This window comes from Dipodomys merriami, unplaced genomic scaffold (assembly GCF_024711535.1).
Source record: "Dipodomys merriami isolate MVZ:Mamm:240054 unplaced genomic scaffold, mDipMer1.0.p SCAF_38, whole genome shotgun sequence".
Classification (NCBI taxonomy): domain Eukaryota; kingdom Metazoa; phylum Chordata; class Mammalia; order Rodentia; family Heteromyidae; genus Dipodomys; species Dipodomys merriami.
The window spans coordinates 5,392,695-5,536,873 of NW_027205381.1; the positions used below are offsets into that span (position 1 = coordinate 5,392,695).

The 144,179-nt window shown below is 42.7% G+C and overlaps 5 protein-coding genes across 5 annotated transcripts; 4 read left to right on the forward strand and 1 right to left on the reverse strand.

The window, feature by feature from the left end:
- The first annotated feature begins 5,729 nt into the window (after positions 1-5,729).
- On the forward strand, positions 5,730-13,120 carry LOC138804970 (cryptic protein-like). The gene is made up of 6 exons (XM_069989557.1): positions 5,730-5,900; positions 6,380-6,429; positions 6,518-6,764; positions 7,254-7,469; positions 7,979-8,088; positions 12,850-13,120. Exons 1-6 carry the CDS (start codon positions 5,878-5,880, stop codon positions 12,957-12,959), a joined length of 756 nt encoding a protein of 251 aa, XP_069845658.1. The 5' UTR covers positions 5,730-5,877; the 3' UTR covers positions 12,960-13,120.
- Positions 13,121-31,283: 18,163 nt separating this feature from the next.
- Positions 31,284-70,986, reverse strand: LOC138804971 (serine protease 40-like). Its single transcript, XM_069989558.1, has 6 exons — positions 70,692-70,986; positions 64,312-64,452; positions 38,491-38,653; positions 37,013-37,287; positions 34,479-34,648; positions 31,284-31,755 (listed from the first exon to the last, which is right to left on the reverse strand). The coding sequence occupies exons 1-6, from the start codon at positions 70,984-70,986 to the stop codon at positions 31,411-31,413; spliced, it is 1,389 nt and encodes a 462-aa protein (XP_069845659.1). The 3' UTR covers positions 31,284-31,410.
- Positions 52,216-53,274, forward strand: Gpr148 (G protein-coupled receptor 148). Its single transcript, XM_069989553.1, has one exon. It carries the CDS (start codon positions 52,216-52,218, stop codon positions 53,272-53,274), a length of 1,059 nt encoding a protein of 352 aa, XP_069845654.1.
- A 324-nt stretch (positions 70,987-71,310) lies between the features above and the next one.
- Positions 71,311-80,974, forward strand: Amer3 (APC membrane recruitment protein 3). The gene is given in 3 exon segments (XM_069989464.1): positions 71,311-71,401; positions 76,879-79,138; positions 79,140-80,974. Coding segments are annotated over 2 exon segments (2,409 nt in total). The 5' UTR covers positions 71,311-71,401; positions 76,879-76,897; the 3' UTR covers positions 79,308-80,974.
- A 51,504-nt stretch (positions 80,975-132,478) lies between these two features.
- On the forward strand, positions 132,479-134,899 carry LOC138804964 (golgin subfamily A member 2-like). The gene has a single exon (XM_069989554.1). The coding sequence runs from the start codon at positions 132,479-132,481 to the stop codon at positions 134,897-134,899; it is 2,421 nt and encodes an 806-aa protein (XP_069845655.1).
- Positions 134,900-144,179: the final 9,280 nt, after the last annotated feature.

The following is a 144,179-nucleotide window of genomic DNA, read 5'->3' on the forward strand; positions in this document are numbered from 1 at the left end:
CTGGGGCCTGAACTCTGGGCCTGGGCGCTGTCCCTCAGCTCTTCAGCTCAAGGCTAGCGCTCTACCACTTGAGCCACAGCTCCACTTCCGGCTTTTTTTCTTTTTGCTTTTGTGGTGCTGAGGAATCGAACCCAGGGCCTCAGGCATGCAAGGCAAGCGCTCTACCACTGAGCCACCTTCCCAGCCCCCATATCCAGCTCTTAAGGGAGGATTTCAGTGTTCATCATAGCTTACAGCTCCTCGGATCTTGTGGGGTTTTTTTTGTTGTTGTTATTGTTGTTGTTGTTGGTCATGGGGTTTAAACTTTGGGCCTGGATGCTGTCCCTGAGCATTTCTGCTCAAGGCAAGCACTCTACCACTTGAGCCAAAGCACCACTTCCAGTTTTTTGATGGGTTAATTGGAGATAAGAGTCTCACAGATTTTCCTGTCCAGGCTGGCTTTGAACCATGAGCCTCAGATCTCAACCTCCTGAGTACCTAGGATTATAGGTGTCGTGAGTCACCAGCACTGGGCCACTCCTTGGATCTTTTTTTAGTATTTTTATTTTTATTGTAAAGATGCTTTACAGAGGGGTTACAGTTAGTAAGGCAATGAGTACATTTCTTGTTGTCCTACTAGCCCTTCCATCCCCCACCACTCCCCACCACTCAGATCTTAATGGCCTGAGGCGACACATTCACTGGAATTTCTTTTGTAGCACCTTCTGGTTTATAAAGCACCTCCTTTGTTGTTTTTTTTCCCAAGCTCACAACTGAAAATTGAGCCACAGGACCCAGCAAGAGCCACATATGCAACCACGAAGGGGTCCAGAAGACTTGAGATCAACCTAGGCCAGTAAGGAAGCTGTCAGCCTCCACGCTGGCACCTTGGGTCCTATTTGCCCCCTTTTCTCCTGACAAAATGAGGACAATGAGAGCATTGTTTGGGGGAGAGGGATACATTTCTACACAGAAAGGATCCCTTCCACAGACACAGAAAATTAGAGATGTGCCTTTGTCAATTGACCACATCCAGGTAATACAGCGCAGATTGGCTGTAAGGATTGCTCACACAAACAGAAACCCACTCACATAGTCAGTGGCTGCAACCCTTTAGACCAGCTCACTCCATTTTCAACCAAATCACACACAACTTCTGAAGACTAGTAGTCCCTTGTCTTCTCCTAAGAGGACTGGCTATGTGCCATTGACTTCATGCTGTTTCATATAGTTCATCGTAAACTCAGCATTCAGATTGTTTTTTTGTTTTAGTAACTGCCTTCATCTAAAGAATAACAAAAATTTATCTTCCCTCCTAACCAATGATTCTACTTCCACCCAGAATTTTAAATTCTGATTCTAGAATTTCAAATAAAGCAAATTATGACCTATAAAACTCAACTCGTGATAATTTTGTCTTTTAAAAGTGTTTAGACATTTATTTCATATTCTAACCTTTGGCCATTAAAATATTACAAGCTTAAAAAATGATTACTTTGGCATTGTATATAGGGCCTTTGATTTGGTGTGTGTGTGTGTGTGTGTGTGTGTGTGTGTGTGTGTGTGTGTGTGTGTGTGTGTATGCTTATTGCATGGTTTTTATTCTCTTTGAGTAGGGTCTCACTATGCAGCTCAGGATGGTCTGAAACTGGAGATTCTCCTATCTCAGTCCTCCAAGTTCTGGGTTACAGGTGTGTGCTGCCATGCCTGGCTTATTTATATGTTTTTATAATATTGCTTTTCAAGTCTTTATTACTTCTTTGAATTTTGAATAATTTTAAATGCTATCAAAAATGGAAATACAGGGCTAGGAAGGTGGCTCAGTGGTAGAGCGCTTGCCTTGCATGCATGAGGCCCTGGGTTCGATTCATCAGTACCACATAAGCAGGAAAAAAAAAAGCTGGAAGTGGCCCTGTGGCTCAAGTGGTAGAGCACTAGCCTTGAGGTGAAGAGCTAAGGGACAGTGCCCAGGCCCAGGGTTCCTATGACAGAGTAAAAAAATAAAATAGAAAAAAAAAAGATGTTACTCAACTTACAAGTATTTTTACTTATGAATTTTCAACTTTATAGTGGTCTGAATGCAATACATATTCAACATAAACTATACTTTGAATTTTGGATTTTGATCATTTCTATCTCTCATTCACACATAAATATAATAATCTCATTCAGATAAAATACTTAGAAAAGGAAAATTCTAGTTGTTGTTTGATGCTATAACTGGAAAATTTCTTAGAGACAGAAAGTAAGCATGCTAAATAAAGCATGTAGGAGGTTGAAGGGAAGCAGTTGTCCCCTATGCCATAGACCCCAGTGAGAAGCCTGTATAGAGAACCTTGCTTTACAGTCATTCTCAGCGTCCTTCACACCTCCTTTGTTCTACGGTGTTTGTTGGATGTGCTGAAAACGACAGGGTGTCCCTGTGCATCCAAGTCCTACATGTTTTGTGAGTTAGAGCATTCCTCTGGGCTGGACGAGTGGCTCCAGGCTTATCTGTTTACCACTGATAACAAAAGGAAGACTGCCATCTTTCCCTACCCCCTATTCCAGCAGTTACCAGGCAACCTCTGGCCTCTGGCTGGCCATGCCTCTTTGGTGCCAAATAGGGCAGTAACCCTGCACTGAAATGCAAAGCTCTTTTCCAAGACCTTGGAGCACGGTAAAGTTGACACCCAGTATCACAAAGCCAGCGGGAGAGCAAGTCACAGTATGGTAAAAACGTTTGCCAGTGGCTTTATCACCAAAGCCCCCTGCCTCTCCTCAGCTGACTTAAGCAAACAGCCATGGGTGGGCTATTTCTTCCCTCTTACAGGCAAGACATTGCCTTTCCTTTTTTCTACAACTTCCACTAGTAAAGTATAGATTTTCAAAACCTCATTTGAGGGCTGGGAGTGTAGCTTGCCTAGAAAGCACAATACCTTAGATTAGTGGCTTGCACCAGAAGACAAAGCAAACATCAACAACAAAGCACACCTGTATTTGATAGATGAATTATCACATGTTCTGGGACTTGCTTTTTCAAACACCAAGAAAATAAAGGATAAGAATGGAAAGACTGATATGGTAGTTAATTGGTGAACTTGTGTTTGCCAGCTTTTGCATGCTTGGAAATGTCTTCTGTGAAGACTCTGTGTGTGCTTGTGCGTATGTGTGTGTGTGCGTGTGTGCATACACACAGAGGTGTGACTAGTCCTGAGGCTTGAACTCAGGGATTGGGTGTAATCCTTGAGATTTTTATCCACTCAAGGCTAGTACTCTACCATTTGAGCCACAGGTCAGCTTGCAGCTGTTTAGTAGTTAATTGGTGATTAGTCTCACAGGCTTTTCTACCTGAGCTGGCTTCAAACTGGGACCCTCAGATCTCAGCCTTTTGAGTAGGTAGGACTATAGGTGTGAATCTATAGCAGCACTCAGCTACTATGAAGACTTTAATGAGAAAGGATGTTAGATCTTAAATAGTCCTTTTGAGACCTAATATTATCAGAAAGCTTTGATTCCCATAGCAGTCTATAAAGTGAGTGGTTTTTAAAACTTATTTTTACAGGCCAGGAGCTGGTGGCTCAGGCCTATAGTCCTAGCTATTCAGGAGGGTGAGATCTGAAGATCACAGTTTGAAGTCAGCTCACACAGGAAAGTCCATGAGACTCTCATCTCCAATTAAGCACCCAAAATGCCTGCAGTGGAGCTGAGCCTTCAGTAATCTGTACAAAAGCTCAGGGCCAGCATTCAGGCCCTGACTGAGTTCAAGCCCTAGAACAGGCACAGACCCCAACAAAACAAGGGCTGGGAAGGTGGCTCAGTGGTAGAGTGCTTGCATTGCATGCCTGAGGCCCTAGGTTCGATTCATCAGCACCACATAAGCAAAAAGAAGAAAAAGCCGGAAGTGGCGCTGTGGCTCAAGTGGTAGAGCGCTAGCCTTGAACTGAAGAGCTGAGGGACAGTGCCCAGGTCCAGAGTTCAGGCCCCATGACTGACAAGGAAAAAAAAAGCAAAACAAACCTAATTCATACAAATAAGTAGTCTTTTAATTTACATGTGGTCTTATTTTAATATATAACCCACTTAATTCATATAGAAGCTTCTACTGATTTAAAGCCATTAAACATACTTAATTTTTATATGTAACTGAATTATGTAATTGACCTATAATAACCATCGAGTTTATAAGTGCATTTTCTTTTTTTTTTTAATTTTTTTGGGGGGTCCAGTCGTGGGGCCTGAACTCTGGGCTTGGGCGCTGTCCCTCAGCTCTTCAGTTCAAGGCTAGCACTCTACCACTTGAGCTACAGCACCACTTCCAGCTTTTTTATTTTTGCTTATGTGGTGCTGAGGAATCGAACCCAAGGCCTTATTCATGCAAGGCAAGCGCTCTATCACTGAGCCACCTTCCCAGCTCTATAAGTGCATTTTCATGGCTTGCTTACAGATGTCTTCAGAGGCCGCCCTGAGATGGTGACACCTCTTCAAGTTTGGCCAGTGTGTCTGTTGGTCTTACCCTGGTCCTGGAAGCTCCCAGAGCCCTTCACCAGGAGGCCCCATGCCAGGCAAGGTCACCAACTCCCTTCTAGTTTAACAGCAGCCTCATTAATTCCCTCAATTAAAAGCACAACAAACCATGTCTGAAGGCAGTTGCCTGTGGCTTGTCTGTAATCCTAGCTACTCAGGAAGGTAAGCTCTGAGGGTCACAGTTTAGGGCTAGCCCAGGTAAGAAAGTCTAGGAAACTTTTATTTTCAAATAATCACCAGAAATCTGGAAGTGGAGCTGTAGCTGAAGTGGGAGAGTACCAGCCTTGAGCAAAAATGCTCATTGACAACACCTAGGCCCTGAGATCAAGTAGTGACATTTAAAAGCAATGGTTATGTCTGTATCAAGGACATTGAACTTTGAAGGACATATACCACTTTTAGAAATCAGTTTTTATATTAAAATCACAGAACTATTTGCCAGGGTCAGTTGCAAGTTGCCCTCGTTAGTGCTGATGGAGAGCCCAGGCCATACTGGTGATCAGGAATAACTGAAAACTGCCTCAAGAGGTCCTCTGTCTCTGTTACTGGCTTCAGGCTGCCAGCAGGAGCAGTTCTGCCTGTGCATGCTCAGCACAGCCTCTTCAGCACTTGGGTTGTATGTACTTCTCATGCTTTTCAAACATCTTCCTGTGCAAGGTCGTAACCACTCAAAGCCTCAGTTTCCTCACATTTTACACAGGGTAAGAAGGTGGAGGGTACAGTAGTAAAAGGGCACAAAGACTTCATCTGAAAGCAGGAATTGAAGTCATCCCTTATAACTTCGTATCCCACACTCATCCTCATGCCTGAGCCTAGGCTACTGGAATGGCCCACATAGCAGCTCCCCATTCTAGCTGGCCTTTCACCATCTCCTCTACAAAGAGTAAGCAACAACCATCAACCCATTTTTGTTCACATTAGGGTTTCAATCTTTTAATTTTGTGGTTGTTTTTCAGTGAGGGAAAGGCTTGTCTTGGTCACTAATGTCTTACTTCAATGACTGGCCACCCCTGATGCTGTCAGCACTGTAAATACTGCTCGGGAGGGAGTCACCCACCCCATGTCCCAACCCCCTCCCTTCCTGAGCAAGGTTGGGCTCATTGAGGGATAGTCCTTCAGTCTCCCTCTGTGTCACAGCAGGACCTAGCTGATGGGCTTCATCAGCAGTACTCAAAGGTCTTAGTGCTGTGTTTTCTGGTCCAGGCAAAGGGAAGAGAATGTCTGTGTCTTCCAAATGTGTCTGTCCTGTGTCTTGATGCAGTTACTGCCAGGTGTGGAGCAAAGAAACCTCCAACATAAAGACTGCTCAGACTCAGCTTCCGTGGAAATTGATCTTCAGTGTATGGATGAGAGAAGGGGCCTCTCTTACCAACCAGAAGTGTCAGTGGGAAAATGATCTGGAGGACCTATGTCAGGTAAGCCCAGAAGTCATCAATATCTTAGAGTCAAGATGGGGAGAAAGGTGGGGTTAAAATTCTCAGGATAAAATACAGTGTATGCACTACTGTTCCAGTTCATTAAAGGGAAGTATGCACTGCCCATCTAAAAATTCTTTATAATCTATTGATCAAAATCTACAATACAGAGAGACTGGAGATATTGAAGGAACAAAAGACACCATGCAAAGGGCGATGTACTCATTACCTGACTCATGTAATTGTAATCCTGTGCACCACGTTTGTCATGATAATAAAGTAAATTAATTTGAAAAATCTACAAAATGAATTTTTTATTTTAAATATGTTATATGTTTGTGTATAAAGATCACATGCCATTTAAAAGTATAATTTTATTGTTCCGGTGTTGTTAAGAAGAGTTGCCATTTTCATGTGTGTAAATTTCTGCTTCTACGTTTTACATCTGAAATGTCGATAATTTTCTTTAAATATTCTAGGTTTCTGTTCATCATCAGTTTGGCACTGCAGCTCATCCATTTGGGAAACAGTAAGCATTTTATGTTTAAAGTCTCGGCTTTAGTTGTATAGCATACCTGTGTCTCGGTATCAGGTTCATATTTTCCCTTTGTTAAAAGGCTATCAAAGTGAGACACGCCAAAGCGGTAAAGAAGCCGGCAAGATTGCAGCTCCAAAGCTTCAGCCAACAACACTCAATTTGACCCTGAGTGATTTCAGGAAGGACAACGGGTCGGAGGAGGAATGGAGGCTTCGGGAGTCTGCTCTCTACTCCAGAGCCTCAGACGGGCGTAAGTCCCAGGCTGCCAGACAAGCCTTTGTAGTGATGGTGGTCAAGGTCCCGAATGCGGGATCCAGAAACGCAAAGCGGGATGAATTAGGGCTCAAATGAGAACCAAAAGAGAATTCTTCACAGTGGTCAAGTCGTGAATCACCGGATAGTAAACATTCCCTAGTGAGGGTTTCATTCTGAAAAGTTCCATCGAAAAAGCGACACATTTGCTCTTCAATGACTTTCCCTACAGGCCATCATTAAACATTTAAAAACAAATGTCGCCAACCAAGGTAACAGCGGGCCCTGGCTTGGCTTATCTCAGACCCTTGGCTCCTGGCTTGGTGTCCCCGAAGTCCTCAGGGCGGTGGGGTGGGGGCGCGGGGTGCGGGGTGGCGGAGGCTTGGCAGCATCACGCCCCTGGGTGGTCTTGGCCTGGGAGGCCTGTCTTTAATCACGGAACAAACCGGCGCCCGTCTTTAACACATGAAAGGAAGGAGCGAGGACCCCGCTGGCTTCGGGTCTGGGCGCTCTCCGGGGACAGGACCGGGACGCGCCTAGTGTTCCGGGTGGTTTGTGTTTAGCCCCTCAAACAACCAGCAGGGTTTCCCGGAGCAAACACAGCCGGCAGGCCGCCGGCGCCGCTCCTCCCCGGGTGGGTCACACGTGGCCCCCTCGCCCACAGGTGTGCTCCCAAGACTGCGCTGCTGCCGGAACGGCGGCACCTGCGTGCTGGGCAGCTTTTGCGTGTGCCCTGCCCACTTCACGGGTCGCTACTGTGAGCACGACCAGAGGCGAAGGTGGGCACCGGGGACGCGTGGGCCGGGTGGGGATGGGGATGGGGATCGGGGCCGGGGTGGGCGCGGGCCGGGTCCGGATGGGGATGGGGACCGGGGTCGGCGCGGGCCGGGTCGGGATAGGGGCTGGGATCGGGGGCCGCGGTGGGCGCGGGCCGGGTCGGGATTGGGGCGGGGTGGGCGCGGGCCGGGCCTGGATCGGGGCCAGGGTGGGCGCGGGCCGGGCCGGGATCGGGGCGGGGTGGGCGCGGGCCGGGCCGGGATCGGGGCCAGGGTGGGCGCGGGCCGGGCCGGGATCGGGGCCAAGGTGGGCGCGGGCCGGGCCGGGATGGGGGCCGGGGTGAGCGCGGGCCGGGTCGGGATGGGGATGGGGACCGGGGTCGGAGCGGGCCGGGTTGGGATCGGGGCCGGAGTGGGCGCGGCCAGGGTCGGGATCGGGGCTGGGATCGGGTCCGCGGTGGGCGCGGGGCGCGCACGGACCCCTGCACTGACCCTGATCCCCGCCTGCTCAGCGACTGCGGGGCCCTCGTGCACGGGGCCTGGACCTTCCGAGGCTGCCGCCTCTGCCGGTGCATCTTCGCCGCCCTACACTGCCTCCCTCTCCAGACGCAGGGCCGCTGTGGTAAGCGCCGCGCCTTGGCCGCGGTTCACCGGGCACACGGGTCCGGAGTCTCTTCCTGGGCCAGCAACAGTCAGAAGAGCAAAGTAGCTAGCGTCATCTCTAAAGAAGCCATATTCTTTGTGAATCACGTAGTGAATTAATGTTTTCGAAGTTTATGTTTTCTCCTATCCATATTCTCGTGGCTCTGGGTCGCTGCATCCACGGTGACTTCAGTGTCTTTATGCAGCGAGTGGGGCTTTTGGAGCTGACAAGCTGTAAGTAGAGGTGAACCTGAGAGCCACCGAGGCTTAGGTCTCTGCGGAGTCGACACCGGCTCCCCCGCGGGGACCCCAGCTGGGCACGGGCGCAGAAAAGAATCCACTGCCGTCCGATAAAGGGTGCCCGCTGGCCTCTGCTCTTCAGCAGATCTGCCCAGCCGGGGTGGTCGTGGGCAGTCGGGGAGGTCAGCTCCCGGGGGCTCGAGTCTCCGCCTCATTTCTGGATGGCTAGCTGTGCAAGGTGTCCAGGGAGCATTCTGAGTCCTGAGGCCCCGAGCCCCACCCCTTCTGCCTCTCCGGGGTGCACTCCTCTCCAGAGGCGGGGCACAGTTCATGGTTGCACACTCATTCAACCCCACTTGCTGCGGACCTCTTGCTCTTGATGGGACACACTCAATGAATGCTTAGCTCCTAACCCACCTTCTACCCTTTCTCTTCTGTTCCCGGTGGGATCAGCATTGGAAAGATTCTACTAATGAAGGCCCAGTCCTCAGCTCACACCAGCACCCTCCCTTCCCTCAGTATTTCACTTATCCCTCCCTGTACTTAACCTGCCCCATCCCCACCCCCATGCCCAACCGCAGCTCCCTAAAGCTTTTCTCTCTTGGGCTTCTCCATCTGCTGGGCATATACTTCTGCTTCACCACTTGATCCTTCTAAGTCCAAGATATTGGAAGAAGTAAATTTTGGGGATCTCTAGGTGGATTTCTAGGTGGAGCAAATCAGATGTAGTCTCACCTGAGACTGCCCACTTTCCCTAATGGAAATGAGGGGTAGGAGCTGGCTAGAGTCCTATTAGTCCCCTCCGTGAGGCCAGGCAGGAACAGAGGCCCAAGATAGCTGATCACTGTCTACATCCTCAGAAACATCCAGTCAAGATGGTTGTCTGTCTGCCACTGGCAACAGCTTCCAAAAATGTTACTTCTACTTATCAAAGCTGGATGAAACAATGTTCTTTCAGAGAGGAAAAAAGAAAAAGAAAAAAGCAGAAACCAAGTAATTGGTAGGGTATGTAAAGGAGAGTAACACCACTGACCTGTTGATCATGCTATTGCAATGACAGTGGGACAATGATGGCCATACTGTGTGTGATCGTATGTTTTAGGCATTTCTTATACATGTCATATCTAATATTCACCACAAGCTTTGAAGCATTATACTTTATGCATTTTTATATTTGATGAAACTTGGTTCAGAAAGGTTAATTCCTACACATGGTAACTGCTAGGCCCTTCATGGAAGAATAATTAATAATTAAGTTTGTTGCTTGTTTGTGATAATAGAGTTTGGACTCAGGGTCTCTATCTTACTCACTCACCTAGTTCTTTATCACTTGAGCCGCACTTCTAGTCTTGCTTTCTGCTGGTTATTTTAGAGATGGTTTCATGGAATTTCTGTTCCAGTTGGCTTCAAACCTCAGTCTTCCAGATCTCAGATTCATAAGTAGCTAGGATTACAACTGTGTGCCAACAGAATGAGATGTTTTTGATGATGTTATTTAGAATATTACAATATTGAATAGTCAGCCATACTCTAAACCCAACCCCATAGGATATATATATATATATATATATATATATATATATATATATATATATATATGTTAAGCCAGGTGCCAGTGGATCACATCTGTAATCCCAGCTACTCAGGAGGCTGACATATGAGGATTGCAGTTGACAGCCAGTTCAGGCAGGAAAGCCTATGAGATTCAATGTGATAGAGCACTAGCCTTGAGGACAAAGCTCAGGGAGATTACTCAGGCCCTGAGTTCAAGCCCAGGTCCAGCACACACACACACACACACACGCACACACGCACACACGCACACATGCACACACACAATTAAATTTAAAAATTAAATCTTATAATGGGATGTTAAATAGTTTTCAAGACTATATCGAATAGAATAAAAATTACAACATCATGATAATTATTTGAGAAGATATCTATAGTGGGAGAACTTGCAAGTAGATAACATTCTACACCTCCACCACACTGAAGTTCCTCAAGCCAAGGGGCCTCTAGGGTCCCTCCTTGCTCTGACTGTGGTTTTAAGTCCAATAATAAAAATCTTCCAGCTTGGTGCCCATGGCTAATACCTGTAATCCTAGCTATTCTAGAGGCTGAGATCTGAGGGTCCTAGAAGAAGCCATCCTGGGCAGGAAAAGTCCATGAAATTTTTATCTTCCAGTATCCATCTTCCATTAGCCATCAAAGAGCTGGAAGTGGAGCTGTGCTCTGTCCTTGAGTAAAAAATCTTGAGGTTTTTTGCTCAAGGACAGTGTCCAGGTCCTGACTTCAAGTCCTAGGACTGGCACCCACACAGAGAAAAGAATGGGAATTGGAGTTAAGTCAAGCTTTACCTCACAGCTACAAACTCAGGTTTTGAAAAAACATTTCTAGAACAAAAGCAAGCAACCAACAGGCAAACAAATGCCTGAGTGCTAGACTCAGGACCCAGTCTCTGAGGACATCATGAGAATGGCCCCTCCTGTTCATAGTGGGTAGTTGCAGAGGTAAGGATCTCAGATTCTCCGTGTCTTCAAGAAAGAATAGAATGAAGACACATTCACAAAAGTAAAGTGGCAGAGCAAAGACTTTTCCCTAGGAAAAGTCTAACAGCACACTGACCACTAATTACCCCCAAGGAGGAGTGGCTATGGGAGGTACTAGGGAGGAGACAGAACTCACTAGTAGGGTACTGACTAGGAAAGGGGGTTGGCTTTAGCAATCTTACCCTCTAGCTAACCTACTATCCTCATTTACAGTGACCTCCAAAAATACCACTTCAAAAATAATGCTCTTCATTCAGCATGGTAGCTGTGCTAAGCAACATACACACTGTTTGTTTATATCTTCCTGTTCACATATGTTCAAGGCTAATAGATGTGACAAACATCTCTACTATGTCAGAAGGACTCTCATATATACATGATATTCCCAGTGCACACTAGCAAGTCAGAGGCAGAGTTTCCTTCTGTGCAACACAAAATAAAGATGGGCTATAAAATCATTAATTTTATAGATATAAGAAAGCACAGTAAATAGTTCCTGCCTGTAATCCTACTACTCAAGAGGCTACTCAGGAGACTGAGATCTGAGGATCATGGTTCAAAACCAACCCAGGCAGAGAAGGGCCCATGAGACTCATCTCCAATTCAAAAATGAGAAGTGGCTCTGTGGCTCAAGTGGTAGAGCACTATCCTTGAGCACAAAAAGGCTCAGGTCAGAGTTCAAGCCCACAACCAACAACAAGGGAAAAAAAACCCACAGTAAATATCAGTTTAAATATTCAAAGTACATATTTGAATTTTTGAAACTGTCTAAGCTCAAAGAGTGACTTCAGGGCTTCTGGCTGACTCAGACAGGAAGCAAAATCTTACTTTATTCTGTTCACTAGTTAAATATAAAAGGCTGAAAGGCTATTTGTCTGTTAACTTTCCTTGTGTTTGTGTTGCTTTTTGTTTTGTTTTAGTTTTAGGGTTTTAATTAATTAATTTATTATTTATTTTTTGGGTCCAGTCGTGGGGCCTGAACTCTGGGCCTGGGCGCTGTCCCTCAGCTCTTCAGCTCAAGGCTAGTGCTCTACCACTTGAGCCACAGCGCCACTTCCGGCTTTTTTCTTTTTGCTTATGTGGTGCTGAGGAATCGAACCCAGGGCCTCAGGCATGCAAGGCAAGCGCTCTACCACTGAGCCACCTTCCCAGCCCTTAGGGTTTTTATTGATGCTAGGACTTGAACTTAGACCATGAGTTTTCACTTGGCCTTTTTGCTCAAGAGTGTTGGTCTGCCATTTGAGCCACATTTCTAATTTCAGCTTTTTCGCTGTTATTTGGAGTTAGAATGTCATGGACTTTTTGGGGTTTGAGGCATGGCTCAGTTGGTAGCATGCTAGCCAATGAGTGAAAATATCAGATATCAAGTTTGAGTCCCAGACCTGGACCTACACAAAAAGAGAGAATATCATGGACTTTTCAGTCAATGACTGGCTTTGAACTGTGATTCTGAGATCTCAGCCTTCTGAGTAGCTAAGATTACACACATGAGCCACCAGTACCTGGCCTTTAAAAACAATACTGTCATTCTGTTCTTCATATTCCATCTAATCCAGTGGTCTCTGGTTGTAAAGAAAGGACTCATTTTGACTTTTGCAGCAATGTGGATTGAACCCATGGCTTCTTGTATGGTAGCAAATGTTCTATTACACTCTTAACCCTGAAAAAAACACTGAAGGTAAAGGAAGACTGGCAGACACAGCTTCCCTGAGCTGGGCTGCCCCAAGATTCCTTCCTGCTCCATGGGCAGCTCTGTAGGATTTCTGCCCAGGAAGTCAGTATACTCAGACCTCATCCTCCCCCCTCCCAGTCCTTAATTGGACCATGGGGCAGAATCAGGGCAGAAGAGAGCCTTTATGAGAATGAGTGTGAACATTTCTATTTTATTCCTTGATACCAAACCTGCAATAGTATATTCCTTCCATTTTCTGTGTTCTTTTGTTTTTCAGACCTAAAAGACCTTCTCACCTCATTTGCCAGTGGACCAAGTGCACATGGGAGGCTGAGCCTTCTCCTGCTGCCCTCTGTCCTCCTGCAGTGCCTCATCCATGAGGGCTGAGAATCCTAAGTGCACAGAAGCTCCCTCCCAGAACTGCAAAACCAAACCTTCATTTCACACAGTGCAGGAGCTGGAGGTACTAACAGGAGACCCAGGGCTGGACATATACTTTACTTTTCTGTTATAATTGAGTTGCTTAGCCTACCATAAACTGAAGCATTAGCTGGATATTTGTATTGTATAATATAATAAACATTTTCACAAAAGAACTTTGGAGCCTTATTTCAAGATCTCCGGTTGAAGCCAGGCGCCAGTGGCTCATGCTTGTAATCCTAGCTACTCAGGAGGCTGAGATTTGAGGATTGTGCTTCAAAGCCAGCCCAGGAAGGAAAAGCCATGAAAGTCTTATCTCCAATAAACCACCAGAAAACTGGAAGTGATGCTGTGGCTCAAGTGATAGAGCGCTAGCCTTGAGCTGAAGAGCTGAGGGACAGCACTCAGGCCCAGAGTTCAAGCCCCACGACCCACAAAAAAAAAGAGAAAAAGATCTCCAGTTGAGATATGCCTGAATAGTAGAGACTGAGTCTGTCCAAACCCAACCTAAACCCCTCTCTGGTGATTTTGGAGTGTGCATGGGCATGATGGGCCATAATGATGTGTCCTTGTTACCAGGTCAAGGAGGGGAAGAGCTCAGGTTCTTGGTATCTCCAACAAAAAATTGAATAGACGCAACAGACAAATGGCCAACAAGGCATTTAATAGAGACAAAGTACAATACTGAGGGAAAATGACAGGCCCAAGCTAGATGCCTTGAGCCCACACCTGGTTTTCTAACACCTCTGTACAGTACGGCATCTTTACAATAAAAATTAAAAAAAAAAAAGAATTTCAGTTTTCTAGGGGGCTAGGGAGGAGTTTGTGATAATGATAGTGGGTTTATTTTAGGGAACTGAAGGACCATACTTAGCCAGTTTTGGGAAGGGAACTGTGCGTGCACACGGTTGTCATTCCATGGTTTTAAGTATATGCATGAGATGCATTGCATATGTATGAAACCTTAAATAGGAGTTCATTGAGCAAAGATCAAGCTAAGGATTCTAGAAGTTACACTGGGCAGTCAAGTACCTCAGTTTGGTTAAAACTGGCCTCCAATTATTTTCCCCTATAGGGAAAGTCTTAACTGCTAACCACTAATCACCCCCAAAGAGGAGTACCTATGGGAGATACTAGGAAAGAAATAGAACTCATGAGTATCTCCTAGGGTGTGATTAGGGGAGGTTGATTTTAGCATTCTTTCCCTATAGTTAGACTCCTTCACCTCAGTTGCCCAATTTCCAAGCAAAAATCACAGGCACTTCATATTCACAATGAAAAACATTTCAAGGAGAATCTCACAAGGCATAAGTTTGAGCAAAGGTTTATTTTATAACAGGATAAAGTATGGAGAAATTTGGACAAGAGAGAGAAGTCTTTTCTACTTCCCATGAAGGAAATGGGAGTAAAAGCTCAAAATGGGGCTTTTTATCTGGACTCTTCTTACTTTCTAAGCTGGGAAAAACCACAAATAGTCCAAAGCAAAACAAAAGCAAACAAGAAAACCTTCACAAGCATTAGTGACCATGATTCGGGGATCTAACATGGCCAAGGTAGATTCTAGGGCAGAGGGAGGAAGAGATCCTACCAGAAAAGCTTTTGTCTGCACATGACCATCACTTCACAAATCAAGCCAAAGACACATTTCCCCAAGAGTAAGGCTAGGGTCGAAATACATCTGATAGAACCAACAAAGAAGCCAGGAATTTTTCCTTGGAAAAATCCCTTCTCCACTTTCAGAGAGTCTGCTCCTCCAACTCTTTTTTTTTTCTTTTTCAAAAAAAATGTCTGCTTTTTGTTTTTTAATTAGCAGTGAAAACAAACCCGCCCCAAGGCTGAATTGCTACCTCTTTGTGATGTTTATGGTTTCTTAGGATCTGAAAGGGGAGGGCAGATTCAGATAGCATCTTTATGTCTTCCAATCTTGTAACTTTATATCATAAGAAAATGATAGGTCTGGGAATGTGGCTTATTGGTAGAGTGCTTGCCTAGCATGCATGAAGACCTGGGTTCAATTCCTCAGTACGAGGCCCTGAGTTTAAGCCCCAGGACTGGCAAAACAATAAACAAAAACAAAAATACAGAAGATGACGGGAGAGGAGTTTACTGCTTCTGTTTTTCAGTGTATCTTGGTTATAATTTGATTCTGCCTGTTCTCCTGCTTTATTTTGTATGTGTGCTTATACAGGGCTTTGAACTCAGGGACTAGAGTTCTCTCTCCAATTTTCTTACCCAAGGCTGATCTGATTCTCTACCATTTAAATAATTTCTCTGGACCCACTTTTTTGCTGGTTAATTGGAGATAGAGTCTGGAAGACTGTTCTGCTCTGGTTAGCTCTGACTTATGATGCTCAGATCTCAGCTTTCTGTGAGTTAGGATTACAAGCATGAGTTATCAGTGTCCAGCTAGAGACTGGCTTTCCTTTTTTAAAAAATTATCTTATCATCCAGGTGCCAGTGTCTCACACTGTAATCCTAGCTATTCAAGAGGCTAAGATGTGAGGACTGTAGTTCAAAGCCAGCCCAGACAGGAAAATGTCCACAAGACTCTTGTCACCAATTAACTACCAGAAAACCAAAAGTAGAGCTGTGGCTCAAAGTGGTAGAATGCTAGCTTTGAGTGAAAAAGCAAGGCCCTGAGTTCAAGCCCCATGATGACTGACTATATATATATGATAGATAGCTATAGCTATAGACATAGATATATGTGTGTGTTGTTATTATTAAGGTGTTATACAGAGGGTCTACCATTTCATAAGTCATGTAGTAAAATTGTTTCTTGTTTTGATCAATGTCACCCCTTCCTTTACAGTTTCCTCCTCCCATCCCTGCAGACTTTTTTCACATAGTGTATACTGAATAACAAATAAAACCCAACGTAAGAACAAACACTACTACTGCCATGAGACTGGCTCTTTTTTTTTTTTTTTTGCCACTCCTAGGGCTTAAACTCAGGGCCTAGAAACTGTCCCTGAGGTTCTTTTACTCAAGGCTAGCACTCTATCACATGAGCCACACCACCAATTCTGGCTTTTTTTCTTTCTTCTTCTCCTGTTTATGTGGTACTGAGGAATTGAACCCAGGGCTTCATGCATGCTAGGCAAGCACACTACCACTAAGCCACATCCTCAGCCTGAGACTGGCCCTTTTAATCTTATGTTTAATTCCTCTCCCTTATAAGCCTATGCTGCCTCAGACTTTCTCAGGTAATGGTCCATCCTTGAGCATCCTGGACCGGCTGTTCTGCCTTGCAGGTGAGGCGATGCTCGAAGTCAACCATCTTTTCACGGCTGGCCTCTCCCCTGGCCTCTGAGTCTCTGGAAGAGGGACAACATAGAGTGTGTGAAGAGCATCTTCCACCTATGCTGTGTGGATAGAGAAAGAAGGCTGGGGGCAGAGGGAGAGGAACCAAGGCTGAAGGTAAGCAGCAAGCACCAACTCCACAGAACTTTCTCCAGGAAATTAGCACTTTCCTAGGGAATCCAATGTCCATACAGGGGGAAGGTCCCTGCCCCTGCAGTCCCCCCTCCCCAATGCTGCTGCTGTAGACATGGTAAAGATGAGATTTGGCCTGCAGACCCCCAGGCTCACCTCCTTCTTCTCCAGGCAGCCCCATCCCCATAAAGCGTGGCTTCTCTGTAACAGGTTATGCCAAGTCTGATCCTCAGCCTAAAACCAAATTTGTGTAAGGAACTTGGCAAAAACTAAAGAGGATTAAGAATATAAAAAGGACAGGTCTAGAACGTCTTTCTTCTCTCAGAGAGGGTCTCATGACCTTCATCTGTGCCTCTGACACTTGAAATTAATTAATTGATGAGATAAATAATTGATCTTAAAAAAAAACAACTTGAATCCCCATGCTGCTGATCACATATATGGTATATAACATATGAGCACCGTTATATATTACAGACTGTTATAGACAATTTGCTCCAGGAAAGTTAGAATGAACTTGTGACTTTAAATGAGCATCATTATTCCACAATACTGTGAATTTCCGGAATTTTTGTAATCACTTAATCACAATCAAAAAAAAAAAAAAAAAAGAACCTTGGGGAAGGGAGGGAGGGAGGGGATGGTAGGGGGAAAACAATGGAGGGGGTAACAATGTTCAAGAGGAAGTGGAAGTGTACTCATTACCTCACTCATGTAACTATAACCCTCTGTATAGTATCTTTACAATAAAAAAAAAAAACAACTTGAAGTTGGTTTTCCTTTAGTACTTATTGTTTTTATTTGGACAACGTAAATACATATATGTGAAATACCTATTGTCAGGATCCTCTTGTAATCTCAATTGGCTTACAAAAACAGGACAGTAACAAAACTTTGGACACTAATACTGAGTCAAAATAAAATTGATTAAACAGTTATGAAGATCAGGATTTTAGAGTGTTATAGACCATTCACCCAGTAGTGAATGCTAGGCTACAACTGTCTTAAAACTGACAAAAAGATTGATTTTTGCAGTCATAACTGCCAGAGATAATTCTCATAAGAAGCATGATGTGCAATGTAAAGCCAGGTACCCTTCCACAACGGGAAGGCATTCCTCCCTGACCACAGAGGGAAGACACCGCAATGTTTAATACTTTTAAGGGTTTTAAATTTCCATAAGTGACAGTTATTTACAGCATTAGATAAAACTGCTTCTCATTCTTTTTAAATATCTATGAGAGTATTGTAAAAATTCGATTTGGTAAATAAAATTATCCTGCATTTGGGTAGTCAGAAGTTAAATCTGGTATTTTTCATATAAAAGGTAATTGTTTTATACTTTCAAAGCAGAGCCTTCTTAGGAGATGACAACTGTATATGGAAATTTCCCAGGAGTGTATCACTGATCTTATCTGTCTGTCCCCTGCTGTTGGACTGGAGACAGTCTTCCTAGCTGGCAGTCTCTGAGCCCTCCCAAGACAGGCACTCTGACAGAGATTGAGTGACCCTTTCCTCCTTCCCTCAGGAGTGAGGAGACAGGCCAGGCCTGTCTCCCTGGGTTGTTGATAGAAGCCATGCTTTCCTTTCCAGCATTGCTCTGCCCAGTTAAACATCCCTCCCCCACCACCCACCACCCACCCCCACCCCCACACCCACACCCAAACCCCCCCCCACACACACACACTAGGAATGAAGCAAACCCACACATGCTCTCTATGAAGATGCTATTTGGAGACACTTAGTAAAGAGGGTTTGTACCAGTCACAGGCAAATGACTGCCTGTCCAGCATCCTCTGCCCCTTTCCACACATCATGATTTCCTCTTCAGCCTGGATGTGAACTGACTTTTCTTGCTTGGGAAATTGGAAACTAGCCTCTGAATTTATTTCCAGTTCCCCTTTTCTGCCAAAGCTCCTCTGGGACATGCAGCTTTATATGACACAGGCAGGGATTTAGGACTGGTCTCCTCCCCCTCCTCTGTCTCTCTTTCCTTGCTTTTCTCTCAGTGCTAGAGCTCAAATCCAGGGCTTTACACACCCTGGGCAAGTGCCCTACCACTGAGCCACCTTCAAACGTGGAACTCAGCTTTGAAAGTTGAAGATTAAATTCATAAACTGTGCAGGGGTGGGCTTTCATCATCTGAACTGTCAGCTACGAAGAATGAGAAATGTGGGGGTGTTGTTTGGTAGTGGTCAGCTGCTGTGGGTCCAGCCATCCTGGCAGCCAAAACTTCCACTGCATTCAGGAATGAAAATGGTCCCATCCTCCCCAGCTGGGCAAGGCCAAGGTGAATGGGGTGTTGAGCGAGGAATGGTGTAGATTCTCTCAGAGGGGAGGTGTGCTGATATGCCGGCCAATGTCACATAGATGCCACATCTGTTTAAACATTTCTAACATTAAGTATATAGAGGATCCCAATATACTTGTTGTAAGTTGAAAATGCTATAAGACAGGATACATGTGATAAACACAATGCACATGACGTAGCAATGCAGGGAACTGTGGTGTATCCATTGCTACCCCATGACCTCAGGCATGGGTGCCCCACAAAAGGACTGGACAGTTGGCTAGAAACACATTTAAATTAAAAATTCACAGTATGGTTTCTAATGAAAGCCTTTCGTTCTCACATAATCATAAATTCAAAAAATGGTAAGTTTTCTGGGTGCAAATGGCTCATTCTTATAATCCTAGCTACTCGGGAACCAGATCTGAGGATTGCATTGAAGCCAGTAGGGGCAGGAAAGTCCATGAGACTTATCTCCAATTAACCAGTACAAATCCAGAAGTGAAGCTGTGGTCAAGTGGTAGAGTACCAATCTTGAACAAAACAGCTAAGAGACAGTGTCCAAGCCTTGAATTCAAGCCCCCATACTAGAGAACCCCCTCCCTCCCCACTCACTATAAATTAATTGAGGCACCCTTGGCTCACACCCATAATCCAAGCTACTCAAGAGGCTGAGATCCCAGTTTGAAGACAGCAAGGGCAGAAATGTCCTTGGAGGCTCTTAGCTCAAATAACCAGCAAAGAGCCAGAAGTGGAGGTGTTATTTAAGTGCTAGCATGCCAGCCTGGGGTTAAAAAGTAGAGCAGGAGTGTGAGGTCCTGAATTGAAGCCAATACCAACAAGGAAAAAATAAAAACTGAATTTAACCATTGTTAAGTCAAGGAATATCTTTTGTGTTATTATAAAGGTGACATACAGAGAGGTACAGAATGTTCTTTTGCACAGGATTAAAGTAATTGTTAAAAGTAATTGTTAGACATTTATAAGATTATTTCTTTGTTGCTTTGTATGTCCCTCCCCCACAGTATAACCCCTACTTTCACTGTATTTGATGTCGGTATAATTTGTGGAGGGGAAGGGGAAAAACAAATCATTTAAATAGGGATACAGGTGGACCCATTGCAACAATGAGATGTACAAGTTGTTATGTCAAAAACGAACTTTACAACTTTGGTGGGTGGGGGGGCCGGAGCTGAGAGGATTGGGGGGGGCGGGGGGAGGATGGGAAGAGGAAACAAAGGAGGAGGCTACAATGCTTGATAAGAAATGTACTCATTGTCTTGCCCATGTTAATTGTAACCCCTCTGTACAGTATTTTCACAATAAAAAAATAAGTTAAAAAAAAAAGTAATTGTTAGACCCGAGGTCTCCTGCATGAATTCATGGACTCTACCACTGAACTACACACTCAGCTTTCTTTTGTTGACTTTTATCAAATCTTACATCTCTGTTCAAGCTGTAGTTTTGGTTTTGTTATTGTTTATATTTTAGACAGGGTCATAGTATATGGCTCAAGCTGCTTGAACTCCTGATCTTCCTGACCTATCCAAGTGCTAGGATTACAGGCATGTACCACAATATCTGCTTACAATCTACAGTTTTAATTTAGTCATGATTAACAAAGTTGTATCAGAATTCACTGCCCGCTCAAAAAATACTGCCATTAAGCCAGGTGCTGGTGGCTCATGTCTATAATCTCAGAGAGGCTGAGATCTGAAGATCTCAACTCAAAGTCAGCCGAGGTAAGAAAGGCTGTGAGACTCTTATCTCCAATTAACCACCAGAAAACAGGAAGTGGCACTGTGTTTCAAAGCGGTAGAGTGCTAGGCTTGAACAAAAATAAATAAATAAAAATACAAATTAAAAAAGTATATATACAGGCTGGGAAGGTGGTTCAGTGGTGGAGTGCTTGCCTTGCATGCATCAGGCTCTGGGTTCAATTCCTCAGCACCACATAAGCAAAAAGAAAAAAGCCAGAAGTGGTGCTATGGTTCAAGTGGTAGAGTGCTAGCTTTGAGCTGAAGAGCTGAGGGACAGTGCCCAGGCCCAGAGTTCAGGCCCCATGATTGACAAAAAAAAAAAAAAAAAAAAAAGTATATATACATTGTGAAAATGGCAATACAGCCGAAGGCTATCTACAAATTCAATGCAATACTCCTCAATATCCCAACATCATTCTTTAATGAAATAGAAGAAGCAATCTAAAAATTCATATGGAATAACAGAAGACCCTGAATAGCAAAAACAATCCTTAGCAGGAAGAACAGTGCTGGAGGAATAGCAGTACCAGACTTCAAACTCTATTACAAAGCTGTAGAAATTAAAAAAAAACAAACAGCTTGGTACTGGCACAAGAACAAGCCTGAGGACCAATGGACTAGAACTGAAGACCTAGAAATGAACCCACAGACTTATGGCCACCTAATCTTAGATAAGGGAGCCCAAAAGCAGGATGGAAGAAAGACAATTTCTTCAATAAATGGTGCTGGCAGAATTGACTAAACATGTAGAAAACTGAAGTTAGATCCTTATGTATCACTCTGCACCATAATCAATTCCAAATGGATCAAAGACCTCAATGTAAGACAAGATACCTTAAAAATATTACAGAAAGGAATAGGGCAAACACCAGGGCTCCTTGGCACAGGTTGAAACTTCCTTAATAAAGATCCAGAAGCACAAAAATCAAAGAAAGTTTGGATAAATGGGATTGCATTAAACTGTAGAGCTTCTGTATGGCAAAGAGAATAGCTAGCAAGATAAACAGAAAGCCCACAGACTGGGAGAAGATCTTTACCAGCCATACAACAGACAAGGGCCTCATATCTGAGCTCAAAAACTTAAATTCCTCAAAGACAAATCCCTGAGGAAACAACTACCCCATTAACATGTTGACTAAAGACTTAAAGAAAGACTTCTTAAAGAAGAAATAAGAATGGCCAATAGATACATTAAGAAATACTCAGCATCTCTGGCCATAAAAGATATGCAAATCAAAACAACATTGAGATTGACCTTACCCCAGTTAGAATGGCCATTATCAGGAAATCTAATAACAGATGCTGGTGGGAATGTGGCCCAAAGAGAACACTACTACACTGTTGGTAAGAGTGCAAACTTGTTCAACCACTCTGGAAAGCAGTATGGAGGTTCCTCAAAAGACTAAACTGCCGGGGCTGGGAAGGTGGCTCAGTGGTAGAGCGCTTGCCTTGCATGCTTGAGGCCTTGGGTTCGATTCCTCAGCACCATATAAGCAAAAAAAGAAAAAAGCCGGAAGTGGCACTGTGGCTCAAGTTGTAGAGCGCTAGCCTTGAGCTGAAGAGCTGAGGGACAGCGCCCAGGCCCAGAGTTCAGGCCCCACAACCGGACCCCCCCCCCCCAAAAAAAAAGACTAAACTGCCCTGTGGCCCAGCAATCCCACTTCTGGGCATTTACCCAAATAATCACAAACAAGGCCATACTATAGCTACCAGCACAACCATGTTCATTGCAGCATTATTTATCATAGCTAAGATATGGAACCAACCCAGATGCCCCTCAGTAGATGAAAGGATTAAGAACACACACACACACACACACACACACATGTATACACACACACATACACGCAAGCACACACACAGAGGAGTTCTATGCTTTCATGAGAAAGAATGACATCACCCCATTCATAAGGAAATGGGAAAACCTGGAAAAAAGTATATTAAGTGAAGTAAGCTAGGCCTAAAGAAAAGTAGGTTGTATGGTTTCTCTCTGTGATATTCTTAACAGGGGACACAATACAATGGCTAAGTGCATAGGACCATATATAATGAAGTGTATCAAAATGAACTCCAAGAATTGGAAACAAGAGATTCTTATTATGTCTTGTATGCAGATATTTCTATTTTATTTTCTGTACCCTTTGTTTTGTATATAAGTTTATCTGATCTGTGGAAGGGAAATGGAATCATACAAACAGCAGGACAAAGGATGAACTAATGCAACAATGATACTCACTAGATACTATGTTGGAAATGAACTATACAACTTGAGGGGAAAGGGAGTAGGGAAGGATAAGTTGGAGAAAATGAGGGAGGGGTAACAGTGTTTAAAAAGAAATGTATTCATTATCTTACATAACTGTAAACCCCCTGTTCATCACCTTTACAAGATATATATATATATGTATGTATATATATATATGTAAATGTATATTACATACATATAACCTTTAAATCTGATGTGTAATCCACTGTTAAGATATTTCTAATTCCCATACAAATGATGGTAATGAGCTGTCTTAAAGCTTAGGTACTACACACATGAGAATGCCACTCATTTGGGGAAATGAATAACTTTTGTACTTTGTGTGTTGTAAAATGTGTCTGGGTGTTGCATTATTATTATTATTATTTTATTATTATTATTATTTGTCGGTTGTGGGGCTTGAACTCTGGTCTAGGGCGCTGTCCCTGTGCTCTTCAGCTCAAGGTGAGCACTCTACTGCTTGAGCTACAGCGCCACTTCCAGTTTTCTAGTGGTTTATTGGAGATAAGAGTCTCAGGGACTTTCCTGCCAGGGCTGGCTTTGAACCAAGATCCTCAGATTTCAGCCTCCTGAGTAGCTAGGATTACAGGCGTGAGCCATCAGAGCCTGGCTAAGGCGTTGCTTTAATCAGCTGTGGTAAAATATGGAGACATGGAGATTACTGTCAGGAAGCATATGCTTTTGGTTTCCATTTTTGTGGTTGTGTTTTGCTTTGCATTGTGGTTCAAACATGGTAAGGGAGTACTCTATCACTGAGTTATATTCTAAGGAAGTACTCTGTCCTTGAGTTGTATGCTCTATCACTGAGCTGTATGCTAATGGAGTACTCTATCACTGAATTGTAGCCCAGCACTTACATGGGAAGGAACATGTGAAGCTATGTAAGCAAGGTGAGGTCTGGCTGGTTTTAATAATTTCAAATTACTTCTTTAGGGATCATAAATATGCGCAAAACACCTTGGCCTTGAATAGATTTTTCTTTTGCTCTGTTAATTTCAATATTTCCCTTCCAAACACTTTTTTTTTAGGTTGCAAAATGTGACTTGTTTACTCCACAAACTTCATTTTCATGACCAGTTGTAGATATTCCACTGTGTTTGATAAAAGGGTGACAATGATTGTGATTGACATTCACAAGAAAGCTCCGAGATATCAAGACCCAGCCAATAGCCACAGGAGGTAGCCACTCTCAGAGTCCTAAGTCACAGGCTGGCATTCCTCAGACATCAAGGCTGCAGAATTTGTCCCAGAGCCTGAACAAAAAGGAATGATGAAATAAGAAGGAAATTCAATATGCAGTACTAGTCATACCAGAAAGAAAGGGATCTACATCCTCAACTTGGTTTAGAAGTACTGACATGAGCTTAAGTTTTAACTAGGGGAACAATTGGGAAAGGGGATAAATGATACTCATAATTAAACAATTTTGATTGCTGATTACTCTAAGACTGGTCACACACAGTTGTATCTGTGTTGAGGAAATCGCTCTTGCTCAGGGTATAATTTCCATGTACTGCCCAGGATATTTGTGTATCAGTCCCGTGACCCTGGGGCTGGGGGGTGGACTTGAATTCCCATTCAAGATAATGCTCCTGCTCAGGGGAGCAGGGGCCCTATAGCTCTGCTGCCCATGGCCCTGGTTCAGGACTGTAGACTTCTAGAAAAGGGGATGGGGAGGATAACTATGGGATGCAGATGACAATCTATTGAAAAACCATAGTTACTCTCATTTTGGCATCTTCAGCTTTAAAGGAGAGCTTTAAAATTGAGAACTAATCATCCTGTATCAATGTTTAGATGTATATTCCTTATATGTGTTTGTGTATGTATATGTGCAGAACTGAGCAGGACTTTGACCTAAAGTTTGAAGTGAAAATGTAGTCATTATATTCAATGTACATTGTATAAAAAATGAACAATGTAACTTGCGGGTAGGAATGATAGGAAGGAAAGAGGGACAGCAATGGAAGGGGTGAGATTAACTAAGAAGCATTGTACTAGTAACCTGACTTAGGACACTGTACCTCTTTTGTACACCTACTTAACAACAACATTAACAATAATGAAAGAGACAGATTCAAAATGAACCTAATCATATCAAGCTTTATCCTGCTATTCAGACATCTACTGGTCCAAGGAAAGAACCAGTGCTGTCAGCAAAAGCATCTTCCAAGTTCCTGTTACAGTGCTAGACACCCAGGTCTGTAGAGCAGGAAGGCTCCCCCAATCCACTGGATCGCCTTCAAAGTGGGCATGCAGTACACTGGGGTTCTGCACATCTGCAGAGAGGAGCTTCCTTCCTTCATTGTCACCTTTGCAGGACTAGGGTGCGGGACCCATGGGTTCTGAGGTTGGCCGGGCCAGTTCTGACTGTAACACCTGATTCCACAGTCCGAACAGCTTCATCATCATATCCTAGTTGCCATGGAAGGAAAGGGCAGGAGGTTCTGAGGTTCGGGTGAGCTCAGCAAAGGGATGCAGGTACATGGTTCCTGGTGAGGCACACATGCTCCCCATCACCATCCCTGTCCTCAGTCCTGGTACACATCCACATGAAGCCACATCTGGACTGAGGAAAGGGTCCTTCCTCATTTATCCAGACAGTGAACCCCACACTTATCTAGGTCACTGCTGGAGTCCATTCATTCAGTTGGGAGTGAAAGGGTTGGCTCCTGATGACAGAGGGAGACCTTGCCTCTCTGCTCTGGCTGTGTCTAGGTCACAGCTCCATTCAGCTTGCATTATTCCTTTGCTTCATGGCCCTACTTGTATTCCCTCAATGACCTAGAGGTTGACCTTATTGTTTGAGGGCCATGGATCCTCCAAGCACCTTGAGCTTCTGTTTGTGCTCAGGAAATCTCCATTAGATAAATGGTTGAGTCAGACTATGAATCACTGTCCAGAAGAACCAGGGCAAGAAAGGACGCACTCTTCTTATCTCTGCTCAGTGTGGCCCCCATTGTATCTGAAATGGATTTTAAAGAATTCAAGTGTAATAAAATAACATGTTCAGCCCTCCCAGTCACTGAAGCTGCATTAGCACCTTCAAATAGCCCGTGGTGCTGTGCTGGACACGGCAGAGTGAAGATACACATGTCCTTCCAGACACTCCCTGGAAGCTATTCTTCACTATGAATGGGGCTACTACTCAAAACTATTATCCTTCTCAGATGCAAACAAGTGTTACATATGCCATACTTGGTCTATACTTTCTCTCCTTCTCCTCTTCCTTCTTTCCTTTTAAATATGGTCTGAATGTTCTACTCAATCAACCTTCAAGCCTATTATTCTGTCTTCTACCTGGTCAATCTAATGAGACTTCTGTTTTTTATTTAACTTAAACTGTTCATTTCCAAGATGTCTGTTTGATTTCTGATAATCTCTGCTTATTGAATGCCTATTTTCATATCCTTTTTTTGACATTTCATTCACCATTTGGTCCTCCTTGAATTCATTAATCATTCTTATATTATTCTTTTGAATTCTGTGCCCATTATTTAACCCACTTCAATTTCATTGGAATCAATTATTATAAAACTATAGAGGAAGTGTGATGCCTTACTTTTCACATTTCCTGGGTTTTTATATGAGACTCATACATCCAGGGCCAAGAAGTTTTATTCTTCACAGTTTAAGTTTTAGTATTTACCAAGGTTCATGGCTGAATAGGGCTTCATTTTATCACAACTAGGTGGGAAATGTATCTCAGTAGGGTGACACCTGCCTGGTATGCTATAGAAGCACTTTCTACTTCTCTTTATGAAGAATTTTTAATCAAATATGTGTTTACTTGTTATTTGCATAGGATTGTTCATTCATGTCACCTAAGCCACTTGTAGTAGCTGCCTTTCATTTGCCCCGTTAGGCTCCCACAGACTTGCTCACAGACCTGCTGTGCCACTGCCATGGAGACCCTCAGCTGAGGGCATGAAAATGACATGGAGTGGCTGGTGAATCTATTTCTATGAAAACCCTCCTGGATGCTGGCTGCCTCACTGCCTCGCTCAGCTGAAGTCTCTGCTCTTCCCAAGCCACTTTCTCTCCATGGTATTCTTGCTTTTATCCCTCAGGGTCTCAGCGCTGGTAGAATCTCTCATACTGCTGTTTGTGCCAGGATTCTACTCTGGGCTTCACTTATACCCTATATACTTTGTTCTTTTTATGTTGTAGTGTGTGTGTGTGTGTGTGTGTATGTGTGTGTGTGTGTGTTTGAATAATCACTCTGAAAATTGTCCTAATTTAAGTGTACTGGAACTTGAAAGCTTATACTTTGTAATATCCATACAAAGCTGTGGTTGCATTCCTCTTTCATCTGTATTCATTCTAGTATTTTCTTAATCTATTTTACTTCTTAATTCAACTATTTTACTCCTTAATTCAACTATTCTGTTTTCCATATGCAATATTTGCCTTATTTTGGGGGGTTTTACTGCTAGTATTTTCTTATATCCACAGGAGGTTAGTGTGATTGTCAGAGATGTGAGGTCTGTCTCCCCCCGTGTGTACATACTGCTGCATTTTTCACTGGGCTGTCATACTGACCAGGTGGGCAGTAACTCTGGCTGTGTGCACATGTCCTACTGAGGTGGCAGCTTTTTTGTTACTTGGTCTAATAGTATGTTGTGGAAAGCTGACTTTCTGAGGTGTTAAAGAAGAGGGAAAGCCAGGTGCTGATGGCTCAGCCTACATCCTAGCTACTCAGGAGGTTGAGACCTGAGGATCCTGGTTAGAAGCCAGCCCAGGCAAGAAAGTCTGCAATATTCTTAGCTCTAATTAATCACCCCAAAACCAGAAGTAGAGCTGTGGCTCAAACTGGTAGAATGCTAGCCTTGAGCAGAAAAGCTCAGGGGCAGCACCCAAGCCTGAGTTGAAGCCCCAGGAACAACAAAAAGAGGAGGAGAAGGAGGACGAGGAGGGGGAGGAGGGAGGAGGAGGAGGGAGAGAAAAAGAGGAAGAGAAGGTGGAGGAAAAGAAAAGGAGGAGGAAGAGAAGGAGTGTAAGGTATATTAAATAGGTAGGTTTCATTAGGTAGCTGATGAAGAGAACACCACATGCTATGCAAGCAGGAAAAGAAGTTTATTTACCAAACTGTTATCCCTACCGTGCATGGTGGAAAGGCATGGCTGAAAAGGAAAGGGGGTAGGGCAACCCACTCCTGGGCCAGGACTTATCTAGGCCAGGGACAGGAAGAGGTGTGGCCAGGTGGGGGAAAGGTGTGGCCACACTGGATCTGGATGTGGCCTCAGGGTCTAGGACCCTCCTAAGGTCAAATGGGAGGCATATGATCAGAGATGGCCCAGGATGTGACCTAGCAGAAGGGGAAGGTGACTGCTTCCAGGTCTGCCATTTACCTAGGTAACAGATAGTGGGCAGAAAATTAGCCAAGAGGAAGGGAGGTGTCCCTGTGCAGACCTTATGAGGAAGAGAAGGGGGGAGGAGGAGGAGGAAGAAGACTGGCCAGGTAGTCTCTCACCTGAATCCTATCCTCCTCCTTTCCACAACTCCAACCAATTCCAGTGCTTCAAATTTGAGCTTCCCTAGCATATGTAAGGCCCTAGGTTCCATCCTTAGCAACACACACACACACACACACACACACACACACACACACACACACACACACACCTTGGTGAGAAAGGCCTACCTCCCAGGGGCCACCTATGTCCTGTGGTTTGTAGAAGGGTTGTGGAGGGCACATAGTCACAGGTGGTTGGTAATAACCTCACAGTCTCTCACTCTGCAATCCTGACAGAGCCTTGATTCCAAACAGCCAGCCAGAGCAGAGCATGCAAGCGGTCTATAGGCATTCTCCTCGCATGTGAGTGGTCTTCCACTGCCCATCCTCCTCGCCACACCCATCTGCAGCCACTGAAATACTATGCCCACAGCCTCTGAGTTCTGTCACTGTTTTGGTTTGTGAAAACCACTTTTTCTTCTTAACCTCTCCAGCCCATCAAGGATTGATTTGAAGACCACATTTTCTTTCCACCTCAATGGCTCATCCAGGCTTGGAGAGAGAGCCTGTAGAGCACAGAGCGAGGCCTGGCCCTGCTGATACTGAATTTAGACTCCAATCTGCTCCTTGGCTCTAGGCTCACTGGCCCTGCAGTGTTCTCTCCTCTCAGACTTCAGTGTTGCTATTTGGAATCTTTCCTTATTGCTTCTAAGTTAATCCTAGGCCACCATCAGGCCAGGCATGCAAAGCCTTTCAGATGTCACCTCATAGGGGAAGTTAGACAGAGCCCACAGCTTCTTGGAGTAGCCTGCATTAGGTGGGAAAAGAAGGGCTTCCAAGCTCTGTCAATCTAAGTGTGCCCTCTGTTCACATACAGTATTTATATACAGTAAATGGAGGATACAAGTTATTTTGCCACACAAGGGTTTGGGTACCTGATCTAGAAAAGGCAAGTGAACCTGGATAGTAATACTGAACCCTGAGGTATCTTCCAGGTAACAGGAGTGAAGTTGGACCTGCAATCCAGCAGGTCAGCAGAGCCCACATTCTCTGAGTAGGGGGAAGGCCCAAGGAAGTTAATAGGCAGCTTAAAACTAAAATGCTACTCTACAGGAAATAAGAAAATACTTTATCTAGGCACCAGTGGCTCATGCTTATATAGAATCTTAACTACTCAGGAGGCTGAGTTCTGAAGCTTGCAATTCAAGCTAGCCTGATCAGACAAATCTGTGAGACTTTTTCTAATTAACCAGCAAAAAGCTAGAAGTAGAGATGTGGCTTAAATAGTAGAGTGCCATCCTTGAAGTACCATCCTGAAAAAAATCCAAGCAAGAACACAAAGCCATGAGTTCTACTAGCACATAGAACTAGTTCGTACTAGCACGAAAATAGTAGTTTATTTTGAGCTAAATATGAGTGACCAGGACCCAGGACCCTGGGATCAAGTTACCTTGAATGATATATTCTACTATGAAAGAGGTTCCATGAAATTTTATAGTCACAGAACAAAAGAAAGTCAATACATTTGCCAATTACATTGCTGGCACCATCCAGTGAGTGGGCCATAGCAAGATGGAGAAATCTCTTTGATGGGTTTCAGATACTACAGGATCCCTACCCTTAGGGCTGGTACAGGCTAGAGTTTGAAAAGCTTAGTGATATATTGCTTTATCTAGTAGATACATTGCTTTATCAGGACAATGCTAGGTTAGATGCAGATTTGGCAGCAAATGGCTCTTGAAAGGAACAAAAGACACCCAACGTTACTGGATCATAATCTTCAGTATTCCATCTCTCCACAATCAGCCACAGTCAAGCAGTCAGGGGCACTTCACTATGGACATGGTTTCTTCAGTTCACACAGGTAGTCACCTGACTCCATGCTCTACACAGAGACATGCTTAATGCTGAACAAAGTGGAATTCCTTCTGTGAGAAAACCCCAGCAGAGCCACCTGAGGGCACCATGGCCCTGGGGAAAACACGTAGCCAGTACCAAGGCCTGTCCATCAGCCTGCAGTGCTACTGAGAGGTAAGGGAGCCTTTAGAGGGTAAGGCTTGGGTAAGGCATATTAGGCCACTGGGGATGTGCCTTATAAGGAGGTACTAGGATCCCAGATCCTGCTCACTTAGCTTTCTGGCCACGACGAGCTGAACGTACCTATACCACACGTTCTACCATAATGTGTTGTGCTATTAAAGGACCCAGATGAAAAAAGAAGATGAAAACTGTGAAACCAACCTCTCTTCCTTATAACTTGATTATCTCCAATGTTTTGTTACAGAGATGCAGAGCTGACATAGGTAGATATCTAAGTTGGGTATTAGACAAGATGACAGGCTCCACACAGGTCTTCCCATTAGCAGCAGAGGGCTTTGAACCCAGGGGAATCTTTTGATTATGCACATAAGGGCTTACCTCTATGCACCTAATGGTGAGGGTCTGAGCTAGGTGGGTGCTGAAAGAATTGGGAAGAATTTCTTCAGAATCCCTAGTGTGCTTAGTGGAACACGAGTCTACAATGAGCTGGGACTGTTTCCTTATTAACAAATAGTTTAGGTTGCGAGGGATAGCTGAATGCTAGGCCAAAAAGTCCTTCATCTGCCAAACTTCTGCTCACACAGGGATTCAGAGCTGATGTTACGGAGGCAGAGAGGGGTGAGGAAGGTACAGGATGCAGCAGATTGAGTGCTGACCTCTGGAACAGAGCTCTGAGGAATACTTTATGGTCCACACTCCAGATCTGAGGATTGTTCCAGGCCCTTCACAGTCTAGTTGTAACCCCTCTGTGACCAGAAGGCCTGGAAGGTACTACTTCACAGCTAACCTGGGCATGTTTCAGGAACCACGTGATAAGTCCCTAAGCTTGTCTTCTGGAAGCCTCCTTATGGACAAGAGTTGAGCCTCAGTCTACAGAGAGAGAACAATTCAGCTCCAACTCATACAGGGCAGCTCAAATACCCACCTGTCCCCTTAGCTATCCCTCCTCAGAAAGAAGAACAATCTTCCAACTCTGGAAAACTTAAAGCCCAGCAGGGCATGAGAGATGGTACGGATGGGTAAAAAACAGAAGCCAGAAGCTGTTTCCGTTGTTTATTTTGTCAGGTCTGGGAAGAGGCGGCCTCAGATGGACAAATGAGCCTAGATATAGAAACGTGGGGAGGCAGTGCTCAGCAATGTTTGTAGGAGAAGGCTGGGCATCGGTGCTGTGGCTATCTCAGACTCCTGAGCAAAAGCGGTGCAGACAGCAGGACCAGGCAGATGCTTGGCTTGAGAGTCAAGCCATGAGAGCCATGGCCATGAGAGCCATGGCCATGAGAGCCATGGCCATGAGAGCCAGCCAGAGCAGGGCCGTCATCCTTGGGAGGGATGATGCCAGGCTCAGGCTCACCTGAAGCCTGTTTGTTCTTTTCAATCCAGTCGAAGAAGTAGGAAACTCTGGTGAAGACGCTAGGACTGTCCATTGGATGATAACATGCCACACTCCAGCTGGACAGCCCCACCAGATACCAGGAGCCATCCTTATAGGGGCAGACGAGGGGACCCCCAGAATCTCCCTGAAAAGAAAGAAGACATGGATTGTGGGGTCAAGACAGATCCTTATCCAGGACAGAGAGAACAAGGTGAGTTCCAGGGAGTCTCTGATGTCTAAGAATCATCTGAACAATTTAAGAAGTCCAGGCATGGTGGAGTCTCCCAGGGCCCACTCCATAATGCTCCTGAGGCAACCTTGGAGAGTATGCTAGGTGCAGTCACAGAGCTGCAGAGTGCACAGGGGCCTTAGGAACTGAACATATGCCTTCTGTCCTCCCATCCACATGGGAGAAGATGCTGTGCAGATCCCATGAGGGCATGTAAGTGGCCATCTTGGAGACCTGGCTTTGTGATCTTTGGTCATATTCTTGGCCCATCATACTTTTTGTTTTACTTAAGTCCTCCATCCCTTAGTGGGGCTCTTTTAGTAAACAACAAACTGTTAGCTGTACTGTGCAGCAAACAGTGCTGCCTATGACTGGTCTGGTGAGGAGCTGGAACCAAAAGAGAGCTCCCCAGAGGGGTGGACTGCAAGTGGCAGGCATTGGAGATGGATGAATCCTTGGAGACATGGATTAAATGTGTCTATCTTATCTTCTGGTATCCAGAAGAAGAGAAAAGAGAGTCAGACACACAAAAAGACTTCTAACAGCAGCTGATGAAGCGTGTGCACAAACTCCAGCTAAAGTGAGCTGAAGTGATGAGGAGAGCAAGCAAGGGCATTCCAGTGGCAAGGCCAGATAGAAAGTAGTTGCTGAGAATCGGGAGAGGGTTGTGGGGAACAGAGAATATGTACACAAGTGTTGTTGTTGTCTTATCAGTCATGGGGCTTGAACTCTGTGCCTGGGTGCTGTCCCTGAGCTCTGCAGCTCAAGGCTAGCGCTCTACCACTTGAGCCATAGAGCCACTTCCAGTTTTCTGGTGGGTTTTTAAATTGGAGATAGGAGTCTCACAGACTTTCCTGCCTGGGCTGGTTTTGAACCATGATCCTTAGATCTCAGCCTCCTGACTAGCTAGGATTACAGGCGTGAGCCACCGGTGCCCAGCTTACACAAGTGTTTTATGACGGAGATTAACATGGTTTGTTTCAAGGCTGTGAAGACAACCAAGGAGAAAGGAAAAGCAAGAGAGAAGGTGCAAAAGAGAAAGGAGGAAACATGAGGATGCCTGGGAGGGGTCCAGAGCTTTTAAGATAGTCAGAGCCTCTCCAAACTTCACTATGGCCAGATTCTTTCATCTTGGGATGTCTATTTTTTTTTTTTTTTTTTTTTTTGCTGGGTTTCAGTTTTCCATCATGAAATGCAAAGCTTTCACAGAATTGACATTCTTAGGGGCTGGGAAGGGGCTCAGTGGTAGAGTGCTTGCCTTGCATGCATGAGGCCCTTGGTTCGATTCCTCAGCACCACATAAGCAGAAAAAGCCAGAAGTGGGGCTGAGGCTCAAGTGGTAGAGCCCTGGTCTACAGCTGAAGAGCTGGGGAACAGCGCCCAGGCCCAGAGTTCAGGCCCCACAACCAACACACACACACACACACACACACACACACACACACACACACACACACACACACACACCCCAGAATCAATATTCTTAATATATATGCCCAATGATGGATTCATATACATAAGCTATAAAAAGCTTCTGTGATCCAATATATGACAACTCCATACTCAGAAAACAAAACAACCCTTGCATATACACACAAAAAGGCAATATACATCTGAAAAAAGTTTATCTCTATTAGTCACCAGTGAAATGCAAATTAAAAATCACACACATAAAATGAAAATGAGAGACAACCAAAATTACTATTGTCAATGTAGAACAATCTGAATTCTCATTCACTGCTGATGGGAATGCACATTGATACAAGCAGGCTGCTGGAATGCTGTTTGGACAATCTTCAAGAGATGAACAAGTGCATTCTTCATGACAATTCTACCACCACAGATATCTTCAACCAGAAACTCAACTCATGTGCACTAAGCAAGCATGTCAGGATGTTCACATTAATGCCCTCTGTGAAGATCTCAAGAGGAAACTCCAAAATGCCACCCACATAAGAATAGAGAAGTCAGCTGGGCATTGTAACTCAGGCCAGCAACTCTAGCTACTCATGATGTGGAGACCTAAGAATCATTGTTCAAAGCTAACATGGGCAAAAATGTCCATGAGACTCTTATCTCCAATTCACCAGAAAAAAGCCAGAAGTAGAGGTGTGGCTCAAGTGGTAGAGCATCAGTCTTGAGCAAAAAAGCCAAAAGAAAACTAAAAGATAAGGACCTGGTCTCCAAATGGGAAGAGACCTTCACTAAAAAATAATCCACAAAATAAAATATAGGGCTGGGGAGGTATTGTTCGAGTGGTAGAGCACCAGCCTAGCAAGCCCAAAGCCCTGAGTTCAAACCAGGGCTTTCGCCAAATGGTTGGAAAAGTAGAAAGCCAGAGAGGAAGGACATGGTCACCCCAAGGTGAGTCTCATAAACTTTGCCATCTAGGTTGGTTGTCAACCTCCCATGTTCAGCCTTGGAAGTGCAGGTATGAGGGCACCCAGCTTGGCCACAGTTCTTAAAGATCAGTGAAACTGGATGGAGCTGTGCTCTTTAGGGCCTCTGACATCTCAGGCCAGGCCAGGCTCAAGAAGAAGATGGGGCTTGCACATGGCCCAGAGAAGACAGAGGGTAAAGGCCCAGGGCAAGAGGGGGAAATCACATTTGGCTAGAGAGCCTAAGCCAGCCGTACTTACTCTGCAGATGGATACTCCTTGCCTGAAGTTCCCAGCACACACCATGTCATCCTTCACAGCATAATGCCCAGTGCTGTTGGGGTCAGGAGGCTGGAAAAAGACTGCGCAGTAACGGTTGTCCAGGAGGATCACCTCAGCTTCCTGCAGCTGTCTCGGCTCAGGCAGGAATGCTGTGGGAGGAATGAACAGGTCAGGTGCAGCCTTTGCACTGAGGGAGAGTGCATACTCACTGAGGGAGGGCACCTGCTCACTCAGAGAGAACACATATTCACTGAGGGAGGGCACCTACTCTAGATGGAGAGGCAAGGAAGATGTGCTGATAGGTGTAGGAAGAGCATTAAGAGCCAGTATAAGTGGTTTGAAGTGAATGAGAACAGGCGGGAGGTCTGTGGGGCTGGAAGGGTGGAAGAGTTGGCATAAATGTGGTGGAGCTGCCCTGCCAGACTTGGACTTGAGATTTGATCCTAAGCATGCCACGACAGACAGAAGGTTGTGCTTACCTTCCTAATAGCTCCTCTGGCCACTCTGTGGAGCCCAGGGAGTGTGGAGGCAGGGAGATTGGAAGCTGGAAGTTGGGGACCTTGGGGAAGGGAATTTAGTAATATGCACAAAGGCTGGGTCTGTTCCAAGGGTCTGCTGGGCCTGCAGCCTTGCTTTTTGTGCTTCCTGTGGAGCTCAGTGGTGGTGGCATGCTTCCTTCTGTAAAGTGCATGTGATCCACAGCCTTCCCAGGTGCTCAGAGGCTGCCCGAGTGTGGCAGACCCAGGGCCTGGATACCAGCCCCATGCCACAGCAAGGCCGCTAGTCTGCTCTGACCTGTCTTGGAGATGCCCAGGCCCTGTCATTGATTCCTAACATCTTAGAAAGGTATCTTTGTGGTGTCAGTGACACTTTAGTGGCCAGGAGCAGGAATGGTGGCTCTAACACAAACCTCAAAGAAAGTCTGTTCCCAAATGTCTCTGTGGAACATCTCTGCAAGATTACAAACCATGCCAAATTGAAATTCCATTCTTTTTTACTCACCATTTTGACCTACTGTCATCTGGGCTGGGTGTAGTGGCTCAGCACTTTTAATCTAATCACTTAGGAGGAAGAGATCATGAGGATCTCAATTTGAAGATAGCTAAGGCAAAACAAAACACAACAAAATAATCCCCCAAAGTAGCTATTTCCTATCTAAATTAACAAGCCAGGAATGGTGACTGACACTTGTAATTCTAGCTATGTAAGATGGATCATGGTTTAAGGTTAACTGAAAGGGGAGAGGGAGAGGTGGAGAAACAAAGAAAAAAAGAAAATAACTAAAAAGGAAAAACAAAAACATACTTTAAACTATATACTTTAAATTATCATTAAATGATTTAGAGTATTTGACACCTGGTCAATACTATATGAACAGTCATTATATTCTATCATTTAGGGAATAATGACAAGATTAAAGTTTGTATACTCCCCTCATCATGAATATTTGGCCACAACTCTACTTCCAGCTTTTTGGTAGTTAATTGGAGATGAGTCTCACAAACTTTCCTGCCAGAGCTGACATTGAAGTGTGATCCTCAGATCTCAGCCTCCTGAGTAGCTTGGATTAGAGGCGTGTGTCAACAACACCTGGCTTAAATCTATGGATCTGGGCTGCACCAGTACATGAGATCATCAACTAACTGCACAAGCTAGCAGAACAGGCCAGTCTCACCTGTGCTAGGGTTCACAGAGACAGGTATTCTTAATTGAGACAGCTTGTCTCAATTCAGAGGCCATGCCCCACTCATTTCCTGTGGGTTCCTAGTATCTTCTATGGCCATGGAGAGCAAGCTGTGTTGGATGAGGCTTTCTAGGAGTGAGAGCCCTCAGAACCTCAGAGTCAGGGAGTATCAATCATATACAGAGCTCCCAGAATCCTTGAATGGCTTAAAGTTAAAGAGTCCAAATTTCCAATTAGAAAATGAGAGATGGGGGCTGGGAATGTGGCTTAGCAGTAGAATGCCTGCCCAGCATAAATGAAGCCCTGAGTTCGATTCCTCAGTACACACAAACAGAAAAAGCCAGAAGTGGTGCTGTGGCTCAAGTGATAGCCACTTGAACAAAAGAAGCTAAGGGACAGTGCCCAAGCCCTGAGTTCAAGCCTCAGGACTGGGAAGGAACGAAAGGAAGGAAGGAAGGAAGAAAGGAAGGAAGGAAGGAAGGAAGGAAGGAAGGAAGGAAGGAAGGAAGGAAGGAAGGAAGAAGAGAGAGAGAAAGGGAGACACCGGAAGGGGTGACACTGACCAAGATGCATTATACTAATAAATTGATACATTGAATAAAATCCCCTTTGCATGACTAGTTTAATAGTAATAATAATAACAATGAAAACCAAGAAGAAAGAGTTCTGTGAACCATGGACTGTGGGAACTACAAAGCTTTGGAAGGACTGGAAGCAGCTTCTGCCCTCTCCATCCCTGCCTTCCCTGGAGCAGCCTCTGTCATCTCCATCACTGCCTGCCTTGTGGCAGCCTCTGCCCTGTCCATCCCTGCCTGCGCGGTGTACTTACTATCTTCAGTGATCATGCCCCAGCCACTTATCCAGCAGGGCCTATCTTGGAGCAGCTTCGTGGCATTGCTTGGGACGCAGGCTGGGAAGACGTGGGAGTTGAACTCCACAGGCGTATGCATCTGCATCAGGACAATGTCACTCCCCTGCCGGTGGAACTTGTCATAATCTGGGTGGACAATGAGCTTATACACTGTCTTCTTCAAGCTGTAGTTGGTGGGATTGCTTAGCTGGTTGTAACCTAGCAGGATCCGGTAGTCAGATGGCCTTTGGGACCTGTTTGGGGATGTCTGTTTTGAGTGCCAGGCTGACTCCCTGACTGCCCAGCAACCGGACCTCCTCCCCATCATATCAGAGTTCCTCCTCCCCTAGTATCATGACATTCTCTTGAGGTGAGGTGGATTGCTGTCTACAGCCTCAGGGCATTTCTCCTTTGAGGACTTCTTGATGGATTTTCTAGCATACTCAGAATCCAAGGATGAGAGAGTCTTATAGCTAGACAGGAATATTTGAGGGTACGTCAAACTGAACCCACTTATCTTGGTTCATTTCTAGTCCTGATGAGGCCCCCTTTAAGGGCCAATTGTCCAAGACCCCCTTTCCAGTCCATCATCCTCTCACCAATTTCAACAAGAGCTGCCCTCTGTCTAAAACATGTTCTCAGCAAGTACTTTCAGGGTATGGAAAAGTCCATGGAACGTTCCTATTTCCTGCACATGAGTGGCTTGCACACCACATGTTCTTCTCATGCAGTCATCCTACCTAGACCCCTCAAGACCTGACTCTGTTTCCCTAAGGCCCACCTGCTTTGTCTTTGCTCCAGATAGACCTGGTGCACCTATCTTGACACACCTTCAATGCTGGTCACTGGAGCTGTGTCTACGCCTCACTCTCCTGGTGGGATGAGAAGCTTCCAGATAGGTCTTGTACTTTCCTCACAGGCAGTGTGCATAGGGTCTGGCACTCATGGATGCTGAATATGAATGGAGCCTGTGCAGTATGCATGTCCAAGGACAGGACAGAGTCAAGAGCTAAACCAGCCTGTGGACATCTCCTGGGACTGTCACCAAAGGTCCCCTGAGTGCAACAGCCTTTTGATTCGTAATGTTCATGGGAGATTTAAAAAAAAATTGGAGGTGGTACCTTTTTGGAACTAAAGCTTGTTTGCAGTATTTGCACATCACTATCACCAGCACACTATCATGGAGGGCAGGGTGTCTCCGGGGTGAGAGATGAAATTTGAGGTGACAGGACATGGATAGGAGTCAGGTGATAAACAGAGATAGTACCCCAGGTCACACTGATTCAAAATCATGAGGATTCATGATTCAAATCATGAGGATTCCTATGGGGGGAAACTGTCCTAGAACAACACCTGGAAGGAAAAGGCTGAGCACCCTTCATCCCTTCTCACCCCACCTTGTGCCTCTCTCCTGCAGCCCTTTCTAGCAGCTGGGCCCTGGGCCCTGGAAGACGCACCTCTGGAAGCAGTGGGCTGCAGATGTTACCCAGTATCTGTCGATGAGGGCTGCGCCACAGATGTGGCTGCCATGATACAACAAACTAGCCTGCCATGGCCACCGTTCCGAGGCTGCCTTCTGACCACTCAATATCTTCCCAGAAAATCGGCTCCTGCCACATACTGTGGAGACAAATCCAACTGTGAGGTACCTGCATTTAGGATTCCAACCCTCAGTGGCTCCAACTATCACCATCAATGGGACCAGAGGAGACCAGGGCCACACCACTCTCTTCCCAGGTGGAAATATAAACCCACCTCAGCCTGAGACCATCTCTCAAGGAAACCCGCCCCCACTGTAGTCTAGGCTGGGCCCATCTCTTCTTAAATCATATTTAATAAAATAAAGGGTGCAGCCCTGTTCAAGGGCTGACTAAAGGATGTTAAGGCTCAAGATCTTATCTTTTATCAGCCCAAGGGCATATCTTTTTTTTTAATTTTTATTTTTTATTGTGAAAATACTGTACAGAGGGGTTACAATTACATGGGCAAGATAATGAGCATATTCCTAATCAAGCATTGTAGCCTCCTCCTTTGTTTCCCCTTCCCATCCCTTCCCAGCCCCCCCCCCCCAAAGTTGTAAAGTTCGTTTTCGACATGACAACTTGTACTTCTCATTGTTGCAACGGGTCGCCCAGCCAAGGGTGTGTCACCACCTAGCCAGGCGTGTGCAGTCCTGGGGCTTTGTGCTGAGAAGGCCAGCAGGAGCGAGGGAACCCTTTTCCTTTAGCTACCATGGCACCCCACACCCAAGTCTGAAGGCCAGGACCCCCCAACCACCTGCTTCCCAGAGTGTAGAAGGGACGGCCAGGCTGGCAGACATAAGGGCCACACCCTGGGCCAGCCCTGCCCTTGACCACTGACCTTCTGACGAGGATGATGAGGGCTGGGCAGGGTGGGCGGGTAGCGATTGAAGGCTCAGGCTGAGCAGCACCGCGAACAGCGCACAGGCCCCCGGCCCACTAAGGCCTGAGTGCTGCCCGCCAGCGCCCCCCATCGGGCCGGTCAGCAATGACGCGTCGACGGCTCGCGCGGCCAACTGCTGCTGTAGTCTGTCCCCGGGCCATATCGCCCCTCAGAGGGGCTGGAGAGGAAAGGGAAGCCCACGCTCCCATCCCCAGCCTGCAGCAGGCTGGCAGCAGAAGCAGGGGTCTCAGGGCCTCTCCCTCTGACCTCTAGTGACACAGGTTCTAAATGGCAAGGCACTCACATTCCAGAGTTCCTTTTTCCTTTTTTTGGGTCCGGTCGTGGGGCCTGAACTCTGGGCCTGGGCGCTGTCCCTCCGCTCTTCAGCTCAAGGCTAGCGCTCTACCACTTGAGCCACAGCGCCACTTCTGGCTTTTCTCTTTCTGCTTATGTAGTGCTGAGGAATTGAACCCAGGGCCTCAGGCATGCAAGGACAGCGCTCTACCACTGAACCACCTTCCCAGCCCCACATTCCAGAGGTTCTAAGAGTATCATCCGGTCATAGTATCCACTCCAAATGCAAATCTCTCCATCCAAACTAAAGGTGACTGTGTCCTCAGCTCAAGGCTCATCATCTGAACCATTGACATCAGCAGTAAGAAATCCACAGCAGAAATCCACTAAATACTGCTCTTGAGCATTGTTCTTCAGTGTAAATATCACAACTGTTTTGTGGTGCTATTTACATACATACATACATACACACATGCCATACATACATAATGTATCTCAGCCAAATTCACCTTTGAGGGGGGCGCTGGTGGCTCATGCCTGTAATCCTAGCTACTCAGGAGTCTGAGACCTAAGGATTGTAGTTCAAAGCCAGGCTAGGTAGGAAAGCCCTTCAGATTCTTATCTCCAGTTAACACCCAAAAGCCAGAAGTGGAAATGTGGATCAAGTGGTAGAGCACTCTCCTCGAGCTGAAGAGCTGAGGGACAGTGTCCAGGCTGGGAGTTCAAGCCCCATGACTGACAAAAAGGAAAAAGAAAAAAATTCACTATCTCTATTACTCTTTCTTAACGCTACCTTTTTCATCATTAGTGGGTTTCATTATGCTTTTATTCTATATATGTATATACATGGGTATATGTATGTATATATATATATATATATATATATATAATTCCAGTTATATACATTATCATTCTCTCCTTTCTGGTCCTCCCTCCCACTGGTTCCCACAATCAAACAGCTCCTCTTTCAAAATTGTATCATCATCATCATCATCATCATCATCATCATCATCATTCTCACTATCATTATTATTATTATTTCAGTCTAGATTCCACAAATGAGTGAACACAGTCTTTACCCTCTGAGATTGGCTTATCTCACTCAACATGATGATCTCTAGTTGCATTCATCTTACTAAAAGCAGCATGATTTCATTCTTTTTTATGGTTAAATAATACTCTGTGTGTGTGTGTGTATGTATGTGTTTCCTCATCCATTCATCTGTTGATAGGCACTTAGGCTAGGTCCATAACTTGACAACTGTTACTAGTACTGCTATAAACACAGGTGTCCAGGTATCTCTATTTCATGACTTTGATTCGTTTTGGCCAGGAGTGATATAGCTGGATTATATGGTAACTGTTTTGTTAGGGTTATTTTGGTTGTTGTGGGTTTTCTTTTTTTTTTCTTTCCAGTACTTTGGGATTGCTCGGAAGGTGTTCTACCATTTGAGCCATGCTTTCAGCTACATTTAGTTTTTTCATGAACTTCCATGTTGCTTCCCATCGTGACTGTTCTAATTTACAAGTGTTTCTTTTTCCCTACATCCGCACTACATTTGTTATTTGTTTTCTTGAAAATTGTCATTTTGACAGAGGTGAGATGAAATGTCTGTGTTGTTTTGATGTTCATTTCCTTTATGATTAAGAATGTTGAACATTCATTTTTTTTTGGTTATTTGGAACCTGTTCTTTTAAAAACCATCTTTCCAAGAGGCTTCTTGTAGCCAATACACACTGGGTAGCATCCAAGTCTTAGACTTTGAATCTCCAATTAGTCTGGTACCTCCAGACATAGATACAAAGAGCTCACACATGATGAAATCAAGATTTCTAAGGATAAATCTCTTTCCTTAAACAATAATCTCCTTTGCTTAAAGTATTCATAGGAGGAAAAACTCATCATAGTCATGGACTCTCAAACTCTCAAGGGGAGGAATTATAAAAGGATGTAAGTTATTGAGGTCTCAACCTAGAATAAAGTCAGTGTTGTTGAGAACAAAGAAAATTGATTTGTGTTTTTGTTTTTTGTTTTTTTTTTTTTTGGTCTGTGCTGGAGCTTGAGCTCAGGGCCTCACACTCTGGCCATTTATAGCTACCATTCTACCACTTGAGCCACATCTCTACACATGTCTTTTTGCAGGTTAATTGGAGATAAGAGTCTGACTCCAGGCTGTCTCTGAACAATGATCCACCAGATACTAGCTAGGATTATAGTGTGAGCCAGTGATACCTGGCTTAAACTTACTTTTGTTTTGTCTGTGAGACTGGAAAACTATGTTACGTCCAGGAATAACAAAATCTACTAGAGAATAAAAAAGTCGAAAAAATTGAGATATGCTACTTGTATGACAGTCCCGTGGGCAGGCAGGCAGGCCAAGGCTGGGCTGGTGAGAGGCTAAGTGAAGCTAGTGTTCTCACCTGCAAACCGATCTGCCAGGAGGGTGAGTGCCAGGCCCAGCCCCAGCCCCAGCTGACAGGTGCTAAAATGTCCCAGTAACTACTGCTCCCTCTACCTTAATATTGACTCACTGGGAAACTCACCCAACCCTGCACTTTATTATTCTTCCATTTTCTTGTCTTGTCTTTTTGCTGGTACTAGGGCTTGAACTCTGGGGCTGGATGCTCTCCCTGAGATGCTTTTGCTCAAGGCTAGTGCTCTACCACTTGAGCCACAGCACCACATCTGGCTTTTCTGAGTAGTTTATTGGAGATAAGAGTCTCAGGGACTTTCCTGCCTGGGCTGGTTTTGAATTGCCATGCTCAGATCCCAGCCTCCTCAGTGATTACAGGTATAAGCCACCAGGGCCACTTTCCTATTTCCCTTTTCTCCAGGAAAAAAGGTTCTCTGCATTTTACCATAAGGTGGCAGCAATAGGCTGTTTTGATATCACCTTGACCAGCTTGCATCCTTCCACCCAGGACCTAAAATTATGTCTCCATAACTTGTCACCCAACAGCCTCAGTTTGCTTGTGGACTCCATATCTTCCCAACTGCCTACATGTCTCAGGCTCCCTTTGGGGAATCCCTATTTTTCCTGGACCACTGTTGAATGAGAGCTTACCCTCTGAGAATCCCCTTCAGAGTGTGGGGACTTTGGAAAAACTTTTTTTTGTAGCTGTGTGACATAACTTCCTCATTCTCCCAAATGTTCTGCAAACTCCAAGACAGAGAATGTGTATGACCCTTGGTTGGTTCTAGGACCCATCAGGAAACAGCAAGTGATGATGACCTGTCTAGCTGGACTGCTGTGTCCTGAAGCTTTTGTGAGCCCCTCCTCTTCTTCAGCTATAGCGAAAGGGATGGCAAAAAAGAAGTTATCCCCTTCCATTCTGGTGAGATGTTGGATAGACGGAGGCAGATAGCTACACTGAGCTGGCTCCATCTGTGCCCCTTCACAGGTGGGGCCTTCCCATGGTTCTTGGGGGTAGTGTGACTGAAAGGCCTTCACAAGTATTAGCCTTCAGATGTGACAGTGTACACACTATCTTGTTATTTTGAATAAAGGGTACCCCCTCCATTTGTATGTCATCTGTTCTTTGGGGGTTGCTCCAGGGCACTCAGGTCATTGGTGCTGAACATAAAGGATCCTTCTCTCTTGTCTCTGTTATAATTTAAGAAGCCTTCAGCACCTGTCTTGATAGAGCAGGTTCTAGGTAGCAGCAGGTAAGCCTGGAGGACAGGGGCTATTCACTCCTGTCGGCATTGTCAAGGCACTCTGGGTTCCCAGGATGGGTTAGATAAGCCAGAAATCAACATCTTTTCTCATGTTGAAAGCTGCTTTTCCATAACTAGTATATGTCAGAGACAAGTAGAAAAGGTCAGATAAGTTGATGTTAGGTGAAATGAACCCCAAGATAAGGATTGAAATGGTTTTTCTTTCTTTCTTTTTTTGGGGGGGGTCTGGTCGTGGGGCCTGAACTCTGGGCCGGGGCGCTGTCCCTCAGCTCTTCAGCTCAAGGCTAGCGCTCTACCACTTGAGCCACAGAGCCACTTCCGGCTTTTTTCTTTTTGCTTATGTGGTGCTGAGGAATTGAACCCAGGGCCTCAGGCATGCAAGGCAAGCGCTCTACCACTGAGCCACCTCCCCAGTCCTGGTTTTTCTTTCTTGTGATTGTTTCTAACATATTTATAAGATGATTTCTTTGCTGCTTTGTTCCTCCCCCATGGTATAACCCCTGCTTTCACTGTATTTGAAGTTGGTATAATTTGTTATGGGGAAGGGAAAAAACAAATCGTTTAAATAGTGATACAGGTGGACCCATTGCAACAATGAGATGTACAAGTCATTATGTTGAAAAACGAACTTTACAACTTTGGTGGAGGGGTGGGGGGGGGAGAGTGTGGGAGATGGGAAGGGATGGGAAGGGGAAACAAAGGAGGAGGCAACAATGCTTGGTAAGAAATGTATTCAATACCTTGCCGATGTACTTTTAACCCCTCTATATGGTATTTTCACAATTAAAAAAGAAAAAGAAAGCTGCTTTTCCAAGATACAGTCATCTCCAAGGTGATTCCTATATGAGGTGAGCCTTGCATCAGCTAGAGGCCTCTGGGCCACTCTGATGTCTCCCTGGTCAGTTGGGCATGGTTTGCTTGCACACTCCAGGGCATGTAAAATAAGTACTGTGGAGGGCCATGCTGAATCTTGCACAGCTGACATGAATTCTGTTGATAAAGCAATTGACTACCAAAGAAATATCACAGGTGCATTTCCAGAGAACAATTTAGCATTCTTATCCCTGTCCCTGTCCTACTTGAATACTGGAAATGGTAACAAGACCCTCAAGAAGCAGACAGCAAATAAGTGGTAGGCTGGTCAGAAAATGGAATGCTGTAGAGAATACTCATAGAATGAACTACATCTGCATATGTCAATAATAATGGCCTGAAAGGCAGGATATTGAATTTAAAATGCTAACAGCAGAATGAAGTGACAGTACAACACCAGACATAAATCAATGCTGTATGTAGTTTGGAGATGATCAAAGTGAGAGCTCAACAATACTAATGGGAAGGGCATAGAGGTAATTCAGGACAGAAGCTGCCTCTGGGGAGGCAGAGAAGAGAATGGGCCAGATAGTTTTTTTTTTAAAGCTAACTGTACAATAAATGCTTTGTTATATGAAACTATACAGGGCTGCGAAGGTGGCTCAATGGTAGAGCGTTTGCCTTGCATGCATGAGGTCCTGGGTTCGATTCCTCAGCACCACATAAGCAAAAAAAAAAAAGCCGGAAGTGGAGCTGTGGCTCAAGTGGTAGAGTGCTAGCCTTGAGCTGAAGAGCTGAGGGACAGCACCCAGGCCCAGAGTTCAGGCCCCACGACCGGACCCCCCCCCCAAAAAAAAGGAAACTATACAATGTCCAATCACAGGTTTCATCCATATGGGGTTTCACACTTTTGCTTAGCCTTTTACTTAATTAAGGCTGTACTCCTACTACTTGAGACATACCTCCTCTTCCATCTTTTTTCTGGTTAATTGGAGATAAGAATCTTGTGGATTTGTTGACTATGGCTGGTTTCAAACCACGATCCTCAGATCTCAGTTTTCTGAGTATCTAGGATTACAGATGTGAATCACTGGTACTTGGCTTCAGATTTTTTGGGGATGCAGGGGAGGGAGAGTCCTGGGGCTTGAACTCAGGGTCTGGGCACTGTCGTTGAGCTTTTGTGTGCAAGGCTAGCACTCCCACTTGAGCCACAGCTCTATTTCTGGCTTTTTGGTGGTAAATTGGAAATAAGAGTGTCACAGACTTTCCTGCCTGGATTGGCGGCTTCAAACCAATATTAACTTCCTAGGATACAGGTATGAGCCACCAGCACCCGACAGTAGATGTTTTTTTATATAGTGTAAAATATATTAAAATGAGTCTGAAACACTATACGAAATGATTGGGAGCAAATATGGCAACATGTGAGCATCTGTTAAGATAGGTCATAATGCTAATAAAAGACGAAAGTGCTGTGAATAACCTTTAAAGTTAAGTGAACGAACAAAGCAAATTTTGAGTGTGGACTAAGCAATAAAGAACTCAGCAAGGTGACATGATGTGTGACTCATGTAGAAGATCATAGCATGAAGAAGGAGGGATGGAGACACCTCCTGGTCAGGGACAGGAGCAAGCTAAAGGATCCAGCCAGGGACCAGCATGCTCGGCAGAAGGATTCTAGGGTAGTCATGGACCGGGTAGGCATGGGCTGTGTCGTGTTGAGGAGAGGTGGGGAGGAAGACAGCTGCTTGCTTTGCACACAGGATGGCTTTAGGGCTTTCTAAGCCAGATCAGCAGATGGGATTATTTTGATTGTTTTCCAGAGTCTATGGTCAGAAGCAAAACATGGTCATAGGCTAATAGAGTAATGAAGCTTTCCTTTTTCTTTTGAGATAAGGTCTTTCTTTACCCCAGGCTGGCTTCAAATTTATAGTCCCCGTGAGAGCTGGGATCACAGGTATGTGTGACCATGCACGGCCTAAACAGGCTTTCCAAAAAGATCAGGTGCTAAAATCAAATCAAATAACTATCACCCAAGTAAGTGAACAAATAAAAAGTCCAGTGAGTGTCCAGTGGAGACAGGAAGATAGCCATAGTGCTGTGTGTACAGAAAGAGTGAGCATGGCTACCCCAAAACAGGAGACTGGTACGCTGCTATAGAAAGGAGGTACAAATGCTTCCATGTTCCCTGACAGCCCCCCAACCTGTCTCAGGTGCTAGCAACTATTTATCCATCGATTCCCAAACTAACTAGGCACTGTGCCAAATGTGGAGTAGAAATGGGGCACAGATGTCAGAAAAGACAGCCCCAAACTTTGGGAGCTCAGTATGTAGAAGGTCAGAGCTGTAACTGATCAAATGAGAGAGAGGGTGGAGGGAAGAAGGAGAGAGGGACCTGTGGGAGGGTATCTATGGGATCTATGAGAATTACTTTATATAGAAATAAATATTACTCAATGAAAAAAATCTAAGTTGAACCAAGTTGAACAGCCAATACTCCAACATTCTTAACATGCTCAGATAATCTGCTTTCAATATGGTCAAGATCTGCAGGATCATGGGGTCAGTTCTGGAAAGCATTGTGCATCATCTGTTAGCAGAGATTAATTCAGAATGTGTCTTTGGAAGAGCAGTCCTGTCCCTCCATCTGGCTCATTGGAGGAGCCCACCCTCCACCTCCAGGCAACCTCAGACCACAGCCACCAGAGTGATGCCTGTTCTGTCCTGGTAGGTGCTGAGTTGCTCTTGTTGCTCTGCTGACTACCTGGCTCCCTTCTTCCGGCCACAGCCAGCATGGCCCACATGCAATGTTGCCAATACAGTGCCAGCTAGGTCCCCTACGGCTCTAGCTCTGCTAAAATTAAGCTCTTTACTTGAAATTCCATCCCTGTATTTTGCTCTTGTTTAGATTTGTTAGTCTTAAGGACAATTGTGTGTGTGTGTGTGTGTGTGTGTGTGTGTGTGTGTGTGTGTGTGTGTGTGTGTGTGTGTGTGTATGTGTTCAGGCTTGGATGTAGGGCCTCGGTGCTGTCCCTGAGCTTTTTTTGCTCAAGGCAAAAGCAGACCTGGCTCCACTTCTAGCTTTTTCATGGTTAATTGGAGACTTTATTCTCATGGACTTGCCTGCCTGGGCTAGCTTCAAACTGCAATCTCAGACTCCTGAGTAGCTAAAATTACAGGCATGAGCCACAAACTTCCAGCAGGCAAGCCTTTTTAATATTCAGTCTGGCATTGACCTGTGTGTCTGGTATTGATGGTGTGCTGGTGGGCACAGGACAGACTTAGCCCTGCCTTTGCAGGCCAGTCCTGACAATAGTCGGCATGAATCACACAAGAGAGACTAAGACAAATTAGGGCAACTAGTATAAAAGAAATAAAGGGCAATATATGAACCTGCAGAAGGGATCTGGGGAGACATTTTCCAGGAGAAAAATCATTGTGACTGAGTAGAAGTAAAATAGGCAGAGGATAACAGTGCTCCCAGGTGGTAAGAGGTGGAGATGTGCAACCCTTAAGCAGTGGAAAGTGGAGAGGGCTAAAGAGGGAGGAGGAGGGAGGGAGAAGGAGCAGGAACTGTGCTGAATCCTCTGCTGTAGAACACAGATCTAGACAGCTTTCCATTGCTGTGACAGAACACCCTTAGGTAGCCACGTTAACCCGGCAAAAGGTTAATTTTGGCTTATGCTTTTAGAGATTTTGGCCCACAGTCACTTGGCTCTGTAGAAGCACAGACTTTGGGCCTGTGTACATGTCATGGAGGAACTTGGGGCCAGTGAGGTCTGCTTACCTCATGGTAGCAACGGAGCAGAGAGAGACAGAGATACAGAGAGACAGAGAGATAGAGAGAGGAGAGAGGACAGAGGGGGGGGGGAGGAGAAGGGGGGAAGGCCTGAGGCCAGTATTTCCTCCACGGGCTCATTCTCAGTGACCTCACCTCCTACCTCCAACTGCTAGCTAGCCTTGGGCAAATTACTTGACCCCAGACCACTTCCATTCTACATTGCCAGTAAGGTTTCTGAGGATGAAATGATAGGCAGAAAAGTGCCCAACACCCAGGTATTGTCAGATGAGCTCCTCAAGCTTTGTCCCTGATGTAAATGTATACACACAAATGCATAGTGATGAGGGCCGGGGGTGGGACTTCCTCCTGCCTTACTACAGTGGCCTGGTCACCTGACATGCTTCGTTGCTGAGGGACATGGTATTGCTGCCAGGAAACCAAGGGCCACTTATTAGATCACCTTTGCCGACCTGGCTGCTGGCTGCTGTGAGGTCCTTCTGGAGCTGCCTCAGCCATCTGCCACCCTCAAACCAAGAACCGTGCTCTGGTACCACAGTGAGTAGCAACTGCCCTACTGCCAGTCTGGGAAATACAGCAACAGGGACTCTGTATAGTCGGGAGAAATGGCTTCTTGCACACTGAACTGTTGTGCTACGGTTTAGGAGGGCATTTAACCGCCCCAAGCTTCAGTTTCCCACCTGCCACCCACAAGCTTAGAGGAGTTTCAGTGAGGTGAAGTAAGTGCTCAGTGCCTGCATCCAGTGAGGCTGGGCACAGTTACCTCTTGTGGAAGAGGAGGGACTTGAGGTCTTGTCCTTGTTCGATGTGAACAATAAGTTCTCCCACTTTCCAGCTACTTCTGAAGGGACTGGCCTGTGTGCCCACGTGAGCGCACGTGGCTTGGCTAGCGCTCACCTACCTCTGTCAGCACACACGTGGGCTCAGCACCCATGACACCATGACGATGATGCTGGCAGGGCTGTTTTCACTCAGGATGACTGTGGGGACAGGGGGAGAGCAGTGAAAGGCTGGGGATCACTGTCCATGTCCAGTTCCATTAATCTCAGGCCATATTCAGCCTGTTCAAGCATGACTGGTCTTGGTGACCCCATAGCTATGCCCCTCTGCCATTTAGGAGGAAGGGAAGTTTAGGCAGAAGCAATGGGAGCAGAGAGTTAGAACTGGTGTTTTCTCTCAGGCAGCAGCAGTAGTTTCCTATCATAAAAGGATTCTCAGCAGAAGGCAGATTCTTTATTACACTCAGCAGCTCACTCACCATGGGAGTTAAGCCCTTCCAGTGCCCATAGAGTTTGGCTGATTATCTCTGTCTCAGGCTATCAGAAAGATTTAGCTCCTGGTCACATTTTTTACTGCTGGGTGGCCTTTAAAGGAGTTTCCTTCTCCCAGGGAATTTGTATTTAAAGTGAGGCCACAGCTCTGCTGAACCCTGGGTATCTGCCCAGTGTGCATGTCAAGAAGGCTTTGCTCACACTCTGAGACCTGGGGCCAGTTATACCTGCAAAGGAATCCTGGGACATACTAAAGAGACCCTTAGGGAGTGTAGGCTACTGCAGGAAATCAGAGGCTAACGGTGGGCACTGAGGATATATAGAGAAGAGATGTACTTTCTGAGATTCACCTGTGTGTCTTATCCGTGAGCCAACATCATAGCACAGGTAATGCACTATACTGACCAGGGCTGTAAGAATGTGTGTCCTGGTGGGTCTAGACTCTGGATGTGGTGGGCATGGTTACTGAGCTGGCTGGGAGGGCTCTGAAGGAAAGGGAACACTCAAACAAAAATGGGCCTCATAGATGAATTCTCTGGTCAAACTCCCTAAGCTCACCAGTGTGTGGAATCGGGATGATTGAGCCTTTCTGAGCAGCACCTCATAATTTCTACCTTTCAGGGGTCAGAGGGCAGTCAGTCTTCCTAGAGCATAGGAAAGAGACCATATCAAAGTGGTCACCAACACCTATTGGTGATGGCCCACACCCCTCTAAGATGGTGAACTGACATTATGGGCACTTGGTGGGGACACAGAGATCCAGAAGGCCAAGGGAACTGGTCAAGACCCCACAGGCAGACAAAGATTTCTTCTGATGTCCATGGCATAAGTGCCCCAGCTCACTAAGAACCAAGAGAGGGGACAGGTATGCATTTCACATGGTCCAAGAACATATGGTGTGGTGGACTGGCCAGATATCACCACTCTCTGCTCCAGGAAGATCTGTGTTTTCCAGCAGGGCCTCTCATCACCAGGTCTGGATACCCTGCTTCCTTCCAGCTCTAAGAACATTTGGCTAATTCTCAGGAAGTTTTCCGAGTAGTTGTGGCCCCATGGAGTGGCCAACATGCCAGGAATAGTGCGGGATTCTGGGCTGAATATCTCAGGGGGGATAAGTTGTCTAGTAAGCCAATTCTGTAGTGATAACATGCACACCATGGTCAGAGAGGACCCAGCACTTCAGAGGGTGTTGAAGACAGGGGAGCTGACATCTATGGAGCATTTATATCAGACTATGCACTGCTACCAGCTTCATTCTATGAGAACTAAAGTTGATCTCCAAGTAGAGAGTTGAATGGTGGTTATCAGAGCCCAAGAAGAGTTTGGAGAAGAGAAGGATGGAGAGGGGATGATGAATAGATATAGGAGTACAATTAGATAAGGAATGTTTTTAATATTCTACAGCATTATAGGATAGTAACTGTGGTTGAAAACATTAAATTTAATATTTCAATTTTAAATGTTGAGCTTTCCTAGCACAAAGAAATCACAAACGTTTGAGGTAATGGATGTACCAAATTCTCATACCTGATCTCTATACCTTGCATACATGTACTGATCTTCCATATTATAAACCATAAATGTGTATATTTACCATTTGTCAATTGGAAATATACTAGTTAAAGTACCTCTGGATGTTTGCAATGTCCCCGTGAGGCCTGTAGTGACGGCATTTATGTCTGACCAATGAGGGAACCAGCACAGAGAGGCAGCAATGCTTCACAAGGCACTATGCCTGCTCACTTAAGCCTAAGCCCTGCACACTTCCAGCCAGGCAGCCAGCCACAGACTGCACCTGAATGTAGCTCACTGTCTACACTGTCTATCTGTTGGTTATACTGCCCAGCAGCCTGCCTCCACTTAACTCTTCTCATCTCCCTCCTCTCCCTACCAGACCCTATGAGGTCCTTGCCTGCCAGGCCTACTTTCCTAGTGGCAAAAAGAAATTAATACCATAGAAAACACGCAGGTGCTGGTGCTCATACCTGTAATCCCAGCTACCTGGGAAGTTGAGATGCGGATCACAGTTTTAAGCCAAAAGGCTTAAAACTAGACAAAAAACTAGACAAAAAGGCTTTTTGTGACCCATTTTTAACAGGAAAAACTAAAGAAAACCCAAGGCCTGGTGTTGTGTGACTACCATTGCAGCCATGATGGAAAACATGAAACAGGAGAGGAGAGGTGTTATCTATTAGCCTGGGCAAAAACCAAACCTCTATCTCAAGAACAACCAGAGTGAAAAGGGCTGGAGGCTGGTCTCAAGTGGTAGAGCACCTGCCTAGGAAATGTAAAGCAAGGCATCAGCTGAGATTCTGTGGCCAGTGTGCCTCCAGATGGAGGCCTGTGTAGAAGGGGAGTGGGAGAAACACGTGCTCATGCACATAACCCTCCCACACATGCACAAACCATCCAGGAGTCTCTGGGCAAGAATGTAACTGACTCCAGGCTCCTGTGGCTGGCCTTCTTTCCAGAGTGCCCAGCAGGCCAGTTGTCCGGTGCTCCCCCGCAGCAGCTCAGTTACCAGGTGCATCCACAGGTGTGCCCCCAGCAGGCCAGTTACCAGGTGTGCCCCTCAACACAGCAATCCTAGTTCCCTTCCATGGTGCAGCCCAGATCCCAGTCCATACAGCAAGCACTCATTGTACGTTGACTGCAGGCCAATCACACAGCCGTGGAGGACATCAGCAAGGCCTTGACATCCCCTATGCCTGTGTGAAGGACTTACCACCATACATACCCCTACCCTGCAGTTGCAGAGTGAACCTGGCAGGAGCTACATTTTAAACCATTGTTCTTATCTTGAAGGCCTGCTCTAGACCAGCACCTGTGCAGAGAAGCAGCGCAGAGCCCGAGGGACAGAGCAGCACTCTGGTTGGCACAGAACCATCAATTTGAACACAGCTGGCTGTGGCTGCCAGGGAGCATGAGGGATGAGCTGGCACCCTGTCCACTGGCTACTACAGCCTGGCAAGCTCCTGTTCCACAAATCGGCAAGATACTCTGCATGTCCCAGACAGCCAGAAATGTGTCCCAGGACTCGAGGGACCTTGGGGTGCCTACATCTGTGCTGCGCTGGTTCCTGCTCCCCTCCAGCCTGCTGGCTGCAGCCACATTTGCCCTGAGCCCCCTGCTGCTGGTGGCCATCTTAAGGAACCAGCGGCTGCGGCACCAGCCCCACTACCTGCTGCTGGCCAATATCCTGCTGTCAGACCTAGTCTATGTCCTGTTCCACATATTCATCTCCTCCAGCAGCCTGGGGGGCTGGGAGCTGGGCCGCATCGTCTGCGGTATTCTCCGGGATGGCGTCTTCACGGCCTGCACCAGCACCATCCTGTCCTTCACATCCATCGTACTGCACACCTATCTGGCTGTCACCCATCCCCTGCGCTACCTCTCCTTCATATCTGGCAGGGCTGCCCGGAAGACAGTGGCTCTCATCTGGCTGGTGGCCTGTTTCTTTCCCACTTTTCTCCTTTGGCTTGGGAAGCAGCAGGCCACCAAGCTGGAGGTGCAAGGGGCTGTCTGCATCTTACCACTGGGCCTGGGCACAGAGCAGAGCCATGGGGCCTTGGTGGCTGCCACTCACACCTGCATCCTTTGTGTTCTCTTTCTCTGTGCAGCACTTGTCACCTACTGCTTCTGGAGGATCTATGCAGAGGCCAGGCCCTCGGGCAGCTGCATGCAGGGCTGTTCTCGAGCCCGGGGCACCCTGCTGATCCACATGGTGCTGATCACATTGTATGTAGGCACAGGGGTGCTGTTCTGTATGGATGTCATGCTGAACAAGTACCATCTCATCACTACCAGCACGTACGTGTGGCTCCTGGCAGCCAACAGCCACTTGCTCATGATGCTTCCCCGAGCCCTGCTGCCATACCTGTACATGCTACGCTACCGCCAGCTACTGGGGGTGGTACGTGGCCACTTCTCACCCCGCAGGCGTGGGGACATCTACACCATCTCCCACCACCTGGAAGGCTGAGTGGAAGGCTACACGTGGAATGCAGCACAGACTTCACAGACAACACTGACCAACTAGACATAAAGCCTAACAAAAGGGGGCAGCAAGGGAGTCTACCTGCCTGGACACTCACTTCAAGCCAGAAGGCAGACACTGCCTTGAAGATTCTTGCGTAGACTTTATCGTTCAGGCGAGTGTTGAGTGAGATTTTAAACTATTTTAGTGGTCACAAAAATCTCTTGTTATTGGTGTGGGTCTCCTGGAGGATCTGAATTTCAACTTAGAGTTCACAGGACAACAAGCCCCAAGCAAGGAGCGTCTGTAGTGACTCAAAACTCACAATCTGCACAGAGAAGTCAGCCATGGTGTAGAAAAGAGCAAGCACGAAGGACAAGACCACGTTTCACACTGCATGGAATCCCTTGGATCTCAGATGTTAAGTTAATATAATAGAGCTCAGCATGAAAAAGTGATACTAAAATAGATAGAGAATGCAACATACTGAAAAGGAACCTAGCAGCTGGGAGCTGGTGGCTCACACCTGTAATCCTAGCTACTCAAGAGGCTGAGATCTGAGGATCATGGTTCGAAGCCAGCCCAGGCAGAAAAGTCTGTGAGACTCTTATCTCCAATAAACTGCTCAGAATAAAGCCAGAAGGGGTGCTGTGGCTTAAGTGGTAGAATGCTAGCCTTGAACACAGAGGCTCAAGGACCCAGAAGTCCAAGAACTGGCAAAAAGAAAAAAAGAAGTGACCTAGAAGATTTGGAAAATATTCAAATAAAACTTAAGTAAGTATAAGAAGTATAATAATGGCAATTATAAATAAGTTGGACTAAATATAGATTACTAGAATATTAGACACAAGCGGAGAAGTATAATAATGGCAATTATAAATAAGTTGGACTAAATATAGATTAACAGAATATTAGACACAAGTGGAGAGAGATTTGCAAATTGTGATCTGATGAATTCTTGAAAATGCAGCCAGAATGACAGAGAGGTGAATAATGTAAAAGAAGGACTAAGAAATAGTGAATGAAAAAAATGTAATACATACCTAATTTGGAAACATAATAAAGAAAATATTGGGAAGAAGAGAATATGAAGGATATTGGGTATTGGAATCTTGAAAGAGATTTTTTGAGAATTGTTGGAAATCATAAAACAACAGATCCAAGAAATTGAACTAGTTGCAAATAAGATAAATGACAAATAATGTACCATAGGTACACTGTGTAAAACCAAAGAAAAGCAAAAACAAGCAAGACATCTATGGCAGGCAGGCATAAAAGATAAAGGATTCCCATCATCAGATGTCTGAGGTGTGAGGGTTGTGAGTTTATTGCCGGCTTTGGCTACATAGAGAGACCCCACTTAGGTTAAAAAAAAGAAAGGAAAGAAAAGACAAAGCCTATCCATTAACCCAACAGTAACTTCCTAAAAACACTGGGAGCCTGACACAATGGGAAAAATGCCATCCATATACTAGGAGAAAATAATTACTGACCTAGAACATTCCATACAGAAAACAATATTTCTCAGTTACAAAACCCAGACAGTGACAGAGTACAAAAGCTTTCAAGGCAATATTCCTAACAATACATGTGCAACGAATTTTACAGGATGGGTTTCCGGCTTAAGGAAATTTATTCCAGATAGAAACTCTGAGTTGTATGCAGAAGTCATGGGATGGAAAGTATGCACACAGATCAACAACCCCTGTCAGGTTGGCTGAATGAAAATAATGGAAATGTTCAACTAGGCAGTTTGGGAGACAAGATTTCCTGCAAATATAGTGTATACATTGAAGGCTGTAACTCTACCTAAAGCACTCTAGTTCTAACCATCTTTAGGACAAAGACATAGTAACTTAAAACTGTTCAATGTGGACATTAAAATGTTTAGATAGCCACTAATAGACTAGATAAAAATGAGACAGTTTCCTAAACTATCTAAGAACTAAATGGAATAAGTAAGAGAAAATATCATCTAAAAGAAAGGGAAAAAGTATAGAAAAGTCGGGGCAAAAGAAACTAACTATAAAATAAAAGGGTTGAATCAAAGTAACAAATTTAAGTGGATTAAAATTTGACTGTGAGAAGATAAATGTTATCAATTTTTTTTCTGTCTGTGACTGTAACATTAGTTTTTTTTTATTGTGAAAATACTGTACAGAGGGGTTACAATTACATGGGCAAGGTAATGAGTATATTTCTTATCAAGCATTGTTGCCTCCTCCTTTGTTTCCCCTTCCCAACCCTTCCCATCCCTCCCCACCACCCCCAGCCAAAGTTGTAAAGTTCGTTTTTCGACATAACGGCTTGTACATTTCATTGTTGTAATGGGTCCTCCTGTATCCCTATTTAAACGATTTGTTTTTTCCCTTCCTCTCCACAAATTATACCAGCATCAAATACAATGAAAGCAGGGGTTATACCGTGGGGGAATGTTATCAATTTTTTAAATGAAATATACCACCTATAATGTATTACCCTAAACAAATGACAGAGAATAGTTGGAAGTGAAAAAAAATCAATCATTTGAAAGTGCAGAAAAAAAACAGAGAAAGCAAATATTCATTAAATGAAAGTTTACAGGAGAGACAAAGTAAACTTTGAAGGAAAGCATCACCAGAGTAAAAAGGGCCACTTCACAGGTAGAAGGTTCAATTTATCAAAACATAGAAAATTTGCAAAGCAAAATTTCATCCAATTTTAGACAGACTAAACCTATAAAAAGAAGGATTAAATAAGAACAAAGTTTTGAGCAATACAATTCACAAACTTTAGTGAAAAATGTAAGATATAATACTTGACAGTATATTTAAGCCTGTCTAGAAATAAAAATTATTATTATTTTTAGTGCTGGTACTGAGGCTTGATCTCAGGGCCAGGCCTTTAGCTGTTTACACTCAAGGCTGGTACGCTACCACTTGAGCCACAGCTCCACTTCTGGCGTCTTGCTGGCTAATAGGAGAGAAGAATTTCACAAACTTTTCTGCTTGGGATGGCTTCTAACTGCAATTATCAGATCTCATCCTCCTGTGTAGCTAGTATTATAGACCTGCACCTGGCAGAAATACACATTGTTAAGGAAATTGGTAGTATGCTACCCCATAAAGCACGTTTAAGTTTCAAAAATTGATTCCCATATCAATCATTTGATCCAATCAGGTTACCAAAAAATACCTAAAAAAGATAATTACATACAACATATTCTAAAATTTAAAAATAACATTTTGTGTCACACATAGATCAAATACTAATTAATAAGGGAAATCAGAAAATATTCAGAATTGAATATTAATGAGTTATATATCACAATGTGTGCTTTGTAGCCAGCAGAATTTAGAGGAAATGCAATTCATTGTTCACATGTGTTCTATATAAGAGGGAAAAATGCCCTAATACAAAAGAATATGACAAAAATGAAGGCACTAGGAAATGAGCCTTGATGTGTATTAGTTAACTATTAGTTAGCTCGTATGAGTGTGGTAGATGTGATGAAGTTATGCATCCTATAAGGAACTCAGTAAGGAAGACTTAGTATATGCTACCTGAGTTGGTCCAGAGCAATGACAATGACCTTGGGAGGAAAAGAAGGAGTCAAGGGGTTTGTGTGTGTGTGTAAGAGAGAAAAAGAGAGGGTTGACAGCCTCCAAGCAGTGAAAATACCAGGCAAACAGACTCTCCTCTGGCCGCATGCTTAGATAACTCAGGAAAACCCATCTTTTACTTCTGACCTTCAGAGCTATGTTATAATACATTTCTGTTATCTTAAACTACTAAAGTTTTGCTAATTTGTTATAGAAGCAAGACACAAATCCAGTGAGCTTTCTTTGGCTGCTTCCCCAGCTCCCATGGAGTCACATGGACCAGCGGTCAACCTGCTATCACTTCTATACCCAGAGAACAGAGCTATGGGGCTAATTTTTTTTTCTTGCTGCATTTGGCACAGCATGGGGCTCAAGAGGGAAATGACAAATTCTGTTTCTTAATGACATCCAGAATCAAACTGTGAGGGACAAAGATACAGGGAAGGGAAATGCTAAGCCTATTATAACAATGTACAGTCATGCTAGAAAGCATGCCCTTACATGAGTGGCTATATTCTATACATATTAACTCTTGTTCATGCACTCCATGTATACAGTAGCACCTCTAAGAATGAGCACTCAAATGACCACCAGAAAGAGAATGGGAAGCCAGGTGCTAGCGTCCTGTCATCCTAACCACTCAGGAGGCTGAGATCTAATGATCACATTTTGAAGCCAGTCTGGACAGCACAGTCCCTGAGACTCATCTCCAATTAAATATCAAAAATCTGGAAGTGGACTAAGTTGGTAGAGGGCTAATCTTGAGCAAAAAGCTAAGGGACATTGCCCAGTCTAAGCCCCTGTACTGTCATAGAAAGAAGGGGCTGGAGGGCAAATGAGAGAGAGAGAGAGAGAGAGGAATGAGCAGATGCATTTTAGAATATGCATGTAATTGAGATAGTATACAACATTTAAAAATTAATAAAGAATTGTGCACATTAATATGGATAAATCTCACAAGTATGTCTCACAAGTATGTTTAGAGAAAAGGCAACTAAGTCTTTGGTTTGTGGTGATTAAATCTGAGTTACAGTAACTTTCCTAACTACTGTAAAATAATAAAACTATTTTTAGAGTAATAAATTGGGTATATACAAGTGAAAAAAAAGAAAAGGCAAGTCACAGAAGAATACATGCTTTCTGCTTTCATTCATATAAAATGCAAAGAAACTGGGAGATTAAACATGTGTTTGGTTAAAAAAAAAGATTCATATGTTATACAGTGGATGATATGAATGGGGAGTGTCCTCCTCCAAATTCTGCAGTAAAGCCTTAAAAGCCTCTTGTGACAGATGAGCATCTGAGAGGTAATTAAGGTTAATTAAGGTCATAAGATGGGGTCCAAAATTTTTTTGTGGCCTTCTAAGAGGAAAAATAGAGTGAAGTTCTCTACTATGTGAGAACACACAGAGAGGACAGGCCTCAAAGTAACTCACTTACTCAACTGCAGGTAGATTGCCTGCCAGCCTCCAGATCTGGAAGACAGCTTAAGCTGCTTAGTCACCAGTATTTTGTCATGGCCGCTTGAGCTAATTCATTTAGTAGAGAAAGAGCAATAGGAAAAAATATATAAAATGTGATCAGGTGCTGGTGGCTCATGCCTGTAATTCTAGCTACTCAGGAGGCTGAGATCTAAGGATGGAGATGCAAAGCCAGCCTAGGCAGAAAGTCCATGAGACTCTTATCTTCAATTAAAACCCAGAAAACTGAAAATGATGCTATGGTTCAAATATATCCACCGACTCAGAGAAACAGGGCAAGAAGTCTTTATTAGCCGTGCTGCAGCTGATCCCTACTTATCCAGTAGTGAAGCATAGCAGAAAGGCTCTCAGAGTGTGGTTTATATAGGAAAGAGGCCATGCACTGGTGGCAGTACACATGATAGAGCCACACGTAGGTGGCAATGTACAGAAACAGAAACAGTCAATAATCACAAATAGCAATTTCCAGGAAACAAGGCAGTAAGTAGGAAGCAGAGACCACATTCGAGATTTTTCCTTTATTAGGGGTTTAACTGATGTTCACCAAAACACATCCCATGCTTCCTAATTACAAAATACATTTCAAACACATTTCACACATCCTAAACTTCTGGTTTACTAAAACACATTTCACACATTCTAAGCTTCTTGTTTGCCAAGTCTAAGGCCAAACCACCTTCCAGGTTTCTGGGCTTTTCCTGAACTTTGCTGTTATTTACCACATTCCAGTAAGTTGATGTTTAACTTGTTTAACCTGGAGTTTCTCTCTACAAAGACTACCTTAAATGCTTTGTCCTACTTTTGATAATAATTTTGTTCTGTCTCTGATTTCACATTTTACAGTAGCGCTCTAGCCTTGAGCACAATAGCTCAGGGACAGCCCTGAGTTCAAGCCCCATGGCAGACCAGGAAAAAATAGGTATATGTATATATATATATATATATATATATATATATATATGTATGTATATATATACACACATTTATATATATGTGTGTATATTATATATATATATAAAATGAAATTCATTGAAATGGTTATTATTATGTGTGAGGGGGAAAGGTGTGATTGGGAAGTGACACTACGAACTTTTAAACTATGGGTAATGTATTTCATTTTCTTTTTTTTTTTTTTTTTTGAGACGGTACTGGGGCTTGAACTCAGGTCCTAGGCACTATCCCTTAGCTTTTTTTGTTCAAGGCTAGCATTCTACACTTGAACTACAGCTCCACTTTTATTTTATTTTTGGTGTTTAATTGAAGATATGGACTTTTCTATCCAGGCTTCCTTTGAACCACAATACTCAGATCTCAACCTCCTCAGTAGCTCCAATTACAGGTGTGAGACACTGGCACCCAGAATTCAATGTATTTCTTTAGCAGGAGTGCTGGTGTACAGGTTCATTACATTTTTTTATATACATCCCTGGACTTACTATGGTTTGACTTAATGATTTTTCAACTTGATGATGGTGTGAAAGCAATATGCATTCGGTAGAAGCCATACTTGGAAACTGGATATGGGTGTTTTTGTGAGTTTAATCACCCACACTAAGCTCTTCTTTGCAATGCTAAGCACCATAGCAGTCACAGTTCCCAGTCAGCAATGAGATCACAAATGAAGACTACAATACTCTGTATTTTTTTTTTTTTTTTTTGTCGGTCGTGGGGCTTGAACTCTGGGCCTGAGCGCTGTCCCTCAGCTCTTCAGCTCAAGGCGAGCACTCTACCACTTGAGCTACAGCGCCACTTCCGGTTTTCTGGTGGTTTATTGGAGATAGGAGTCTCACGGTCTCTCCTGCCCGGGCTGGCTTTGAACCGCGATCCTCAGATCTCAGCCTCCTGAGTAGCTAGGATTACAGGCGTGAGCCACCAGCGCCCGGAATACTCTGTATTTTTAACCTATTTCTGTTTACAATTACATGCTGAGTTTATAGTACCCTGTTTAATGCACAATATGTTTCAAATCAAAGAATTACTAAATTACATCACCAACCCTCCTGCCACCCCATGGCTCCTCTCTATATGAGAAAGTTCCCTTCACTGCTCATCGGGGGTCCAGTCTGTTGGTCCCTCAGCCCTGACCACATGGCTTGCTGGCATTTGGGACTGGGGTGAGCTGCCATCAGGATAGTAGCATTAAGCTACCATTGATCACTGATGCTGCGATGGGTCCCACGGTCATAACTTTTGTCATATCCACGTGACCTTTCAAAGACCCCACCTCCAAACACCATCAACATATAAACTTTGCAATCAAGCTTCCAACACATGAACAGGGGATACATTCAAACTACAGGATCAGGCAACTAATTGGTTCATGGCACACATAAATCTTCAGCCATCCAGTCACAGAAGCAAATGGCCTGGATGTTGACACAGGTCCTCACTCTTATCTAAGGGCTCTGTGACCCATCCCAGCTACCAGAAAATTGAGCCAAATTTCTCCAAGCTCTTTAGCTTGCTCCTACATGTTAGATACAAAAAAGTGACCTTTTACTCTATTTCTTTGACTTTCCTTCCTTTCCCCTTTTCCCTTTCCTTTTCTTCATGTTTCTTTTCTTTGCCTTTATGACTGAGAATGGAACCAAGGTCCTTTCTCAGTCTAGCAGGTATTCTATATCTGAAGTACATCATCAGCCCTTCCTCTTGGAAGTTCATCTTCCAGGTAGCCTGAGTTCTTTACAGCCCCTCGTCTGTACAAGCAGTCTTGTACTGAGCAACTTAGTACAAGAGATTATGTCTGTCTGTCTTGTCCTCCTTGAAGTCTTGCTTCTCCACATTCCCATCACAAGGGCGCCACCAGAAGCCTATGGGAGGCAGAGTTTAGATACAGTCCTTGAGAGCCTCAACCAAGACCCGGCTGGCAGAAGGAGGAGGTTGTGTCAAGCAGCCCTGAAGGCAAGACAAACTGCATGTTCTTCTTGGTAACCTCTCAGCAAAGGACAGGAGCTCTCACTTGCTTCAGAGTAGGCCTTGGGCCCAGAGAGAGTCTTTCTCTGCACAGCTCAGAAATGGGGGAAAATATCTTCCTTAGCTTGCTTCAGGCACCTGAGCTTTCAACGTTCCTTGTTTTTTTTTCTGACAGTATCCAGGGCAGTGCCTGTTGCCAGAGCCCTTCAGGGCAACAGATGGATCATGAGCTTAAACAAACATAGGTAAAGAGATAAGAGGGGTATCTGGGATTTTCCTGAGGTGCTGAAGCGAAAAGGGCTCAGAACACACTTGAAAACAGTTATCTGCTTCTATAGATTCTGCTCGCTGAAATTCACCAAAGGGATATGTTGTATTTTTCCTAGGCCTGCACAGGGAAGGACAGTACTTGCTTGGGGAAGCTCCTCATCCCTTCACCTTTGTGATCTTCTAACCAAAGGGAGCCTTGGAGCCTAGACAGTCCAACTAGCATTTCAGACAGTAGGCTCCGTACTCTGGATCTAGGTTAGGAGGGACCTATTGCCCAGGTGTCTAGCACAACTGTCCTCTCAGCCTGGTACTCATTCATGGCTTCTAGGTCCTTGCTGGTTGGAGATGAGGGACTACGCCCCTAAGACCTGTGAGATGGGCTCATCCACGGGATAAACCCAAATCTGTTTGTTTCTGGGGCTTTAGGAGCCACGGTGTCATGTCAGCCTCTCCAGGGTATGGCACCACAGCAGCAGACCCAGCCCTGTATCACCACGTGTTTCGGAGGAAACAATGAGAAGGATTGTACACTCAGGATGGCTGGGGGACACTATGTTCATTAAAGTGGCAGACTGAACAGGCACACTTACCTTGGTGCTCTTAATAAGCCCCACAAAAATGTACCATAGGCATAAATAACAGATCAACTCACTAAGGGGGGCGGGAGAGGAAGGAGAAGCAGTAGGGAGGATAGAAGAGGAGGAAAAATGAGAGAGAGAACAACATAGATTAGAGAGACCAACTCTGTGCTGGAAAAGAAGCAGGCAGACAAGGGGTAGGAAGTAATTCAGCAGGTCAGGGAGGCCAGGCCCAAGTCCACCACAGAAGATAATGCTGCTGGAGGATGAAGATAGACCTGAGCTGCTGGCAGCTGCCAGTGTGAGGAGCAATGAAACTCCTAGGAGATGAAAGGAAGAAGATATCAAAAAGAAAGAGAAGAGGAAAATATCACAAAGACTAAAGAAAGAGGGCTGGGAAGGTGGCTCAGGGGTAGAGCGCTTGCCTTGCATGCCTGAGGCCCTGGGATCCATTCCTCAGCACCACGTAAGCAAAATGAAAAAAGCTCAAAGTGGTACTGTGGCTCAAGTGGTAGAGCGCTAGCCTTGAGTTGAAGAGCTGAGGGACAGCGCCCAGGCCCAGAATTCAAGCCCCACGACCGGACCCCTCCCCCCCAAAAAAAGACTAAAGAAAGATAAAGAAAAAATGGATAGATTCTATTTGCCACTTTAACCTGTAGAAAATATATGGAGAGTTTGTTTACATAGTCATTAAAGGGTTTGAATAGCAACAAATTCATGGAAAATTCAACAACTATACCATCAAAGGAAAAAACAAGCCCAAGAATGAGCAATGATTAACTGAGGGAAAAAAAAATTGTACAAGGAAGGAAAGAATTATAATACCCCCCCCTTTTTTTTTTTTGCCAGTTCTGGGGCTTGAACTCAGGGCCTGGTCACTGTCCCTGAACTTCTTTTGCTCAAGGCTAGCATTCTACCACTTGAGCCACAATGCCACTTCTGGCTTTTTCTGTGTATATGGTACTGAGGAATTGAACCCAGGGTTTCATTCATGCTAGGTAAGCACTCTATCACTAAGCCACCTTCCTAGACCCATACTATACTTTTGAGCTAGTAAGTGAATAGTGTTTACATAATCATATTGTGAATCATAATGTGCAGTATTGATCTAATAAAATAAATTCTTATGACTTTGACATTTATTTACAGGTAACTTTGCTGAAGCAAAAAGTAATGACCAGAGCCCTCATGTACTACCTCTTCTTCCTGAAGAATCACTATAGAGTGGATCTCTTGTCAGAATAGGCAGCTCAGTCTGGCCTTTTGAAAAAAGAACAGAAAAGAAGTCCCCTGAAGTCTGCGAATACAGTTATCAGTTTGACCAATGACCAGTTCCACCTGGCCAGAAACTGAGTCCTGAGGCACAGCCATGTTGTCTGCATATTCAGCCTCGTTTTCTGGAATAAGAGCTTTGGAAACACATAGTTGTAGGGTGCAGTGATATATTTGGGTTCTCGATCCTGCTCTGCTGAGACCAAGCTGCACTATTTACTTCAGGCAAACCATTTGACTCCGGACCTTCTTTGGTCACCTTATAAATGAAGATGACAACACAAGCTCACAAAGTTGTTGTGAAGGCAACTGACTACAACACTAAGTATCACTTACTAAGCACTTCCTGCTTGCCAGATTTAGTGACATTTGCTTATTTTTTTCTTGAAATTTATCTATTAATTTTTCTTATCTTTAAGTAGTTGTATAAAGGAGTTTCATTCAACTTGTGAGCTTATGAATACAATGCATCTTGATCACGACCAGCCCTTCTCCCCCACCATCCCAACTCCACTAGCTTTCATGGTACCTGGTCTCATTTTCACACTTGTACATTGACTGTATCTGCCCACCATTCCTCTCCATTTGTTTACCCTAGTGACCTCATTTGGCTCTCACAATGATCCTATAAATTAGATATGATTGTTCCCCCAACCCACACATGAGAAAAATGGTGGAAACACCTTTAATTAGTTCTAATTCTTCCTTCAAACTTCAGCCAGTAGACACTTTTAATAGTGACCAGGGCTCAGCCTGTGCACTCCAAACCCTTTGCAAATCCTCTAAGCCTTAACTGTTCCCATGTTTACACTTCTCTTCTAACTGAGCATCTAAAACAACCAGGAAAAAGAGATACAGAGTTGCTACCTTTGATCATTTGAAGTGACACCTGAAACTCAGAACCTCACCATGGAGGAGAGGGCAGCTGGACCCAGATGGGTACCCTACCTGGAGGTAGGGGAGGTGCTGGAGTGCAGTCATCACCACTGTCCAGTTTAGCCACAGCCAGTAGCTCCTTAGAGCACAGTGGAGCGGCAAAGCCAGGAAATCTTGTCAGGACCCACAAGGGTTGCAGGAAAAGTTGTTTGGCTGTGTATAAAATCAAGAACAGAAGCCACATTTCTTAGGAAAATACTACGTTATGGAGAGGCCAATCCATGACAATCAAATCCTTTATATAATTTAATCTATAACATATGCACACATTCCAATCAACTTTAAGTAGGTTATGTATAATAACAAATACAATGTCTATACATGACTTCATTTACATGGATGCAGTATAATACTTGGTGAAACTTTATATTTTGCTTTTTAGATCTTTCTGGAATATCGTTTTCAAGTATTTTCTATTTGCCATTGATTGAATTTGAGATGAAATGACCTGCTATATGTTCAACACTTGGTTCCTAAGTGGTGGTTCTGTTTGGGGATGTGGTAGGAACCTTTTTTTTTTTTCAATTGTGAAAATACTATACAGAAGGGTTACAATTACATGGGCAAGATAATGAGTACATTTATTATCAAGCATTGTAACCTCCTCCTTTGTTTCCCATTCCCATCCCTTCCCATCCTCTCCCCACACCCCCCACCAAAGTTGTGAAGTTCGTTTTCGACATAACGACTTGTACATCTCATTGTTGCAATGGATCCACCTGTATCCCTATTTAAACAATTTGTTTTTCCCCTTCCCCTCCACAAATTATACCCACATCAAATACAGTGAAAGCAGGGGTTATACTATAGGGGAGGGACAGACAAAGCAACAAAGAAATCATCTTATAAATGTGTTAGAAACAATCACATGAAAGAAAAAAAATATTTGAGTACATATCTTAGGGTTCATTTCCCTAACATTACCTTATCTGACCTTTTCTGCTTGACTCAGACATGTACTAGATATTGCAGATAAGGGAAACCATGGGACCTATGTTTCTTTGGGCCTGGTTTACTTCACTTAATATAATTGTTTCCAAGTCTTTCCATTTCCTAACAGATGGGGCAATGTCATTCCTTCTGATGGAGGCATAGAATTCCATTGTGTAGATAGTGGTAGGAACTTTTGAAGGTAGGCCTAGCTGAAGGAAATAGGTCATTGTGGGTATGACTTTAAAGGTTACACTTTGTCTCCAAGCCCTTTCTCTCTGCTCTCCTCCTTATCACATGCTCCCACTGCCATTCTGCCAAGGTGGGTAAGGCCAAGCAACCTTGACCTGACTCACAGCTCAGAAGCCATGAGCCAAAATAACCCATTATTCCTTAAGGCTGCTTTTCTCAGATATTATCCCATTAACAAAGAGTCTGATTAATGCAGATGCAAAACTCCTATTTCAGAAGTGTGTGAAGTAATGCATATATTAATTTGAGTTACTCATTCTACAATGTATACATATTTAAGAATATTATGTATACCATAAGCATATACAGTTTTTCCTCAGTTCAAAAATACTATGTTGAAGAAAAATGAAAGCAGAAGCTTTGTTCTACTATGAATTATTTGTTCCCCTCTATGTTAATGTGATAATTCTAATAGACATAGAAGTGATGCATATTAAAATGTCCATCTCAAATGTTTAAAGCCTTCCTTCCAAATGCTAAGTCATATTGCCACATTATCTGTGGGACTCATCATTTTAATATGTTGCATGATCCCCATATGTACTTTATCGTTTCCACCTGATTTATTTGTATCTCAGAGGCCCAAGACCTTTCCAGGACACCAAAAACATTCTTTCTCTTCTAAATTAACAATTTGAAAATCAGTTATGCATGGGTTATTCCATTGATCTGTTCATCTATTTTGGTGTCAGTACACCACTGTCTTGTTTACTGTGGCTTTATATATTGAATCTTGATGCCAGATAATGACAATACTACAATTTCATTTTTCTCCTAGGAAAGTACTGGCTATTTTGAGACCTTTGTCTTTCCATATGAAATTTGAATTCAACTTGTATATTCTTACAAAAAAAATCTTCCCTGCTTCTGACTGGTATTATGTTAATTTCTCTAGATAGATAGATAGATAGATAGATAGATAGATAGATAGATAGATAGATAGATAGATAAAGATATAGATTAAGGGAGACTTGTCCTCTTTATAAGCATACTACATACTCATGTACAAGCAATATCTTTCTATCTGTTTAGGGTTATTCAAATTTCTTTCAATAATGCATTATAGTCTCTTTGTATATGTTTTGAAACTTGCAATGGTATTTTTGGCTGTGTGTGTGTGTGTGTGTGTGTGTGTGTGTGTGTGTGTGTGTGTGTGTGTGTGTGTGTGTGTGTGTGTGTGTGTGTGTGTGTGTGTGTGTGTGTGTGTGTGTGTGTGTGTGTGTGTGTGTGTGTGTGTGCCTGTGCGGTAGGTACTGAACCCAGGGCCTTAAATGTTCTGGGTATATGCTCTACAACTTTGGCACATCTTCAGCCTTCATTATTCCTGATTCTCACTCCTAGCATACAGAAATAACCAATGTAAGCTGGTCCCTGTGGCTCATGCCTGTAATCCCAGATACTCAGGCACCTTAGAGCTGAAGATTGAGGCTCAAAATCAGTCCAGGCAGAGAAGCCATGAGACTCCAATTAACCAGCAAAAAGGTAGAAGTGGATCTATGGCTTAAGTGGTAGAATACCAACCTTGACTGATAAAGAGTTCAAGACCCAGTACTCACTAACATATGTGCACAAACACACACACTCACTCCAATAATAATAATAGTAGTAATAAATTTAACATAAGAAACAAACATAATAACTTCAAGTCATATAGTTCAAGATCAGCCACAGAAGACATGTCTATACCCGGGGGACATCTTGCAGCCCTGCTGTTCTAACTCCTGCCCACCTTCCCTGAAGACTCAGGCACTCTCTATTCATCCCCACCCTGATGCCTCATAGTGGCTGCAGTTCTTTAGGGCCCTGAACACAGGACAGTCTATTGTGTTCTTAAAGCTCAGCTGAGCCCCTACTGAAATATTCTACTATCCTTGACTAAACACCTGAGGGCACCAACAGTGGAAAGGAGCATATACCCCTCACAAGATGTAATGCAAGTGAGTGTAGCTCACCTACATTGATCCCAGCACTTAGAGGTTCTCTCAAGAGCTGATGGTGTGGGAAGGGTCTTTGAGGTGGGGGAATGAATTCACTCATCTCTGAGAAACAGTGGAGCAAACAATTTAAGCCACCTTGCTTTTGAATGGAAAGCTCCAATATTAAAAAGAAATCTAAAATAACCTCAGAAAGGGGTGCTGCATGATGATTCCGTTGAGGATGACAATCACATTAGAGTGGATGCATAATCCAGGATGGCAAGAACCCACTGGGCCTCCAGGATCCAGGACCAGGGGAGCCCTATGCCTCCACCTTCAGCAGACTGCAATAGGGTCCATGGTCCATGGGATGGCATGTGCAGGTCTGCTGCTGGCCGTGAGCAAGTGCATCTTCATTTACTCATGAAGCACAGTTACTGTGTGTCCACTGCCTTCAAGAGAGTGGGGACCAAAGAAGAAAGTAAAGCTGTAAACAGATAGTCATGAGAAAGTCTGCAGTAATTATGCTTAGGGATTAAAAACACAGCTCAATTAAAATTATGCCAGGAGAGGACTCACTGAAGTTAATGCTCCTGAAGACTCACTGTTTCAAGAAGGAGAAAGATAGTGAGTAGCTTTATTTTTTTCTAAAAATATATAATGTTATTGATCAAGAGTCACTGTACTCATAAACTGACACGTTGAACAGAAACTTCTTTGCCCAACTAAAGATAATAAATAAAATTATAAAAATATAAAATTTATGTCAAAAATGTTTTTAAAAGTGAAGGTATGTAGTAATTGAATCTAGAAGGGAAAACTGAGTTCAGCATTAGTGCAGCCTAAAAGTTTTTTTTTAAATTTTTTTAAATTTAATTTTATTTTATTTGTGAACATACTGTACAGAGGAGTTACAATTACATGAAGCCTAAAAGTTTTGCTGGGCACTGGTGGCTCATGCTTGTAATTCTAACTACTCAGGAGGCTGAGATTTGAGGATCACAATTCAAAGCCAGCCTGGGCAGGAAAGCCCATGAGACTTATCTCCAGTAAATGACCAAACAGCAGGAAGTGGAGTTGTGGCTCAAGTGGTATAGTGCTAGACTTGAGAGAAAAAAAAGCTTAGGGACAATGCCCAGGTCAAGTTCAATACCCAGGACTTGTACATACACACAAAAAGTTAAACAAATTTTTATTGGTCATTCAGACATTCAAGGAAGGAACTGATCAATACAGTATTTCTGGTGGAAACTACACATGGTTGTGGAATCCATCATCACAGAAGAAAAGTTAAACAACTTTATAAAATAAAATCTAAGATACAATAAACTAAAAAAGTTCGTTTCTTTCAATGGAGCACATGCAAATAAGGTGGTTTAAACCTTAAAATTCTGTCAGTGTCAAAGTGAATCCACATCTGCTAGGAAGGCACAGCCAATGCAGGAAAGAAAAAGGTGCGGCCACAGTTCAAAACACTGATGAGAAATCAAATTTATGTCAAAAACACAGGTGGACCCATTGCAACAAGGAGATGTACAAGTCCTTATGTTGAAAATGAACTTTACAAATTTTGGTGTGGGGGAGGAGGATTGGGTGGGGGAGGGAGGGAGGATGGGACGGGATGGGAAGGGGAATCAAAGGAGGAGGCTACAATGCTTGATAAGAAATGTACTCATTATCTTGCCCATGTAATTGTAACCCCTCTGTACAGTATTTTCACAATAAAAAAAATTTATATCAGAGCAATGTTTCAGGAAAGTCATAATACCTGATCTGGGAAACTGGAAAGGTCCTTCCAGAGAGGGGTTCTTAGAAAAGATCTGATCCATATGTTTGGAACACAATCATTTAAATATATATTTTCTTCCTTTTTTAAAATATATTTTTTCTTGCTAAAAAAAAAAGCCCAAGTAAGTGTTTTTAAATTCTCTGAAAGGACAAAACAGATGGCTTAGGATAGCTCTCATTGGCCAATATATGACAATGTGAACAAAGAAAAATAACAGTACTCCCTCATTGGAAAAAGGTGAATCCATAATTATCCTTGTCATTATTTTATAAGAAACACAGTCAGGCACTGATGGTCCACACCTGTCATCCTAGCCACTCAGGAGGCTGAGATCTGAAGCTTGTTATTCAAAGCCAGCTGGGTCAGAATTGGAGTCTTACCTTCAATTAATCACCAAAAAATCCAGAAATAGAGCTTTGGCTCAAGTGGTAGAGCGCTATCCTTGACCGAAAATGTTCAGAGACAGTGAACAGGCTCTGTGTTCAAGTCCTGAGGACCACCACACACAAGAAGGAAGGAAGGAAGGAAGGAAGGAAGGAAGGAAGGAAGGAAGGAAGGAAGGAAGGAAGGAAGGAAGGAAGGAAAGAAAGGAAGGAAGGAAGGAAGGAAGGAAGGAAGGAAGGAAGGAAGGAAAGGAGGGAGGGAGGGATGGAGGAAGGGGGAGGAAGGAAAGGAGAACGGGGAGGGAGGGAGAGGGAGGGAGGGAGGGAGGGAGGCTCTTAAGTGCCAAGGAAGGGAAACCACAATAAAAGACGGTTGTTCATTCGTTGTGACTGTGTAGCCCTATCCTAGATTACTAGGTGTAAGACCTAGAGGCAGAGACCATCCTCTTGTGCTTCTGTCCAAGAGAGAAACTGATGCAGGAACCTCCCGTGGTGGCTACAAACTGTTGGAAAAGGCCAGCACCTTACCACCATTAAAGACGGGGGTGGGGGTGGGGGTAGGGGTGGGGGGGAGTGGGAGGGAGAGGGGGGAAGGATACAGGGGGAGGAGGAGGGGGAGCGGGAGGGAAAGAGAGGCGGGGGGGGGGGGCGGGAGAGGGAGACACTGAGAGACATTGGTTCATTAGGTAGAAAGAAGAGTCGGTCTTAGGGAATGATAGAAAAGTAGCTCTTTCGCAGCTAGCCGCCCTGGCCGGAGGAGTCCCGTCCCTTCGGACTCCGGTGAGTGGTCACGGAGAAGGCGCTGGGAGCAGTCCACGGGAGGGGTGGAGTGCTGGGTTCTGGACCCAGGGAGAGGGAGGGAGCCTCCAGCCGAGGACAGGCAGGGCTCCACCCGGGACTCGAGTCCCTTCCCGCTGCATCCGCATCCGCCGCTGGCCCCCACCAACACGGGACTGCACCTCGACCCCAGCCGGCACCCGCCACGGCCCTGTCCCCAGCCCCGGGAGGGGGGTCCTCGCCGCGATCTCCCCTCCCCCTGAAGGAGGGGGCCCTCGCCGCGATCTCCCCTCCCCCGGGAGGGGGGTCCTCGCCGCGATCTCCCCTCCCCCGGGAGGAGGGGGCCCTCGCCGCGGTCCCCCTCCCCCGAGGCCGCGGCAGGAGGCCCCGCGGACCCGGCCCGGAGCGCGGGCCGCGCACGCTGCTCCGCTGTCTCCATTAATAGTGTGCGCACGTAACGAAGGCTCTGGAACGCTTGCCTCGCCTCGCCAAATTGCCACGCCCTTCCCTTCGCGCCGGCTCGGGATCGTGCACAGGACGGGTGGCGAGGCTGGCCGGACCGAGCCCGGAGCGTAGGCGGCGGGCTCCCTGAGACCGGCACGGCGTGGGGGGGGGGCACCCACACTTGTTGGGGCCGCATTGAGGCGCACTGCGGACCTAGGCGGGGACAGCCAGACAACAGGGCCGGAGGGGTGCGAACCCGAGGCCTGCGGGGGGGCAGAGCCGCAAACCGACCCAGGGAGACACAAAGCCCGCGGCGGAAGGCCGGGGCGGCGGCTGCGCGCAGCGGAAGCCCTGGAGCGGCCCCTCCAGGCCGTGCGACGCGGGCCTCGGCCTCGGTCTGGCCCCGCCCCTGCCGTCGCCGGCACGCGCGGCCCCCGCCCGCCGAGGCGCAGCCGCCGAGCCCCGAGCAGCGGCGGGCGCGCCGCGTTCCTCGCCCGAACGCCCCCGCCCAGTGGCGCCTGGAGCTGACCGTGGTGCTGAGCTCGGCTCCAGCTGGCGCTCGCGCGGGGCTGGGTCTCGGCCGCGCCCTGCGACCCTGCGAGACCCTTGCGGTAAGTCACCCACGCCCTGAGAGGTCGCACCGGCCCTCGATCCACCGATGAGGATGCAGGAGGGGGCTGGGGCGGTCTGCGTTGTCTGGAGAGCACGGGGGCTGGGCGGTGTGTGTGTGGGGGGGTGGCACCCCTCCACACATCGGTCCCCGGGGCTGATGGCCCGAGCCCAAGGGCTGAGCTGGAGAGTGGAGATGCGCGGGTGGGGAGGAACGTGGGGACTGGGAAGGCCCGTCTCCCCGTTGGAGGTGAGTGCCAGGGACCCCTCAGAAGCAGTATGCCAGGACCCCAGCACCTTTGCTCCCCAGAGAGCTCTTTGTCTTCCAGATGTGGGGATGGGTGGCTTGGTAATGCTTTCGAAAGAGATTCTGTTTTATCTCCACCTCACCCCACTGCAGACACAAGAGCTTTCCCACAATGGTCCACACTCCACCCATCCAATTGATTACGCAGCCTGTTACAGAGACAAACTGCTGCCGGAAGAAACCCCACCCCTCTCCAATCTCAATCAGTCTGTTCTCCCACACCTACCATTTCTCATGCCCATACCCCCCACCCCACTTACGAACGAGGGAGGCACAGCAAATATACAACATCTTAGTCAAACACCTACCTCAATACATTTGAGTGCATGTATGTTATTCCAAGGTTTTTTTTTTTAAATTTTTAAATTTTTATTTTGGGTCCGGTCGTGGGACCTGAACTCTGGGCCTGGGCACTGTCCCTCAGCTCTTCAGCTCAAGGCTAGCACTCTACCACTTGAGCCACAGTGCAACTTCCGGCTTTTTTTTCCTGCTTATGTGTTGCTGAGGAATCGAACCCAGGGCCTCATGCATGCAAGGCAAGCGCTCTACCACTGAGCCACCTTCCCAGCCCCCAAGGTTTGTTTTTTTTTAATTTTGCTCCATAAAATCATTTTCATGCTCAAAGGGGAAAGAGAGGAAGCATTACTTTTACTTTCCTTTTTCCTCTTTCTTTCTTGTCATTACTGGGGGCTTGAACTCAGGACCTGGGCACTGTTGCTTAGCTTTTTTGCTCAAGGTTAGCACTCTACCACTTGAACCATGGCCTAACTTCTGGCTTTTTGGTGATTAATAGGAGGTAACTTCCCTGCCTGGGGTTGCTTTGAACCTTGATTACGGGCATGAGCCACAGGCCTTGGTGGCTACCTTAAAGGGAAAAGGAAATCCTAGACAGATGAATTAAATAAAGTTAGTCATCATATAGAAAAATGGCCAGCAGAATACATTCATGTTCTCAAATATTGTAATAAATCCATATTTGTGTGTGTGTGTATGTGTGTGTGTGTGTGTGTGTGTGTGTGTGTGTGTGTGAGAGAGAGAGAGAGAGAGAGAGAGAGAGAGAGAGAGAGGTGTCAGACACAGACATGAGAGTATCACCTTTTTTCCACTGTGGTTCCTAACCCACTTCCTTACCTCCTCTCTTGCCCCAGTTTTCCGTTTTCCCCTGCAGCTAGAGTTACCTGTGAGAGCCAAACACTGACATGACACTTGCTGTTGGTGGTGCCTCCTTAGGGCTCAGAGGACAAAAGTCAAAGCCCTCCCAAGACCTCGAGGTCAGATACTGAGTGGCCAGTCTCTTGGCTTCTTCCAGCTGGGTTACTGCTCTTGTCACTGTAACTATCACTTTCAAAATCTTTATTGTCATCCTTTCTGCTCATGGGTTCTTTTTGCAGGGTACTGTTGCTGCCTGGAATATGCTTCTCACATCTTTTGCTTGATTGTATTCTGATATATTTTAGGCTTCATGTAAAATATCACAAGTCTGAAATAGAATTAAATAAATGTATACCGTGTGATCCCTGTTGTCATGGAAGTAACAAGTTCATCTTAGAGATGAGAGACTTAGCCTAGTAGGGATTTGGTGTCACTGAGACCCATCCAAAAAATGGTGCATATGGGCTGGGAAGGTGGCTCAGTGGTAGAGCGCTTGCCTTGCATGCTCGAGGCCCTGGATTCGATTCCTCAGCACCACATAAGCAAAAAGAAAGAAGCCGGAAGTGGTGCTGTGGCTCAAGTGGTAGAGCGCTAGCCTTGAGCTGAAGAGCTGAGGGACAGCACCCAGGCCCAGAGTTCAGGCCCCACGACCGGACCCCCCCACCAAAAAAAAATGGTGCATATATACTGGCTCATAGAATTAAAACCTGAGAGCCAGCACTTATTTAGGAAAGATGTACATATATGGTCAAGGCATCTCAAGCACATAAAACACTGCATTTAAATGAGTATATCTCACAATCTACTATAGTTGAAGTCTTGGGACTTAAAGAATTTTCTGTCTTGGTTGGAGGTAGGATTAAGCACCAGTGTGAACGAGTAGCGGCTGCTGCACACCATCACCAGAAGAGGACATGTTTCCTTTGGGGAAGAGAGATGTGGCACATGATAGAGTGGACCTGTCATGTTACATATTGACTTTCCACCCATGTGTCTTTAGCCACAGAATTATAACCCACAGTGTGCATTTTTGCAACTGAGATCCTAAACACATTTGGTCTCTGCTCCCAGGCAGTGGTAGTGCCAGCATCTGGCTGTCTACACCAATTCCAAAATGCCCCTGAGAACTGTCGTGGGAGGTGACTGTTCAGCTTGCCTCCAGCCAAGTGGCAGACCGTCTGCCCACTCAGAGAGTTCTCCCCATACAATGTGCAGAACACATTTCTAAAGACAGGCTCAATAAAATGTTTTCATGTGGAAATTTCCTAGAGCGAACACTGGAGTACCTGTGCTTGCCTGGTATCAATGTCTTCAGTTCCCTGCTCTGTACCTAAGTACTTGTCCTGTCATTGTGCAAAGTGCCAAAGACTCTCAGAAGCGGGTTGGTGAATAACATTGGCACAAACTCCAATGACATATTTTGAAGGATCATTTTGCAGGTTTCACTATTCTTGTTTTTAAATTGGCTTACTTTGACAACGAGGAAACAAGTAGTAGTTTTATTTATGGAGAATTCTGACAAGCCATTTGAGGTCTTCTGCACCAATTGAAATAATCATTATCGTAGCATGTTTGAATTATTTCTGAGAGTATAGAACCCAAAATACCCTTTCAAAACATAAAACTGATAAAATGAAAAATGTGAGCTCATAACAAATACCACTAAAAGTTATTAATGCCTTTAATCATTTTCATTATTTTCCAAAATTCTGTATTATTTATTATTCTACTTTTGGGTTTCCCACAAAAGAAAGTTTGAGATAGACTTGGTGACACACACTGTAATCCCAGAATTCAGGAAGCTGAGGAAAGATTTGAGTTCTAGACTAGCCTGGGCTACAGATGAATAACCTGGAGTTGGGGCGGGGGAGAGAACACTGTTGTTTCATTGGAATGTAAAATTAAAATCCCAACTCCGTCCTTACCACCTAATGACCTGGGTAATAGTTGACTTTTTCCAAACTGAATGTATTATGTATAAAGCAGGGATGAGCAGTAGTATTTCCCTTATAAAGGTATAGGCCAACTTCTCTGCCTATTGAGCTAGGTGTGACCAAGACTCAAGTTTGACCAGAGCCTAGTTAGTGAGCACTATACTATATCCCAGCAAAGTCTTGTCTAGCTGAAACAGAATGTGTGAGGTGGAAGTGGGATGGCAGGTAAAAGGCAAAGAAGGCTTTGGCACCTGCCATCTGCTAAGAGGCAGAAAAGCCAACATGACAGCCGGAGGCACTGCTCTTTGTCCACAGTGCCACCACCAAGAGCTGAGCTGCAGCTGAAATGAGACCTGGGTTCTGTAGCTCTCCTGGGCATGATGCCTGCTTCTCTTAGGCTCTAGCCAAAAGTCCCAGGTGCACTGCTCACAGGTGGGAGCAGGTGGAGGCCAATAAGCATGTCCTATGACCACTCCAATGCCAGCTTTGCCATCTGGCCTGTAAAGCAACCCAGCTCCACCCTTTTAGACATTCCTGCAGAAGCTTTTCAGCACTCTCCTTGATTCTGCCCACTTACAGCTGTCAGTTAGCTGGTGGTAGCTGCAAGGCTACTTGGAGGATGGGTCTAAAAGGTACTCAAGCTGACGAGGCCACTGGCTTTCTACCTGCTGCAGTCCCCCTCTGGACTCCCCTAGAGCAAGTGAATACAAGGGCTGCCAACCAGGCAGTCCTTCTGGAGAGCCAAAGGAACTATCCACCTCATCTCTCCTCTTGTCTCCCTCCGGACAGATGGACTGAGATAGACCTTTAGGCTGCTCATTACCTAGAAAAGGGAACAGGGAGATGGTGACAGCAGATTGGATTTCTGTTTCAGGCAATAGGAAAAATCAGGAGGTTCTCAGATTGTGCTCTTGGGCACAATCCCTCTTGCTGGGCTCTTGGAGTCTCCAAAGTAATCCAAGGGCAGCATATTTAAAGGTGGACCTCTGCTTCTTTTCCTGAAGCCAACATCTGTGCAGGCCCTTTTACCAAACTTAGCTTCTGCCTTCTCATTTCCTTAGCTTTACTCATTTTGCTCTTTCCTACTCTTAGTATGAATTCAGTCCTTCAGCAGCCAAGACTCTCTGTCTGGTTCTCTTTGGTCATGTAGTTGCCAAATCCTGGTTGCTTCTTTCTTTGCTAGACCCTGTAACTCTGCCCCTGTAGTGGCATCCACCTTACACTCCATCATTAGCCCATTTGGACTGCTGCTTTCCAATTCTCTCTGCTCAGCTTTTCTGTCCTCTATCCAGATGCCAGCCTCCATAATGCCTCTGCTTCTACTCAGAAGAAGGTCTCCCATTTCCTGTGCCATGCCTACACTGCCTCATTCCTCTCAAATTCTGCATATACTGTGAGATGCCTCTTGCCTGAACGCCTCTCTGTGGATTCAGTCTTGCCTCTCTCTGCAGATGCTTGGTCTTGAAGGGCAGTATATATCCCCCTCATGCCCCATGGATGACCATCTGCCTCAGGCCTTGGAGGCAGGTAGATAGAGGGTTCCCTTTCATCTGGGTCCCTTACTAAATTAAGGAAATAGCTTATGTAATGGGGTCCTCTGCTCCATGTACTTAAAGAAGTCAAGGTATGCCCCTCCTAAGAATGTGATGGTTTTGAACTGAGGTGCTGTTGACAAATGCTTGGACCTGAAAATGAGCCTTTGAACTGGCCAGATGAGCTGAGAAAAGATTGGGCAAGTGGAGAGTTCATGGGTTCAGCTGTCACCAGGACCCGGTAGCTCTCATGATGGCTTTTATGATGTATCTTTAGGCATGGGATTTAACTGTTCTGGGTATCCGCTGTATATAAAGACAGCAGTGGGTTCTGTCAGTGTACAGCTCAATGGAAGAGCACTTATCCAGTATGTATAAGGGCCTAGGTTCTATCTCAGTCCTGAAAAAGAAAAACAAAAAAAAAAACAGGTAGAGCAGTGCCTCCATGGAGAACACTGGGGCAGAGAAGAACATGTGAGAAGCAGTATGTAAAAAGTCTTCTAGGGCCAGCCTTCCAATCTTGGATACTAAATCCCTCCTACTTTCTCCTACAGTGGTCAGAGCACTAACATCATGGAGCTGAAGAGAGGAAAGACCTTCATTAAATCCAGCTTTTCCACAAATCTGCCGATGCACATTTCCCATGAGAAACACTCAGACCTGGTAGCCACTGCTGTGGCCAGAGAGGATGCAGATTCCTGGTCCATCTCGCTGAGAGGACAGCAGAGGCCCTGCAGTGAGAAGGGCTCCCAGGCTAGTTCTGGCACCCAAAGGTATACCAGATGCCCAAACAAGGGGGCCCAGCCTGACTCTGACGATGGTTCTATAGCCCTCTGTGGAACCACTTTCAAATTGGTGAGAAAGAGCAAGACTCATGACAGTGTTCCCGAGGCTGGGAAGGCAGCCACTGACACAGGACAGCTGGTGGGCAGTGTGAGCTTCTCAGGGTCCCCTAGTGGCCAGCGCATGATTGACTACCGCCACTTTGTGCCCCAGATGCCTTTTGTGCCAGCTGTGGCCAAGAGTATCCCAAGGAAGAGGATTTCCTTGAAACGACCCAAGAAGTGCTTCCGGAACCTATTCCACATCCGCAGGAGCAAGACAGAGAACCTGGCCTCCCTGACAGCCAAGGAGAAGAGCCTGTTCTCTCCAGGGGTCTCATCGGATGTTACAGGGCAGCAAGGCAAAGCCTTCCTCTCCCTGGGTGAAGGGCTGGGGCTAGACACTCTGTGCCAGGACCTGTCTGACAGTGAGCTTCTTCCTGATTCACCCTTCGACCTCTGCAGTGCCCTGTGTGAGGATGTGGCCTCACTCAAAAGCTTTGACTCTCTCACAGGCTGTGGAGAGATCTTTGCAGATGAAAGTTCAGTGCCATCCCTGGAGCTAAGTGGAGGCCCCGAGGGCTCAGCCTGGGCACCCCGGGCCCCAGAGAGCAAGACTCCCCGGGGCCCCTTCCAGGGCAGTATGGAGAAGCTAGCATCCCCTGCCCAGAATGAGGCATCCGACTTCACCAAGTTTTGGGACAGTGTGAATCGCTCGGTGAGGCGGCAGCAGCGCGCCCTGCTGGGCTCATGGCTGGTAGGTCCTCAGGGGACTGACACTGAGCAGCCTAAGCTGGATGTGGCTGGATTGGCCGAGCTGCCGCTGTTTCCCTGCAGGGGTCCCCCGAATGACTCCAAAGCCAGCTCCATAGACACGGGCACACCCAAAAGTGAGCAGCCGGAATCTGTGTCCACCAGCGACGAGGGCTACTACGATTCCTTTTCACCTGGCCTGGAGGAGGACAAGAAAGAGACCCCAAGCCCAGGCACCCCAGCAGTCACCTTCCCCAGAGACAGCTATAGTGGGGATGCTCTCTATGAGCTCTTCTCTGATCCCAGCGATGGCCCTGTCGGCCCGAGCCTAGACGATGACTTGTGTGTGTCTGAGAGCCTGTCAGGGCCAGCTGTGGGGACACCACTGTCCATGTGCAGTTTCCATGTGGGGGCTGAGGAGAACCTGGCCCCTGCCCCAGGCCCTGACCTGCTCAGCCAGAGCTTCCTGCAGAGCTCCTGGAGGGGCAAGGAGTGTCTGTTGAAGCTCTGTGACACAGAGCTCTCCATCACCATGGGTATTGTCAACTGGCTCCGCAGGACCCCACCAGCCCCTCCCCCAGGGGAGGCTGTAGCCCGGCCAGGTCCCCACGGGGCTCCCAAAGGAACGGCAGGGAAGCCAGAGAGCGGTAAGGATCAGGCTTCAGGTGCAAGTAGGGTCACTGTGTGCTCAGCACCCAACAGACAGGAGCTCTGGGCATGCCCTGGCAAGACGGGAGGCCAGGAGATTACAGTGGGGATGGTATCAAAGGACTTGCCTCTAGAGGAAGAGACGAGAGGCTGCCCCAACGGCTCGTTCTCTCCTGAGGGGTCAGCAGTCTCCACAACAAATATTTCCAGTAAAAGCAAAGTGCAAAGCCCTCCCACCAGGCCCGGCTCTCAAAAGGAGCCCGGGCCACCTGAGAATCTGAGACGTCCTCAGGACCCGCAGTGGCCAGGTCACGGGGGAGGCACTCCAGATGCAGGGCCCATGTTAGCAGGCTGCGTGGAGAGTGTGGCAGACCTGCAGATCTCTCTAGATGGCCGGTCTCCAAGGCAGGACATGGGTGATAGGCTCTTCAGGCAGCCTCAGGACTGTGGCCCTAACGTTCTGCATCAGAAACAGAGAGCTACTACCTGTGGCCAACCTTCCCTGGCCACCCGACAGGATCAGAGATATCCAGACCTTTTCCTGGAGCTGAGCCAGCTGAAGTTGGAGCCCTCCAGGATGGATTCACAAGCTCTTCACCTCAGTGGAGAACCAGCCACTAGAGCTCAGCCCCAGGGCTATGGAACAGGTAGGACATAGGGGTCAGCTGGATCCCAAGCCTCTCTCAGCCCCCGATGCTCAGTGGAGCCCATGGGGCTTTCCCCCAGAAATTCTGGGCCTCACTTTGGGCAGCCATCACTAGTGAGGCTTCTCTGTGACTTCTTCAAAATGCCACTACAGCCTCAGCCCAAGAGGAGAGCCGGGAAGTGTGAGTCCACAGGCCAGCCATGACTGATTCCTACCTGAAGGACAAGTTTGCCCTCACCAGGGCTGCATCTTTGTGACCAAAGCAGGAGAAGCTAGAACTCAATTCTGTACCTTTTGTGAAGATTGTGTTAGGGAAGAAGGGGACAAGGCCTAGACACGCAGAAGAGTGGGGCCTTTGCTGGTGGAAGCATCCCAGCTCAAGCCCAAGGCCAAGGGCAGCTGAAAGCTGCAAACACCAGGCTACCCCTCATGCAACACGTCAGAAAGGAGCCCAGGCTTAAAACTGATGGGAAGGGAACCGTCCACATTTACATGGAGATTGGGATAGCCAGTGTGTCTTCTTGGGCTGTGTCGTAAAGATGAGGCCTGAGGCTCGGGGATGGAAGGTAGACAGGGTTGACCGAACAGGGCCCAGCAGCCTCATCCCAGCCTCACTCCCAGACAGGGAGCCACAACATGCTGGCTTGTGGAAGACAGAATCAGCCCCATCTGAGTAACAACCTTGAATCCGCTATCATTATGTGTTGCTATCCAACCCTGGCCAGCCAGGCTGACTTTTGTTGGCAGATGATGGTGGATTCTGTCACAGATCACCCTGTACAAATAACAATTTCCCCCAATATGTACTATCTTATGCCTTTGAATGGAAAAATGCTCTTCAGGAAGAAAATGTACACGAATTCTTCCCAACTTACCATTCTGCCTTGGAGTAGCAAAGTCCTTGAACCTGTCTCCTCCACATTGTCATCTCCTTTTATAGAAAATTCCCCTTGAAAAGGGCTTCCCTCCCCTCCCCAAGCCACAACACACATAGAACAAACACCAGAACATTCAGAATGGAGAAAGGAGAGGATGCTAGTGTCTTTAGGAAGGGCAGGTGTCATTCCTGATTCAGCATCTGGACAGCAGGTGTAGGGAAACACACTAGTTTTGATGGCTGGAAGAGACACAAGAGGAGTTGCCAACAAGTTGTAGCCCCCAAAATTGGTAAAGGCTTTGTGCCTCTTTTAGGGGTCTGATATTTGACTTCAGGTTAGAAATGCTCTCCCACTCCCCCTGGTGCAAAACCACATGCTGTCTACAGGGTGTTGGCTGTGGGTTGTAAGTTTAAAAGGGTCTTGACTGGTCCCACCCAGATCTAGACACAGAAGAGGCTCAGGGTTGCCTCCTGTGCAGATCATCGGACACCTCCCCCAGGGTTAAATCACCGAGCTTGTCTGCATGGAGGCTATGCTGGAATGGGCCTCTCCAACGCCTGCCCACGTCTAAGTTCTGACCCACTTGAACTGGAGAGTGCTGATGTGTGCTGCCCATGCCAAGCACAGGTAGTGTGAAGCTGGCAGGGCTCGAATCCCATTCCTGGCTCCTGAGGTCCTGCTCTACTGCAGGCTCTACAACTTCTGGCTGAGTTCTCATAGCAGACGCCCCTCTGATCATTACCCTTACCTTCATCCAGGGCACCAGTGCCTGAGCACTGGAGAGTGCCAGTTTGTGTCGGCTGTAAAGAGTCTGAGAGCCCAGGGACAAGTCACCCTTCTTTACTCACAGCCCTGTGGCTTTGTACTGTTCTTGTTAGAGTATGTGCTCAGTAAATACTTGTTGAAAGAATGAAATGTTCAAGTGTCAAGTGTGTTTTTTGATTTCTGGTTGACTATGAGCCTTGTTTCTGGAGAAAAATGGAGTTGGAGTGTAAACACAACCCTGCTTGAAACTCATATATCCCCCTGGCCAAGGGCTGCATTTCCTCCCCAGGGCAGTGTCTCCTTCCCCTGGCCGAGGGCAGTGTTTGCTCCCCAGGGCCTCAGGCCTGTCCCTGGCTAAGGGAAATATTTCCTCACAGTGACTTGGGATGCAGTGTGACGCTGGAGAACCAAGCCAGACTAGAAGTAAAGTTCAGAAACAAACAGCTTAAGTCCTTGCTACTTGGGAGATGGAGATGAAGAAATCATGGTTCTAGATTATTCTAACTATAAACCTTTGTGAATTTTAACCAATGGCTGGAAACAACAGCATGTGCCTATTATTCCAGCTATGTGGGGGGGCACAATATCTGGGCACAGTGGAATGTACTTACCCCAGGCAATGTGAGCGTGGGGAAAGTATGAACATGCAGACCACATCTCAGGCTGGGTCAAGTATAAAGAGACCCTATCTTGAACTGATGCAACAATGGGTGTGGGGAACTGGAGGCAAAAAGGGCTGGAGGCATGACATTGCTTAAGTGGTAGAGCCCAAGCTTGAGGCCCCGAGTTCAATTCTTAGTATAGCCAAGTAAAAAATGCAAACCCAGACACGAGGGCATGGCATCAGCAGCAAGGACCAAAATGCACTGGGAACTTGGAGGTATCGTTGGAGGTCTTCAGTGACCTGACAGGGCAGCGAAACTAAAAGCCAGGGCCAGCCTTCTTGAGCAGAACTGTAGGCCACTGACTTGGCCCCTTGGGAAGGGGCACATTAAACGATCTCAGTGCCCCGAGATTCCCATTCAGAGTCTGGGTGGAGTCCTGTTAGGCTGTGGAAGAGGGTGGTGTGAGTTTCCATGGAGTTTCCCTGTCTGCTGCCCAATCCTCAAAGCTGCCCTCCTGTGAGACAGCACCAGGCAGTACCAGCCTAGCCACCTCAGTAAGCATCAAGGTGTCACAGTGAGAAGAAACTTCAGGGCCAGCTGAGGTGTCTGGCCTGGTGCTGGCGTGGAAAAGACCCAGCTTCATCTGCATTGTTATAGCTCTGTTCATTTCTAACCACTTCCCTCACTCATGGATGGAGAGAGAGAGAGAGAGAGAGAGAGAGTGTGTGTGTGTGTGTGTGTGTGTGTGTGTGTGTGTGTGTGTGTGTGTGTGTGTGTCCTGGGGCTTGAAATAGGCATTGTCCCTGAGCTTTTTTTTATTCAAGATTAGAGCTCTACCACTGAGTCACAGCTCAGTGATTAATGAGGGATAAGAGTCTCATGGACTTTCCTGCTCTGAGTGGCTCAAACCAGAATTCTCAGACCTCGGCCTCTTGAGTAGTGAGGATTACAGGGCATGAGCCAGCAGCTGTGGAATTTTACCTCTATGATTTGGGTTCAGCCATTGCACAGAGCCTGAGTGACTCACCCAGGGTCACACAGTGCTGGGGTGAGCCAGCAGGCTGGAACATGTTGAGTGAGGCCGGGAGGGCTGGTGTTTGATGAGAAGGGCTGGTAAGGGGTTGAGATGAATGGGGTGGAGGTAGATTGAAGTATGTGATAGAGGGTTACAAGAAGCCTTGAAAAGGAGGATGGAAGGCCAGGACAGAGAGGAGGGAGAAAGAAGAGCCTGAAGACTGTACCAGAAGTATTTTCCATCTGTTCTGGTTTTCTATTTTAGTTTCTGTAATAGGAATAAATATGTAGACTAGAAAGCCAAACAATGCAGAAAGGACAACCTCAAAACTCACATTTCCAACTTTCTTCCTTTCCTCTGTTGTTACAAAATTAGTTACAAAATTACAAAATATGCCCTCAGCAGCACTTCTTCCTCTTCTCAGATCCTGACGTATGGTCCCAGAGTCTTTCCAAGCCCATGGCATGAACACACATGAACGTCAGTCACCCTTTTTCACTGTCCAGCTGGTCCGCTTTGGCTCTTTGAAGAAGTACAGGCAGTTTCAGTAGGTAGTAATTAAATACTTCTTTAGTCCTTTGGCATTCAAAGCATTCCCAATTTATTCTCCTAAGTACTCTCTGTGAGAATCCTCTTCAACATTCTAAAAGCAAAGCTTCCCTTGGTGCTGAAAAGATGGATTTCTGTTGTTGAAAAGTGCCTCTGGATTCTGTGGCCCTGACCTGTTGTGCAGCTGTCTTGGGCCTGCTCACACATGGGCCTCCATTCACAAGAACATATTGCTCACATCATTGGAATACAGCAGTTGCTTTTTTGTTATTACACAAAAAAATGCCTCAAGGTCATCATCCTATCATTCAAGAAGAAAAAGCTGAACAAACTGAATTTCAGTGACTTTCCTTGGCCCATCAGAGAGCTAACAAGGACACATGGTCACTTTGAAAGCTGGAGGAATGGCATGCGTCCAGAGAAATATGGGCACCCAAATCCATGAGTTGGAGCCAAAGTCTAGAGATGCCAAGAACTGGCAGGAACATGACTACAAATTTTGACAAGTTATTATAGGCTGAGTGGGAAGCTAGGGTCCTAAGACTGGGCAATAAAGAGAAGCCTGGAGCTACTCCAACAGCTGAGGGGTGAGGGCCCCGTGGCCCTGATGGGGGTGCTGGGTGGTGGCCTCTTTCTCAACAGAGGTAGTCACGAGGGGCAGGGTGAGGGAAGCTGTCCTAAAAATCTTCACACTGAAGGAAGGGACTTCACCCCCTCCAGTCCTCTCCAAACTTCCTGCTCCACCTAAAGAGAAGTAAATGTAACAGACAGGAAGTGGAGGACTAGCTGTGATACCAGCACTCCAGAGATAGGAAGGTCAAATATTTGAGGCAAGGTTGGACTACAGTCAATTTGGGCTCCATGAGACTCTGTCTCATAACAAAAAGTGAACAAACAACAGCAAAACATACAATGGAATACTATTCAGCCTTAAAGTGGGATGAGGTTCTGGCCTAAGCTACAGCATAGATGAACCTTGAAAATATAATATTAAGTGAAATGGTCCAAACACATAAAACACTTATGTATCTAGAATACACAAGTATGTGGAGACAAAATGTAGGACAGAGATTATTAGGGCTGATAGGTAATTTTTAATGGGTTCATTTGAGGAGATGAAAAATTCTGAAAGCCAGATACTGATGCACTGCAAAAATAGCTGCTCAGGAGGCTAAGATCTGAGGGTCAAGGTTTGAAGACAGTCCAGGCAGACAAATCCAAGAGACTATTTTCAATTAACCAGCAAAAAGCCAGAGGCAGAGATGCTGCTCAAGCCATATAGCATCAGCCTTGTGTAAAAAAGCTTAAACAAGAGTGTAGTGTCCCACATTCAAGCCCACAAAAAGAGAAGAATTCTAGCATATTTTGGTAATGGTTTGAGGACATTGCACTCAAAGCCATGAGTTGTACATTTAAAATTAGTTACAATGGTAAGGTTTATGTTATGTTTATTTTATAATAATAACAAAACAAAAAAATTCAGTGAGTCTAAAGCAAGGTAATTGAAACTGACAAAACTGAAATTCAAGGAGAAAATTATCTGGACAGGGGAAGGGACTAGAACAGGGAAGAACAAAATATCCAAGAACTGAGACAGATAAGAAGGTGGAACATTCATGAATAAAACCAGATGCCAAAAGGAGCTACAAGGGAGGATGGCATAAAAAGTATAGAGAAAATAATGACGGAACCTATCAAAATGAAAAAATAAGACAACAAGCCACCCATCTTGGAAGCTCAGGGAATACCAGACCAGACAATCCCCTCCCTACTACATCTATCTGTCTGTCTGTCTCTATCAACCATCGATCCAATTAATGTGTGTATATATATATATATATATATATTTCATAGAAATCAGAGACAAAATTTAAAAATACAGAAGTTATTGAGGGTGAACACATAGAATACAGAAAAGCTAGAATTATAGTGAACTCATAACAAATTATATAAAAAAACTTCTTTAAACAAAAAGGAAGTTCAAGATTAAATCCTTGATTATGTAAACAAAAGGAGAACATCTGAAAAGGAGAAAAATAAGGTAACATGAATTATGTTATTCTTATTGCTATTAGTTGGTCTACAAGATAATGATCGTTTTCAGCAGTCATGGTGGCAATTCTGTGATGCCTGTAGCTGTGGATGGTGGGGAGAGTGGAAAAAAAATCTAGTCATATGGTTTGGATGTGAAGTACCCCCCATAGAATCCTTTGTTAAATACCTAGGAGGCTTTGAGAGCTGTTGGGAGCTGTGGGAGGTGGTGTGAGTTGTCTGAGGGATGATGGGAACTCTGGGTGGGTGGTGGGAGCTCTGGGGGACTGCACAGGCTCTGGGAAGTGGTAGAAGCTTTGGGAGGTGTTGGGGGCTCTGGGAGGTTGACAGGAGCCCCGGAAGATAGTATAAGCTCTGGAAGGTGAGTTTCGCTAGAACAAATGGTGCACTGGGTGTGTGCCTTTGAAGGACATGTCTTACGCTGACCCCTTTCTATCTTTCTTTGCTTCCTATCTACCAGGAGGTAAGCAGTCTCTGCCATGCTATCTCATTATCACGATATTCTTCCTCACCACAGGCTGAGTCATGGAGCCACATGGCTGTGGACAGAACTACTGAGCCACGCCACTGTGGGCAGAACCATGGAGCCATGCTACTGTGGATAAAACATAATGAAACGATGGGGTCAACAGAATCCTTCCTCTTGAAAGTTCGCCCAGGCATTTGTAATAGCAATGAAAAGTTAACACATGAAGTAGCTGCAAACATCTAGGGCAATGACCCAAAAAAGAAAATTTAGGGGAAGGTACTTGGGTTTTAACTCAGGGTCATGTACTTGTTAAACCAGAACCACACAGGCTTTAGGGTGTGTGTGTGTGTGTGTGTGTGTCTGTGTGTGTGTGTGTGTGTGTGTTTCCTGAGGCGTGTGTGTGTGTGTGTGTGTGTGTGTGTGTGTGTGTGTGTGTGTGTGTGTGTGTGTGTGTTTCCTGAGGCTGGCCTCAAGATTGCAATCCTTCTACCTCAGTCTTCCATATAGCTGGTATTACAGGCATGTACCACCATATCAGGCTTGCTGATGTGGGATCTTGTTAACTTTTTGCCCAAGCTAGCTTCAAACTGTGATACTTCCGGTCTCTGCCTTCTTCAAATAAGAAGTAAAAAGATGTGTTAAGATGGAAATAAGGTACTTAAGACCAAAGAAAGCAGAAGAAAAGGGAAAAAGCTATAAAAACACAAGACATCTATCTACATATACATGTATATATGACTATATATATATATATATATATATATATATACACACACACATATATATGTTTAACCAAATAGTAGATTTTACTCCAGCTATATCAATAATGACTTTAAATGTGAATGTCAAATAAAAAGAGATCATAGAACTGGATTAAAAATGTGAAGACTCATTTACTTGCAGTCTATAAGAAAATGTTTAACACAATAACACAGATTGAAAGTAAGATGCCGAGAAAGAAATACACTTGCTAACACTAGACACAAGAACAGTAAAATCACATATTGATTTCAGACAAAGCTGCTTTCATTCCTAAGGTATAAAAATCACTGTTGCATGAGCATAGAGGAGTTAAAGCTCCAATAAGATGCAACAATCCTTATAAGGAAATCATCTGTCATAGACCTCAAAATATGTCAGGCAAGAATTGATAGATTACAAAGAATAATTAGACATGCCTACTACTACAAATAAAGGCTTCAACAGTCCTCTGTGAGTGATGGATGAGGTCTATAAGCACAACATCATTAAGGATAGTGATGAGTTGAGCTCTGAGAGAGTGCTATTGAGCATGATCGACAAAATTGACATTTATGGAACACCCAACAGCAGCAGAAAGTACAACCACACATGGAACAGTCACCAAAGAATAGACATCTGGACAGTGAGATGCATCTTAACAAATAGAATACAATACAAGGCACACTCTCATTTTACATGAATAGTGGGATTGAAAGGATGGTGAAAAGCAGATGGTAGGAGCCTGGTTTATCATGGTGAGAGGTGGAAGTTACAGAAAAGCAAGAAGGGAAAGCTAAAATAAAACCTAGTGGTGGAATATTCAGAAAGCCCCTCTTGAACTCATGTTTCACACATATACATTAATGGACACAGCTTGATGATGCTACAAATAAGAGTATAAAGGAGTTAGTGCACATATACATTCCTGGCTGTCTATTGCAAACCTTGAGACCATTGCCTTGTAGCAATGAGTAGACCCAGCCTTCCAATATTCGTCTATCTATCTATTTATTTTTTTTGCCAGTACCAAGACTTAGATTCGGTGTTTTGGGCTCTTGGCTGGCTTTTCTACCAAGGACTGTCACTTTATCACTTGAGCCATGCTCCTACTTGCTTTTGATTTTCTTATGCCCTTCTCCAATGAAAAGCAACCAGACTGTTTAGAAAAATAAACAAAACCAAAAAACCAAAAAACCAAGACTGACTCGGAGACAGTGAGGGAAGAGGTGACATTGTTTACAAAGAACTGTAATCTTTATCTGACTTACATAATTATAACCCTTCTATATATATCACCTTTATAATAGCATATAATATTTATATACAATATATAAATACATATGAAAGCAATGTAAACAAGAATTGAGTTTCATCTTCCGGACAAGAATGCCATGTTAATCTCTCTTCATATATAATCTTTTGTTATCATCTGAGGACACTTCCGATTCACCTCTTTGGCCAGTGCTGTCAGCGTCATCTGAGTCTTGCCATTTCAGGAAAAAGATTCTGCACTGCTGTCTGTGGCACCAGTTATTCATCTGGAAGACACTTGGCAAAGCCCATTGGTTATCAGCCTCATCTCTTTCCTTCTTTGCTTTGCTATTACTAGATTCACGGTCAGATAAAGATGTTCTTTTTGTATCATCCTTTTATTTGTGAGAATTAAGAAATACTTCTATTAGTTCTAGACAATCTAAATTTTCTTAGTGTCTTCATTTTTATTTGTTTATTTTACTTAAAAATTATTGTAAAAGTGATGTACAGAAGGGTTACAGTTACATGAGTCAGGTAATGAGTACAGTTCCTTTTGAACAGTGTCACCCCTCCCTTACTCTCTCCCAGTTTTTCTCCTCCCCACCAAGTTGTAAAGTTCATTTCCAACACAGTGAGTATCAGTGCTGAATTGGTTTACCTTTGTACCACAGTTTCTGGGATTCCCCTTCTCCTCCCCAAATCACATAAACTTATATACAAACAAAGGGTACAGAAATTAAAAACAGCAACAAAAGGGAATAAACCAAAGAAAAAGGAAAGAAAAAAAAGAACAGCAAACAGTACAATTTTAAAAACCTCTTGTTTTCATTTCTTGGAGTTCCTTTGCAATAAGCATCATATTATATGATCTTATGCACATAGCCATTGAGCCCTTGTGATCCTATCCTAAGAATATCCTCCTTTGTTCTCATTGTGTGAATCTTTAGAGTGCTATTTAATTAATCATGTCCAAGTGTAATTATTTGTCTTTTACTGTCCATTGGGTTTACTTGTAGATTTATAGGCATATCCTAGTTATTACAAATGAGGGAAAACATGCAGTCTAGGTTTCTTTGGGTCTGGCTTACTTCACTAAATATAATATTTCCAAGAGACTTGAAGAACAGTGTCTCACTCCTCCAGTTCCAGTCACATCTGCCGGGAGGGTGCTGTGCAGGCTGTGGTGTGAGGGGTGACACTGCCCAGACCCGGGGCCACCCAAAGGGTGGGCACTGGGTGCATTACCTTGCCCATGTAATAGTAACTCCTCTATACGGTATTTTCACAAGAAAAAAAAGAAAAACGAACTTTACAACCTTGGGGGTGGGGGGGGGATGGGAAGGGATGGGAAGGACAAACAAAGGAGGAGGCAACAATGCTTGATAAGAAATTTGATAGGAAATGTACTCATTGCCTTGCCCATGTAATTGTAACTCCTCTGTACGGTATTTTCACGAGAAAAAAATTTTAAAAAGTGTTTTCCAAATGCCTGTTTACACATAATATACGTGTTTCTCCTTGTATTTTAGACATCATTCATGATAACCATCAGAATATTTATGTGTGTGTATATATATATGTATGTGTATATATATATATATATATATATATATACACACACACATATAATCAAGACTCTTTTAGTTGGAACACTCTTCCAGTCTTATTTATACATCTTTGTCATAAACATTGTTTATGACATTGCAATTCTTATTCCTGCAAGTGCTTTTGGGGACAGGAGCAGCCTTTAGAACTTTCAGTCTTGCCCAAAGCCTAACAGAGCCCACTGACAGTCTCCTCTCCCCTACTTCATCCTTATTTAAGTTTTGATACTGATGGAGGTTTATATTCTAAATAATTAAATATGACAGTGTTCCAAAAGGAATTTTCAGAAAGGGGAAATTGCACAATGCTTTCACTGCTAGACACATTAGGAAAGCAAAATCTCTGCCCATAATTTGTTTGGATTACAAGGAGCAGCAGAAACCCCAAATGGGCCCACAGTAGTAGCAAAGGAGAAGGTCCTCTGAAATCAACATTCAGCCAATTTCTAAGACTTCAGTCCCTCTCAACTTCACATTCTAAGAGATATCAGGAAAATTAAATTCTTGTTCAGTTTTTAAAAACAGCTTTGTAAATAGTAGAGACAGGAAATAATGAGTTAAAAACATCATGTGAACTAGGCATAATGTCTCAGATCTGTAATATTAGCTACTTGAGGGCAAAGATTGGGGAAACATGGTTCAAAGCCTACTCATAAAAGTTCAAGAAGCTTTATCTCAGTATCTGAGCAGGATGGCATGCAAATGACTGGACACAGTGACACAAGCCTGTCATCCCAGGAACAAAGGGAAACACAAATAGGAAAATGTCCAGGCCAGACCAGGCATAAAGTAAGACCCTATCTGAAAAATGAGTAACACACCAAAAAATGCCTGGATGAGTGATTTAAGTGGTAGAGTGCCTGCTTAATGAAGTATGTGTTGCCATGAGTTCATAGCCAAGTCTTAAAAAAAAAGATCATGCCTGGCCCCAGTGGCTCACACCTGTAATCCTAGCTACTGAGGAGGTTGAGATCTGAGGATTGTGGTTCAAAGCCAGCCTGGGCAGGAAAGTCCATGAGACTCTTATCTCCAATAAACCATTATAAAACCGAAAGTGACACTGTGGCTCAAGAGGTAGAACGCTCGCCTTGAGCTGAAGAGCTGAGGGACAGCACCCAGGCCCAGAGTTCAAGCTCCACGATTGACCAAAAAATAAAAATAAAAATATATTTTAAAAAATCATGTGGATTAAAATTCCAGTTCTTTCATTTCAGATGCTTTTTTAATCCCCATGGAACCAGTTAGTAAATGATTAATTTATTTTGCTGTTGAGCAAAGGCAATGTTGCCACTGGGTTTGGCTTTTAACCAAAAAACAATATGGCTTAAAATTTTAAAAGCAAAAATTATCTTTGCTCTAACACACACACACACACACACACACACACACACACACACACACACACACACACACACACACACTGAGCTTAGTTTCACATGTCATTCCAATGTTCTTTGACTTTGAGAATTTTTTTTAGTATCATATTGAATCAAAAAATTGAAAACGTTAAAACTAATGCCTTTGTAAATAAAATGGGTACATATATGTTTTGATAATCATATATCAACTGTTCAAAGGAGTTTCATGGTGATTATTTCCATATGTGCCTACTTTAGATTGAATTCACCCCCACACTACTCTTCCTTCTTTTTGGACAATTTCACAGTTTTCATTATTCTATTTTCACAAATATATAAAGTATTTTAATCATATTAATCCCACTTTTTATTGTGAAAATACTGTACAGAGGGGTTACAATTACATGGGCAAGATAATGAGTACATTTCTTATCAAGCATTGTAGCCTCCTCCTTTGTTTCCCCTTCCCATCCCATCCTCCCCCCTCATCCCAGTTTTATCCTCTCATTTTGTCTTCCCCCTTCCCATTGGTCCCTGGCTTTATTTTTTAAGCTCTAGGTCCTGTACCATAGAGGGAACATGTCACATCTACCCTCACTGTGGTTTATTTTGCTTAACATGATAATGTCTAGTTCATTCATTTTTCTGCACATGATATAATTCCACTCCTCTTTATTTCTTAATATCACCCTATTACATGTTCATGTGGCATGTTATTTGTTCATTGGATAATGGGCACTTGGATGATCCCCAGGTCTGGCCATTGTGAATAATGATGCTATATAATTAAATGTACAGGTGTCTTGATTGTATGCTGACTTACATTCCTTCTGTTATGAACCCAGGAGTGGTATCACCGTTTTACTTTTCTGAGGCAGTCTCATACCGAGGATTTCCATATTTGTTGTAATAACTTACATCCCACCAACAGTGTACCAGCTTGCCGCTCCATGCCGTCCTTGCTAACATGTGCATTTGGTGTTTATTTTCTTGATGATAACCATTCTGATAGGAATGAGAAGAAACTTCAATGTGATTTTGATTTATTCCTTTATGGTTAAAGATGATTTTTTAAATTGCTAATTTCCTGAGTAGAAAAATTTGTCCACATAATTAAAGAAATCTTAAACATCAATTTCATGTGCATGCATGTATATGTGCATGTGTGACTCTGTGTGTGTATGTTTCCTAGCAACCAGTAATGTACTTGTTATATATGTAATAAATTACTGGCTCTTTATTTTCTATAGAGATGATCATTTTTCTGACTCCTGTGATCATTCAATATAATACATCATGCTAACAAAGGGGGGGAAATGTCATCAAGATGGCCTTTCTGTGCAGATGCTTATGGTCAGTTGCTTAAAAACCAAAACTTCAAAAATACTTTCATACACTGTAGCTTATTTCCCCACTATCATTTTAGGATTACAGTTAAAATCCCTAACATAAAAGAAATATAACCTTGTGCTTATGTTAAGTGCTAACAATGTGTGTGTGTGTGTGTGTGTGTGTGTGTGTGTGTGTGTGTGTGTGTGTGTGTGTGTGTGTGTGTGTGTGTGTGTGTGTGTGTGTGTGTGTGTGTGTGTGTGTGTGTGTGTGTGTGTGTGTGTGTGTGTGTGTGTGTTCTCTCAAGGTAATTGAATTGTTTGCCTTATTTTAAGTCTACCCTGAACTGCTGACCTGAGAAACCAACATTAACAGGGTTTGAATTGGTTTACATGTCTGGAATCCTGTTAGCAGCATAATCTTTAAATAGGAAAACAGCATACTTTGGGCTCATAGGCAATACACTGTTATTAAGCTTGTAGAAACATCCAGGCCGCCCAGTGTAGTATCCTTGCAGTGACCAGTAGAAAATACTGCCACTCCCGTAGCATCTCACCTTGCTAGGTTTCCAGGGGTCATTTCAGATTTGTAAAGGTCAAAGATCAGGTTCTATTCTTTGGTGAAATAGTGTCTAATTTAATGAGAATCTATTCTCTGTTAGTTGGTAAAGGTGTCCTCCCCTTAATCTACAAATGAAATGGAAGAATAATAATTAGATCCTTCTAACTATGCCATACATAGGCAGGTAATCAAACATTTTAATCCTTTAAACAAAGTGTTAACAATCTAGACACATACTGAAAACATTCCCTAATTTAAATCTTACAAAATTTGGTATTTCTGTGTTCTTCTAGAGATAAATATTTAAGAATTGAACACTCATTATTGTCCACATATAAACACTTTTTAGTGTGTTTGCAGACAAAGATGATTTTGTTTTTCAAAAGCTTACTGAAAAACATCAATTTCCCTGATGAGTATTTATGGAAAGTGTGATCTGGACTTTTAAATTGTTTCATAACCTTCTCTCAAGAGATTTTATTTTTATTACCTTATCCCTAATCTCATATTTTTTTTTTCTCGATGGCTAATAATGAGCTTTTTTGACCGTCTTATTTTAGTCTGGTCTTTTTTAAATTGTTCTTTTCCATTGTTCATATTGAGTTTTTCTGACTGATCTATCCTCTTGTTAGTGGCATCATCGTCACTTTTCCTCATGACATGACACTTTTAAACATTATTTAGGATATAAACTTCGTGTTATATTTAACTTTAGAGTATTGGGTACTTGATTAAGAGAGATCATGAGTGTTACAAAATATATTATGTGATATAGCTAAATTTATCAGCAGATATTACCTCACTTTATTTTTAGCTTTGTAATGCTTCCCAATATTACAATCTATTATTATTTAAGACATTCCCAAAAGCATGAACCAAAATCATGAAATTATAATGAAGAAAAGAACAATAGGTGCTGGGAAGGTAGCTCAGTGGTAGAGTGCTTGCCTCGCATGCATGAGGCTCTGGGTTTGATTCCTCAGCACCACATAAACAGAAAAAGCTGGAAGTGGCACTGACTGTGACTGACGTGGTAGAGTGCTAGCCTTGAGCTGAATTGCTGAGGGACAGCGCCCAGTCCCAGAGTTCAAGCCCCACAACTGACAAAAAAAAATTAAAAAAGAAAAGAAACAGACAATAAAGTAAATTTTGTGAATTTATGACAAAAACACTATATTGCTAGAAACAGAATTTAATCTGGTGAAAGAAAGAAGGAAAAAAAGAAAGAAAGAAAGAAAGAAAGAAAGAAAGGAAAGAGAGAGACAGAAAAGAGAGAAAGACAGAAAAGAATAAGAAAGAAAGGGAGAAAAAGGAGGGACAGAAGGAAGGAAGGAAGGAGAGAGGGAGGGAAGGAAGGAAGGAAGGAAATAAGGAAGGAAGGAAGGAAGAAGTCTTTGAAAATAAATTCTTTCCTTTCTGGTCATTTTGAAATGCATGTGTATGTATGTTATAGATGCCTGTTACATATGAGTCTCTCCAAATGTGAGTTTTGAGATTGTTTATTTCCTCTCAGTGTCAATTTTGTGATACCCATTTAAAAGGACGTGTGTAACAAAGCTGCAAAGGAGTTGACTTCTAATTATCCCACAGAGGATCTGGTCAGTCTCCACTTGATAAATGCCTGTTTTTTTCTGCTGTGTTTGGTTTTACTAATCCAGTGCATGTTTCTGTGCATATATGCATGAGTTTTTAGAGATGTCAAATAAAATATGGGGCACTTAATTAATATTGAATTTTAGAGAGATGTAAATAGCTTTATATGGGAAATATGAATACTTTGTGTTTATAGTAGAATTTATTTGTGATTTCTCTGTAGTTAAAGTCTACTAGGTAACCCATATTTTTATTTGCAAAATCCAGCAATCTGAACCCTAAGATATGTACTCAAATGTTTTTTTTCTTTCATGCGATTGTTTCTAACACATTTATAAGATTATTTCTTTGTTGCTTTGTATGTCCCTCCCCCACAGTATAACCTCTGCTTTCACTGTATTTGATGTCGGTATGATTTGTGGAGGGGAAGGGGAAAAACAAATCGTTTAAATAGGGATACAGGTGGACCCATTGCAACAATGAGATGTACAAGTTGTTTTGTCAAAAACGAACTTTACAACTTTGGTGCGGGGGTGGGGGGAGGGAGGAGAGGGGAGAATTGGGTGGGGGGGCGGGGGGAGGATGGGAAGGGGAAACAAAGGAGGAGGCTATAATACTTGATTATGCCATTTATTTCTAATGTATTATTTCTACCTCTGAAATGAACAGTCATTAATATTTTGAATATAGGAATGCACTAACTGTGAATTTCTTCAGAATGTCAACCTACTGTGACATCTTTAAAGCAAAATGAGACAAATATAAAACAAGTATGAAACTAATTTATAGATAAGTATATGTATAATTTTCCATCGTTTGACTACAAATGCTCAAGGGAAAGATCAAAACAATGAGATAACTTCAGAATAGTTGTGGTTAAACAGTGAAGCACCAGTTTAGAAATGAACAGTTTAGTTATTCCCACTACATATAGCATTTCAGAATACATATTATGCTTGACAAAACTGTATCAGCACTATTAGGCTCTCTTTGTTATAATTAGGAACACGTGAACCCATGTGGATAAAGGAGGAGCATCGCTGACAATTTTGTGGTAAGAAGAAAACCGCTTCATAAAAGCTCTGCCTGCACTTTGTATTCCAGAATGTTTACATTCCTGGGAACATACAGATGCTAACTATGTAAAGGAACATGTGACAATTAGCATTACAGTTACACCGATGTTACATATGCACATTAATTTAATTTTAACTCTTAAAGCAAACAGTAGTCACATAATCTCAAATAAAAATATTTGAAAACAAAAGATTTTCCAGTGCTGCACAAGTGGAGTCAGTGTATTATAAGCACAGTTTCATGGTCTCTGATATCCAAGGCCTAGAAACCTACAGAACAAAAGAGGAAATATATGGTGAGTAGAAGATCTGAAGGTAGAGAAGAAGGAATCATTGCAGGATGAGGGAAGAAAATTTAATGTACTGAAACTGGAATGCTGCCGATTGCAATTTCTCTCGAATAACTCTAAATCTAGTTGAGGAGAGGGTCAACGAACTGGCTCATATTCTGAGTGAGTGGACCTACTAGATATAAAGAAGGGTCAGAATGGCTTAACAAAATAAATACTTTAGAGTTTGATAATTAAATAATAGACTAAACAGGGCAATTGTTAATAGCCAACTGCACTGAAGAGTGAGAAACAAGGAAAAAAGTCAGTAAAAACGGAGTAGAAGGACTCTGAGCTGAATATCAATATCAATGGGAATAAGACATTATATCAGAAAATAGAATAATCATTGTTGCTTATTTTAATCAGCTTTGAAATGAAACAAAATGTCCAAGGTAAAAATCTTATCAGGAAAAAATTGATTTGGCTCAAGTTTTGGAGCTAAAATTCATGGTTAAGATTTGGGGCTGTGGCAGGGCAGTACATCATGGCAGGGACTGGGTGGGGAACAAAGTATCTCACCTCTTGGCATAGTTGATGAAAGAATTTGGCACAGTCAGCTTCAAAGTCAGTCACTGTCCACATTGACTTTCTCAAGCAATTCCTAGGGAAAAAATTCTCAACTTGTTGAGATTATTGGATTATTCTAACTACAAATGGCAAGATAATTTCACGTGTTTGATTTTCAGTAATATATATGCATATATTACAAGGCAATTTTATGCTATGTTTAGTAAGCATGGAGATTTTTTTTTTAAAAAAATTGAACAAACCTGTATTTCTTCTCATTTCTTTCATTTTGAATTATTTTCCTTTTTCATATGTCTTTCTAGGTTATTACTTAGGATTAATGTATGCATCTCTGAAAAGATGCAGCTTATCTCTGAAAATGCAAACCTTACAACCCCTGTGGCTATCAAATACCTTTACTGATGCTTCTGATCAGAACATTGGATCACATGTCCTGAATGTTCAGAAACAACTCTTAGGCATAAAATCTCTATTCCTTAAGAGTTTCTGTAACTTTAAACCTTTGGCAGGGAGTGGGGGAAGGGAGGAGGAGATGGTCTGTACGGTATTTTCACAATTAAACATATGTAAAAAATACGTAATGATGGGTCAAATTGGAGTTGGGATTTGCTTTCTGGGAAAAGTAATGTAACTTACAATTTCCTTCACTGTACAAAGGAAATGACAATAATGCTGAATGTCCAGTAGACTTATTATAAACAGTTAAAATAATGTGTGAACCATACCTGGTAAAATGTTTGCATCATTACCCCAAAAGACACAATACTCAATGCCATAAACCCAAATGCTAAATTTAAAATCAGGCAAATATATCATACAAAATGCAAACTATAGATGAGTATCTCTCAAAGTGAAAATATTCTCAAAAAATATCAGCAAATAGGATGGAGAGAAGAAAAGCAAAAAACACACTCATTATATCCATATACATTATGTAAAAATTGAATCATGTGAATTGAGGTTAGGAATTGGAAGGGGAAATATGAAGGGACGAATAATGGAAGCAGCAACATTTATCAAGCATTGTACTTATAATTTGACTTATGAAGTTGAAACTGCTTTGTGGAACTAGTTAATAATTAATATTATCGGCAAAAAATATTAAAAGAAATACACATAACAGTAAAGTTTTGTTCATCTCAGATTTCAAAACAGCAGCTCATGAATTATATCAGTACATAGGAAACATCAAATGATAACCAATAAATGCAGAAACAGAAAAATAACATGTCAAGAAGCAACAATCATAAATGACAAATAAAAAAAACTTTCAGCAAGTTATAGAGTAGAATGTAATCAACTTTACAAAAAATTACCAATACAAATCTAGAGCTAATGGCCAGTACTAGATAATTATTTGAAATTAGCAAGGTTGCTAATACTCCAACTGCACTCCAACCTCATAAGCTCGGTTCCTAAACAGTACATGAATTTAGCATTTCTTAGGTCAGATCTGGTTTCTAAAACGGTAAGTATGGGTGTAGACTTGATCATAAATATTTACAAAAGATATATCTGATAAAGGACTAAAACAAAAACATATACAAAAAGTTCTTTTAGCTCAACAATGAGGAAAAGAACAACTGGACTACAAACTGAATGAAAGACTTGAACACACACTTCACCAAAGAGGATTCATAGGTAGAGAGTACCATGTCAAAATAGTCCATATGTAAAAGATGGAAATGCTAGCAACAACAGAGAGGAACAGGAACTCGCCTTTATTACTGGTGTGAGTGCAATATGACACAGCCATTAGAAGACGATTATATAGTTTCTGTGTGAATATACTCTTCACATACACTTTAGCAGCCAGGTGTTTACATTTTTATACCTTCCAGTAATTGTACATAGAAGTTTCAACTCAGCAGCTCAGTTTGTGAGCACAGTCCATCTTGACCAATGTTACCCCTTTCATTGTGCTCACCATCTCTTCTAAATCCACCCATCCCTTCAATTAACCTCAGTACATTATCATTGCAATGAATGTTACCACTACCTTTCCCTCATCATTCTCCTCTCCAATTTTCTGTAACCCCACCTGAATCTTTCCTCTCCCACTTGACATAATATGTTCCCGCTTCTTAATATTAATTTTATTAAACTGTAATTCACCTATCCACAGGGATCACACAATGGAATCTTCCCTTGCATATACCATACCTTAACTAATATGCCTGTGCATAGATATGTATGACCCTGTAAACATGTATGTATATGTTTATCATAGGATATATTATTGGCCTTATAGTTATGATTGAAATAGACAGAATATTCTGTTGGAAACTGTTATCTTTCTGTTTGAAATACCTCATAAATGGAAGCCCTCCTTCTTGTTATAGTTTCTGTTGAGAAATCTGTTATTTTGATAGATGTAATTGACCAATCTTCTTTCACATACAGCACTAATTATGCTTTATTATCTGTGCTTAATACTATATTGTGGAGACGTTCTTTTCTGATATGTTCTCTTGGTGTTCTACAAGTCACTTGTACCTGGGTAGGCTATTATTTTTCAAGAGTTTTGTATTTTTCTATTCCTCTCTCTCTCTCTCTCTCTCTCTCTCTCTCTCTCTCTCTCTCTCTCTCTCTCTCTCTCTCTCTCTCTCTCTGTCTCTCTGTCTCTCTCTGTCTGTCTGTCTCTCTCTGTCTCTGTCTCTCTCTTGGCTTGAATTCTGGACCTGAGTCCTGTCCCTCAGCAATTCAGGTCAAGGTTAGTACTCTACCTTTGAGCCACAGCACCACTTCTGGTTTTCTGGTGGGTTATTGGAGATAAGATTTTCATGGTGTAGTCGTGGAGATGGGAGGGCAGGGATGGTAGGGGAAAAACAAAGGAGGAGGCAACAATGCTTGATAAGAAATGTACTCATTACCTTGCTCATATAATTGTAACCCCTCTGTATGGTATTTTTCAATAAAAAAACTTATTAAAAAAAAAAAAAGAGTTTCATGGCATTTCCTGCCTGGGCTGGCTTTGAACCACAATTCTCAGATCCCAGCCTCCTGAGTAGTAGGATTACAGGCATGAGCTGCTGGCACCCAGCACATTTTTCTATTATTCAATATATTTCCTGTGTCTTTGCTATCCATTCCTCTATATCCTCAATACTTGTCATATAACCTTTTTCTTTTCTTTTTTTGGGGGGAGGGGTCCGGTTGTGGGGCCTGAACTCTGGGCCTGGGCGCTGTCCCTCAGCTCTTCAGCTCAAGGCTAGAGCTCTACCACTTGAGCCACATTGCCACTTCTGGCTTTTTTCTTTTTGCTTATGTGGTGTTGAGGAATCGAACCCAGGGCCTCAGGCATACAAGGCAAGCGCTCTACTACTGAGCCACCTTCCCAGACCATATAACCTTTTTCTATTGAGTCTTTAAGTTCTGGCAACCTTGTTTCATGATACTTGGATTTATTTTACATGTTTTTCTTACTTTTTATTTCAATTATTCAGTCATTCATACCATCTACTCTTCTGGTTAAACTTTCTTTTTTTGATTTTTTTTTTAATTGTGAAAATACTGTACAGAGGGATTACAAGTACATTGGCAAGATAATGAGTATATTTCTTAACCAGCATTGTAGCCTCCTCCTTTTTTTCCCCTTCCCATCCCTTCCATCCTCACCCCACGCCCCCCCCAACCCCCCCACCCCCGCACCAAAGTTGTAAAGTTCGTTTTTGACATAACGACTTGTACATCTCATTGTTGCAATGGGCCCACCTGTATCCCTATTTAAACGATTTGTTTTTCCCCTTCCCCTCCACAAATTATACCAACATCAAATACAGTGAAAGCAGGGGTTAAACTGTGGGGGAGGGACAGACAAAGCAACAAAGAAATCATCTTATAAATGTGTTAGAAACCATCACATGAAAGAAAAAAACATTTGAATACATATTTTAGGGTTCATGTCCCTAACATCACCTTATCTGACCTTTTCTGCTTGACTCAGACATATACTAGATATTGCAAATAAGGGAATCCATGGGACCTATGTTTCTTTGGGCCTGGCTTACTTCACTTAATACAATTTTTTTTTTTTTTGGTCCAGTCGTGGGGCCTGAACTCTGGGCCTGGGTGCTGTCCCTCAGCTCTTCAGCTCAAGGCTAGAGCTCTACCACTTGAGACACAGCGCCACTTCCGGCTTTTTTTTCCTGCTTATGTGGTGCTGAGGAATCGAACCCAGGGCCTCAAGCATGCAAGGCAAGTGGTCTACCACTGAGCCACCTTCCCAGCCCCAACTTAATATAATTTTTTTCCAAGCCTTTCCATTTCCTAACAAATGGGGCAATGTCATTCTTTCTGATTCTGGTTAAACTTTCTATGGAATCTTTTAATCTTTTGATCATTTTTTGAGGTTTTCTATCTCTGAATCAAGGTTCTTTTTTCAAGCCTTAAATTGACGTGCTTTCTTCATTTATTTATCTGTGCCTTCTGAGCTCTCTTTTAATGATGTAGCTGAATTTTCATTGAACTCACTTGAATTCACTTGGAATTTATTTAGTTTTTTGAGCTATGTCCTCCTTGACATTTATCATTTCTCTGTTAGTATCTTCTCTGTCTTCACGAAAATTGTCATAGATTTCCTCTTTCATTTCATTCAGTGTTTTTGTCAATAACTCTTTGAGCCCAGTATGAAAGGTTTCCACTACCTCAACATTGTTCTACTGCTTGTTGTATGATTGTTGTCACCTGAGGGGTGTTTATTTTCCCTATTCATTATATTTCTTTCACTTCTATGTTGGGCTTTACTCATGTGGAAACCCTTTTGTAATGGTCTTAACATTCGTAAAGTCTTCCTAATGGGCTGCTTGCTGTAGTCTCAGTGAACTAGATGTTAGATGATTTGAGGAGCCATTTCCCACTACTGGTGTGGAGGGATATCTCAACTCAAATGTGTTCTACAAATAAAGAGTTAAATCTTTACATATCATGTGTTATCACTAATAGACTTATGTACACTTGCAGTCTTGCTATACATACTGGGCTAGATTTTTGTATATTAGCATATCAATTAAAACTAGCAATTCCAGGTAGGCAAGGTGAGGGTTCAGGTATAAAGAAGGTTCATAGAATAAAGAAGATGGTAAGAATAGAATGGAATATTTTTAGTGTATGTATAAACTACACATGTGAGGGAAGGAATGATTATAAGATGTTGGGTATTAAGTACCAAAGGTGAGGGTGCTTGGGTTAGGGAAATGTGAGCTGGAGTAGGTTACACAAAGCACAATGGGGAAAATGAAAGGAAAGGATTTAAAAAATAATAAGAAAGCAAAAATCGAGCAACTAACTCAAATAAACAAGAAGTCACCAACCTTAGAACAAAATGAAAACCAAACAGACCTGTCATCACACACACATACACACGTGTACGCTTGCGCACACACGAGACCCCCCCCCCCCCCACACACACACCCAAGGAGTTTTCAGTCAGTATTCTGTCTTTGTTAAGGTTCTATATTGTTGCTCAACAACTTCTCTCTGCAAGATGATTTGCACTTTCAGTGTCAGTTCCCATTGCAGTGGGAGAGTGACAGAGATCACCCTCTGCGTGTGCTGGATGTCCTGGCAAAGTCCCAGGATACGTGTGCTGGATGTCCTGGCAAAGTCCCAGGATAAAGTGAAGTACAGAAAGTCTTTAAGGCTGCTGTTTGTGTGCAGGAGAAATCAGTGCTTCTATTTTTTGTCATTTGCTTGTTTGTTTCCAATCAGCTCCCCAAAATTAAGGCTTATCCAAGTGTCAGTTGACCCTTCCCTCAGGATAAGTGAGTGGTCTCTGTCACTGTCTAGAGTTGCCAAATGTACTTGCCCACTAGACCCTCTTGGCAAGTGTGGGCAGTATTCCTTGGGGGCGTGATACAAATAGCTTGTGTAGTATGCACTGGTTCCCAGGTAGGTGGGTTAAAACCACACCCAGCAGTGATAGGCACTGAGCCCCACTGAGTCCTTTTGGTCCTGAGACCTGGCATGGAATATTCAGGCACCTTTCTTCTTGCTCATGGGAGCCTGGGAGCAAGTCACCCACCATGGATGGCAGCAGGGTGTCTTTCCTTGATTTCTCTGGTGTGATGGCTACTCCATGGTATGGAATAACTTGGGTGGCCAGTGTGAGGTTCCTGTTTACTGTTTCTCTGATGTACTAACAAAATGATTGTCACTGCTTATACCATTGAGTGAGTTCTGGTTTTTGTTTTTTTTGTGGGGTGGGGATGGTTTTATTCTTTTTATTCTTTTCCCCAATCCTATAAACCTTCAAATTCCATCATTTAGTTTAGTTGGTTTTGATGGTAAGTTATTATTACTAAGTTAAGGGGGAAAAAAAGAGAGAGCCAAGGATTGGTGAGGTTTCTCAGCTGATAAAGTACAAATCTACTTTGGCAGCAACATTTTGGGCTTTATAAATTCAATCTTTCTCTTATTCTTAGTCACCCTCCTCTCTTTCTCTCTTTTTTTCTCTCTCTGTTGCTCTCCCTCTCCCTTTCCCTTTCTCTATCTCTCATACACACACACACACACACACACACACACACACACACACACACACACAAATATATACCATACTTGTTTCTTACAACTATTGTTCAGTTATTTTAAATGTGAAAAATAGTTTTCTTTCTTTGTTTTATTATTTCCTCAGTATTTGAAATTGAATTCAGCACACTTTAAATGCTTGGTAAGATTTTGTCCAGTTGATACATAATCCAGACTATGTAGTTGAGCTTCTTTCTGAGATACATCCAAGGAAAAAAACGCATGTAGCAGGGATTTCACAAAGGAAACACTATGGCTGACTTGTTGCTTTTGCAGAGGCTGGCTTTGAGCCACAGTCTTCTGGATAACCTCATTTTGCCTAGTTAGTATTACTGTTAGCTCTGTGCATGGCTACTTAGCCTTTTTGTAAAAGACTCGAATTGAAAAGGGCAAATCTCTAAAGTTCATCACATAGTAAATTAAAGCTTGAAAAAAATGACACAATTTAGCTTCAACAGGTTTGATGTAGGCTCAATGATCAGCAGTTAGTTATTTGGGAATATAGTATGCTGTTAGCATCAATGCTTCTGCTCTGAAGTGCCTAGCATTTGGACTAGAATAGATTTCTCTAATATGTGCAAACCAACGAAACTGCATCATTCAACTTCCCTTTTCAAATCGAATCTGGAGTCAAGCCTAGACCCCCGAAGTATTGTGACTATATTAAGGTGTTTATTGTCATATTAAATCATTATCCTCAAATACTGCATATATTAAGGTGACGTTTTCTTTTTACCAGTTCTTGCTGAATATGACAGAGATTCACAGGATTTCTGTTTCTTAGCCATGTAAATTCTGCAGTGCATTTTAAACACCGGGCCTGGATCACACTCAGTATTTTCAACCCCACCCTAATCCATGAAGTCGGAACTCCCATACTCAGTCAGGGCTGTGATGCCCAGGAGACAGCATAACTGAGCAAATGTGTCTTTCATTCCTAGACTCAGCTTTATCTAACATTCTACAACATCTAACATCTAACATTCTGAATCCAAAACCTCCTTTGTACTTTAGATGTTCCTCTTCAACTCTGTTAGAGAGAAAGCACAATAGGTTTATATTCCTTACTGAAAGACTTATAGTTTACAAAAAATACATAATTGTCAAGTAATCATCAAATGGTGAAGGCTAATTCAAAGAGTATAAACAGAAATCATTCTTGGAGACACTTCCAAACTTTCCACACTTTACTCAACACACACTAGGGTGAGTGGCTACATTAGGGGGTATACTTCTGTTGTTCCCTTTTTATTTCAGTTTTTAAAATTTCATAACCGGACTAGGGGTTTTCAAGTGAAAATCCCAGATGTGAACTGTACATTTGACATACAGATCCTCTCCACTGTATGGCCTGCCCTTCCCTCTTACTCCCCCTCTTCTTAAAACAATATTTGGGGGTTTTATTTTTGTAATCAATCACTGAAAGATTGGGGAAGAAAGAAAAAGATGTGAGCCCACTTTTGTCACGTTTTTAGCTTTAAGAAGAAAGCTTGATTTCTTTTTTTTTTTAATTGTGAAAATACTGTGCAGAGGGGTTACAATTACATTGGCAAGATAATGAGTACATTTCTTATCAAGCATTGTAGCCTCCTCCTTTGTTTCCCCTTCCCATCCGCCCCCTACCCCTACCCAATCCTCCCCCACCCCCCACCAAAGATGTAAAGTTCGTTTTTGACATAACGACTTGTACATCTCATTGTTGCAATTGGTCCACCTGTATCCCTATTTAAACGATTTGTTTTTCCCCTTCCCCTCCACAAATTATACCCGCATCAAATACAGTGAAAGCAGGGGTTAAACTGTGGGGGAGGGACATACAAAGCAACAAAGAAATCATCTTATATATGTGTTAGAAACCATCGCATGAAAGAAAAAAATTTTGAATACATATCTTAGGGTTCATTTCCCTAACATCACCTTATCTGACCTTTTCTGCTTGACTCAGAAATATACTAGATATTGCAAATAAAGGAAACCATGGGACCTATGTTTCTTTGGGCCTGGCTTACTTCACTTAATATAATTTTTTCCAAGAAAGCTTGATTTCTTATTACGCTTAAATATATTCTCACCACAGCAGCCAAACTGTGGGCATTTATGACACAAGCACTAAAACCTCCCACTGCTAGATAAAATCCAGTGGGGTTTGAAAAATGCTGATCCATGACTTTCTTATTATGCAATGTTGTGTAACCCTATAAGAATGTAAGACCTTCTACAATTTACAAAAGGTCCTGACATAAAAAACTTTCAAGGTGGCCAAGTTAATTAGTGAGCATTTGCTCCTCCAATAACCATTCTGTCTGTCCCTTCTATGCTAAGTCATTTCTCCCATGTTCTATACTGCATACCACATGAACCTCTTCCTTGTAAGTCCTTCATTTGTTTCTGCATTTCTCATTGGCTTTGAAAGAATGCTGCCAGGTGCACTGCCCTGAGATGCCTGAAACAAGATGGAGCCCCAATAGGCTGGCTTGCTCTGCCAACTGATCCTGGGGCAAAAAGAAGGTAGATGCTGATCTAGGCAAGTTCCTCCCTTCAGTGTCATCCCCATCAAAATTTCAGGCACAAAATAGATGTGCCCTATTGAAGGCAAGACTGCCATGCTTGACCAAACTCCTGACCTGCAAGAGAGCCCGTTCATCTGTGAAAAGGCCACGACAAAATGTGGCCAAATGGTCCTTATCCAAAGAATATGAGTTGGAGAAAGATGCCCTGTACCTCTGGAGAGGCAGTATGTTCACTGCTCAAAAATGACATGAACCTTCAGTTGAATAATACTGACTTGCTTTACCAGGATTTCCTGAATAATAAGTAATATTAAGTTGAAAATACAGAGGAACTATAAAGATAAATGTAAAGGTGAGAAAGGAATGACTCTTCTTGACCAGAGACAGAAGTCTGGGTCTCGATGAATTCACACTGCTATCTAGGTATATACCATTCTCAAAGGACTCTTTTTGCAACAAACAGATTTGTTATTAAATTCAGAGGGAAAGAATCTTACCTTGCAAGGTAAAATGGATATATCTTTTTGCTGACTTCAAATTATGCACATTTCAGTCCATATATTAATGATAATAGCAGGATAAAACAATCTTCTGGTTTTATGCAGTGCATTGCATATTCACATTTATTTCATGTATTGTTGCTTACAGAAAGAAATTCCTGGATTTATTGTGGCCCTAAATCATAATATATTACATCACCTAAAGGCACAGACAGACTCTATTTTTAAAATAACCAAGCTATCTCCTATGTTTGAATCCTTTGGAAATTGCATAATTTGAGGGAGAATGTCACGTCTTAATTTATATGGCTTAAAATTGTTTACTTTCAAGCATATATGATTGGGCCATAAAGATCCTGCTCAGGTAGTAGAAGATATAAGCCATGTTCTTTTGTTATGTGCTTTTATGAAGAATTTGTTCACAGCTGCTTTTTTTCTGTGCCCTCACTGAGCACTGCATTACACTCCTGAGGTTAATTTTTTTATTTGCAAGTATATGCAATTAGATTATAATTTCCTTTCTCTTTCAAAAACTTTGAATCCATAGCAAGAGGAGAAAATGGTGAATTGAGTTGACACAGCACCCTCTCAGTCATTAGGCAACCACGCATACTCTTTAGAATGGCCAGACAGTGTACACTGAGCCTGTTATTACACATAGGTGTGTAATGGATTAATCCCAGATGCTTGATGGTCCATTGGATGAATTTCTGATTTATTATGTCCTAGAAGAGATGTTTGGTTAGTCTTCTGTCATTAATCTGTCAGAGATGAACAAATATGAACATCTGGTCAGAACTCAGGGCACCTTCTGGGAGCAATCTGACTTCCAGTGGGAGAACAAATTTCCTCATTCCATGAGTGTTGGACTCTTCATATCCCATCTTCTCCCATCTCCAAACCTGAAAAGGGAGAACTAGGAGATTGGAAGTCTGCTCTTTTGTGTCATTTTCTAAAAATATGCCTTCTTTGTTCCTTATGCTTTATAAACTTTGCTAACAGGGAAGTAGAGGTATATGTCACTATACTCATCACCCAAAGTTATTGTAAATAGCCTGAGAAGCTAATGATTTTAGTAGTGACTGGTTAGACTTCTCTTTCAGCAATGCCTATCTCCACCACCTCTTGCACCAGCCTTTTGACTCCAAACCCAGGAGTGAAATTATCTCTTCCTTGTTTAAATGCATGACCAAAAATCTTTTTTTTTTAATTTAATTTAATTTTATTTGAGAACATACTGTACAGAGGGGCTACAATTACATTGGCAGGATAATGCATACATTTCTTACCAAGCATTGCAGCCTCCTCCTTTGTTTACCCTTCACCTCCCTTCCCAGCCTCCCCCCTCCCCCACCTCGTCCAATCATACCCACCCCCACACCGACATTGTAAAGCTTGCTTTGACATGACATTTTGTAATTCTCCTTGTTGCAACAGGTCCACCTGAATCCTTAAACGACTTGTTTGTCCCCATCTCCTCCACATGTTATACTGACATCAAATAAAGTGAAAGCGGGGGTTACACTGTGGGGGAGGGACATACAAAGCAACAAAGAAATAATCTTATAGATGCGTTAGAAACACATGCATGAAAGAAACGAAAACATTAAAATACATATTTAAGGGTTCATTTTCCTAACATCACATTATCTGACCTTTTCCGCTTGACTCATACCTATACTAGATATTGCAAATAAGGGAAACCATGGGACCTATGTTTCTTTGGGCCTGGCTTACTTCACTTAATATAAGTTTTTCCAAACCTTTCCATTTCCTAACAAATGGGGAAATGTCATTCTTTCTGATGGAGGCATAGAATTCCATTGTGTATATATACCACATTTTCGTGATCCATTCATCTACTGAGGGGCATCTGGGTTGGTTCCATATCTTAGCTATGGTAAATAATGCTGCAATAAACATAGTTGTGCTGGTAGCTTTAGTGTGGTCTTGTTTGTATACATTTGGGTAAATGCCCAAAAGTGCGATTGCTGGATCATAGGGGAGATCTATGTGAAGTCTTTTGAGGAACCTCCATACTGCTTTCCAAAGTGGTTGAACAAGTTTACATTCCCACCAACAATGAAGTAAGGTTCCTTTCTGTCCACATCCCCTCCAGCATCTGTTGTTGTTAGAGTTCTTGATTTTTGCTGTTCTAACTGGAGTGAGGTGATATCTCAATGTTGTTTTGATTTGCATTTCTTTTATGGCTAGGGATGTTGAACATTTCTTCATGTGTCTACTGGCCATCTTTCTTCTTCAGAGAAGCTTCTCTTTAAGTCTTTCGCCCACTTATTTATTGGGCAGTTGTTTCTTTGAGGATTTGTTGTTGGGTGGTTTAATTTTTTGAGTTCCAAGTATATTTTAGATATGAGACCCTTGTCCATTGTATGGCTAGTAAAGATCTTCTCCCAATCGGTGGGCTTTCTATTGATCTTGCTAGCTATGTCATTTGCCCTGCAGAAGCTCTGCAACCTTATGCAATCCCATTTGTCCAACCTTTCTTTGATTTGTTGTGTTTCTGGGTCTCTATTCAGAAAATTTCGGCCTGAGCCAAGGAGACCTAGTGTTTCTCCTATTCCATCCTGTAATGTTTTCAGAGTGTCTGCTTTGAGTTCAAGGTCTTTGATCCATTTGGAGTTGATTCTGGTGCAGGGTGATATATAAGGATCTAGCTTTAGTTTTCTACATGTAGTTAACCAATTTTGCCAGCACCATTTACTGAAGAGGCTGTCTTTCTTCCATTTTATTGTTTTAGCTTCCTTATCGAAGATGAGATGGCTATAGGTCTGTAGGTTCATTTCTGGGTTTTCAATTCTATTCCATTGATGACCAAAAATCTTTAATGAGAGCTTCAATCACTAACAATTTAGCACACTTGAAAATTTCTAGGGACGTTTATTTAAAAGGTAGTGTGCCCTGACCCAGGAAATGCTGACAGCAAGTGAATTCTTACTCAGATGTGTGCTAGTTCATCTCCAAGGTATCTTCCATCACTTCTTTCCCTCATGACATGGACAATCTAGTCTCCTGTCAAGAGGCAGGCTCATGTTTACGTATCTGTGAATCAGGCTGGCCTGATTCTATACACTATGGTTTTGGCATTCTGATTTCTTTGGCATTCTTATTCCAGATGAAGTTCACCTATCAACAAAGTCTAATGACCTTGAAACCAACAGCCTGTAAGGAAGCTAAGACCTGCCATCATGGAGCAGTTGTGTGGGAATGATGCTCATCCAGACCCAGCCAATCTAGCCATCTCAACTCAGGGACTAGATAATATGGGTGAAGAAGCCTTCAAATAACTCCATCCCTAGCCATATCTGTGATAACAAGAAGGAACCTTCTCAGCTGAGCTCTATGAACTTCCACAATCACAGCATCTAATAAGAAAATGAGTTATATTCTTAAGTCACTAGACTTTGGAAGTGTCGGCCAGCAAGGAGATTCTCAAGAAGGTGTCATTATTCAAACACATTTTGAGAAATAATTTGGTAGGTTATCAGTCAAAGATGCTAAAATACTTAATGATTTTAGGCTTTGAATGTCTTCACAACATCTATCAGTCTCCTTGGCTTCCTCACCAGAGCACTAAAACCTATTAAGATCTCTATGGTATGTTCTATCTACCACCAAACATCGTACTCTGTTCTAGTTCTTGGCCTTATTTCATAGGAGATAAAATATTTTAGTAACACAAAGTCTTCACAATTAGGTGCCAGCCTGATTATCATTGAATATGAGTTCCTTCCACTCGGAACTTTTTTTTTTGAGGGGGTGGGAAGGCACTCTTCCTCTTTTCTTGACTTTGGTTTTTGCTGCTCTTATCTAACTTTTGTTTGATTCAGTGTCTGGACTTCATGTCATCTTTCTGGACTTTTCAAAAGATATGATTTTTCTTGTACATTAAAGTTAGTTTATTTCATCTAATCTCATTTGTCCAACCTTTCCTTGATTTGTTGTAATTCTGGGTCTTTATTAAGAAAATTTCAGCCTGTGCCAAGGAGCCCTAGCATTTCTCCTATTCCTTTCTGTAATGTATTCAGGGTGTCTGCTTTGACATCGAGGTCTTTCATCCATTTGGAGTTGATTCTGCTGAAGGGTGATAGATAGAATCTAATTTTAATGTTCTAAAGGTGTTTAACCAAATTTGCTAGCACTATTTACTGAAGAGGCTATCTTTCTTCCAGTCTATTTTTTAGCTCCCTTATTGAAGATTAGGTGGCTATAAGTCTGTGGGTTCATTCCTGGGTCTCCATTCTATTCTGTTGGTCCTCAGGTCTGTTTGTGTGCCAGTACTGAGCTGTTTTGATTACTATGGCTTTGTAGTAGAGCTTGAAGTTTGATATTGATATTCTTCCCACACTGTTCTTTCTACTGAGGATTGTTTTTGCTACTGGGTCTTTTATTGTTCCATACAAATGTTGGGGTTGCTTCTTATACTTCTTTGAAGAATGAGGTTGGGTTATTGATAGGAATTCTATTCCTCCATCAGAAAGAATGTCAATGCCCCATGTGTTAGGTAAGGGAAAGGTTTGGAAAAAAACAATATATATATATATATATATATATATATATATATATATATATATATATTAAGCCAGGCCCAAAGAAGCATAGGTCCCAAGGTTTTTCCTTATCTGCAATAACTTGTGTATGTCTAGGACAAGCAGAAAAGGTCAAAAGCTATGTACATCTGACCATATAAGATGATGCTAAGTGAAATGAACCCCAAGATAGAGACACAAGAGGTTTTACCTTGTTTCTGTTACTTTTCATGTACTAATAATGTACTATGTGATTGTTTTGTTTCTCTTGTTTGTTCTTCCCCCAAGGTATAACCCCGGGTTTCATTGCATTTGATTCCATGCCCTGCATCTTGTAAACACCTTTTTCTAATTTGAGAAGGGGAAAGGAAAGAACAAAAAGCTGAAATAAGACTTGCATTGTGTATATGTACCACATTTTCTTGATCCATTCATCTACTGAGGGGCATCTTTATAAGATTATTTCTTTGTTGCTTTGTATGTCCTTCCCCCATGGTATAACCCCTGCTTTCACTGTATTGGAGGTTGGTATAATTTGTGGAGGGGAAGGGAAAAAAATAGTTTAAATAAGGATACAGATGGATTCACTGCAACAATGAGATGTAGAAGTCTTTATGTGGAAAAACCAACTTTACAACATTGGTGGGGGGGGGAGGAGGATGGAAAGGGATGGGAAGGGGAAACAAAGGAGGAGGCTAGAATGCATGATAAGAAATGTACTCATTATCTTGCCCATGTAATTGTAACCCCTCTGTACAGTATTTGCACAATTTAAAAAAACCAGCTGAAATAAGGACACAGGTGGACACATTGTAACAATGAGATGTACAACACTATCTTGCAAATGAACTTTACAACTTTGGGGCAGGGAGGGAGGAGTTGGGGAGGTGGGGAGGGAAGGGATGGTAGGGAAAAAACAAAGGAGGGGGAAACAATACTCCATAGGAAATGTACTCATTATCTTACTCATATAACTGGAATTCTTCTCTACAGTATCTTTGCAATACAAAATATATATTTAAAAAAGAAATACATTCAAGGAAACTCACATAAAAACTTAGTTTATTTGCTCTGACCTTTTGTTTACTGAGGGCTTCTTTGTTCCTCCAACTAAATGGCTTAGCAGAGCATTTTGGTAAAAAAAAAAAAAGAATTGAAACAAAGTAACAACCTATTCCTCTGTCTTCCTTTTCTGGTCAACACACCATAGCTATTCTGATTACCACAGGATTCAGCTCAATTTGACATGCAGAAGCTGAACAACAGAAAGCATTGGGGACAGAATATGGCTGCACAAGATCTTGACAAAGCTCAGTTCAAGTGGGTGTAAGGCTTTTTTCTGTTTCCTGATTGAAGCTCTGAAGATTCCAAAATTGATACATGGGTGAGAATTACACTCATTAAGCCAAAAGTACTGGGCTGATTACAACTATGGGCTTCTTCATCTTTCTTCCACAAGTTCTAATCAAACAGATGCCTTATAAAATAAAATAGAAAAATCCTGACTCATTGACAAAGGTTAATTCTTAGTCCTAGACAGGAAATAAAACTTAATGTGGGCAATACTATTGTTTGTTCCTACAGTGCTCACCAGCCTATGGCACTAATGAGAGGTCATGCAACCTTTAAGAGGTTGGGCCAAGTGAAGGAACTTAGATCATATGGGCATGACCTAAAGAGCTATTAAAACCTTAATCTTTCCTCTACTTTTGCTTTACTAATGCCAAGAGGTGAGTGATATTGGTTTCCACAGGGTCTCTGCCATGGTACACTGCCTTACCACAGACTTTAAAGCATATAACCATGGTTTTAAACTTCCAGAACTTTGAGCCAGAAGAAATGTTTCTTATAAGATTATTTGTCTTTGACATTTTTTTCTTGGTTCAAAGAGAACTAAGTCAACTAACACAGGTTAGTCTATTTTCTGAAATGATTTCAATTTCAACTATGTGTATTGTGGTATTATTAACCATAGTTATGATATATAAGTGATTTCTAATACCTGAAAATACAAGGCAGAGCTGTCCACTACTGCCCATTCCCCCACCACTCCTAAACCATGAGCTTAAGGACCTCTAGGACAATGGGAGGGCATCAGTAGAACAGAAGGGTCAAAGGCATCATCTAGAGAGCAGCCTCTTAGGCCCACCAGGTAATTACACTTCTGTGCTGAAGAATGACACACTGAATACAAAGCTGCTGCCACAGCACCAATATATGTCCCCATCCCCCACAGAGGAGCAAGGTTGGGGCAAGTGTTGCCCACAGCCCTCACTGGGACTCCAGCAGTTCCTCCTGTCTCTGGCAGAAGGAAGCAGGCCAAGCCACTGAAAACACAAATGAGGTGAGAGACTTTGGCCAAACCTACATTCTATGCTGCCTAGCACTGCCCTGGAATTCTCCCTCTTGCTCACACCACAGCTAGGAGTTGTTGGAGGTGGTAGTGTTACTGATTGATGATCAGAAACTCTATTTGCTAGAATCCTTCTCAAGTGCTCCCCACACCTTCTTATCCCACCCTTGCCATGTCAGAGAAACAGAGACAAAAACAATTGGCTGTTGCCAGGACAAACTCAGGCATACCTTGAGAGAAGCAGCCTCGCGGGTCCTGCAGGAGCCAAGAAGAAACAGCCCCAAAACCACAGTGCATCTGAGACCAACCCTGGAGGTAAATCACCTGAAGAGGCCCCCAAAGAACACAAAGCTCCTGCACTAGCAGATGAATCTCCTTTCCATCCCAGTGTCCCTTCCCCTCATGCTGTTACAATCAACACAGCATCAGTTCAAGACCATGATGCTGACCTCGGCCTGAACAATATGGCCGGGCTTGAGAATCTAAATCGCCTTTCTGAAAAGCTCACTAACTTTGTGTCTGATAGCACTCTCGAGGAAGACAGAGAGAATCTCCCATAATCTGAAATGATGGAGGATTTTGAGGATCTATATGAAGGGCTGGCAGAAGCCCTGAACACCTGCTGTAAAACCAACTTGGAATTTACCAACAAGGTGAGGCTATTGGACAAATAAAACAGAGATAGTCTGAATCAATTACAGAAAGAGAAAGCAAACCAGCACAAGTTATTGGAAGAAAACAAAGAGCTGCAGATCCATAAGCAAACCACTGTAATTCTAGAATCAGAAAAGAACAACTGGCACACACACCTGGCCCAGATGCAGCAGGTGGCTGCTCATACCTGAGCAGGGGAGATGCAGGGTCTTGCCATTAGCCTGCAGTCTTCCCAAGTCTGAGTGGCAGAGCTAGAGGCTGCCCTTTCTGCTATGTGTACCCAGCAGCAGGAGGAAAAGGAGCACTCTAGCGTGCTCAGGAGACAGAGAGACAGCCTCAGAGTGGAGTTGGGAAAAACAAACAAGAGCATGGAAGAACTATAACTGCACATGGGAAGAACACCTTTGAATTTTACTGCTTGAGAATGCACCCAGAGAAGACGGAATAGAGGAGTTCCAAAAAGAACCTGCAAAATCAACCATACTCCCGTTGCAGTGTTCTGGCCTGTTGACACACCAGGTCAGTCTTCAGGATTTTTAACAGGCTACTAAAGAGAAAGCACAACTGGAGACCCAAGTAGGGTCACTGAAGGAGGAGCTGGAGAACATGGCTGGACAGCTGCAAGCACAGCTGGAAGTCAATCAGACCTTGAAAACCTCCAGCAGGAAGAGCAGCTGCTGGCCCTAGAGTTGGCCTCCAAGATGTGCAATGAGCAGGCAGAAGCTCACCTTGATCAAATATTAGAGACCCTCACCCATAATTAAAGAGCCATAGAATGTGCTCTGGGGGAGAACCAGCACCTCAGGAACCAGCTGGCCCAAATGCAAGATAGGTTGGGGACTGTATTTCTCATGAAATAAAAATTATTATGAAGAAAAGCTGACATGGTCCTTCAAGGAAGGCATTTAGTTCAAAATTTTTGTGAAGGAGTGAGTGAAAGACCTTGCACTCCTCTTCATGCAGCTCAAGGTAAGGGTGGACAGCATGGCAGATGCTGCTGATTTCTATGGAAAACATATGGTGGTGCTGGAGAAGCAACAGAGGGAGAAGGAGCAATACATCGCTTATCTGGACTGTGACACACAAAGAATGGCACTGGAGCTGCAGGTTATACTTTTGCAGATTGAGCAGGCCAAGTCCCTGGACCCACCTGGAAAGCCCACCTCAGCACCCAGAGGCCCCCAAGAAGCTCAATAAGCCTGTGCACACAACGAATAAGTAGACCTCAATAAGGATGAGGAGACTGAAAGAGGAGGGACACTGGAAGTTTCTCTCCTGGAGAAGCCCTGTGTGCAGCGCATAGTGCCACTGCTGCCTGACTTTGAGCAAGTGTGGAAGGAGGAGGAAGCAGCAGCAGGCCTGGGCAGCCAGTTCATCCCTTTTTACTACCAGCCTTCTAAAGATGACCTGCTAGACATCTTTGTCATCTAAATGCATCCTTTCTCAAGCCTACAGAAATGGGGCTAACAACCTGTTGTTCCCCAGATTCTGTCACCCTAGCTATCTATACCTCTTACCCTTCACTCTATGGCTGCCCCCTATTCCTATTATTCCTTCGCCCTCTCCCATTAAGCAGTACCCTAGTAAGGTCTGAACCCTGTAGGAGTTACAACACCTGCAGGTCCTGTGCCATGTCGGCAAAACAGACTTGTTTTGCTCAATGGGAAGAGCTAGGATCTCACAGTTATTGAACAGCGAGTACACTGCCTCTCCAGAGACACGGGATCCTTCCTCAGCTCTGAAACTCTGGCTAAAGGCCATTTGGCAACAATTTGTCATGGCCTTTGCACAGACAGATGGGCTCACTTGCTAGGTAGGAGTTTTGTTGGGCAGGGCAGTCCTGCTCTCAATAGTGTGCATATATTTTGGGGACTGACTTTTTGATGGGGATGACACTGAAGGTGGGAACTTGCCCAGATGAGCTCCTATCTTCTTTGTGCTCCAGGATCAGTTGGCAGAGCAGGCCATCCTATCATCCTATTCCAGGCATCTCAGGGTACCACACCAGGCAGCATTCATTCAGGTCCAGTGAAAAATGGAGAAGCATATGAAGGACCTACACAGAGAAGAGGTGGATGTGATATGCAATTAGAACATGGGAGAAATGACTTGGCATAGGGGGACTGAGGGAAGGGCTATTAGAGGAGCCAATGCTTACACATTAACTTGGGCTTTATGACAGTTTTAATTTTTTATACCACAATATGTATTTTTATTATACATTGTGGTACATTCTTAGAGAGTTATACTGCATTGCATGATGATAGTGTCAGTAGTCACCATTTTTGAAACTGCACTGGATTTTATCCAGCAGTGGCAGCTTTTAGTGCTTGTAACATAAAGGACCACAGTTTGGCTGCTGAGGTGAGAAAACAATAAGTATAACAAAAAATCATATGTTCTTTATAAAGCCAAAAATGTGACAAGTCAACTCACTCTTTTTTCTTTCTCAGCCAATCTTTCAGTGATCAATTACAAAATAAAGCCCTCAAATATTGTTTTAAGAAGAGGGTACTAAGAGGGAAGGGCAGGCCATAGTGTGGAGAGGGTCAGTGTGTGAATTGAGTCTAGTCATCTGTGGATTTTCACATGAAAACCCCTAGTCCGGTTACAAAATCCTAAAAACATTGAGGAAAAAGAAACAAAAGTACAACCCCAGGTGGGCATTGGTGGCTCATGCCTGTAATCCTAGCTACTCAGGAGGCTGAGATCTGAGGATCGAGGTTCAAAGCCAGCCCATGCAGGAAAGTCCGTGAGACTCTTATCTCCAAAAAACCACTGTGGATCAAGTGGTAGAGCACTAGCTTTGAACTGAAGAGCACAGGGACAGTGCCCAATCCAAGATTTCAAGCACCAAGACTGACAGAAAAAAAAGTACAAACCCTAAGGTAGCCAATGTACCACACCACATGTTGAATAAATTCTAACAAAGGTTGCTGTGATGTGAATGTGTCTCTAAGAACAATTCCTGCTTTCAATATTTGAATTAGCCTCCACAATTTGATGGCTATTTGGAAATTTTATGTTTTTAAGTAAAGCACAAGTCTTTAAATACATAACATAAACCTTTCATCTAACACAGTTGAAGAAGAAAATCTAAAGTCCAAAGAGGTGGTGGAAAATTATAAAGTATTAAATAACTTTGATTCTAAGCATGAAAGACACATTTGCTCAGTTGTGCTGTTTCCTGGGCACCACAATCCTGTATGACTATTGGAGTTGAGACTTAATGGATTAGGGTGAGGTCTGAAAGGCTCTGTGTGAATGAAGCTGTGTGTTCAAAATGCACTGCAGAATTCACATGGCTAAGGAACAGACATCCTTTTATTCTCTGTCATATTCAGCAAGAACTGGGAAATGAAAATGTCACCTTAATACAGGCAGCATCTTAGAATAATGATTTAATAAGACGATAAACACCTTAATATAGTCACAATACTCTGGGGTCTAGTTTTGACCCCCACATTCAACTTGGAAGGGGAAGTTGAAAAATGTAGATTCTTTAGCATGCAAATATTAGAGGAATCTATTCTAGGCTAAAAGCTAGGCACTTCAGCACAGAAGCATTGATGCTCATAGCATACACATGCCCAGAGAACTAACTACTTATCATCGATCATATATCAAGGCAGATGAAGCTAAATTGTGTCATTTTTTCAACTTTTCTCTTTACTATGTGAAGAACTTTAGAGGTTTGAACTTTTCAATTCAAGTCTTGTACAAAAAGGCTAAGTAGCCATGCACAGAGCTAACAGTAATACTAACTAGGTAAAATGAAGTTATCCAGAAGACTGTGGCAACAAGTCACCACAGTGTTTCCTTTGTGAAATCCCAGCTACATGGGTTTTTCCCTGGGCCTACCTGAGAAGCTTAACAATATCATCTAGATTGTGTGTCAACTGGACAAAATCTTAAATAGCATCTAAAGGGTGCTGAATTCAATCCCAAACACTACAGAAATAGTAAAACAAACAAGGAAGAAAGTATTTATCACATTTAAAGTATCTGTACAATAGATGCAAGAAACAAGTAAATTTCTGTGTTTGAGACAGTGAGCGAGAGAGACAGAGCAAGAGAGAAAGGGACAGAGAGAGAGGGAGGGGAGGAAAGGAGGGAGGGAGGGAGTAAAAGAGATAGGGAGGAAGGAATACAGGGAGGAGGGTGACTAAGAGTAAGAGAAAAGTTGAATTTAAAAACCACAAAATGGTGCTGCCAAAGTTAGATTTGTGCTTTATCAGTTGAGGAACCTCGACAATCCTTTATTCTTTATTCTTAACTTACTGATAAGACCTTACCATCAAGCCTACTGAAATAAATGATGGAATTGAAGGTTTATAGGATTGGGAATAAGAATAACAAAACAATCAACCCCCTCCAAAAACAAGACAAAACCAGTGCTCACTCAGTGGTACAAGCAGTGACAATCATTTTCTAGTGCACCAGAGAAACAGTATACAGGAGCCTCACACTGGCCACACGAGTTATTCCATACCATGCAGTAGCCTTCACACCAGAGAAATCTAGGAAAGACACCCTGCTGCCATCCATGGTGGTCAAGCTCCTCATGAGCAAGGAGAAAGGCACCTGAATATTCCATGCCAGGTCTCAGGACATGACAGACTCAGTGGGTCCCAGTGCCCATCACTGCCGGGTGTGGTTATAATCCATCTCCAGGGAACCAGTGCACACTGAACAAGTGGGTCTGGGTGGCAATCACTTCCCCAGCTAGTTGTATCACATGCCCATGAATTCTGCCCACACTTCCCAAAAGGTCCTAGTGGACAAGTACATTGGGCAATTACAGGCAGTGGTATAAGCCACTCACTCTGAGCGAAGGGTCAACTTATAATTGGGCAGGCCTTAATATGCTGGAGTTCATTGGAAACAGACAACAAAACAGAAGCACTGGTATCCCTGCACACAATCAGCAGCTTTAGAGACCTTCTGTACTAAACTTTATCCTGGGTCTTTGCCAGGACATCCTGCACATCCAGTGGACCATCTCTGAAGAGAGACAGCTCACTCTCCCACCAGAATGGGAACTACCACTCAAAGTACAAATCATCTCGCAGAGAGAAGTCAGCAGGCAACAATTTATAATGCTACAAAGATACAATACTGACTGAAATATGTGTGTGTGTACGTGTGTGTGTGTGTGTGTGTGTGTGTGTGTGTGTGTGTGTGTGTGTGTGTGTGTGTGTGTGTGTGTGTGTGCTCGCGTGCGATGATTTTGGTCTGTTAGGATTTGTTTTCATTTTGTTCTGAGGTTAAAGGCTACTTCTTGTTTGAGTAAATTGCTTGATTTTTTCTTTTTCACTATTTTTAAATCTTTTCCCTTCATTCATTTTTCCCCCCATTGCTCTTTTTAGTAAATTTCTCCTCCCACTTCCCTAACTCTAGTACTCTCACTTTCTCTACAAAATACCCAACATCTTATAACTACTACTTCCCTCACAAGTGTACTTTTAGCTACAATGAGAATATTCCATTCTCATCTTATCATCTTTATTCCACACCTAACCCCTCACCTTACCTGCCTGGAATAGCTTAGTATCAATCATTTTGTTTATATACAGAAATCCAGCTCCAGTATGTATGAAAGACTGCATCTGCATGTATACATAAAAGTATCAGTGATAACACACTGTATGAAAAGACTTAACTGCATCCTTATTTGTAGAAACATTTGAGTTGGGATATCACCCCACACCAGTACGGGAAATAGCTCATCAAATCATCTAACATCTAGTTCACTGAGACTACAGCGAGCAGCCCATTAGGAAGACTTTATAAATGTAAACACCAACAGCAAAAGGTGTTCAAATGAGTAAAGCTCAACATAGCAGTGAAAGGAATATAACAAATAGGGGAAATAAACACTCCTCAGAGGACACAATCATACAACAAAGGAGTAGAACAATGCTAAGGCAGTAGAAACCTTTCATACTGGGCTCAAAAATATTATCAACAAAACTTTCAATGAAATGGAAAAGGACATAGGAGAAATTTCTTGAGGACAGTGTGGATACTAACAGAGAAATGAAAAATGTCAAAGAGAACACAGCTCAAAAAATGCAGTGAATTCCAGTGAATTCAAGTGAATTTAATGAAAATACTGCTAGATCCTTAACAGAGAGAGAGAGATCTAAGAAGGCACAGATAAATTAATGGAGAAAGGATGTCAATGCAAGATTGAAAAAATGACCTTAATGCAGAGATATAATACCTGAAAAAATGATCAAGCTGAAAGCTGAGAGATTAAACAATTGTGCTGATAGCTTACCCACAAGAGTGCATGGTATGAAGGACTGAATAATTTAAAAAGAGGCTAAGTAAACATATAAAATAAATCTAAGAATTATGAAATGAGTTGGCAAGAACTTCAAGACTCAAAAGAAAAAAAGTTACATGTTTTGAGTGTTGAGGCTCTTGAAGAATGGATAGTTAAAGACATAGGAAATATATTGAATAGAAAGAGAAAAATTCAATACTCTTGAAAAATAATAGCCTATTCAGGTACCAGTGACTATTAGAAGGCCAGAACATAACAGAAAAGAACTCTCCACAATATATTATACTTATAATATTAAGCAAAGATAATAAAGTGTAAATTAATGCTGTGTGTGAGAGAAGACTGGTCTCTTACATCTATCAAAATAAAAACAGATTTATCAACAGAAACTAACATCAAGGAGGGGTTGCTTTTATGTTGTATTTCAAATACAAAAAGTTAAAAACTACCAACACAGAATATTCTACCAAAGATAGTTTTAAATCATAACTGAAAGGCTCATAAAAACTTTCTATGGTAAACATATGTGTACATGTTTACAGGGTCATACGTATCTATACACAGGAATATTAGTTAAGGTATGGTATATGCAAGGGAAGATTCCATCGTAAGATCCGTGTGGATAGGTGAATTACAGTTTAATAAAATTAATATCAGGAAGTGGGAGCATATTATGTCAAGTGGGAGAGGAGAGATTCAGGTGGGGTTACAGAAAAATGGAGAGGAGAATGATGAGGGAAAGGTAGTGGTAACATTCAATGCAATGATAATGTACTGAGGTTAATTGAAGGGATGGGTAGATTTAGAAGAGATGGGTGAGCACAATGAAAGGGGTAACATTGGTCAAGATGGACTGTGCTCACAAAGTGAGCTGCTGAGTTGAAAGCTCTATGTACAATTACTGGAAGATTTAAAAATGTAAACACCTGGCTGCTAAAGTGTATATGAAGAGTATATTCACACAGACACTATATAAACGTCTCTTAAAGGCTCTTATTTTACACTAATACCAGTAATAAATAAGAGTTCTGTTCTTCTGTGTTCTTGCTAGCATTTTTCTTGCTAGCATTTCCACCGGGTAGATAAGGGCAATTCTGATAGTCTACTCTCCATCTGTGAATCCTCTTTGGTGAAGTGTGTGTTCAAGTCTTTCATTCAGTTTTTAGTACACTTGTTCTTTTTCTTATTGTTCAGCTAAAAAAGACTTTCGTATATATTTTAATGTTAGTTGTTTAAAAAAATTTTTACATTTTTTTGTAAAAATAGTGTATAGAGGGGGTTACAGTTACATGAGCCAGGTAATTAGTACATGTCCTATGGAGCATTGCTGCCTCCTCCTTTTTTATTTTTTAATAAGTTTTTATTGTGAAAATATTGTACAGAGGGGTTACAGTTACATGAGCAAGGTAATGAGTACATTTCTTATCAAGCATTGTTGCCTCCTCCTTTGTTACCATCCCTTCCCTTCCACCTCCTAAACTACACTCCCACCTCGTTACTCCCACCACCACCCACGCCTAAATTGAAAAGTTCGTTTTCAACCTAGTGTCTTGTCCATCTCATTGTTACTTGTTACAATGGGTCAACCTGTATCCCTAATTAAACATTTTGTTTTTTCCCTTCCCCTCTCTAAATCATCAGATTTTTCTTTTGTAAATATTTATGCTTGGTCTGTATCCAGATATACTCATATTGTCAGAAAGAAGCTCTGACCTTTGAAATGCTAATTTAAAGTACTGTTTAGGAATCAGAGCTTATGAGGTGGGAATGTAGTTGCAATATTAGCAACACTGATAATTTTAAATCATTATGTAGCACTGCCCATTAGCTCTAGATTTTGTGTGGGTACTATTATTGTAAAGTTGATTACATGCACTCTGTATCTTGCTGAAAGTTTTTATTTTGGCTTTTACATTGTTGCTTCTTGCCACATTATTTTTCTGTTTTTTTGCATCTATTGATGTTATCATTTGATGTGTCCTATATACTAATATGATTCATGAGCTGCTCTTTTGAAATCTGAGATGAACCCAACTTGGTTGTGCTGTATAATTCTTTTAATATATTATTTGCTGATAATATGTATTATTAACTAATTCTACAAAGAAAGAAGCTTCGATTTCATAAGTCAAGTTATAAGTACAATGCTTGATAAATGTTGCCACTTCCATTGTTCTTCCCTTCATATTTCCCCCTCAAATTTCTACCTCAAGTCACATGGTTCAATTTTCACATAATGTATGTGGAATAGAATGAATACATTTACTCACTCCTCTTCTCTTATTCATATCTGCTAATATTTTTGAGAATATTTTCACTTATGCACTTGAGAGATACTGGTCTATAGTTTGCATTTTGTATGACATACTTGACTGGTTGAAAATTTAACATTTGGGTTTATGGCATTGGGTATTGTATCCTTTGGGGGTACTGCTGCAAACGTTTTACCAGGTATTATTCAGGCATTATTTCCACTATTTATAATAAATCTCTGGACACTGAGCATTCTTTTCATTTCCTTTGTACAGAGAAGGAAACAGAAAGCAAATTTCAAATCCAATTTGAACTGATTAGATATTACTGCAATTCTTAAGGAAAAGTGTGGTAATAAAGATCTTAGGCCTAAGATTTTGTTACTTAACATTCAGAACATGTGATCCAATGTTCTGATCAGGAAGCATCCGTGAAGGTAATTGATATCCACAGGGTTGTATGGTTTGCATTTTCAGAGATAAGCTGTATCTTTTCAGGGATGCATAGATTCATTCTAAGTTACAACCTGGAATGACATATGTAGAAGGTAAACTAATTCAAAACAAAGGAAAAGAAAATACAGATTTGTTCAATTTTAAACAATCTCATGCTTCTTAGTGAATATAGCATCAAATTGCCATGTTATATATGCCTATACATTGCAGAAATTCAAATTTAAGCTAAATTATCTTGCCATTTCTAGTCAGAATAATCCAATAATCTCAACAAGTTGAGAATTTTTCCTCCAGGAATTACTTGATAAGTCAGTATGGACAGTGACTGTCTTGAAAGCTGACTGAGGTAAATTCTTTCTTCAACAATGCAAAAGAGGTGAGATTCTTTGTTTCCCACACAGTCCCTGCCATGATGTACAGCCCTGACACAGGCCCCAAAGCTTAACTGTGAATTTCAGATCCAAAACTTGAGGCAAAATAAATCTTTCTTCCTGATAAGATTTTTATCTTGGGCATTTAGTCTTAGTTCAAAGCTGGTTAATGTAACTAACAATGACTATTCTATTTTCTGGTATAATTTTTGTTCCCATTGATATTGATATTCAGCTGAGTCCTTCTACTCCTTCAGTTTTACTGACTTCCTTCCCTGGTTCTCACTCTTCCATTGCAGTTAGGTATTGTTAATACTTACGTTTAGTCTATTAGTTAATTATCAAACTCTAAAGTACTTATTTTGCTTAGGCCATTCTGACCATTCTTTAGATCTAGTAGGTCCACTCACTCAGAATGTAAGCCCATTCGTTGACCCTCTCCTCAACTACATTTAGAGTTAGATGGAGAGAAATTGCAATTGGTAGCACTCCAGTTTCAGTACATTACATTTTCTTCCCTCCTCCTGCAATGGTTCCTTCTTCTCTACCTTCAGATCTTCTACTCACCATATAGTTTCTCTTTTGTTCTGTAGGATTTTAGTCCTTGGTGACCAGAGACCATGAATTTGTGCTTATTGTACACTGATTCTACTTGTGCAGCTCTGGTAAATCTTTTTTTTTGCAAATATTTCTTTGAGATTACATGACTACAAAAGTTTCACAATACTGTGGCATAGTTATACTTAACTATCATCACAAACAGCTTGTACTCTTCACAATGATTGTCATCATTATCTTAATCTACATTGCTTATGAACTCTGACCTTCAACAAGAAAACTACTTACAAATCAAGTGGTGTGTACATTTCTTTCCTTTTGCTTAGCATCAGCTGTTCATTATTCTCTCTCATTCCCTCCCTCCTATCATTCCTCTTCACTTGCTTAGTTCACTTTCATCAATGTCCACTGCAGCTGATGGACCCCTCTGTTGTATTATTTCACCCTCTATCCACTGTTTCTGTGCTCTGCTCCCTACTTCCCTTAGATGTGCTCATGTATATACCATATATAAGGTAAGGGGTACAGAGTCATCCAAAAACGATAGGACAAATTAACAAGAAGTCCTTTGTTTCCTTCTCTTCAGGATTCTTTTCAGCATGCATATTATTTTATATACAAACGAAGGCAGCACTGGGGAATCTTAAGGTAATATAAGATTACAATTATTAGATGAGAAATCTCTCTTTCTGATACATTTCTCTAAAGAACCATTCTCTTTCTCTCATTCTACCTCACACAAATATATATGTATAAACATGCTCACACACATATATATATAACCTCATATACACATACAATCACCCAAATTCACATATCTATAACCCCATATATATCCTAATATATGTACTTAGTGTATATTTATTATATATTATTTATTTATACACATATATATAGCTCTCTGCCTATATATATATTCTTATATACTAACTGCACTTGTGTTTTCAACCAAATCCTAGCAGTGTAGACTGTCTTTTTCCCCTCCTCTTTCTCTGTTTCTCTGTTATCTCTTTCTCTTTCTCTGTCTCCCAGTGTATGTCTCTCTTTATATATATATATATATATATATATATATATATATGTGTGTGTGTGTGTGTGTGTGTGTGTGTGTGTGTGTGTATATAAATATATACATATATATTTGAATATATCGATCTCTGTGTCTTTTGACAGAATTAGGGGTTGAACTTAGAGCCTAAAGCTTGCTAGGCAGATACTCCACCATTTAAGCCATACACCCAACTTTTTGGCTTTTTTGTTCTTTATCAGTAAGGGTCACCTGTGTTTTCCTGGGGCTGTCTGATCACAGTCCTTTCCCCCATATCTTCTATATAGCTAGAAAGACAGGTATGAACCTACATATCTGCCTTTTTTGCGGACATGTGGGCTTTTCAACATTTTGGCCTAGCTATCTTTAAATCTCATTCTCCCAACCGCAACCTCCCTACTAGGTGAGATTTCAGGCAATGAGTCCTTGCACCTGACTAAATTCTATATTTCCTTCCCATAAAATTTCACAGCCAATGCAACCTATTTGTACTACCATCAGAAGGCTATTTTCTTTGATCTTTTTCTTGGTCTTTAAAAAAATAGACTACTTATTTCACTCTGACTTCACTTTTAGTCCTGCCTTGATGTCTTCTGGTATCAGCTCTATATTTAATGGTGGAAAGAGAGTGTACTGGATAGAGAAATGTCTGCAAATGAGCAGAGAAGGATCATCATGCTGGTTTTCAAACAACAAGGTTTCATTTTCTGAGGTGTCCTTAAGAAAATTCCATATGAGTTCCTTATGAGTTCATAAGGCAGGAAACCTCAATGAAAGCAGTTTTACTTGAAGTGAGAAATGCATCCTATGACCTAACTGGTGGGTGGGATTCACAGGTGATGAGGCCTACCCAACATTAGGAGGTAGCCTGAATTTTCAAACCTTTCTTTCCTGCCTTCTCCGTGTGTTAGCTATGATGTCAAATTCTCTTGTATCATGATTGTAAGGCAGCTACAGTAGTTAGAGTAAATGAAGAGAAATGACAACTAAGAGACAGAAAGGGGCACCACTCTCTTCCAGGGCTCTACACAATGGACAAAGGTTTCATCAATCCCTATTGACTTTTCAGCACATGGTTTTAATGGTTGCTGCTCAGTTACATTTACTTTTAATTTGGAGGTAAGGGAAGGGTTGGACACCTGATTAAATCCAAGGGTGAATCTTCATTGTTTCTAAGTCATTTTTCCTTTTGATTCAAGATGCAGATTCGTGGTTTCAATGTGCACAGGCCCAGACTCTGGCTAACTCTGGTGTCTTTGCTTTTTGCCATTTTTGTGCTATTCATTGTCATATAGGAATCAAGCTTCCTAGATCAACCAAGCCTGAAAATGTAACATGGTGTTTTCAAGATCCCATCTGCCTGTGTACAGCTCATAGCACCATGACATTATCATATTCCTATACCAAAAACAAAAGAGGAGGCAACAATGCTTGATAAGAAATGTACTCAATACCTTGTTCATGCCCATGGTATTATCATATTCCTTGTTCTTAACATGTTTATAAGATATTTCTTTTTTGCTTTGTATGACCTTCCCTCACAGTATAACCCGTTTTCACTGTATATGATGTTGGCATAATTTGTGGAGGGGAAGGGAAAGAACAAATTGTTTAAATAGGGATACAGGTGGACCCATTGCAACGATGAGATGTACAAGATATTATGTCAAAAAACGAACTTCACTACTTTGGTGCTGGAGGGGGCACGGTGGGGGGGGGATTGGAAGGGATGGCAAGGGGAAAGAAAGGAAGAGGCAACAATGCTTGATAAGAAATATACTCATTACCTTGCTCATGTAATTGTAACCCCTCTGTACGGTATTTTCACAATAAAAAACATACAAAAAGGAGGCAACAAAGCTGGATAAAGGTCATGTACTCAATACCTTGCTCATGTAACTGTTATCCATCTCTACTGTATTTTCACAAAAAAAACTTATTAAAAATAGTATGTCTGTGTAGATGCTCCTTCTTTTGAGGAAATTAGGTGTTCTGGTACTAAAGTGGTGGGAAATGGTGCTACACAGCTATATAGAGTTTTTGCCAGAAAGGAATTCTGAGTCATTTAAATTTATTTTTTGGTATGAGGAAAAGCTATAGCGACATTTTGAACTCAGGCAATGATAACGTTAATACTTTGAATTATCAACAAGCTTCTCGAAAGCAGATTGGAAAGATAACTTGAGTTGGATAAAAATTATAATGGGGACACCAATAACAAGTTTTGCGGCGTTCTCCTATAAGGTAAACAGGTTAAGAGTGACTAAGAATCTGTCCTTGGTGTCATGTATGATATAAGATAATCAATAAAGGCCAAATATGCTTGTGGGGTAAGACATATCCTTTATTGAGGATAATTTTGAGGATGAGGGTCTGAATAGAAGAAAATGATACTGGACAGATGACTGTTGAAATAGAGAACATGTTGGCACTAGCTTTAAGTTCAGAGGACAAGATTATAATTAAAGTCATAAGAATTTTACAATTGTTCAAATGAAATATGTAGAGTGAGGTAAGGAAGGGATGATTGAGAATAGAAGAGAGAGAAAGTGAAAAAGGAGTATCCAAACTGAAAAGAGACAAAACAGAATGAGAAAGGGGGAAATAAAACAGAGAAACATATAGAAAAAGTTCTATTTGCCATAGGTCTGCAAAAAATACTATCAATAATCCAAGAAGAAAACATGAAAGAATCTATTTTTATAGTGAGGGTTGAACCAAATTTGAGTGGATGCAGAACTGAATGAGATTTGAGATGGTAAAAACTTAGAAATTGATCACTGTTTAAGAAAGCATGACTAGAAGAGAAAGACAATAGAAGCTGGAAATATTAAGCATTACCCTTATTTCAAAAAAGCCTAAAAACATCACTAAAAAAAAACTATTGATCTTGATCAGGGAGGTTAAGAATGGTGTAGAATCAATTTCTATCCTACTTTTTTGACTTACAACTCCTTGGTACACTTCTTACAAATGAACATAAGGTTTAAAATAAGATTCAAAATCAACAAATATCATTAGCATTTTAATACAACGATAGTGATAGTATAAAGAAGAAATTATTAGGAGTCTAACTTACAATATCTACAGGAAGAAAGGAAATGAAAAGCTTTTGTAACGAAAATTACATAATATTGGAAAGAAATTAATGAGTAAAAAAATTCCAAAAGTCCCAACTGCATATTCATCGATTCAAGAAATCGTTATTATTATTATAAGAATATCTATTTCTTAAAGAAAATCACAGATTTAGTGCACCCGTCCGATCTAAATATTAAACACTGTTCATTTCAGAGATAGAAATATTACATTGGAGAATAAGTTGCAGCATTTGCTATCTTTTCTGCAAGACAGAGACAAAAGATAGAAACATGTTGCCATGTGCAGAAAGTAGAAGTGTAATTATTGTGAGTCTTATGCTTGCTTTTATCCTTTCTTATTTCATAAATTTGAATACTTAGTGAACGCTACTCAAATCTATTAATCAAACTGTTCTATACTTTGATATATTAAAAAGAATAAGAACAATTTCAATGTAATATTTGATCAAAAGAATATGAATAAGCTAGAATGGCAGAGCAATTAACTTGATCAAATCTTACATCAATGGCTGGGAAGATGGTTCAGTGGTAAGTTTGTGCCTTGCATGCATGAGGCCCTGAGTTTGATTCCTCTGAATCACATAAGCAGAAAAAGCTAGAAGGGGAGCTATGGCTCAAGTGGTAGAGCACCAGCCTTGAGCTGAAGAGCTGAGGGACTGACTGCGCTTAGGCTCAGAGTTCAGGACCCATGACTAGAAAAAACCAAAGTCTTACCTAATGAAGAAAGGAGCTTAATCACCATGTTATAATATGAAGGATTTTGACACCTAAAAATATATAAAACTGTGCCTCCAGCTGGTGACCCACACCTGTAACCCTAGCTACTCAGAACCTTGAGACATGGAGGATCTCAGTTCAAAGCCAGTCAGGTGGAAAACTCCATCAGACTTCATTTCCATTTCACCAGCAAAAAGCTCATCTTGACAGTGTGCCTCAGGGCCAGTTAATAAACAAGAACGCCAAGGGAGTATATGTCAAGCCCTGAGTTCAAGCTCTGATACACTCTGTTCGCTCCCTCTTCCCCCCCCCCCCCCCCGCGCCATTGTGCTGACAATTAGCAGGTAAGGGAGGTATGGTACAGGGAAATGAGGGTACTGGTTGGAGATTTCTGTTGTAATTCAACCATGAAAAACCTTAAGCCTCTCCTGCCCTCATGAATGAATTCTATTTGACTAATCTATTAGGGAAAGGGAAAACAAAACTGGAAAAAGGAAGATTTTCCTAAAATTGTACTCTGAGTTAATTCAGTTCTTTTGCTGTGACAGGGTGTCCCTATGCCCATGTGACTAAGGATTCACTTGATGGAGGGTCAAAGTCTGAAAGCATCAACAGTCCTATTGGAGATGCATTCTTGTTTGTCACCAAATGGAGCCTTTAGAAAATGTCTGAAAGAACCAAATTAGACAGAACTTAACCTGCTCTCTCAATTTCTAGACACAATTGACCAATGTACTTGAGCCCAGTAATTTAAATTCTTGCATTTTCTTGAGGTCGTGCACGCCTCAGTATGAACTAACCTATGTGTTTAGCAATATTAAGATGCAACAATTTATCTTAAGTCGACCAAAATCAGTGTCAAATATGTCTGTGACTATTAGTACTTTGTGTTTGTACATTATCTAAATGTGTACATCTTTGCAGAGTTAAAAGATCTAAGCCTAGTTCATGTAAAACAATTGGCTAATTCTCCCTTTACACATTAGGTCTGGTTTTCACATACAAAAATGGCCAAACAAACTGGAAATTTCTGCTGTTAGTAATCATGGCTATGCAGTTGGAACAAAGTACACCATTTGTACAATCATGCTTTGTATAAAGTCTCCCCTACATCTATTTGTCTGAACCAAACAAAGGAAATATGGACATTAGGAAAAGGAGTGTTGCAGATCTTTGGCACTGTCTCCCTAATTTGTAAGAGACTGGGGTTTTCATTTTTGTCAGTGCTGACAAATTTGGATGAAATTTTTGACAGCTATTATCTTACTGGGCCAAATACTCTATACTGGGGGAGGGAGTAACAATATTTGACAAGAAATGTACTCCTGACCTTACATATGTAACTGTAAACCTTTTGTATACCACCTTGACAATAAAATTAAATTGAAACTTATTCTATGGTTTGCTTTAAGAGTGAAAATAAAATTAATGTGCCTATTGCTTCCTGTAATGTTTTCAAGGTGTCTGCTTTTATTTCAAGATATTTAATCCATTTGGAGTTGACTCTGGTGCAGAGTAATATATAAGGATCTAGCTTTGGTTTGCTTCAAGTGTTTAAGCAATTTCGCCAGCACTATTTACGAAAGATGTTGCCTTTCTTCAATTCTATGTTTTTTAGTTCTTTATGGAAGATTAGCTGGCTTTAAGGAATTCTGACTCTTTAAAAACATGTGTGCTTTCCTCTCCCTAATTCTTCCTATTTAATGCAAAGCAAATGTCTATACCTCCAAAGGTGGCTAAAAATATACCAAAGTGCTGTGTTCTGTGGCTGCCTATAAGTCTTTCTTTACACCTCATCATGTCTCAGGGTTTGCCTGAGAACTGAGATTCCTGAAGTTTGGGTCTAGGTTATAAAATGCCACATTTTACTCTCATTTCTCATTTGAATAAATGGAATGTTATTCACAAAGAAATAAAGCCGTTCAGAAATATTTTAGTTTCCACAGAGGTTTTGGAAGAACACATCAATAATTTTCAATACAGTTAAACTGTCATGGTTTTGAATCTAATATACTTACCCACTGAAACTGAAACAAAATTGGACCTAAGTGATAAGTGGAAGCTCAAAAGCATTCCTAAAGAGGGGTAAAGTAAACAGAAATAGGAACCTAGTAAGAAAGACAGAAAAGAATACAATTAAATCAACATAAGTAGTACCAAAATGTAGTCAGATATGCCACCATATTTCTAATATTCTATTTTACACTAGAATGAAGTTGGAAAATAAAAAGGAATGGCAAATTTCACAAAAGTCAAAAGACTGTTGAGTGTCTAAAAAGCAGCACTTACTATTACAGAATAGGCATACGCTAATTGTATTAAAGAAATACCCAATAAAGACAAGTTGTAAACAGCCAATGGTACATCAAAGTATATGATTTTGATGTTGAGAAATAAGAAAAAGACAAACTAAGCAACAGTCATTCAGACTCATAATGCAAGATACTACCGTTTTTTTGATGGTAACATAATAAAGCCAGCACAAGCCAAAAAGTTCACAAGACTTTATCTGCAATTAAACAGCAAGAGGCATTTTGTGGGAATGCCTCATTTGGCAGCACAGCAGACATGAGTGAAAAAAGCTACGCTCATGGCCTGGCTCCAAATTCAAGCCACAGTACCACCCCACATAAAAATACATATACAAAAACATAAACAAAATAATTTTAAGAAATACAAGAAGGAAAGAAAGGAAGTGAGGAAGGATGAAAGAAAGAAGGAAGGAAACAACAAAGAAAGAAAGGAACAAGGACAAGAAAATTGACTTTAGAGGCATAATAGTTGCTAAAACAAAGAAAACAATCTAAGCCAGCATTTAATTAAAGAAATCATACTCATAGATAACAAGTAGAAAGAAATAATAAGGGTAAGAGGTGAATTTTTTTAAAAGAATCAACTAAACAGAACCTGATTTCTTCTATAAGAGAAAAGCTGATGAAATCCATAGTCACACTAACCAAAAGAAAGATGGAAAACATCCAAATCAAATAACAGACAAATGACTGGGCAATATGCAGCTGGAAAGCACAGAGAAAGCAAGAGCTGGAGGCCAAGACAACACTTTGAAGACTGGATGGCAGGAAGAAGGGCAAGGGGAGATCCAGGCTTAAAAATGATGACCTGGAGTTTCTCAGAATTGGTTATGCTTTGAAGAGGGCTGAGGTAGGTGGGATGGACAGTGGTTGGGCACAGCCTAAAGGAACATGGTTTCGAAGTGTAGTAGGAAGACCCCTACTCAGGCAGCAAGCCCACCTAGTTGTCGTGAGTGACAGAGCCCACCGCAACAAAGTTGTTATTAAAGAAGCAACTTTATTGAGAAGGTTCCTACACTGACAGGCTAGGGCCGCAGCACAGGCTGGGGAGCTGATACTGGACCTCCAATGGTTCCATCTTGAGAAGTTTCTGCGGAGAAAGATTAAGTGGATCTGGAGTAGGACTAAGAAACTCAGGGAACCCAGAGGATGCAGAAATAACATCAGCATCTGGGCTGGCAGAGGACAAGGAGCACAGAGTAGGAGTTCAGAGACTGGAACAAATCCAGCCAGGACAGGAGACCATCAGATAAGCAAACAGCATCAGCGCCTCTGGAGGAAGTGGAGCCCAGACATTTTGGAAGAAGAACTGCATAGAGTTAGAAGAGAGGTACCTTGCAGTTGGTTTCTAATAGACTAACTTACAGAGCAGAGTTGTGAGGTGTCAGGAGAGGGAGTGTAAAATGACAGACTGTACCCTGCTGTACCTTCCTCACTCACACACTCAGCCTGGAAAGAAAGGCTTCTAGGACAGAGGGAGGGACCACTGTCACTGGAGGAAAAGGAACACCAGCTGGAGGGCAAACTCATAGGACTGCTAAGGTAACGATATTTCTGTGAATTTCTATGATGGAGAATTACACATTGAAGGTATAGCTGCATTGCTGCCCTGAGACATGCCCCTGTGTTCCCCGGGGAAGCATGGTTAGGTCAACTCTCCTCAGATTCAATTGGAGCCCAGAGGCTGGAAGACTCTAGATGGGCCACCTGGATGAGGAACCTCGGAGGAAGTGGAGAGAGGAAATTAGGAGAAAAGGACTGCATGGAGTTAGATGAGAAGAGGCACTCTCAGTGATTTGTATGAAGTGAAAATAATAGGCAGAGCTGTGAGGCATCAGAAAAAGATCTCTACATGGTGAAGTGTCCCCTACTGCCAATTCCTCCACCAACTCCTCAATTCTGAGCAGAAGGATATACAGGACAATGGGAGGGGATCAGTAGAACAGAAGAGTCAAAGACACCATCTACAGAGCAGCTGCTTTGACCCACTAGGTATTTTTAATTCTGTCATGAAGAATGACACATTGCATGCAAAGATGCAGCAATAGTAACAAAATATGTCCCCATCCCCCACAAGTGAGCAAGGTTGGGGCAAGTGTTGCCCACAGCCTACTCTGGGACTCCAGCAGTTCCTCCTGGCTTTAGGAGAGGAAAGGAGGCCACCCCCCTGTCTGGCCTTGTTCTCACTGACCAATGGGATGAGAGACTGGGCCACACCCACATTCTATGCTGCCTAGCACTGCCCTGGAATTCTCCCTCTGGTTCACACCACAGCTAGGAGTTATTGGAGGTGGTAGTGCTTGGTGACTGATCAGTAAGTGTATTTGTTTGAATCCTTGTTAATTGCCCCCCCCACACCTTCCCTTCCCACCCCTGCCATGTCTGAAAACCAGAGACAAGAACAATTAGCTGCCGCCAGGAAACAACTTGGACAATATCGTGAGAGAAACAGCCTCACGGGTCCTGCAGGAGCCAACGACATACAGCCTCAAAACCACAGAGCATCTGAGACCAATCCTGTGGATAAGCCACCTGAAGAGGCCCTCCAAGACCACAATGCTCCTGTAACGGCAGATCAATCTCCATTCCCTCCCAGTGTCCCTTCCCCTCATCCTGTTACAATCAACAAAGCATCAGTTGAAGACCATGATGCTGACCTCGGCCTGAACAGTACGGCCAGACTCGAGAACCTGAAACAACTGTCTGAAAAGCTTATGAGCTTTGTGTCTGACACCACACTCCAGGACGACAGGGAGAATCTCCCATGTTCTGAAATGGTGGAGGATCTGGAAGAGCTATACGAAGGGCTGGCAGAAGCCCTGGATACCTGCTGTAAATCCAACTTACAACTCACCAAGAAGGTGAAGCCACTGGACAAACAAAACAGAGAAAGTCTGAATCAATTACACCAAGAAAAAGCCAACCAGCAAAACTTATTGCAAGAAAACAACGAGCTAAGAAAACACCTGCAGATCCATCAGCAAACCATTCGAATTCTAGAAGCAGAAAAGAACCATTTACACACAGACCTGGCCCAGCTGCAGCAGGCAGTCGCTGATAAATCATGGGAGATGCAGAGTCTTGCCAACAGCCTGCAGTCTTCCCAAATGCGAGTGGCAGAGCTAGAGGCTGTCCTTTCTTCCATGACCACTCAGCAGGAGGAGGAAAAGGAGCACTCTAGGGAGCTCAGGAGGCAGACAGACAGCCTCCAAGAGGAACTGAGAAAAACCAACAAGACCATCAGAGAACTACAGGAGTACAATTCTACATTGGAAGAACGTCTTCAAGCAACCAGAGAACACGGAATGGAGGAGCTCCAAAAGGAGCTAGCAACATCAACCATACTCCCTTTAAAGTGTTCTGGCCCTTTGGCATACCAAGTCAATCCTCAGGATTTGCCACAGGCCATTAAAGACAAAGCACAACTGGAGACCCAAGTAGGGTCACTGAAGGAGGAGCTGGAGAACATGGCCAGACAGCTTCAAGCACAGCTGGACCTCAATAAGACCTTAAGTCAACAAAAACTCCAGCAGGAAGAGCAGCTGCTGGCCCTAGAGCTGGCCTCCAAGATGTGCAATGAGCAGGCAGTAGCTCGCCTGGATCAATTATTAGAGACCCTGACCCACAATCAAAGCACCATAAGAGATGCTCTGGGAGAGAACCAGCACCTCAGGAACCAGCTGGCCCAACTGCAAGATGGCTTGGGAAAGCTCAGCAGTCACAACACCCAGCTGACCAGCAACTTGCAGGCAGAGCAGCACAGGAAGAAACAACTGGCCAAGCAGCTGGAGCAGCTGCAGCAGGAGGTGCTGCAGGGCAGGAGGGAAATCCAGTCAGTCAACAAGAATTTGCAGCAGACCCAGGAGCAGCTCACAGCTACCATGCAGCAGAACCAGCAGCTGCAGGCTCAGGTGAGTCTCCTGGCTCTCCCTGCAGAAAGTGAAATAGAAGAGACAAAGGATGATGAGGCCGCCAGGCTCACCCTCACCATCCCTGACAATGTTGAGAGCAGAGAAGACATCATTGCTTTTTTCGCTCAGGCTCAAACCTCAGCTGAAGCAGAGAGGGCCCTGCTGGGGCACCAACTGAGGCAGCAGAAATTGCGCTGCCAATGCCTGGCTCAACTCGCAGCCCTGAACCACACCAGGCCTGAGCAGGAGGCCCTAGCCCCACACAGTGGGGGGGACTCTATTTCTCAGGAAATACAGGGTATCATGCAGAAGATAGAAAACCTTGCAAGGTTTTTCAAGGAAGACCTTCGTGTCAAAACATTCATAAAAGAGCAAGTGGAAGGCCTTGAACTCCTCTTCATGCAGCTCAGAGGAGAGGTGGACAGCATCCCAGACGATGCTGCTTTCTATGGCAGACATCTGAAGGCGCTGGAGAAGCAACAGCGGGAGAAGGAACAATACATCGCCCAGCTCGACCGGGACACACAACAGTTGGTTCTGGAGCTGCAGGAACTACTGTTGCAACTGGAGCTGGGAAAATCTCAGGCAGCCTCTCAGAGCCCACATGGCAAACCCACCTCAGGCCCCACAGGCCCCCAAGAAGCTGCCTCAGCCTGTGCTGACGATTTCGAAGATATAGACATCAATGAAGATGAGGACACCGCAGCAGGAGGGACACGGGAGGCTTCACTCCTGGAGAACCCCAGTGTGCAGCGCATAGTACCAGTGCTGCCTGACTTTGAACAAATGAGGAAGGAGGAGGAAGCAGCAGCAGGCCTGGGCAGCCAGTTCATCCCTTTTCACTACCGGCCTGCTAAGGATGACCCGCTAGACATCTTCATCATCTAAGAGCATCCTTGCTCAAGCCACAGGAACGGTGCCAACATTCTGCCGTTCCCCATATTCTGTCACCCCCGTTCTCTCCAACCCTGACCCTTCACTCCAGCCCTGCCCCCTCTTCCTATCATTCCTTCCCACTTTCCCTTTCTGCATTATCCTTGGAAGGTCTGACCCCTGGTGTAACACTAACAGACCCTGTGCCATCTTGGCAAAACGGAGACAGACTTGATGGACTCCTGCTCAACGGGAAGAGCTGGGGTCATGCAGTGAACACACTGCCTCTCCAGAGGTGCTGGGGACCTTTCTCCAAATCAGACACTCTGGATAAGAAGGTGTAGGCCACATTTTGTCTTGGCCTTTGCACAGATTGATGGGCTCACTTGCAGGGTGAGAGTTTCATTGGGCAGGACAGTCCTGCATTCAAGAGGGCACATATATTGTGGGACTGAATTTCTTTTGATCGGGATGACAATGATGCTGGGAACTTGCCCAGATCAGCTCCTATCTTCTTTTTACACCAGGATCAGTTGGCAGAGCAGGCCACCCTCCTGCGGCTCCATCCTATTCCAGGCATCTCAGGGCACCACACCAGGCAGTATTCATTCAGATCCAGTGAAAATGGAGAAGCAAATGAAGGACCTACACAGAGGAAGTGGATGGGATATGCAATATAGAACACGAGAGAAATCACTTGACATACGAAGGACACAGAAAAGGGTTATTAGAGGAGCAAATACAGATGAGCTTGGGCTTTTTGACCGTTTGAATTTGTTTAATATGTTTTAAGCTCATAGAGTTACACTATATTCCATGACAGAGTCATTAGCAGTTTTCAAAGTGTGCTGGATTTTAACTAATAGTGTGAAATTTTACTGCTTGTAACATAAAGGCCACAGTTTAGCTGCTGATTTCAGGAAACAATTGTAACCAAAAAAAGAACAAAGGTTGTAATAAAGCTGAAATTGTGGGGCCCAAAAATTTCAGCTTTATTACAACCTTTTTTCTTTTTCTTTTGTTTTAATCCAGCTCACTTTGAAAACTGCTAATGACTTTGTCATGCAATGTAGTGTAACTCTATGAGCTCGTACCATCCTATATTAAAACATACTAAACAAATTCAAAGGGTCAAGAAGCCCAAGTTCATCTATAACCATTTGCTCCTCTAGTATTCAAATGTTTTTCTTTTTTTCTCCTTTGGTGCAATTGTTTCTACTTATTTACAAGATGATTTCTATCTTGTTTTGTATGTCCCTCCCCCACGATATAACCCATGCTTTCACTGTATTTGATGGTGGTGTAATTTGTGGAAGGGAAGGAAAAAAACAATCATTTAACTAGGGATGCAGGTGGACCCACTGAAACAATGAGATGTACAAGTCATGTAGAAAAATGAACTTCATGACTTTGGTGGAGGGGAAGATCGGGTGCAGGGAAAGGGAGAGTATGGGAAGGGGAAACAAAGAAAAGGCTTGATAAGAATGCTTGATAAGAAATGTACTCCTTATCTTACCCAGGTAATTGTAACTCCTCTGTATGGTATTCTCACAATAATAATAAAAAAAACCGCTAAAATTTTCACAAACTTGACTGATCTGGTTTTCTTTCACTGTCATTCACAATGTTCATTTGCATAGTAAAACAGAATAGTACATTCTCAGATAATTGCTTATGGTCAATTTTATATCAAACTTTTTGAAGCTAAATTGTGTTTTTTTCCCCACAATTTTAATGTACTATATGTTGGGCCTTAGAGTTTTCTCCTTTTAAATTTATGTCTTTTGCAAAAACAAGCTAAGTAGCCATGTACAGATGCCCGTGTCTATAATACTATCTTGGCAGGATGAAGATATTCATTGAATCGTGGTCAAAGCCAGCCTTGGCAAAACAAGACCCTATCTCAACAAATGAGTCAGCTTCGTATTTCCCAACCATATGGTTCCTTTCTGGACAGATTTGAGACATATCTAAAAAAGAACTAAACAAAATAGGTTAGATTGTGTGTCAAATGGATGCAATGCTATCCACAATCCATAGGGGGCTAAATTCAATCCTAAATACAGCACACATAGATACCTTTTACCTTGGAAAAAGCAAATGGTTTAAATACGGATACAGGTGGACACATTACAACAATGGGATGTACTAGGTACTAGTTCTTATGTCGAAAAACGAACTTCACGACTTTGTGGGGGTGAGGGGGAAAGGGGCAGCGATGGTAGGTGTTGGGGGTGTGGGAGATGGGAAGGGATGGGAAGGGGAAACGAAGGAAGAGGCAACAATGCTTGATGAGAAGTGTGCTCATTACCTTGCCCCTCTGTATGGTATTTTCACAATAACAAAATATTGGAACAGTAGTGTTAAGAAGCAAGCATGGTATATTGTATGTGGGGAGGAGACAGAGTAGGAGGGAGGTTGGGAGATAGAGTGGGTACCTAAGACCAAGAGAAGGAAAAGTTGAACTTTAATATTACAAAATGTTGTTGCCAAGGTTACATTCCAGTTTTTTCAGCTGAGGTAATGATCCTTGGCTGTACCTCTTCCTTCCTTCCTTCCTTGCTTCCTTCTTTCCTTCCTTCCTTCCTTCCCTCCCTCCTTCCTTCTTCCTTCCTTCTTTCCCTCTCCCTTGCTCTTCTTTCTTGCTTGTTTGCCTTCTTGTTTGATTGCTTGACTTTTTCCTGTCTTTCTTTGTTTCTTTGTTTCTTTCTTTTTCTTTCTTCCTTTCTTCCTTTCTTTCTTTTCTTTCCTTCCACCTGCCTTCCTTCCTTCCATCTTTCTTTTCCCTCTCTTCCCATTTGTAACTACTGAGATCTCAATATCAGAACCAAATAAACTGCAAGAACAAGTTTGAGAGTTCAGAAATTTTGAGGAAAAAAAGTCAAAACTAGTCACACAAACAGTAACAACTACTTTCTTAGGGTACCAGGGAAGCAGTAAACAGGAACTCCATACTGGCCACACAAAGTGCTTTGTACCACGCAAAAGCTCCAACACCAAAGAAATCCAGACTTGCTCCCTAGCCACACATAAGCAAGGAGAAATGCAGCTAACTAGTCTTATGATACAACTAATGCCACGTCTCAGAGACTTAGCAGGTCTCATCCTTGCCAGGGGTAGTTATAACCCAACTCCCAGAAAACCACTGCACATTGCACAAGTGGCTCTGTGTGGCAATCATGCCCAAGGAAGTTGAATCTCAGTCCCAGGGCTCCTATTACACTTCCCAGTAGGCAAGTCCAATTGGCAATTTCAGTCCTGAAGGGATAGTTCTCCCCACATTTGCGTAGGATTGGAATTGAAACAGAAGCACTGACACAAACAGCAGCCTTAGAGACTTTCTCTACTGCACTTTATCTTAGGTCTCTACCAGGACATTCAGCACATGTAGAGGGAGATCTAGGAGACACAAACTCCCTCTCCCACTAGAGGAACTGCAAGCTTTCAAAAGGCACATCACTGAGCATGCATGAGGCCCCGGGTTAAATTCCCAGCACCACATAAGCAAAAAGAAAAAAAAGCCAGAAGTGGCGCTGTGGCTCAAATGGTAGAGCGCTACCCTTGAGCTGAAGAGCTGAGGGCCAGCGCCCAGGCCCAGAGTTCAGGCTCCACAACCGGACCTAAAAAAAAAATTAAAAAAAAAAAAAAAGGCATATCACTGAGTGGAACTTGACACTGGAAATACACATCATCTTGAGGAGAGAACTTAGTGGACAACAAATGATCACTTCAACAAAGCCAGAATACTGACTGCCTCAAGACTCTGGTAGTAAGTGTCTGGTTATGTGTGTGGGGGTCAGTCTTTGATTTCGGTTTTGAGTTGTTCCCATGTTTTCTTCTGGAATTGAAGGCTAGTACTTTTTAATTTTTGTTTATGTTTTGTGCTTGATTTTTTAGCTCTTCTTTTCTATTCCATTTTTTCTTTTTTCCTTTAATCTCCCTTCCTACTCCATTGCTTTTTCTGGTAATCTACTCCACCTTAACTTTCTCTTACCCTAGGTCCTTCATCTTTTCTTTTTATACTTAATCCCTTCTATCACCAATTTCCTTACAAGTGAACTCGATACCCACACTGAGCATATCTCATTTCCTGTCTTACAGTCTCTGTATCTCTACCCTTACCATCACATCCCCCACTAGTTTAGGTTGAATTTCTACATGGTTATGCAAAAATCCAGCTGTGGTATATACAGCAAGACTAGATGTACGTACAGCAATTGGTGGTATCCACTGTATGTAGAGGTTTAATTCAATCTTTATTTGTAGAAGTTATTTGAGGTGAGAAACATTTTCACACCAAATACCTCATTAAACCACAAAACATTTAGTCCATTGAGAATATGAAGAATACCACCAGGAAGAATTCATGAAATTCCCATCAGGAAGATGTCAGGAATCTAAAGGCCAGTATACTAAAAGGGTCTTCAGATGAGTGAAGCCTACCACAGAAATACTCAGAAATATAAAAATAAACATAAACACCTCCAGAAAACAGCAATGGAGCAGAAAAGGTAAAAGAAACTTCATACACAGGGCTCAAAGTACTGTTGATAAAATGTTTAATGAAATGAAAGATTATCTCTACAAGGAACAACATAAAAATAATGGCAATACCTTTAGAAAAACAAAAGAATTTTATAGATACACAGTTTAAATGCTATATGGGGCTGGGCACTTGTGGCTCTAGCCTGTAATCCTAACTACTCAGGAGGCTGAGATCTGAGAAAAATGGTTCAAAGCCAGCATGGGCAGAAAAGTACGGGAGACAATTATCTCCAATAAACCACTAGAAAATCAGAAGTGGTGCTGTGGCTCAAGTGGTAGATTGCTCACCTTGTGCTGAACGGAGCAGGGACCGCACCCAGGCCCAGACTTCTAGCCCCATAACTGAAAAAAAAAAAAGAAACAGGAAAAGAAAAAGAAAAGAGAAAAGAAAGAGAAAGAAAAAAAAGCTATATGAGTTCCACATGAGTGCAGGTAACTTCAATGCAAATACTATGTCACCATTAAAAAAGATCTAAGAAGACACTAATAAACAAATTGAAGTGATTTGGAAGCTAATTCAAGTGTTGAAAAAAATTCAGAAATAGAAATCCTGGAAAATGATTAAGGTGAAGGATGACAGATAAAGGAAAATATAGAAAGCTTCTCTAGTAGAAGAAATAAAATGTAAGGGAGGCACTGTTTCTGCATTTGAGGACAGTGAACATAACAGAACATAAACGTATAATAAAATTCAAGAATTATGAAAAGAGTTTTCAGGACTCAATTCAAAGTCCAAATTTGTTACTGAAGAATATTGAATAAATTGAAGTGCAGACAACTAAAAACGTACAAAACCTTTTTTCTAGAAACACAGTAAAAAATTTCCCAAATCTTGAAGAAGAGTAGCCCTTCCAAGTACAAGTAGCTTTAAGATCAGATCAGATTCTTTCTTTTTTTTTTTTTGTTTTTTTGTTTTTTGTTTTTTGTTTTTGTTTTTGGTCCGGTCGTGGGGCCTAAACTCTGGGCCTGGGCGCTGTCCCTCAGCTCTTCAGCTCAAGGCTAGCATTCTACCACTTGAGCCACAGCGCCACTTCCGGCTTTTTTCTTTTTGCTTATGTGGTGCTGAGGAATCGAACCCAGGGCTTCATGCATACAAGACAAGCGCTCTACCACTGAGCTACCTTCCCAGCCCCCAGATCAGATTCTTTCTGGACATAGATATAAGTGAAAAAGACAGGTTACTTATAGGGCAAAAATCTATCCAAAGAGTAGCACATTGGTCAACAGAAACTATAAAAGCAAGGAGGGCTTGCAATGATATCATTCAGTCACTGAAAATAAACAACTGCCAGACCAGAATATGTTATCCAGCCAAGCTTTCATTCATAACTGAAAGGCCCATGGAAACATTTCATGATAAATCTATATGTGAACATGGACAGAGTCAAAGGTATGTATACAAACATTGGCTAAAGTATGGGATATGCTGGGGATGATACCATTGGTGTAATTTCTATGAACAACTAACTTACAGTTTAACAAAATGAATTTGTGTTGTCATGAGGACAGGGAGGTCAGAGAGAGAGGCTGTATACAACAGGAGAGAAGAAGAATAGGAGAATGCAGTCATAATTCTGAGTGTACATAAATGAAAATGAAATCTGGAGGAGATTGTGATAAGGAGAGATTCAGGAGAATCATTAGAGGGGTAACTTTGATCAAGATGCATGGAACTCATATCCCTTTATGTTGAATTAAAATCCTATTGGATAATTAGGAGAGTAGAACAAACAAATAAATAGCGTGGTTGCTAACCTATATGTCAATATATTCACAGAGAAACTGTATGTGTCTACCAATGGCTGTATCATTTTTACTCCTACCAGTACTGAGATTCCCTGTTCCTCTATGATCTTGCTAACATTTAATCTTGCTAGCATTTCCATCTTAGATGTAAATAGTTTTGATAGGCTGTTTTCCAACTTTACATCTTCTTTGGCGAAGTATCTGTGCAAGTCCTTTGTCTATTTTTTAGTCAAGGTTTTTGTTTCCTCATTGTTGAGATTAAAGAGCTTTTGGTATAATTGGATATTGGTACCTTTTCCAATTTGTCTTTTGTAATATTTGTGATCAGTCTGCCCCAGGACATCCTGTCAGAATCAAGGTCTGGCCTAGGAAATGATAAGTCAATGTGCTATTTAGGAAACACAGCTTATGAGGTTGAAGTAATATTGGAGTATTAGAAAAATTGCTGTTTCTCAATCAGTAGGTATAGCTACTTCTTAGCTATAGCTTTTGTGAAGATTTTTTTTGGTAATGGTGATTAAATTGTACTCTATAACTTAGTGAGAATTATTACCATGAATAAATTGTTGTATCATGCCATATGATGCAATTTTCCCATATCTTGTGATAGCCTGTGACATTTCTCATTGAGTAATATAATTACTTGATTTTAGAAATTGTTGCCAACCCTCACTTGACTGTGGTATATAATTCTATTCATATATTGTTGGATTTGACTTGGCTACAAGATCTGAGAATATTTCCACTTAGGTCCATGAGAGATAATTGTCCCTGATTATCATTTTGTCTGAAACATTTTTCTGGTTCCAAATTTTATCACTTGGGACGATGGCATTGAGGACTGTATCCTTTGGTGTTATATACCAAACATTGTCTCTAAACACTGAAAACTTGGGGAAGTATTTCAGTATTACAACACTTGCCTACCATGTATAAATCCTGAGGTTTGACCTCTAGTCTCTTTCCCTACCCCCACCCACCCCAATAAAACTGCCCACTTGGCCTTACCTCCTTTCTCAGAGGACATACTTGGTTATCTGAATTATATTTCAAAAGCAAATTTTCTTCTGCCATTATATCTATCATTTCAGTATCTATTACATGGAAACACGTAGTTTCCATATTTGGCAGTTTTTACCTACAAAAATAATTTCACATTGCAGAAATACAATTTCTCAGGAACAGTACTGTATACTATGCATATTAATGAACTCATTTTCCATCATTGTATTTAAATTCTAACCTTTTGTAAAGTAAAATTTTTTTAAAATAAATTTATTCCTATATGTCAGGTGATTGATCTAAAGAGACTTAGCAAATTACTGGCTTAATATAGATCACCCAAGCATTTTTTCTGCTTCAATTACACAAACATTACTTAAAATAATTATCTGATAGAACAATGTATTGCAGAAGGAGCATGAAGCATAAAATTCACATTGGGATAGAACATTAAAATTCTAAATGAAGGACGAAGTTGCTGAGGGCTTATACATATAATCTTAGCTGTTCAGGAGGATGATATTTTATATTTTTAGCCTTTTGTCTAGTTTTCTAGTTCATATTGACAAGAACCTCTAGTACACTGTTGTATAGAAGCAACAGGAGCAGACATTCTTTTCTTTAATAACCATTTCACTGGACTATAAATGACATGCAAATAGTTATCCATATTGAAAGAATGCAATTTGATGAATTTGAATATAATTATACACTCATGATACCATTACGGCCACCTGGCCATAATCATGTCCATGACATTTTCAAAGCATCCTCCTTGCCTTTTTATTATTATAATATGTGTGTGTGTGAGCATGCATGCATGTGCTAGCAACACTTATCCTTCAGAATCATATATACATATATATTGACACAAATATAAATATAAACAAGGTGCTGCGGCTCATACATGTAAATACTAGTTGCTGAAGAGGCTGAGCTATTTATTCAAGGCCAGTACAGGTAGAAAAATTTGCTAGACTCCATCACCAAAATAACCAACCGAAAGTGGGACTAGAAGTGTGGCTTAAGTGGTAGAACATCACCAATCAAATACATAGCCTAAGTTCACACGCCAGTACTATCCCTGCATAAAACATGCACACATTAATAGAATTTTCACTGTGGAAAATTTAGAAGGTATTAGTAGTGATGGAGGAAAGACAACATTAGATGATGAATAATACAAAAATATATTACATTTGTAAATAAAGGCAAAAAACTGAAAGTCACTAAAAGCTGCAAAGGTGTGTATGTATATCTGTAAAATAACAAGGTGAAACCTCTTTGGACAATTGTCATATACTAAAAAAAAATGAGAAAAATGTACAGCATTTCCTCTCTGGTATGTAGGTACTTGTGGGATGAGGGACAGGTGAAGAGAGAGAATGAGGGAGGGTGACTAGTTCCACATACATTATGTACTTGTGTGGAAATTAAAGTATGAAGCTTGTGAAGCTTTGTTTAGAATAGAGGGAGACAAGATGAAGGGGAATGATGGAAGGAGTATTTTGACTAAAGCACATTATATGAATAGCGATGTAAATATATATATATATATATATATATATATATATACACACACACAGAGATGTAAATGTGAAACCTCCTTGTACAAGTATTTGATGCTAATGAAAATGTGTACAGAGGAAAGAACTTACCATTATAAAACCTACATTCCTTGAAACTGTCATGTACCCAATGCAGTACATTTAGACATATACAGACACTGTGTTAGTCAGTTATATAAGGAAAAAGTTTCTTTTGTTTCACACCTCTAGAGATTTTACTCCATGACATAATTTTGGCCTATGGTCTGATGAGACATCATGGCAGCAGAATATGAAAGAGCAAAACCTTTTAGATAGGTCCTTATGTCAGAGGAGCAAAAGAAAGAAAGCATCTAGGTCCCTGAATTCCCTTTCAGAGCACACCCCCAAGTAACCTCTCACTAGGTTCCATCCACAAAAGTTTTTACTATCTCCCAATAATGCCATCCTAAAAG

Coding starts and splice junctions, on each gene's coding strand:
- LOC138804970 (XM_069989557.1), top strand. CDS start 5,878: ATGATCTGGAGGACCTATGTCAG. Junction 6,430..6,517: donor GCTCATCCATTTGGGAAACA/GTAAGCATTTTA, acceptor CTTTGTTAAAAG/GCTATCAAAGTGAGACACGC. Junction 7,470..7,978: donor GAGCACGACCAGAGGCGAAG/GTGGGCACCGGG, acceptor CCGCCTGCTCAG/CGACTGCGGGGCCCTCGTGC.
- Gpr148 (XM_069989553.1), top strand. CDS start 52,216: ATGAGGGATGAGCTGGCACCCTGTCCACTGGCTACTACAGCCTGGCAA.
- LOC138804971 (XM_069989558.1), bottom strand. CDS start 70,986: ATGCGGCCCCAACAAGTGTGGGTGCCCCCCCCCCACGCCGTGCCGGTC. Junction 38,654..64,311: donor AGCACCTCCCCTACCTCCAG/GTAGGGTACCCA, acceptor TTGTCTCCACAG/TATGTGGCAGGAGCCGATTT. Junction 34,649..37,012: donor GGGCATGATCACTGAAGATA/GTAAGTACACCG, acceptor TTCCTCCCACAG/CATTCCTGCCTGAGCCGAGA.
- LOC138804964 (XM_069989554.1), top strand. CDS start 132,479: ATGTCTGAAAACCAGAGACAAGAACAATTAGCTGCCGCCAGGAAACAA.